Source organism: Arvicanthis niloticus, chromosome 9, assembly GCF_011762505.2.
Source record: "Arvicanthis niloticus isolate mArvNil1 chromosome 9, mArvNil1.pat.X, whole genome shotgun sequence".
Taxonomy (NCBI): domain Eukaryota; kingdom Metazoa; phylum Chordata; class Mammalia; order Rodentia; family Muridae; genus Arvicanthis; species Arvicanthis niloticus.
Genome location: NC_047666.1, coordinates 82,640,757 through 82,784,935, shown reverse-complemented (window position 1 = coordinate 82,784,935; position 144,179 = coordinate 82,640,757). Strand labels below are relative to the sequence as shown.

The 144,179-nt window shown below is 45.5% G+C and overlaps 2 protein-coding genes across 4 annotated transcripts; one reads left to right on the top strand and one right to left on the bottom strand.

Moving 5' to 3' along the window:
* The first annotated feature begins 11,995 nt into the window (after nt 1–11,995).
* On the top strand, nt 11,996–16,388 carry Bhlhe41 (basic helix-loop-helix family member e41). Its single transcript, XM_034512003.2, has 5 exons — nt 11,996–12,382; nt 12,521–12,584; nt 12,891–12,998; nt 13,346–13,457; nt 13,849–16,388. Exons 1-5 carry the CDS (start codon nt 12,321–12,323, stop codon nt 14,730–14,732), a joined length of 1,230 nt encoding a protein of 409 aa, XP_034367894.1. The 5' UTR covers nt 11,996–12,320; the 3' UTR covers nt 14,733–16,388.
* Nucleotides 16,389–51,786: 35,398 nt separating this feature from the next.
* On the bottom strand, nt 51,787–125,389 carry Rassf8 (Ras association domain family member 8). 3 transcript variants are annotated; one of them, XM_034511733.2, is made up of 5 exons: nt 125,087–125,378; nt 64,035–64,216; nt 56,944–57,833; nt 56,288–56,432; nt 51,787–55,834 (listed from the first exon to the last, which is right to left on the bottom strand). In XM_034511733.2, the coding sequence occupies exons 2-5, from the start codon at nt 64,135–64,137 to the stop codon at nt 55,713–55,715; spliced, it is 1,260 nt and encodes a 419-aa protein (XP_034367624.1). In that variant the 5' UTR covers nt 64,138–64,216; nt 125,087–125,378; the 3' UTR covers nt 51,787–55,712. The 3 variants fall into 3 exon arrangements, with proteins under 3 accessions (XP_034367624.1, XP_076796961.1, XP_034367626.1); XM_076940846.1 differs by lacking the exon at nt 125,087–125,378 and adding an exon at nt 104,691–104,707; XM_034511735.2 differs by lacking the exon at nt 56,288–56,432 and having other exon boundaries at nt 125,087–125,389.
* Between the last annotated feature and the right edge of the window lie 18,790 nt (nt 125,390–144,179).

Genomic DNA, 144,179 nt, shown 5'->3' with positions numbered 1-144,179 from the left:
ACACACATAAGCACATCACATACATATATACACATATGGACATACACATCACACATATATACACCAAAAAGTTGCTTTTCACTATTAGAAGAGCTGACATATAAAAATAGGATGTCAGAATGTCTGCCATGGCCAGCTAGCAAAGCCTAGGGCTTCATTCCACCATATCTTTTACCTCAGACTTAAAAGATGAGTCCATGTAAGATGAGCAACAAGCTGCCAGGACACTTCCTGTCCACATCAGTTGTACAAAAGCTCTGTGATCTCTCTCAGAGGTCTGAACAACAGGAGTAAAAATACACAAGGTGAGGGCCAGGACCGTGTACTTCCCACCAACACGAGACACAGTAGACCCCTAACCACACGGCATTAATGGAATTCCATATTGGTGAGTGTGGCATTCTGGTTCTTCTAATATGCTGTATCAGATTCTAACATCAGCATCACCACCAGCATCATCATCACCATCATCATGATCATGATCACATCTTTGTCTTCATCATCATTGTATAGGTGAAAGCAACAGGTTTCTGTCTGAAGCGTAAAAGTACACTTCGTGACGCATCCCTTTCTTAGGCATCCATGTTGTCTCGGCCACCACTGTTTCATCCAGGCTGCTCACAAGTAATAGTAACCATCCTTCACTCAGCTACTAGGCTGCACACATTTCTATGCACTGTCACAGACGATGCCACCAGCAGTACTCTCTCTGTGTTCCGTTCCGGAAAACAAAACCCCTTGATCATTTGCCCAAGATCAAAGGAGCTAAGCCAAAGTCCTCTTGGCTTCAATTATTTTTCTGTTCATTTGCTTTAGGGTGAAGGCTGGTTTGAGTGCACATACAATACATGTGTGTCCACTCGTACATGTGTGACTGTGCCACACATGTACAAGTGTTTGGAGGCCAAAGGTCAACCTCAGTTGTCATCCTTAGGAAAATAAAGCCCACCTTCTTTGAGACAGAGTCTCTCATTAGACTGGAGCTTGTCAATTAAGCTAGGCTAGCCAGCAGCAAGCCCTGGCTATCCTCCTGTCTCTGCCTCTCTAGCTCTGGGACTTTTTATGTGAGTTCTGGAGCTCAGCCTCAAGACTCGTGCTGTATCACATGCTCTTTATTGACTGAGATGTCTCCCTAGTTTCTGACAGAGGGTCTTATGTAGCCCAGGCTAGCCTTGAACTCACTATGGAGCCAAGGATGACCTTGAACTTCTGATCCTCCTGTCTCCATCTTCTGAGTGTGAACCTAGGTCCTCTTGCTTTTCAAGCCCACAGGACCCTACCATTTGGGCAGCAACAAGAAATCTCAAGAAACAGAGGATACAAATCTGTGATGTATCTGCTCCATTACCTGTGAGGTAAGTCTGAAGCAAGGTTCCTAATGTGGCAAAATCATTAACATTGAGGACCAGTGCCAAGACCGAACCACACTCCCCAGATCACCGCACAGCCTGCCTACTTGTTTCTCACTGCCCACCAGTGTACCTCAGGTTCAGAAAGTATAGTCTGATTTCACAACCTCTGGACCAGGAAGCTCAACACTGCCTATGTGACTTTGGGGGTGGGAATCCTGTGTTTGCTAAGCACCAGGACAAATGTAAGGTTGGTTTGGGGCTGACAGTTGAAGTGGCTCTCACCCTGTTGCAGCCTGTCAGGGAGCCTGACCACCCAAGAGCTATCTCATTATGCTCACGGTCCAGACCTGGTCCCAATCACCCACACCCTGCCCCCACACTCATTGGTAGCATTTTCCACTCACTTCTAGCCCAGCATTCTCATGGACTGCCCTCTTTATTCTGTGGTCCTCCTCTGTCCCACTCTGCTCCTAAGCCTGAGCCCAACTTCTCCAGCCTGGCACACTGCTTGTTTCTTTCTGCACTCCTGGTAACCAAGCTCTCTGGCTGCATCCCAAGACCTCCTCCTGTGAGCCACAAAGCCCGCTAGACTTGGGAAAACAGCACACCCTGGCAGACTCCATGCCCACTCCCCATTTGTGGGCCCCTGAGAGCCCTGGCCTGTATGTCACCTCTCAGTCCCTGGCCACTGGCACACCTTGGAATTTAGCTGGTCCAGCTCCAGTCCCAGAAGTGTCTCTGCCACCCTAACATACTGTGAACAGACGTAAAAGATCTGTGCATGACACATGCCAACTTACTAAGCCACTGGGGCCTGCTGGTGGAGCCTCTGCCTTCTGGGCAAAGAACATGTCCATCCTGGCATGGTGGCCAGCCACAATTCCAGAAGCACAGCCCTGCCCCCACCAGGGCTTCTCACCACCTCTCCAAGGACACTGCCAGGCCACTGGTCTTCCTGATATATTCCAAGCACTTCCTAATCAGCACAGGCCTGGCGAGACCAAGAAACGAGAATGTAGTCAGTAGCCCCCACACAGTGAGGGTGGCCCTGTCCACAGGAGCCACACGGATGCATGAGTCTGCAAGGCCACGGGCAGATGGGGAGAAGCATTACATTCCTCACCCCTAACAGGCACCAGGACCCTTCAGGTGTCACACAGCCTAGATATGACTTGTCATTCAAGGATTTTCTGCAACATAGATGGTTTAGTGCACTGACTTTGGGAGTCTGTTCTGAGGGCCACACTGCCTCAGACTTGGGAATGCAGGGTGAACAGGTGAGGTGCCTGCCTTCACTGAGCCCAGAGACTAATGGGGACAACAGAGAATGAAGTCTCATAGGCCTCTCAAACTATAGGTGTGAGACTGGGGAGCAGGTTTAGTGGGTAAAGTGCTTGGTGAGAGAGCATGAGGACCAGAGTTAAGATCTCCAGCCCCCGTGTGAAAAACAGGCACAGAGGTGTGTCCGTAATCCCAGTTTGGGAGACAGACAGATCCTAGGAGCTCACTAGCCTGACGGTCTATCTGACTTGGTGGGTTACAGGTTCAGTGGAAAGATTCCATCTCAAAACATTAAGGAGAACAATAGAGAAAGACACCCAATGTTGACCTCTGCTCTAGACACACGGGCACACACACACACAAACACACACACACAGGCACATACACACATGTGCATGTGCTCATACACTCATCTGTGCGTACACATATGCACATGACACAGGTGCACACAGACACGCATGTGTACACACACACGTGAGCAGGCGCACATACACATATGCACACAGATGTGTATGCACACATAATACACACATACATATAACACACACTCATGCACACATGTACATACACATATACACATGCACACACATGTACACACACAACACACATGTACACACATGGCATACACACACATTTTCACATGCATACACATATACATATGTACATACACACACACACCACTACCACCACCAAAAAGCAAGGAAAGAAAGCAATGGTAAAATTATTCTTCAAAACAACAGCAGGTGCAAGGGATTATTCTAGGTGATTGTGGTATGCAAAACCAGGAAGGGTTTCTTGGAGGAAACCATGTTCAGGTGCCACCTGGAAGACAAGTGGATGTTGGGCTGAGGAAATTCAGAAACTGGAAAAGCTTGTGAAGGCCTGAGATAGAAAGAGTGGGGAATCTTAATAAAATTTGCAAAAAGAGTGCAATGCTGGGGCATGGAAAGATGAGAGGTAAGGCTGAAGAGGAGGAGGCTGCCACAGCGTCCTTCAGGCCACTGGAGAGTGTCTGTTTTAATTCTGACTTGAGAATCTGTGAGAAGTTTGGTCAAGAGAGCTGAGTGTACTGAAAACGTTTTTCTGAGTGGGATAGGTTTGGTGGCAAGTCAAGGTGGGTATGAGTGAGGGTGTGGGGTGCCAGGAGCTCATAGTCCACTCTGTCAGCTCCACTGCCCCATCACAGGAGAGAAGCCTGGAACCACATTGACAGGGCTCAGCTCAGAATCTGCCAATGAGGGACCCTTTAGGAGATGAGGCAAATGGAAGGGGTGGCCATCTTTCCCTGGCAGCAGATGTGTCCACATCTAAGACTCAGAGCGGCTTCGTGTAAGCTCCTGAGCATTGGCGCACACAACCAGCGGTGAGCTCGGAAGCACTCAGGTCTCCGCCTCCAACCTGCGTTCCTGAGAGTCAGCATGTGCTCACCCTTTCATGAGCCCAGCCCTTCCAAAGGTTAGTAACGCTACTTTCAAGCCTGTTGTGGCTTGTGTTTTGAGAGCAGAGTTGATGCTGGTGGGAGCATGAGGGGGCTGGTCACAGTGCATCCACAGATGGGAGGCAAGGGAGATGCGCACCTGTGCTCAGCTCACAGCCTCCTTTTATTCAGTCCAGGACTCCAACCCCTGTGACGGTGCCACCCACATTCAGGGAGGGTCTTCTGACCCAATCTCAACCCCCGCCCCCAACAAATACACGCCTGGACATTTATTTCCACGGTGGTTATAAGTCCCAGCAAGCTGACAACCAAGGTTGACCATCACATTGCCTGAAGCAAAGAACTCCCAGGATGCATTGCTCCCAGCATCCCAGGCCCGCATCCGCCCCACCCTCCTGAGCACACCTAAGCTCTTCTTCCTACTAAAACACAACTGATGTGACTACACAGCTTCCTCTTTATCCTCTGGCCATAAAGCCACGGGGAAATAGACACCAGAGGGTGTATTTATTCATTTTCTAATGGCTGTGAAAAAATACCTGACCGGAAGTGATTGGAGGGGAAGATTTGTGGGGGTGGCACAGAGTTTGAAGATACAGTCCACCATGGTGGGGAAGGTACGGGAGTGGGGTGTGAGGCAGCTGGTGACATCACATCCACAGTCAGGAACTGAAACAGAACGCTGGTACTCCGCTCCATTTCTCCTCTTTGTTCTGTCCAGGACCCCAGTGTGTGCGGTGGCCCCGTCCACAGTCAGGGATAGTCTTCCCTCTTTAGTATACCTTTCTGGAAACAAGTCACTGATACCACAAGAGCTAGGTTCCCATGGAGACTCTAAATCCAGTCAAGTAGATGAGGAAGATGAAGGACCACAGAGGAGACCTCTCTACTGGGAGCTTCTCTCTTCCCACATTCCAGGAGGAGCAGACACAGTGAAGAGACCGTGCAAAAAAAATGAACAACACTAGACAAATGGAGATGGCCATTTACCAGGCACACACAGCTGCCATGCGCAGTCCACAGGAAGATCACGTCCTGGTCAGCTTTCCTCCCTGGCAGGATTTCGGCAATTATAACTTAAGAACATGAATGTTAAAGGCTGTGTGCTTACAGGCTTAGTTAAGTCTGTCCAACTACAGATGGAAAGGATGGGATGCTACCTGAAACTGGAATTCAACACTTCACAGGCAAAATAGACAGAGGCAGCACACATGGCGTGATGGGAATGTGGTGCTGTGCACACATCTGTCCGTCACTCAGCCACGTGGGTGACTACCGTTGATTCTGCTCTCACTGTCTACTCGTATGTAGTAAAAGACAGCCCCCATGTTGACTGGGAGCCACAGCTGAACATCTGTCTCTAGCCCCCTCGCATTAGGGTTGAACCGTAAGATACAAGCAGAATATGCTGAGTGGGACTCGCCAGGCCATCTTTGACCATGTATCATATGATCATGAAAGGGTGTGGCCATGATTCAGGCATCTGTGATGCAGAGGCCACGACAGCCACTGCTAATTATATCTGGACTACTTCCCCACTTCTATGTGACCAATGTAGAAATCAATTCTTTTAAAAAATGCAGGCAATGATGTTCTGGTTCAAATATGGTTCTTAACAAATGTAAGACATACAGCCTAGATTTGTATCCATTAGCTTATAATGAACAGACGTTATATTAGTATCAGAACTAAATACCTTTTGGTAGCTTTATATAAATTCCTACATCAACTGTTGAAGTCAGACCTGGTGGCTCACCCTTGTAATCCCAGCACTTAAGAGGCCCTGAGACACGAGGATTGCCGTCAGTCTGGGCTATACCACTGAACCCCAGGCCAAGCTAAACTATAGTGTGAGACCCTGACTCCAAACATCAGCTGCGGAGTCAAAATGTAAAGCGCTGGTTTTAAATGTTAGAGAGGCTGAACCCTCTCTGCAGTTCCTCTACTGCTTCTGTAGTCACGGGCTCTGAGACACACACCTCTGCCCTGCCTGGATAGCCCTGACAACTAACTCAGAGACCTCGGAAAGCCCAGAGTGGGGAAAGGCGTGGCTACTCAGAGCGTCTCTCTGGGGAGGCTTCATGAGGCTAACATGCTTCTCTCTTAAACACTGGTTCTCACCCTTCCTAGGCTGCCGCCCTTGACTAGAGTTCCTCACACTGACCTCCAGCCACAGAATCACCTCCACTGCTACATCAGAACTGTATTTTTGCTTCTATCATGAATTATAATGTAAACATCTGATATATAGGCTATCTGGTGTGCGACCCCTGTGAAAGGGTCATTTGGTCCACAAGGGGGTCGCAACCCGCAGGCTGAGAACCACTGCTCTACGACATTTTCCCCAAGTATTCCTAGTTGCAGCAATGAAGGAAACACCTTCAGTGTTCTTCTGTCCAGCCAGGCCCGTTGAACCCAGAGAAAGGGTTGCAGTCACTCTGCACAGCGCCCTGCAGGCAGTTGGCCTGCCTCTTCTCTATTTTTAGGTCTCACTCCAGATCAGTCTCAACCAGTATGAAAGGCACAATCATTGAGTGGCCCACAGATTGGGAAGCCAAGTGCCAGAGGCCTCCCTGCCCCACGCTCTTCATGGCCTTAGGTATACTTGTCTATTACTGAACTTCTGCAAGGAAAGAAGTACAGAATTTTAACAAAAATTGGGATAGCCCAAGCACCTGTGAAAATTATATGAACAGAAATGGTCACAGCAGAAGAACGATTCACCTCTTGTGCCTCGCACTGTCCTCCTCCCAGACAGAAGTGGTGTAACACATCTGTAATCCTGGTGCCTCACAGGTTGAAGCAGGAGTCTCACACGAATCTGAGGCCCAGCCAGGGCTCCAGAGATCTGTCTGGAAATCTATAGACGTACAATTATATTTATGTAGTTACGATCTATGTAACACCATATAGAGAGTATAACATGACCACGTTGTATTATAGTCACCGCTTCACAATTATGTCCCTGGTACTGCACAAACCAGTGAATGTATCAACTCCCCATAGAGAGTTACCTAAATATAAAAGGTGATTTGTTAAATCACCTTACAGCCACAAAGACACATTCATTGGCAGTCTCTGGAGGGACTTGGGTCCTCTTACAAATTAAAAGGGGGTGGACGCTGTCAGGTTAATGCACTGAATATGCAACTGGGAAGCCCAGCCTTCTATTCTGGGACCTAAAATCTAGTCCCTCCATAGATAACATCGTCAATATTTTATGAAAGTCATGTTTACTCTGAGAGGCACAGTGGCACCTTCCCTCCGTTCTCAGAGCCTTCTTGGAGGTAACTTCCTTTCTTCAGAGTGCCCGTGAGATTAACCTTTCCCTGCCAGTAAGAAGAAATTCCTACACACACACACACACACACACACACACACACACACACCCATCCCCCAGTGCCAAGGTTTTGATGTGAACCAATGCAAAACATTCTGAACCGTTTTGTGAATTCTGCATCATAAGCTACTTGCTTCTGGCATGGAGTCCTGTATAATATGGGTAAATTACATTTGGTAAGTCACCAACACGGGTGAGTGAGAGGTGCATCCAGAGCTGGAACACAAAGGTAGAGGGTGGATGTCTGCCTGTCAGGGTCTAGGGCCTTCCTTCCACACACACACACACACCAGCATCTCAAAGGAAAAGCATCTGCCCACCTAATGGGCTTCTTTCATAGCCTCTCTGGTGGGGGCCAGCCCCCTGGGCAGACCTCAGTCCCTCAGGGCCATCAGAGATGCTCAGCTTTTTGAATCATATCTGGGATCCAGAAATAGCCACAATCACCTGTCCTGAAGAACAGTCAGACCTGGAGAGTCTTGACAAGGCAAGAACCTTCTGATCCCAATGGAAACAGAATCCTCTGGGGAGGATTTCTGTGGAAAACAAGACACATAAAATCATCTAAAGCCACACAGTGGGTGCTTGGAGTTTAGAGCTTAAAATAGTGGTGACATGTGGCTAAATGTTTGATTCTACCTCACTCTTTACAGGGAGTGACTTAAAAATTAAAAGGCACAGGGCCAAGGAGATGGCTCAGTGGGTAAAATATTTGTTACCCAGGCACAAGGACTTGAATTCAGATCTGGATCACCCAAGAGACATGTGGACACAAACCTGTAACTCCAGAACTAGGGGCTCATAGCTCAGTGGCCATCCTGTCTTGCTCAAAACAGTGGCTCCAGATTCAATGAGAGCCGTTGATGAAAAAGCAGAGTGCAATGGAGGGAGTCTTAGCGTGGACCCTGCACCTCAGTAGGAAACACAGCAGAGAGACAGAGACATACCACAGGTACCACATACACACAGGGAGGAGGAAGATGCAGAGACATCCAGGGAGGCAGCAAAGACAATAGTGACTCCACCTGTCACCTACCGATGAAACTGTCTCTGAAAGACTGGAGCTGGGCACCTTTGATTGCAAGCAGGCACTCACCAATGTTTGAATTATAAGGAAGAAGGGGCTTTGAGCTCATTTTGTGTGTTATTGGCTTCAGGTAAGACTCAACGTAATCACACCCAAAGAGGGCAGTCTGGGTTCTGTTCCTCGTCTGACAGGTGTTCCTTTTCCAGTTCTAGATTCCCCACAGGTGCCCTCTCCCATGTCTAACCTGTTTCGTGCCAGCTTCCCCTTGGTTTTCGAGGTAACGATGGTGAAGGTGATCACTATCACCTTCGCACAGTTGAACTAGCATTGGCACACCTGTAGAGAGTTGTAGAAGGTAAGTAGGTAGCTCAGGGCTAACTGCCCACTGCACGCCTCACTGGCATGTCCTACTCTCATTTGTCATTGCTCTCCCATGTCTGCCATCAGCTCCAATGCTTGAAAAGTAAAATTAAACCAAATAAAATGAAGACCTATTTACATTTGTTTTATGTGTGTAAATGTTTTGCCTGCTTGTATGTCTATGGACTATGTGTATGCATACATGCCTGGTGCCCAAGGAGGCCAGAGAGAGAGAGAGAGAGTGTTGGACTCCCCTGGGAATAGGAGTCAGAAATGGTTATAAGCTTTTATGGCAGTGCTAGAAATCGAGCCCCAGTCCTCTGAGAAGGCTGCCAGTGCTGTGAAACCACTGAACCATCTCTCCAACCCAGAGGTCCCACTTTTCCTCTCTCCTTTCCCCATCTCTCCTGCACCACCCCACACACATTCTCAGACTGGTAAACTGAGAAACGGCTGCGACTCTGCTCCTGGACACTTAGACCTCATGTTACCGAGTAAAGCGCACAGACTCCAGAGCACACGGTCCTGGCTGACCGTGGCACCTCTGACACATTTCATAATCTCCTCTAAGGACACATCCTCTTCATCTGCAGGGGCACCAATAATAGCATTAAAACATTATAAGGCCGCGGGAATCGTCAGTGAAGTCATTACTTGAGAAGCCCTCAGGATGGAACCTGGTGCTCTTATCCTAACACTGTGTGGCTGTGAGCTATTGCTATTACTTCCTCACTGTCAAGGGACACTTGGTGGCATCAAAGGATAACTGGTCCCCACAGGCAAGAGTATGGGACAGAAGTAGCAACAGACTCAAGTCTCAGGCAGAGGATATACAGGAAGTGTCACTGGAAGAATGATTAGACGCAGAAGACAAACAGAACACAGAACAAAAATCCAGGGGAAAGGCAACATTTAGCAGGAAGAACAGGGAGAGGGGGGAGGAGAAAAAGAGGTAAAGAAAAGCCCAAAGGTGACCAGGGACGGATGGACGCAGGAGAAAGAAGCAAGGCTTACAGTGGTGATTAAAGCCTAGCTGTGTGATTCAAAAGCCAGGTGTGATAGCATACACCTTTAATTCCAGGGCTCTGGAAGCAGAGGCAGACCATTACTTTGAGTTCAAGGCCAGCTTGGTCTATCCAGGAAGTTTCAGGCCCTGCCAAGGCTACACAATGAGACTCCAAACAAACTAACTAACCGACCAACCACCCACAGTTTATGTAAAAATACAGGTAAAACGGGCAAAAAGGCAAACTTAGATGTTGAGCGGGTATCAGAAGTGTAAGAGATTACAGAAATGCTGTCTATAGAATTAAGAATTTGGGTAAGTCGGGTGGGGAGCCAGGGGGGTGGAATGTTATGAGAGAAGGCTGAAGGAGGAGGCTTCTCAGAGTGGTGAGTTTACAAGCTCACCTCTGGCCCTCCCCTTGACCCTCAAGGTTCCTACCACCTCCCCCCTCCCCCACCCCAAGTCCTTCTTTAGATTCTGCTAAAAGCTGGCAGGCAGAGTCCCTCTGACCAGATGTTGGCCTGTGACTCCTCTGTGTACTGACAAGGCCAAGATGCGGTGACGACAGTTTATATACTCTTCTAACGCTCTCATCATAAAAGTGGGATTGGCTCGAGAGTATGTTTGGAGAGCCATAAACTTTCAGAAATCCAGACGACAGAGGGCTGTTATTGCTATTTTTTAAAATTTTATTCACCTTAGCCCCCTGTGCCCCTACCTAACCTGGCCAGTTAAGAACTAGAGGAAGCCGCCTTGGGGCACTAACAAGCTGTTGAGAGCTCTAACTTGCCTCGGAATCAGAAAGATCAACCACTTAGAGACGAGAGAGGAAGTAAGGGTTAAGATAAAAATCCAAATCTGCATTTAAAAAAATCACTTTCACTTTTATCATTAATTAATCGCCGGCTGTAAAACAGCCTTGTCGTCCGACTCGAGGAACCCGAGAGGGTGCTGGAAAGGAACTCATCCGGACAGCTCCGCCCAGGACTCCGGCTCCACTGCCGCGCCGCTAGGCCGGGAGGAGGCTCCGCAGCACGTGACCCGCTCCAGCCGCCCTGGCCGGCGACCCAGATCCGTCCCCGGAACCCAAGCGCGGCTGCCCTGGCCCTGCTGCGCTCCAGTGCGCGTGCATTTGGGGCCCAGGTCCCTTCTGGGTTCACGTGCCACTGGCGATCCGGAATGTCCGAGAGAGAACGTGATTGTCAATTCAGTGTAGGAGCAACCCGGGGTCTGCCCGCCCACAGGGATGGAATTCAGATTCGTTTTAATCCTGAATTGCGGGGACACTGGGCACCTGGGGACGGCTGTCCCCGGCCGTGTGGACCGAGCTCCCGAGGACACGGGGCGCGCGCACGACATCCCTGCACGCTGATGTGGCAGCCGCCGCAGGTCGCATCACGTTGCCGGCCCTGTGCTGGTACCCGCTGGAGACAGGATTAAGGAGGGAGGCCGCGGAGGTGCCAGTAGTAAACGTGGGCTCGCCACACTCTCGGCGTGGCTTATCGCACGAGGGAGGCGGGAGGCAGCACAGCGTCTCGCAGGCTGGGGCGGGCAGGACCGGACTGCGTGGCTTTCCCGCAGCAGTCCTTGCATGCCTCCCGCTCCGTGCCACCCTTCCCCCTCCCTGCTCTCCCCCGGGAGCACCCGAGGCCCCAAACGTCATCTGCCTCTGTGATTAGTGGCACCGCAATTCCGGCTGCTGCGGGAAGTTTAGATGGCCGAGGACACTGTTGCCAAAACCACTTGGAATGCGACATTCAGGATCAGTGTCTACATTTTCACTGATCTTAAATCCGGGGAGCGAATTGCAAGTCACCCCTCTTCAGGTTAGCTCTCCAGCCTGACCTAGAGGGTGTCTTCCTATCAGACCCTCCCTGGCCAGTAAGCGATGAGCAAAGGCTCCGAATTTTCCTTCCCTGCTCAAGTTTAGCTAACACGAATGAGCGTTTTTTTCTCTGGCCCAAACCAACAGTAATCGGTGGGAAAGCAAGAGGCCACGTCCACGGTTCTGCCCCGAGATGCCGGCCTAGCCGGGGGAGCCCCGCGTCCCGCCCCGCCCCCGCGCTCTACAGCGCCTCGGGGAAGACGAACGGCTCGCCGGGTGGCCGCTCCCTCCAGGTGGCCCCAATCAGGTGTCCCCGCCCCCTCCCAGCCCCTCCTCCCCGCCCCCCTCCGGGATGGACCGCGGATGGTACGTTCCGCACGTGAGCTGGGTGCTGGTCTGGCCGGCGACGCGCGTGCCCTGTGGCCAAACACTGCCCGGAGTGAGAGCAAACTACCAGCGCAGTGCGTGTGTGCGCGCGGGTGTGCGCGCGCGGGTGTGCGAGAGGGCGAGCGAGCGAGAGAGCGGCGGAGGGGCGGCCAACTGCTTCACACTTTCAATACTGCACTGAAGAGGGAGAGCAAGGCAGCCTGGAGACGCACACATCCCCCCCAAATCTCTCCAGGCGACCGTCCCACAGATTACAGGACAGAACCCTCCAAATCGAAACGGAGGAAACGGACAGCCATTGAACATGGACGAAGGAATCCCTCATTTGCAAGAGAGACAGTTACTGGAACATAGGGATTTTATAGGGTAAGGTGTACGCACCATTGCGAATATCTGTCTAGGCGTCGGTTTGGCTTTTTGTCCCCCTGCACAAAGTGATATGGAGCGGGTGAGGGCAGAGCCCCTCCCGGACTGGGGGCCTGATACCGATTTCTGTTTTTGCAGACTGGACTATTCCTCTTTGTATATGTGTAAACCCAAAAGGAGCTTGAAGCGAGACGACACCAAGGTAAGTCTTAAGTTTCCCATAACCTGCCTGGATAGTTAATTAGGGCCATTGATTTTGCAAGGAAACTCTGCCCGCAAATATATTCCAGCCCCGAGCTTTCCTAACTGAATTTTAAGTGGCTTGCTGGATACTCCGGGGGATATTCAACACCGTACCTGAATTTAAATTGGTTTTAGAAGTCTAGAGGAGAGAGTTCTGGGCATTAGTTCATTACATAGTGTGGGGATTGGGGTGGGAGGGTTCTATCCAGTAAGTGAATGAATGTTTAGCTTACTGCTGTATCTTTTCTCCGGCTCATATATGAAGGACACCTACAAATTACCGCACAGATTAATAGAAAAGAAGAGACGAGACCGAATTAATGAGTGCATTGCTCAGCTGAAAGATTTACTGCCTGAACATCTGAAATTGACAGTAAGATGCACATTTTCATTCTTTTGATGGTCTCCGGGGTGAATTTGCCTGATAATACTCCCAGAGATACGATAATAAATGTAAATATTAAAAGGCCTGCCTTCTAACTTGTGCTGTAACTAAGAGTTTCCCAGAGACTCAGAACAGGGGCTCAGGGCTAATGGCAGAGATCACTGATGACCTGGCTGTAGGGAACTGGGCAGCGCTTCCTTCCCGGTGGTGGTGGTGGTGGTGGTGGTGGGGTGTGTGTGTGTGTGTCTAAGTTGCTGGGCTGCGTGGAAGGCTAATCAAATAAAAATGCGTGTTTTAAAGTAACCCCTGTCCCCCTCTTTGTTGCACCACTGCAGACACTGGGGCATCTGGAGAAAGCAGTAGTCTTGGAATTAACTTTAAAGCACTTAAAAGCGCTAACAGCCTTAACGGAGCAACAGCATCAGAAGATAATTGCTTTACAGAATGGTAAGTGGGTCTGAGGAAGCCAGCCTGCCCTGATACAAAACGGGGTAAACGCTGGGGGCGCAATGCTAGGGCTCCCCGCTGCGTCCTGCTCCAGGTGAACATCGCCTCTTTCCCTTTGGTGGCAAGTATCCAGAGCATCCCAAAGGCTTTCTGCAGAGCTGGCGGAGCCCCGTTTTTATTTAAAGTGGCGGCTGCACCTCTCCAGTTGGGTTTTTCAGCCAGGAGGAGAGCGCCTCACCGCGCCACCCCCTCCTCTCGGCAGTCTGCGGATTATATCGCTGGAATGCCCAGGAAAAGCCGAGCTCACTGTAGGCAGCGCAGGGCCCACGTGATGAGCAGATGTCTTAACGCCGCGGTTTTTCTTCTCGCCTCCCTCCCCCGTGCACCCTAGGGGAGCGCTCTCTGAAATCGCCTGTCCAGGCCGACTTGGATGCGTTCCACTCGGGGTTTCAAACCTGCGCCAAAGAAGTCTTGCAATACCTCGCGCGCTTTGAGAGCTGGACGCCCAGGGAGCAGCGCTGCGCACAGCTCGTCAGCCACCTGCACGCCGTGGCCACCCAGCTCCTGACGCCACAGGTGCCCCCGGGCAGGGGCCCTGGGCGCGCGCCCTGCAGCGCGGGGGCTGCGGCCGCCTCGGGTCCCGAGCGCGTCGCCCGCTGCGTGCCGGTCATCCAGCGGACTCAGCCCGGCACGGAGCCCGAGCACGACACGGACACCGACAGCGGCTACGGAGGCGAGGCGGAGCAGGGCCGCGCCGCGGTCAAGCAGGAGCCACCCGGGGACCCGTCGCCTGCGCCCAAGAGGCCGAAGCTGGAGGCGCGCGGCGCGCTCCTGGGCCCGGAGCCCGCGCTGCTCGGCTCGCTCGTGGCGCTGGGCGGGGGCGCGCCCTTCGCGCAGCCCGCCGCGCCCTTCTGCCTGCCCTTCTACCTGCTGTCGCCGTCCGCCGCCGCCTATGTACAGCCATGGCTAGACAAGAGCGGCCTGGACAAGTATCTGTATCCCGCGGCGGCCGCACCCTTCCCGCTGCTGTACCCCGGCATCCCCGCGGCGGCCGCCGCTGCCGCCGCCGCCGCTTTCCCTTGCTTGTCGTCCGTGCTGTCGCCACCCCCGGAGAAGGCAGGCGCGGCCGCTAGTGCCCCGTTCCTAGCGCACGAGGTGGCGTCCCCGGGGCCGCTGCGCCCCCAGCACGCGCATAGCCGCACCCACCTGCCGCGCGCTGTGAACCCGGAGAGCTCTCAGGAAGATGCCACGCAGCCGGCCAAGGACGCCCCCTGAACCCAGCATTCCTTCCAGAACAGTGCAGGGGGCTCCCGAGGAGTCACCAGGTTTCCAAGTCAAACGTCCCCTAACGCGTACCGGGGAGGAAGAGTAAGCGATGCTCGACAGGCTTAGGACAAAAACAGGTGTTTTGTGTATGTTTGGAGTTCCTGTTTTGTCCGTTACTCACTCTTTCGCCACCCCACCCTGTACCCTTTCGCACTTCCTCCCCCATCCCTGCTGTCACGGAGCCTCCCTGAGAAATACTGGTTATATTCAAATACCCTCCCTACATTTAGTCCACGTCCCCTCTTTCCAAATACAGACCCTGGTTCAGGAGTCTGTTGGGTGGGAGAGCCATGTGGAACGAGTTAGAGTGCCTGGTACCAGGGCTCCTTGACTCAGGCCTGGAAGAGTAGCTGTGTCTCCCAACTGACCCCTTAGGAGGTGGTCCATTAACTGAGGGTCTCTGAGAGTTAAATTTATGTGTCAGTATTTTGTATTATTCAGCTTTTTGGAAGGTACCTATTTTCGAAGACTTGAGAATGCCATTGCTCTGTTGTGAGGTGGCCAGAATGATGTCTTTATACCTCGCACCTGTTGGGAGAAACTGAGAGATGGGCCATCTTCAGGCACTGTGTCAGGGTGGGAGCTGGAAGAGGGAGGTTGCAGCCCTTGGCGCCTTTGCTCGCACTTTATTGACAAATTGACCTCAAACCCTCTATCCAGTGTCTCAACTCACACATGTATGTCATAGGTTATATATTTGTGTTTCTGATCCCTCGTTATTTTCTCCATCATGGTCCCCAAATTTTTGTAACATTACTGGGTTTTTTTGAGGGGAGGGGTGTTAAAGTGCTCTGGGCTGGAAAAAAAAAAAAAAAAAAAAAAAAAGCCCAAACAGATTGATTGTCGAATTCTTAGATGACAGAAACGGAGAGAGGGGCTTGTGGTCCCTTGTGATGGTAAGTGCTGTGAACGAAGTGTAGAAGGCCCTGCCAGGCCTCTCGCTCTTTCAAGTCTGTATGTATTTTTTTGGGAGACCAAACCAGATGCCAGATAATCAGGAAGAAAGCTTTTTAAAATAAGGCATAAACCAAGACCTTGTCTAGATATTTTTAGTTTGTTGCCAAGGTAGCACCTAGAAGTCTCACTTGAATGTTACATAAGGGGTGAGACACAGTAGTCTAGAGTTGAAGAAAGTTATCTGGGTCTGTGAGTGTTCGGTCTGTTTGCTGCTGCTGTCGCTACTGTTTGCCTCAAACGCTGTGTTTAAACAACGTTAAACTTCTTAGCCTACCAAGGCGGCTGTATGTACATAGCTGTTAATACTCCCAGTTAATGATGTCTGACATGCTATTTTTGTAGGGAGAAGATACCTGCTAATGATATTTTGAGTTAAAATATCTTTTGGGGCGGACTTGGTGAAATGTTTGCACTTTGGTTACAATGCTTATACTGCTTGGTGCAAGCTTACGCTGTCTTAAATTATTAAACAAATAAAAATATTATCTGCAAGAAAAAAAAAGCTGGTTTAGCCAAGTTTAGTATGTAAAGATAAGCTAGAAACTATCTTTATATTCTAGTATTTTCAGCACTCCGTATTACCTAAATATTGCCACACTATTTTGTGATTTAAAAGTTCTTACTAAGGAATAAAATCTTTATATATGATACGAGGTGGTCTAATAATTAAATGATACTGGGTACCCCCGTGAGTTTTCAAAGACTGCTGTAAGGACATGATCCCATCAGGTACTCAGATGCTTTCTGTTTGTTTTGGGTTTATCACTGGTTTCTCCAGGGAAGACTCCTGTTTGGGCCCTGGGTCTCTGCTTCTCTGGTCTGTCTTAATGAAAACCACAGAGGGAATAATCTAGCAATCACGGGGATGGGGGGATGGGGGGGCATTGTTCACCTCAGGCCCAGTTTGCTAATGATTTTATGATTTACCAGGTTTGGGTCTGTGACCCTCTTGTGTGGTCTGGTGTTTCCCTTCTGCCCAGGTCTGAAACACAGTAGGGGAAGGATGTTTCATTCATGCAAATATTTTGCTTTCTTAACTTTTACAAAGTAGCCCTGGTATGGGACTTTGCCTTGGAGTTCAAGAAACAATTTGTAGACTTTTCTCAAGCATAAGATCATAACCGTGCTTGGAGACAAAGGGCTGTCCACTTTCTTTGGGTAGTAGTGTTGAACCCCTGACTTAAGGTGTGTGAGTGACAGTTTCTAAGATGTAGGGGAAGTACTCCCTCTGCTGACTGTGACAAGCTGACAAGGCATGGCAAACCCAAAGCCACAGCTCATACATCTGCTAGGTCAGTCCCCTGAACTTTGTAAGGGAAGAAAGTCAGGCAGGGTCACAGAGGCACTGGCCAGAGAGCATGGTCAAACCCTGTGTCTCCCTCCACTTGAGGACTTCATCTGCTGCAGAGTTCTGGGCCAAGGATGTTCGTTTTGATTGGGTAAAGCTCCTGAAATTCAGCAAACCAACCACAGGGGCAAGGGAAATAAAATTCAGCTAATGCTTTCAGCTGAAGCTGTGTAGAGCCTTGGTAATGTCAGCCACAAGAAAGATGGCTTGTCCTAAATTAAACGTTGCATAAAAAAACAGCATTTTAAGTATTTTGAGCTACATTTTGTTGCCATTATTGTCAGGACTGAGAAGAAGATGCAACAGTTGACATTTGCATGATTTTGTAACATGTAATAGAAGCTTTCTTTTTATTTTGGCCAGGTTTTATAGATTGCTTGTTCAGTCTGAAATTAAAAATAGTAACATGATAAAATTACGAAGTTAGGGCAGAAAATAAGAATAGTATTTTCCATATTACATCTGAAAATGTGATCTCATGTGTTTCTAGGGACGGTACTCCAGACCTTGTGCAAACTGAGCCAGAATGCCACCACTGGCCTGGGTGCTCAGCCTCTGAAGCTATTATTTGAGTCATTGGTTGATTTTAATGAATTAACAGCTGAGTCAGAACTCACTAAGGAGGTAGATCATGTGTTCTTCTAACTTACCAACTGCGAATCTTTATTCAATAATGAAGCTACTGTTCATCAATTTTGCATAGACTTAGAAAACTTTATGTTGAATTTATAAATGCCCCCACTACCCCGCTAAAATTTACATTTTCAAGGTGTTAGAAACCACAGCTGTGAAAATCTTAACTGGCATTCTAGTCCCATGGTTGTGAAAGTACTTTGACTTAATGCTGTTACTGATTTCAGGGGCCAGGACATTTGTGATTGCTAGCTTGTGGTGAGCAGGACCTTAGCCTGGTCCAGTCTGTCACTGGTCAGCCAATGTTTGTCCTCTCCATGGGAGGTGACTGCTTGAGAACTTGGGAAGACAGGGCTGGGCAAACAGATCTTAAAGGCTTTTTATTTCAGGTAGAGATGAGCAGAGTGATTTAAGACTACAGCCTCCTGATGTAAAAGAGGCACTTTTTTCCCCTAGCAAGCATATCTTTTACTAAAAACTTATTTTGATCTATCGAGCCTTCATATCAGTGTATTGCAGCCCTCTACCAACTATTCTTTTAGTTTAAGCAAGTTCTAGATAGATTTACAATCTGCTCACTCCTGCCCCAAGGTACAGCTTTTCATGGGTAAATTTGTTGGAGAACTGAGAGAAAATCTCATTTTCTGGGGAACAGGATTGCACTGAAAATGTGCTCGACTCGGAGTTTCTATGCCTGCCTTAAAGTTGTATTTCTTGTATGATTGGAACAAACTATACAAGTAGAAAACTATACTTTAAAGAAATATATTTTAAAACTCTGAATGTTGAGATATCCCCATAAACAACAGAAGCTTCTAGATTAATAGTACTTTTTTCTTTCCTTTGGAAAAAAAATTATTGGAAAGCATACTAAAGTTGATTCTATCTATCCTCTGGGATGTTCTAGGAAACTAGCCTGTGTATATTAAATGTTTCTAATGATTTGGGGATTGAGGCATCACTTTTACATGATGTGTTTTTGTGTGTGGTGTTTGTACTTGGGCACACCCATACAGAGCAGTTGTGTCAGATTATTTATATTGAGACAGGGTTTCACAATGAAGCGCTAGCTGGCCTGGAACTCCCATAGAGACCACATGCCTCTCTCTTCTAAGAGTGTTGAGATGAAAGGCACCACCACACCTGGCTACATCTGCTTTTTCAGAGTTTCATCCTCTTTCCCCAGCCAGTTTGCTAACTGTCACTTCTCAGTGGTCAGAGAGAGGCCTCTAATGCATACCTGATTTGGTGCCTGTTTACTGTGGGCAGGGACAGAACCACACCCATTTTCACACGTGTCTAAAATGGGAGTAAAGAGGTTCAGACAGAGGCCCCGAGGGCCCTGCTGTAAGCAAATCATGTGCACTTATATTCTCAGGAATGGTTTCTTCCACAAGCTATCTCTAGTTTCTAAAACTTCTAGATTCTCCACAGTGTTCCCCATCAGATTATTCGAAATCTACAAGTGCTTCATGTACCTTTCTGTTATTTCATTAGGTAAAAATAAAAGCCAGGTGCTAATGGTTTCAGACCATAGCAGACAATAAGAACAACGTTTCTCATTTTAGAACTAAGACATTAGTTGGGCACTTCTTTCATGTCACTGAGAACATGGCATTAGTGAAGATTGGTCAAGCATTTCCATTCATGGGTGACCCGGGACCCTTTTTCTGGGTTGTAATGCCAACATAATGGGTACATGTTCAGCAAGAACATTCTGGAAGCTGTCCGGTGGGTGGGTGTGCCAGTGTGTTCAGACACACGCATGGCAAAGGCTCTAGGGAGAAGCTTCAGGCCCACTGCACATCATCTTCTTCCCCTTGAGCCTACAGGTTCAAGGCAGTAGATATGGGGGGAGGGGCCATGCCTACATTGTGCTCTTATAGAAGAGGCTGTGGAAATGCCAGATTATGAAATACTAAACCTTGGGACCTCAGTGTCATAGGGGTTATAGAATGATACTAAAACAAATTACACAGTAACATAAGAGATGACCTGCAGTGGTGCACGAGATGCTGGGACCCTGGTCTGCTGGGTTTGCTGACCTCCTCTGGATGACTGGGACACAGCTTCGAGAAGTGACCGGGTTTTGCTGGGTGGACAAGAGTTCATGAAAAGACTCTGGACCAGCCCCATCTTGTGCTACGCTTTCGGTTTCATGAGTGATATTAAACTTGAGGTCAGAGCGAGGATTTCCTAATTTCTCTGTGTCTTGAGACCACGGACTGCCCTGCTGGCTCTTAGCCTCGGCATCTCCTGTGGGAATGGACCCTAGGCTGGCCAGGTCCTGACCCTTCCCACTGCAGTGGGAGATACAGTTGTATGGTTGTGTAATGATGTTGTGAGGCAGAAGGGGAGCTGCATCTTAGTCAGGTCTTCCTTGCCTTCTGTGGGTATGTGTTCTAAGCCAACACAGAACAAACAAGCATGCCCCATAGTGACTTCTGCCCCTTCCGTGAAGGTGCCCAGTTCTCAGTGACGGAAGAGAAGACAGGCATTCTAAGGACTACTTTTTCAAAAAACAACCCGGGGAGAGGGTGCAGGCAAGGAATCCTGCCAGGACCACCGAGATTGGAACCAGATTTGCTGGCTCAGAGTCACTCTTCTTTATTCTGTGTCAGTGTAGAGAGTTAGGTTTTGTCAAGGAATGAGCTGAGCCAGGCCACACATGACCTTAAGAGTGATGGTGTGTTGATTCCAAGTGAGGGGGAGGGAAAGAGGGGGCACGGGCCTGGCAGTCATCTATGGAGCAGGGCAGCCAGCGGTACCCATGAGATGGAATTCTGAGAAATCAGTTCCGAAGTCCACGCCAGTACTCCATTCTCTTGTCTCCTCACTTTGGAGGCACCCAGATATGTGTGCCTGCTGGTTTTCAAGTCTACACAGGATCTGGCTCCTGTTTGTCCCCCTCTCCGCTCGGGGCCCTCACTCAGCTAAGAGCTTTCTGACTAAAGGAACCCAGAACTAAATTTAGAGCTGGGGACAGGATTTGAGCCTGTGGGAAAGATAGGAAAGACACAGATTTTTTGTTTTGTCTTACTGTGTGTGTGTGTGTGTGTGTGTGTGTGTGTGTGTACACATACGTGCATGCACACCAAATGAGTACAGTGCCCACAGAGGCCCAGAAAAGGGCACTGGATTCCCTGGAGCTGGGGTTATAGGTGGTTGTGAGCCATCCAGCCTGAGGGTTGGGAACTTAACTCCATGTTAAAAGCACATACGGCATTTATGCAGCCGCTTGGTTTTTGATGTTTGTTACCTTGTTAGTCTAATCTAGGCTGGATTCAAACTCCCATGAGATTAAAACTGCTGAACTACTTGGCTAAAATGTCAACCATGTATATAACTCCTGTTATATGCATCCTGTCAGCATCTGTGTGTGTGTGTGTGTGTGTGTGTGTGTGTGTGTGTGTGTGTGTCTGTCTGTCTGTCTGTCTGTCTGTCTGTCTGTCTGTCTTTGAGGTGATGAGGATTGAGCTCCGAGCCTGGGACATCCTAAGCAAGCCTTCCAGCCCCCTGCAGTTTTTATATTGGGTATTTTGGGTGAACTTTAGCTGGAGTTTGATTTCCAGGCCCTTTCCATTCCAGGCCAATTTCCTTACTAACAGACGTGGTGAGCGTGCAGTTCCATGATAAAATCGGCCTCCCTGTGTGGCTTTCCAGAGCAGCACAGGGCCCCTTCCCAGAGGCTTGAGTTGCTCTGTACATCTGAAATCATGGCATTACCCAGACTCCAGATACATTAGGATAACTAGATGGTGCGGGGGGGGGGGGGGGGGGGGGAAGGCTTCGTTTTCATGCCTGAACCATCTGAAGCAATGCTATAAAGCCCTGTGTAAACTGCACGTGACCCGACAGAGACACCTAATTGTATAAGCCCACACCCACACCGGTAGGTTCTCTGTAGGCACACTAAGTGGTAATACCACACTGCTGAGCGCTGGGTTTGCTCATTCATTGGAAAGCTGGTCAGAAGGAGCACAATGGTCTCAGCCTTTGGAGCTACAAGGAGCTTGTCTAGGCGGGGAGACGCCTTCTTAGTTGCCTAGCGACAAGGCTGGCGATGATGTCATCCCCCCGCCCCCCGGATTCACAGCACAGCCGGCTCTGTGGGCCTTGCAAGGTCGCGTGCTTTCACACGTGTCGCTGCGCACGCTGAGCCGCACGTGAGAGGGGGCGGGGCGAGGCCCGGTGCGCCTGCGCGGGCTTTAGAGACTCAGGCTCCTGCAGCTGATGACGCTGCAGTTTCTCAGCCTTCCTGGCTGGAGGAGCATGGAGTAAATCCAGCAGCCTGGCATCCCTTGAACCGGCCTCATGTGCAGATTAGTAAAGCAGATTCCTCCTAATGAGGGGTGGTGTGTGTGGCGGGGGCATAATTAGTGGATTTTGACTGATGGGTAAAATAAACTCAGTCTAAAGGGTGGATTGTTTTGTTTTAGTTACAAAATTATTTACCAATTCCTCCAGGAAAAATCGTCTGGTCTCAGACTTTTAGCCTTTTGAAGTGACTTATTCTTTGGTTGTATAACAGTTCCGGCAACACATTTATAAATGGTCCAAAGTGAATGAATTGGAGGTGTTGGGGGAGGGTTAATGCTTTTTACATAATCCTCCTCAGGATGCTGCAAAGCTATTTTAGCATCGTCACCCCCTTACAAATTAGGATTCAGTCATGTGATGGGAAAGGATCTCAGGTAATGGTGTTATCTGGACAAGTCAGGTACAACTGTAGTCTGAAGGACACAAGAGTGCCTTCAGTCTAAAGACAGACTTTAACAAAGCAGGGGGCTTTGAGTTTGCTTTAATGACATGTATGCATGATTTTTGGTAATTGAATTTGAAAAACCCCACCCCATCCCATCCCTCCCCTCTTAAGCTGCTGGCCTAAAATGATTAATATAAAGTAGTAAAAGCATAGAGGCTTTCTAAGCTTGAGTCAACGACCATGCTTAATTCCAGTGTCAGGCACAGTCCTGACCCATACAAACTTGATCCCTTTTGGTGTTGACAACTGTGTCCCTCAGATCCCCTGGCTTTGCCAATCAATTGCTATTTTTGCCAGTTAGTGGCCATGCCCTCTGCCTGCGATTTTTTTTTTTTAACCTAACTCTTATGAAGAAGACAAGCCAATGACGCAGTCTCTGTCTAGCTACCTCATCCGTTCCCCAGGCCTAGCTGTCTCCTCCTGTCTGCTCCTGGGGACCATTTCCTTCCCACAGTCTCTACTTGCCAGTTCTTTGGCCTGCAACACTCCACTGCTCTCTCTCACCAAAGCACCTGGATCGATAAATTTACCGTCTTCTCTGCTTTTTGTTTTTATTCAAACGCCACTCTGGATGGACCTTTCTTAAACTGCAGCAGGCACCGTGTAAGCCAGCCTGAGCAGGGCTTAGTTTGCTTTTCTTCCTAGCCTGGATCACCCTGAACATGGCTTGTGCTCCGCAGGGTATAACTGCCTTCTATAAGTGTGTATTGATCCTCATTCATACTGTGTGGATGAATGAATGAACAGGCAACCATTTCAATCGGATTGCTTCCGGAGACAACAGCACTAAACTCAAAACTCATTCAGTGTTAGGAGTTAATTTCCTCAGTCGGATAGTCGTGGCACATGCCTTTAGTCCCAGCACTTGGGACAAAGGCAGGCAGATTTCTGAGTTTGAGGCCAGCCTGGTCTACAGAGTGAGTTCCAGAACAGCCAGGGCTACACAGAGAAACACTGTCTCGAAAAAGAAAAAAGGAATTAGTTTTCTCTGCACTGCACTACCCTGGGCTTCCTTTCCTATGTGCAGCCATCAGCCCATTGCACTGCTCAAAAATAAAGACTTAAGGATGTCAACAGTTAGGGAAGGAGACAGAAGCCACCAGCATTTGTACTTGTAAAAGAAAGAGCCAGTGTGATTGAGAAGGTGAGAGGTTTCCTGTAACTTTGGGTGTACGTTAAAGCATTGAGAAACTTCACGTAGGGCCTTCGGATTTAGCTTGGTGGTAAAGCACTGGCCTTGTGACCCGAAATGCAAGGGGTTCTAGGTTTCATTCCTAGCACCTCAACTAAACAAGGACAAGAAATAACACTTAGGCAAACAGCTCTTGGATACCAGAGGCAAGAAGGTTGTTGCAAGTTCGAGGTCAGCCTAAGCTACACAGAGTTCCCTGCCAGATAGGGTTACAGAGATAGACCCTGTCTCAAAAAGAAGGGCAGGGTAGAGTGGAGGATAAAGGATGGATGGTAAGTAGGGAAAAAGAAAAGAAACCCTTCACACACAACAGAATGTTTTGTACTTAGTGCGTGTTCATGCACCTGAGGAAGTCAGAGAAAGGTTACTGGAGTCAGCTCCTCTACCATGTAGGTCCAAGAACAGACTTGGGTGCTCAGACTTGGTAGCAACCTCCCCAGCCCCAACATGGTACAATTAACATCAGTTCCACCTTTGTCCAAATGATGTTTAAAATTATGTGAAAACTTACTGTTAATGAAATTCTATAAAGTTTGAAATTGAAGGAAGTTTCTGGTCTCTATCACCGAGAATGCCTGTCATATTTAAGCAGAAGACAGGGTTCCCAAAAGGCTGTACCTCGTTTCTTGTGTGGCACCTGGTCCCCACATGGATTCGAGGTACCTGAATATGACCTCTGGTGACATGCACAGCTGTAGCAACCCTGATTGCCTGGCTAGGGGTTACAACTTTTGCCCTCATTTATTGGCAGATCCCCAGGACCTGTCACAAGGCCTGGCACCTGGTAAGTACTTAAGTGTTGGCAGCCAAACCCTCCCTGTTCCCACAGTCACTGTCCTTCAAACCCTTGTCATCCCTTACCTAGACTGTCGCAAGGCTCTCCTTATGTGTCTTTTACCCAATCCTGCCAACCCAGTACAGCTAGCATCATTAAACTCTAAAAAGAAGGGTACACAAAGAACAGCTGGGCACCCCCTAGGATATGAGTTCTTCCAGGAGTGTCCAACCTTTGACCTTGCAACATAACACTAATGTCTACAGAGTTAATGGTCACAAACCCCACAATCAAGCTGTTTCTGAAAAAATGCCCAAAGCCCCTATCTATAGTTGTGTGTTGAGCTGTACTCTCAGATTGCCTGGGAATTTGTGGGCTACTGGCCCTTGGTTTGACAGGCAGTTCAGGTCCTACTCCGTTCTGTTCTCTTTTCTCTTTCTCCAATCCAAAGATGGGTGTACTTGATGCCCGAGTCACACGTCACTAGCATTTGTCCCTCAGGCTTTGAGTTTTGTCATTGATAGAATAATTTCCACTCAGGCCTCCCACTCATGCTTCAAAACTCAGCAGAAGTTGTACCTCATCTGTGCAAACTTGCATAACTGTCTCAATCAAAACAACACACTGTCTCCTTTGTGCTTGGCCCTTTCTTTAAATCTCCATCTTAGTGATTAACATCTCGTTACAGATCCCTGGGTGTGGAAGGAGTGAACCATATTATCGTCTGCCGTTCTGCCTTAATTTATAACTTAAAGCCACATCCCAAGGGCTGGTAGAAAGTTGTTCTGTGGGCTCCCTTCCCAACTCTGCTTCTCTGGGATTCTCACAGACCTGGGGTCTGAGAGTGAAAGAACCCAGTTCCCTTCAGGGGCTGGTGAGATAGCACTCCTGCTACTATATCAGTAGACCCCACGGGGTTCTGCTCCCAGCACCCATGTGAGACCGCACACAGGAGCCTATAACTTCAGCTCCACATGGCCTCTTTTGGCCTCCATGGGTAAACACACACACACACAGACACACACAGACACACACACACAGACACACACACACACACGCACGCATGCACACTTCCCTACATTCAAGCATTTTTTTAGATAATTTTTTGAAGTAAAAAAAGATCCTTTTCTTCTCGGATGATTTTAGGGAATGTCTTGTCAGTGGTCACACCAGCTCCTGAACATCCTTGCAGCCTCTGCTCGTCTCTGTGCCAACATTGGCTATCCGCTTTTCAGCTGGGGCTTTGAGACTATAGACGTCTGCTCACCTGGGACTCAAAACCATGTTGCTTCTGCCTTTTCTTTGCCTGGAATGACCTCTGACTTTAGAGAGTCTCAGCTCAAATGTAAGTGAGTAATGTTGACCTAGAAAATGTCAAGAACGGCGTAACCTGTCAACCAATGGCAGCTCAGGTGCTGTTTCAGCTCAGTACCGGGAGATCGTGTACTTTTCCTTGGGCCAAACTGAAATTTAGATCATGTGTGCGCCTACTTCTGCAGTTGTCACCAACTGTTTCAGCAAACTTGAGAACCTGCCTCACAGACAAAATGTGACTGTAAACCTGTAATTCTGTCAGGAGAAGGCTGGAGATCTCTGTATTCAAGGAGAAAAACAGGGTGCCTGCCTGATGTTAAGCATTTAACCCCAAATATCCCTGAAGGAAGCCGTTCTTGAGAACAAACACAGCTCGGTGTCTCTAAACTCTCCTGTCACGTTGAGACTCCAAGCAGTGTGTGATTAATTGTGTATGTGTCCATCCTGGTGGTGTGCTGGCTGGGACTTCCTCCACCTCTGTTTGTCCCTGGCTGCTGTCAGTCAGAAGTCAGACTGTTTGCTTGATCTCAGTTCAGGCTCAAATGTTTTGATGGCCACTGGGTCTTTCTCTCTCACTCTTCTCAGGATCTCTGCTTAGCTCTGAGCTCTCACAGTTAGGAACCCGCCCATATGCCATAGAGAGAGTTGGGGCATCTGGGCACAGTCTCCCATCCCTCACCATCAACCCTTATCCAATATGAGTCCTCCTGGCTACCCTTCCTCCAACAGCAGCACAGGGAAAGGTAGCCCACCATGCTCTAGTCAACCTGTCTGCTTGGCACTGACACTCAAACCCTGCCTTCTGGGGAAGGTCAAAGACCAAGGTGTATTTCTTTGTGTATTTCTAGATTTTTTTTTTGTACTTTTCTCCCTTTAAAGAATTCTGAAAGTGTGTTTTGATGATATTTTTAAATCCATGCAAATTATCATGCATCAAGCCTTGGTGTTCAAGCTTGGCCTGCCACCCTTGGGTGGGACTTTGATGCTAGGTGTCATGAGGGACCTCTGAGGTTCACTCCTGGAGTCCACTCCACTGCTGGGGCAGGGGATACACCCAATAAGCATTTTGCGTAAATACGTGGGTTTTGTTTTGTTGTGTGTGTGTGTTGGGGGGGGGGGGGTGGTTCTAGACAGGGTTTCTCTGTGTAGCCCTGGCTGTCCTGGAATTCACTCTGTAGACCAGGCTGGCCTCAAACTCAGAAATCCACCTGCTTCTGTCTCCTAAGTGCTGAGATTAAAGGCATGTGCCACCACTGCCTGGCTGGCTGGCTTTCTTTCTTTCTTTTGAGTAAACACGTTTTTAAAACCTAAAGGTTGTGCCTAGTTTTTTCCTAGCCCCTGGACGAGTCCTGGCAAAGAGTGATTGATCTACAGAGTCCTTTCCTCTGACTGGAGTGTGGGCTAAATTTGGAGGTGGTAAGCCAGGAGGGAATGCAGCTGGCTGGCTGCCAGGGAGTTTCTCCTGGTCAGGTGGGAGCCTCCAGCTGTGAGCTGGCAGCCTGGGCAGCTCCTCGGTGTCCTCTCTGATTACCTAGGCTGGGGCTGTCCTTCTGGGACTCACTGAAGGGAGCAAGGGGGAACCTCCATGACTAAGGTATCCAGTTGTTCTCTGACACTTCTGACTTACAAGTTTCCCCAGAAAACTGCCTTTTGGGGGAAGAACAGAGACCAAAGTCTCTCATTCTTTGTATATTTCTAGATTTGTTTTTCTGTTCTCTTTTTTTTCTCTAAAGCTTCCTGAAAATGTATTTTGGTAATATCTGATAATGTTAAAATACACACAAACTTATCATATACACATACACATATATAATGCACGTTGAACCCCATTCCCAGGCTTTGACAGCATCTTCTATCATATTCATATCTAGCCTTATTACCCTGTTGACTTTCAGTCTTTACTTATTTGGAATTTTATGTTCTAAACTATTTCACAAATGACTTCATTTTTTAAATTTAAATTTTAAAATTAATTACTTTATTTGTTTTCATACCCAAATGTTGCCCTCCCTCCAGGACCCCCTCCCAGAGTTCTTCATTCCATTCTCTCTCCCCTTCGCCTCTGAGAGGGTGCTCCCCCCTTCCTAGAGCATCAGGTCTCTACAGGATTAGATGTATCTTCTCCCACTGAAGCCAAACAAAGCAGTTCTCTGCTACATATGTGCCTGGGGCCACAGACCACCCCATGTATGCTCTTTGGTTGGTGGCTTCGTCTCTGGGAGCTCCCAGGGATCCGGTTAGTCGACATTGTTGTTCTTCCTATTTGTCTGCCATCCCCTTCAGCTCCTTCAATTCTTCCCCTAACTCTTCCATAGAAGTCCCTGACCTCAGTCCAATGCTTGGCTATAAGTATCTGCATCTGTCTCAGTCAGCTGCCGGTAGAACCTCTCAGAGGACAGCCATGCTAGGCTCCTGTCTGCAAGCACAACATAGCACCAGTAAGAGTGTCAGGATTTGGTGCCCACCCATGGGATGGGTCTCAAGTTGGGGCAGTCTCTGGATGGCCATTCCTTCAGTCTCTGCTCCATTTTGTCCCTGTATTTCTTTAGACAGGAGCAATTCTGGGTCAAAAATTTTAAAGGTGGGTTGGTATCCCCATCCCTCCATCCAGAGACTGCCCCAACCATAGTGTGGGCTGGGCCAGACCTATGGCAAATCTTCAGGAGTAACTGGTACTCTCTTATAAGGAGTTGGGCCTCACAGGCACTAAAACCACTGACCAAATCACACCCACGCAAAATGAAATATCTCCAAGACATTCCTGATGGCTGAGAGGTGAACACAAAGTTACTGCGGAAATCTAACAGACATCCGATTCTAGTTTCGTTTCTGTTGTTCCCCCATGAAAAACAACCCAAGAGAGAAAGGGTTCCTTTAGACCATTCTTCTTCCAGGATATTCTTTCAGAGAAGTCATGGTGGAAGGAATTTGAAGCAGCTAGCTCCAGCACATCCTCAGTCAGGAAGAGGAACCAATGCACAAGCCTAGTTCGGTCCCGAGCAGGAACCAATGCGCATGCCTAGTGCTCAGCTACATTGCTCTTTTTCTACAGTCCAGGGCACAGAACCAGGCACGGCTGCTACATCTTCTCTTAATGAGTAAGGCAATCGATGGTGGAGAGCCAGAGGGACAGAGGTAGACCAGGAAAGCAAAAGTAGACTCCCCCAAACGGAAGCTTCTTGTTCAGAAAACATTTTAAAGAGAAATGGTGGAAAGGCATGGAGACAGGCATCTAAGCGGACCAACAATGGAGGAGGAAGACAGAGGGGCCGATACAATACCAACACCGGCTTCTATTCAGCAGATGGTTGTTTTCCCTTTGTCCGTGGCTGTAGTTTGCTCTTCTGTCTTTCCCAGTTGTTCAATTCTTTGTTCACACCAGGAAATAAACTCACAGTCTCCATCACATACCCTGCCTCCTTACAATCGAGACAGCCCCTTATAGACGCGCCAGCAAGCCAACCTGACCAGACAGTCCCTCACTGAGACTCTAGGTTCTAGGTCATGACGCCCTAGAGGTAACCATCGCCCTCGCTAATGCTCGTAACTTAACAAGATCTAAACTTTGAAGCTGAGAAGAGAACGTTGTGGGTGTCCAGGAATAAGAAGAAAGCTACCCAGAAGAGAAGCATCAGTCCGCCTCAGGCAGCTCTGATTCTGCCTCAGCTGTATATGGTGGGGGAGACAGGTGAGGTGTGAGCCGCAGCTGCTGCTGGGAGCGTGGTCTGTGAACCAGCTGCTCTGGTGTCCTCTGAGCAGCAAATAAATGCAGCATTTCATTAATTGTGAAACCTGGTGAGTCACGGCCTGCACCTGGACAGATGGTTTCAGTGCACAGAAAAGCATAAGAAGTACCAGTTTACAGCGTTCTCAGGGAAAGAAAATTCAGATGCCAATTCAGAAAAATTCCCAACAGTTACAACTTTGGTTCAGTGAACATTCTCAAACTGGAAAGCTACTGAAGCAAGCCAGCCCCGAGGCACAGCCTGGTAGTCCCAGCTACTCTAGAGGCTGGGGCAGTGGCAGTCATGGGCAGACTTTGCCTTGACTATTGCGAGAGTTTAAGGCCAGCCTGGGAAACCAGGCTGTCCCCAAATAAATACAAAGAGGTCTGGAGCTGTAGGCCAGTGGTCCAGCGCTTATGTAACTGGTAGGATGTGCTAGGCCCATTGATAATTTGCAATACCATGCCCAGAAAAAATGGAGGGAGGGAGGAAGAAGAGGAAGGGAGGAGGAAGAAAGGAAGAAAGGAGGAAGAAAATGGAGAGAGGGAGGGAGGGAGGGAGGGAGAGAGGGAGGGAGGGAGGGAAAAGAGAACACCAAAATCTTAATTCCAGCTGCTTTTGGGGGCTCTGTTGTGAGTTCTTACTGCACCTCCAGCTCCTGGCTCCAGTGCCCAGTGCTTCCCAGCACCTAACCTCAGTGCCCAGTACTCCCTAATAACCATTCCTAGTACCCAGGGCTCCCCAGCCCCATCTCATCTCCCAGTGCTCCCCAGCATCCAATACCCAGTGCTCCCCACCCCCATCCTCCAATGCCTAGTGCTCCCCACCACTCAGCAACCATCTCCCAGGGCCCAGCCCCAGTGCCCAGTGCCCAGAGCTCAGCCTCTACCCTCCCAGCACCCAGTTCCCAACCCCAGCCCTCAGTTCCCAGCTCTAGCCCACAGCCCTTGAGCCAAGAACCCTCAGAGGTCCTGGAGACCATGGTCATTTGTAATCAGAGTTTTTGGAAGGTTTTTCTTTGAGGATGTCACATGGCTTCCACTCTCAGAGACTCCAGCTGAGCCTTGATGGCTGCTCACACAGTCTCTAGATCTTTCCTGTGTGCAGTCAACGGAGAACCGCGGTATAGGGGAAGGGAACCCCACAAAACTGGATCCAATTCGGGAAGGAAGAAGCTGTTTTAGAGGTTAATTATTGATCTGGTTTATAAAGATATTCGCGTGTAGCCTTGGCTAGCTTCCAACCCCCCTATGTAGCTCAGGATGATTTTGAATCTCCAGTCTTCCTACCTCTGCCTCTCTAACGCTGGGATTAGAGATGTGCACTACCACACCTGGTCTAAGCAGTGCCGGGAGTGAATCCAGAGCCCTGTGCGTGCTAAACAAGCTGCTACCTACTGAACTGAATCTCCAGCCTCATGAGTCCATCTAAAAATAAATAACTGCAGATGTTGTTGAAACCATACAATGACCAGGGCACGTGCGTGGGGCTACCATCTGCCCTGTGCGTTTCTGTTTGTGGTTGGAGCGCTTGCTCACCAACACTGTTGTTTATGGGAGTTCCTCCTGTGCATTTCTCCTAGTTTCAAACTATTGGTCCTCCTCTCCGTGTCCCTTGTCCTGACACCCCACAGTTGATAGACTTCCCATCAGTCAGGAGTCCCAGCCCTGGAAATGGATGGGCTAGCTTGCTCTCAAACTGAATTTCTAAAAGAAGGTTTCGACAAAGTGTGGTTGAGGGGAAGCCCTGAGGCAGTGGGATAGCATCAGAGGGATCACTGTGGACTGACACAGCTCTATCTTGTGAGGACCCTGCCTTGCAGCGCCTTTGATCTCGTCCTCCTGGGGGGCCACAAAGCAGTCCTGAAGGTCTGCTAGGCAGAGAGCCAGGTTTGTCAGGTTCACGCCTTTGTTTTCCAAGCCCTTGTGAACATGTTACGGCCTTGCTTCTTCTCCAGTGTGTCGTGACATGTGCCTTAGTCTGTTCAGCTTACAGTCAAGGAAAGAGACCTACTACCAGGTACTCTGACACAGAGGTGATGTTAGTGTTAAATTTCCTGAAACTGATCAACTTGTTATGGCTGTGAGAGAACTTCTGGAGATATTAATGTACTGGGGGTAAATGGTTATCAGCTCAAAGGCTCAGTCAAAATGGTAACGCAAATAGTAATATTACATAACTATATCTACCCATATCTAATCTATATATCTATACATCTCTCTCTATTCATAGTGCACTGGGCCCTCCCAGACTGATAATTAATTTAAGAAATGCCATTCAGGCACGCCTACAGGAAATCTGATAGAACTATTTTCTCAATTGAGGTCCCCTCTTCCTTGATATGTCTAGGTTTGTGCAAGTTGCCAAAAACAAAAAGCAAAACAAGCAAACCTTTTGTGGGATTCCCTTTTAAAAGTTAAGAGTATAGAAAAACAACAACAACAACAATCTTGCTGTGGAGAAGCCCGACAAGCTCCACCATAGTTAACACATGGTCCCCATCACCCATGATAAACTGTATGGATTTCAGGCACACGGCTGATTGTGTAAGGAGAAGGCCATTTCAACACCATAGTTTGCCTACTCAAATTCTTAACCCAAATTAAGAACTGATGTGTGTACAAGGGTTGGGAATGTGGCTCAGTATAGTGCCTGCCTCATGTCCTAGTTAGCTTGCTATTGCCAAGATAAAAGACTTATCCAAAACCAACTTGGGAAGGAAAGGGTTTATTTCAGCTTACAAGTCACAGGCACCGTCATGGGAAGCAGAGGCAGGAACCCGGGGGCAGAGCCGAGACAGAGGCCATGGAGAAATGCTGCTTATTGGCTTGCCTCCACTGGGTGGTCCAGCCTTCCTTATACCACCCAGTCTCACCTGCCCAAGGATGGCACAGCCCACAATGGGCCAGTCCCACTTACTTCAGTTAGCAGTCAAGAAAATGGGCCAGGCCTGGAGACGTGGCTCCGTGGCTAAGAGCATTGGCCGCTCCTCCAGAGGACACAGATGAGCACCCAGTGGCAGCTCACAACCATCTATAACTCCGGTTCCAGGGGATCAGACACCATCTTCTGGTTTTCATGGCTACCAGCCTTGCATGTGGTACACAGACATAATGCAAGCAAATGCTTACACACATAAAATAATAAAATGATTCATCTCCCTCAGACATGCCCCGTGGGCCAACATGATAGAGTCAATTCCTCAGTAGAATTTTCCTTTTCCACAGTGTGTCAGGTTGACAACCGAGATTGGCCTTCACATCTCCTATACTGAAGTCCAGGGTTAGATTTCAGCACTGCACAAAACTGAGGATACAGAATGTGCCCGGAACCCCAGCACTTGGGAGGCAGGAGGGTAAAACTTCAGAGCCATCCTTAGATGCATACTGGGTTTCAGGTCAGCCTTGAATACATGAGATCCTGCCTCAACACACACACACACACACACACACACACACACACACACACCAGCAAAAGAGACTTCCAGAAATGATGTGTGTCCTTCGTGTGTCTTTCCTTAAATACCTTCCAGGCTAGGTGGATATGACCATTTCATTTTGTTTCTATCTCGAAAGTTTCATCTATCTCCAAGGAAGTAAAATTGTCTTGTTTGGAGATTTTACTCTAATTTCATGCCTCAGAATAGCCGTAGAAGGGTTTTAATGTACAATATTAAGCATAATCACTGGTGTGACTGGATAGCACTCGGTCTTCAAGGGACATTTAGGGACTCGACATTTAATATGTATTGCATTTAGACACATTTCACGTACACACATGTAATCCCTGTCACTAAAATTAAAATGGTGCTGGGATTCCGTGCACACACTGGAGACCGCCTGCAGAGTAGAGGGCGTGCAGGAAGTGCTCGAAGCCCAACACCCCACTGATTCTGAGAAGCATGAAGCTCAGTAATGAATTAAGCATTGCCTGTTAATCTCACCAGAGAATCGCTAGGTTGGTGGCTGTGACAGACACCCTGATGGAAAGTAGATTCAGAGGAAAAGGAGTTCATTTCAGCTTATGGTTTCAGGGTGCTGTCGGTCTTTGTTTTCATTTGTTTGAAGGGAAGTCGAGGCAGGAACTTAAGCAGCTAGCCCCGCCCCATCACATCCACAGGCAAGGGCAGAGAGGCTCAAACTCCCTCAAGCTGCCTGCTTGTTTTTATCTAGTTTTATCCGTTTGGTTCAGCACCCCTGCTTAAGGAATGGTGCTGCCTACAGGGGGCTGGGTCCCCCTACACCAATGAACAGTCAAAACAACCCCTGACACACCACACACACACCAAGCCCACTGGTCAGACTGACCTAGGCAATCCCTTGTTGAGGCTCTCTTCCCAAACTAACCTTCACAGGTGGCCTTTGGACAACGAGCCCTTTCAGTCAGTCCCGACCAAGAGAAAAGTCTTGAGTTCATAAACTTCTCTCAACAACTGTGGGAATGAGGGATCTTTCTTTGTGACTTGGGGCTCACATGCACACAATCACACATACTCACACATACACACACTCACACACATACACACACTCACACATACGTACATACACCCTCACACACACACTCACACATAAACACACACATACATACACACGCTCACATATACACACTCACACACACATTCACACACTCACACATACACACACTCACATATACTCCCCACACACAGACTCACATATACACACACTCACACATACACACACACTCACACTCACACATACACATACTCACACATACAAACACACATTCACACATATACACACATACACACTCATATACATTCATACACATACACACATTCACACATACACACACACTTTTGAGGTACTCTTGAGATCTCAAAGTCCACACAGGTTGTTCTGGCATTTAGGATACACCAACCTCCAGAGAGGGAGGGATCTCAACTTTTAAAAAATCAGCTGTTTACTTCCCTGGGTAACTGTGGGATTGACGGTTGGTTCTGGAATTGATACTTTTAATGCAGGCACTTGTTATATTTGATATGGCCAATTCTCCCCAAGATGCACATGCTGTAGTCGCTAGGAACTGTAGGTGTGAGGTAGGGGATGATTTTGGATTATCTGATGTATCCAAACTTATCACACAAACCCTTGAGTTTTTGTTGTTATTGTTTTTCTTTTTCTTTTCCTTTTTTTCTGGCACAGGATAACAGACCTGTCTTGACTCCCCTGGTACTCAGGCCAGCTTCAAATTCGAAATCCTTTGCCTTTGGCCTTGGTGGCCTGGGTGTTGAGACTGTGGGCATGTGCTACCATGCCCGGCTCCCCTGAGTCTTAAGTTGGAAAATCCTTCCTGGCCCAATGAGGAGGAAGAGAAGGAGCAGGAAAGCCCTGAGGTGTGGGAGAGGCAGACCTGCCATTGTAAGAACTGTCTGGAAATCCAAACAGCCTTCAGCTTAAAGGCAGGGACCTCAGCCCCGCAGCTGAGGGCTCAAATCTTACAGACAACTGGGGTGAGGAGGAAATGGTTCTTCTTCTCAGGGCTTGAAAGGAATGCAGAGGGATGTCAGCTCACGTGACTCATCTGAGCCTGCACGTATGCACAGAGGGCTTTGGATCTCTCTTCACACACACACACACACACACTCACACACATACACTCACACACACACATTCACACACACACACACACTCACACACACACACACTCACACACACACTCACACTCACACACACACTCAAACACACTCTCTCACACACACACACTCACACACACTCACACTCACACACACACTCACACACACTCACACACACTCTCTCACACACACACACACTCACACACACACATTCACACACACACTCACACACACACACACACACACTCACACACATACACTCACACACACACTCACACACACACTCACACACACACACACACACTCACACACACACACACTCACACACACTCAAACTCACACACACACACTCACACACACTCTCTCACACACACTCACACACACTCACACTCACACATGCACAAATACAGGGGGTTCTTCTCCCTTCCAGTAAGCGTTTCCTGAAGTGCCCTCACACACCCCTGAAGAAGTTTGTTCCCACACTGATTCTAAGCCTGCCCACCATGAAGGTGAACTTGTGGCCATTTTGCAGACAGGGGCCCTGTTTTGCACTCACATTGAAGAACCTGAGCTCTCCAGCGTGCTCAGCACACAGAATGGGCATAAGGGTAAAAGGAATCTCCAATGGGGAATTCTGAGTTATGTCACAACAGTGCCCACTTGAAACATTTCTGATGTACTCACACTTACTGTTCCCGTTCGTGAAATTATATTAATACCCAATAGCCAGGTAATTGGGTTTGGGTTAAACATATTAGTTTGAATATCCATAGCACTTCTTAGGATCATGCTTAGAATTCAGTAAGCATTTAAGAGGGGTGTGTGTGAGCTTGTGTATGTGGGTGAGAGAGAAAGAGAGTTGTGTATGTGTGTATGTGAGAGAGAGCTTGTGTTTGTGAGAGAGCTTGTGTGTGAGAGAAAAAGAGAGCTTATGTGTGTGTGTGTGTGAGAGAGAGAGAGAGAGAGCGAGCGTGTGTGTGTATGTGTGAGCTTGTGTGTGTATGAGAGAAAGAGAGCTGTGTGTGTATGTGTGAGATTGTGTGTGTGAGAGAGAAAAAGAGTTTGTGTGTGTATGTGTGTGAGTTTGTGTGTGTGGTATGTGTGTATGTGTGTGAGCTTTTATGTATGTGTGTGGTGTGTGTGTGAACTTGTGTATATGAAGCAACTTTGGGGATGGAGTGTGGTAGAACAGGTGTGAAGTGACAGGTCCCAGAAACCCTCTTCTTCATGCAGCAGCTGTGACCTCTGAGTGACTGCAGACACTAGGCAAGTTCTCACTACCACCCCCAGCCACACTGTGACAATACCACAGGGCTCTGAAGGTCCAGTCAAAGGAGTGAACTCTAGCAGAGGTCTCTACAGGTGATTTTTGCTCCCTCCTCTGTGTGCGTGTACGTACATGTGTGCGTTGTGTTCAGTATGTGGTATGTGCACAAATACACAAGAGTGTGTATGTATGTGCACGTGCATGTGCGTGTGCGTGTGCGTGTGTGTGTGTGTCCATGTGGAGCCCAGAGGTTATTTATCGCTGAGTATCTTTCTTTGATATCTTGCCATCTTTATTTGAGGTGGGGACAGGGTCTTACTGAACTTGAAGCTCCTGATTTGCCAACCCTGACTACCCAATGAGTGTCAGGGATCCATGTGGTTCTAGTCTTCATCCCTCAGTACTGACTGCCATGTCAGGTTTCCCACATGGGATCAGGAGATCCACACTCAGATCTGCTTGCCTGCATGGCAGACGCTTTTCCGAGCTATCTGTCCAAAGTATTATTTCTTTCTTATTCAGCCTCAGTCTCCTAAGATTCTGAAACCCTGCCAGCCTTAGGCCATCTTAGGTCTAGTGATTATGGGACAATGGTCAGAAGTTCCCCCACAGTGTTGTTCCCCACATTCAGGCTACATGTCTTCCTGGAGTCTGCTCAGTCTATGGCCAGAGGTGGAAGTAACATACACCCCTCCCTAACAGCTCTGTAAGGTAGAGATCAGAAGGTGAGGTGCCAGCAGGGTTGGGGTTTGGTGAGGCCTTCTCTGTGGTCTATGTTTCGGGCTGGAAGAGTGTGAGCTAGACTTCTGAACTCTTCTCATAAGCACTATCCCATTAGGGCTCAACCTTCATGAATGAATTGTTTCCCAAAGCCATCATCAACAAATACTGCTGTTTGGGTCCGATGTCCACAGATGAATCTGGGAGTAGGACAAGCATTCAGTGTATACAGGGTGAACAGGTCTTATCTCTTGGCCTCTTCCTGGGACACTCAGTGTATTAGACAGATAGTACTAGTCTATTACATCTCAGTGGATTTCCACATGTGACTGACATGGTACCCTAGAGACACTTTAAATTCAAATGCATTATTTCCAAGATGCCCATCTTCAGGGGTGAAGAGAATTCTGATTACCTAGCCCTCCATGCCACCTAGACAGAGGTGCAAAGGCAGGAACCTACATGCAAATTGCTGGCTAGGTAGTCATGTCAGCTCCGTATAAATGAAGCTGCTTTCCACATAGTCTGTGCATGTCTGGGCAGATGAGACCATGTAGGCTAAGGGCTGGACCACAGAACTCTGCCCCCTTGACCGCTGTGCTCAGCACAGGGTATCTCTCTGCTTTGTTTGGATACTCCAATAAATTCTCATGCAAATTCTGTCTCCACCAGCTACTTGGATCAGCTATGCAAGCCTCATGCTCACCCCTCTGTCTCTTCCTGGTGTGTTAGGATGGTGATGGGGTCAGAGATGCACAGTGGAATATTGCGTGTCCTCAGCTTTGAGAGCAGTCAACCCCATCTGTAATTGGTTCCAGGGAGACAGGAGGCAGAGACTGCTGGTTTGAATCTCACTCTTGCTGTGTGAGTGTCACCATGAGCAAATTGCTTCTCTGTATTTATGCATCTCTGTAAAGAGATACATAACTCCCTTGAGGACAGTTGCCAGGATTAAATGGTGCATCAGAGGCACTGAATACTCGGTTGTCTTCCTTCCTGAGTTCATAGGTCATGAATACGGTAGGTAAACAGGCAGGGTTTCATTAGCATAACGACGTGCTCCCCCTTTCTGTGACAGTGCTCCCTGAAGTACCATGGCCCCTGCTTCCTGCTCTCCCTGGTGGTGACCAGCACTTAAGCCTTAGCCACCCCTTGCACCCTCACCTGACTGTCGCAACACATTTCCTCACTGTCTCTCCATCTAGTCAGTTCTTACCTTTCTGGGTCAGAGGCTCACGCAGTAGTGGGTCACTACCTGTCTATCAGGAAGTGGCTTTGCATGAGGTCATTCAGCAAGTCTTCAGGAATCTCAGTAGGCTGTGAGTGACAGACACCAAGGTCTGAAGGCCACACCAATCTGACTTCACTTTTTATATGGAGAGTTCCCAAGCGACAGCTCGGCAGGGGAGACAGCTTAGTCTTAACTATGCTGGCCACTGGCTGGTGTCCCTTGCACCCTTGGATATCAGGGGTGTGAAGCAGGTCCTCTGGGGGAGCAGGGAGCTCAAGGCTCCCCTCCAACCTTGGGCGCCAGTTGCTGCAAATGTTGTTTATGTTTCTGGTATTGACAGGAATGTGCAAACCGTCTTTATCTGCCCCTGTTTCTTGCTCCATGCTGAGTGGAGCTCTGAGCCAGTAACAAGTGCACATTCATTGAATTGATGAAGTACGTTTTTAAACCAACATATTCCTGCCTAACAGAAAGATAGTAAATTCTGCTATTGCTGTTTCAAGACAGGGTTTCACTATGTGGCCCTGACTGACCTGGAATTCTCTTAAGTAGACCAGACTGACCTCAAACTTACTGAAATCCTCCTGTCTCTGACTTCTGAGTGCTGGAAATTAAAGGCATGGACCAGGTTCCCAGCTTAGTAATTATTTTTTATTGCTGACTGACCATTTCCAGGCTGGGTGTGGTAATGAGAAATTTACACAGAAAGGGGGATTCCTTCAGCTGCCACTCTCAAACCTAAGAGACCCAGTATCCCCTTTATATAATAAATATTTTGTTATAGTACTTTGCTAGCTAGAAATGTAGATATCCATAGAAAATGTGTATGTGCATATGTAATATGTATATCTCCTAATTTGATTATATATGTATACATACATATATACACATATATACATATATATACACATATATTCACATATATACACATATATACTTATACCTATACCTATATATATTCAGTTGTATCTCTAGAACTTTGTAAAAATCAGCAAGCTGGGCCAGGCCTCCTGATGCAGGACGGTCATTATCTACCTAGGATGCTGCAGCAGACCTTCAGGGCCTGCCTAGGCTAGGGTGAATTCAAAACCAACCATGGCAGCTTAGTGAAATCCTGTCTGGAAAAATAAGAAGTAACAAGAGAGGTGCAGACTCAGATCTGTGCTGCTCCAAGAGCATCTGCAGCCCCGTGGATCTCCCCAGCACCGCGGAGTCGGACAAACAGAACAACACAAAGAGTGTGTAATGAAAGGAGAAAGAAGAGGGAAGAGAGAGCTAAGAACAGAAGTGAGCAGAGAGTGAGAAGCACAGACAGAGTGACGTTCTCCAGAGAACGCGCTGGAGCTTAAGAGACAGAGAGACCGTCTCCTTGGTTCCAGGGAAGCTGCTCCAGATGTGCTGACATGCATGCTCAGAATCTCCAGGAGCCGGAGGTGACTCAGTTCCACCAGCTGAGCTGTGGATAGTGACAGAAACAGCACCGGTTAACCTGGCATAGTGGAGCACCCAGAAAACTGAGTGGATGCTGTCCCCTGAGTCCAAGGACCAGGAATGTGTAGCTTGCTGGTAGGTGCGTGTGAGCACATGATGTCTACCACCCTGACATCACACTCTCTCCTCAGCTCACCTGTAGTTGTGCTCCTGGACTTGTCAAATGTACTCAAACCATGCTGGAAATATTTTGTGCTCCTATGTAGAGAAGAGAGGGATTTTTAAAGGCCAGAAGAGACTGAAGACAATAATTTTTCTGCCTTCAACTCCCAGTTCCTTCAGTGCTGAGATTATAGGCAAGTGGCACATTCGATAATTCTTGATTTGGGGGTCAGATCCATGTACCATAGAAGCTTATCAGACCTGCTCCCTTCATGTCTTTAAATTGATCATATTAATCTGATCAGCAGATCATTGTATGGTTGCATTTTTAGAGTGATATTTTGTTGTACGTGAGGTGATAACATTAACTAATAACCTATTTGTTGACCTATGACATCAGCCTCTACAGTGAGATGTTTGAAGCATGCCCCTTAGGTGTTTAGCTCTGACTGCCCTGCTTGTTGTGAATGTCAGGAGAATTCCAATGTCCAGCCACGCTGTGCACTTGGCCCAAATCTGAACCCCTCACCCCTCTCCACTCTGCTTCCTCTCAGCCACTATGCAAATCTGCATTCCTGAATCTGAAGACACAAACACACACACACACACACAGAGACAGAGAAATGAGCACATACACACACGCACACACACACACACATAGAGAGAGAAATGAGCACATACACACAGAAACAAGCACTTACATATACACACACATACACACACGCATATATACACATACACATAAAGAAACAAGCACATATATATACACATGCACATACACACATGCACATACACATGCAGAAACAAGCACTTACACACACACACACACACATACACCCACACTCACACACACATAAATACACACATACACACCACTCCTAAATAAATATATTGATATTTGTCTTTCTGTGTCTGGATTACTATTATTATTATTAAGTAAAATGTCTTCCAGGTTCATTTGTGTTGTCCCAAATAATGAGTTTCTTACTTTGTAGAACAGAGTAATATGCCACCATGTGTATGTGCATGCATGTGCATATTGTGAGTGTGTGTGTGATTTCACATGTTTGTTGTGAAGCGTGTTGCAGTAGGCATGAGTGTGCTTATCCCTTTGACACAATGATATTCACTTTGGTGTATACCTAGGAGAGGCATATTGGCTCCCTATAGGTATTTCCATGCTGTTATCCAGAATGTTGGTGAGACTTTACATGCTCACCAGCGTGTGCAAGGAGCCCTTTCTCTACACTCACTAATGTTCACTTCTGTCCTGTTCACAGTGGCCACTGTACTATGTGAGGTGATGTCTCACTGTGCTTTTAATTTGTCGAGTTTTTTTGTTTTTTTTTTTTTTTTTTTTCATGAAACCAGGGGTTGTTTGCATGGTTTGAAAATAGAGTCCTTGGCTCACCTTTAAAAATGGCAATGCCGTCTCCTTGCCATGGAGTTATCTCACTACCATACTAAAGAGAAATAATACTTCTAATTTCTGGGGCCACCAAAGATGGCTCTGGGAATTTCCACATGTTCCCTGGTTGATGGAACTGCTCTAGCTGAGAGCCACTAACTTGGGTAGAAAGACGCTCTCACTTAAGTGTTGTCTAAGAGTCTGGATTCAGAAGTGGTTTCTTAATGTGCTGTCTTATGGAACCTTAAATCTACTTTTAATGAAATTCTTATTTGGGTATTTCTTTGGAACACATGAGTACAGTATTCCAAGATGTCTTTGGGAACACTGGAGCCCTGAGTGATGCTGTTCTCTGACCTAGCTTTGTAAATAACCCCTTGTGGTGGTTAATATTGTCATCTCCACAGGATTTGGCAGACAAGCTTCTGGGTGTGTCTGTAACGGAGTTTCTGGATAGGAAGGACTCACCTCAACCGTGGGTAGCACCATGCTGTGCTCTGGGTCCTGGACTGCATAAAATGGAGAGAGTGGGCATCATCTGCCTCAGTTTCCTGACTGCAGACACAGTATGACCAGTAGCACAAACCGCACATGCCCACCCCACCCCACCCCACTGTGACAGACTCTCGACCCGCCTTGCCTTCCATAAGTCGCTCTTGCAGGGCATTTTGTCATAGAAACCAGGGAAGTAACAGACAGCCCTGCCTTTGCAAACATTCTCCTGTGACGTTCAGATGCTCCAGAGCTCCCAGCCAGTCGGCGTCTGTCACCCTAACCCTGACAGCTTCCCTCAAAGTCTCTACTACCAAAGTGCTCACACTTGATTATAGTGACCTCAGAAGCACGGGTCATATTCATTTGTAGGTAAAAAAAAAAAAAAAATCACCTATTACTACAAGACCTTACAAAAACACTAATTTTAAATTTGAAGATTCTATAAAATGCAACTTTACTGTCTCAGACACATTAACCTATCTGTCTATGACACATTAACCTATAAAACACGCTCACTGCTGTCTCCTTACTGGTAAAGGACCCACTTAAGTCCTTGGCATAAGAAGAACATCCTCTTTCAGAATCAGCACAACACGAAGAATTCTTGAAAACAGCTGCGTAAGTACTGAGGCCTGCTTTTGCTCTGACTGGTTCACCCAGCTTTGCAGCACCAGCCAGTTGACTGACGGTGGCTGCTGCCCCCTAGTGTATGGTTATTAGCTACTGCAGGCACTGAGGTCTTGAATCACCCAGGGAGTCTTGTAAATGGAATAATAAAAATAATGGAGACATTTACAATGTCTTAGTCTTTAGAATGAGTGGTTAGAACACTTTTCCAGCAATTTCTTGGAGGAACAGCTGTTGAATCTGTCTCTCTCTGCCTGTCTGTCTCTCTCCTCTTTCTGTATCTGTCTCTGTCTCTTTATGTCTCTGTCTCTGTCTCTCTGTTTCCATGTCTCTCTATTTATGTCTCTCTCTATCTCTGTCTCTGTTCCTCTGTCCTTTTGTCTCACTGTCTCCCCTTCCCTCTCTCTTTCTCTCTCTCTCTCTCCCCTCTCAGCTTTTCCTCCAGTTGTAGTCAGCCATGTAATTTGCAGGACTCAGTGCTGACAGAAAAGGAAATCATGACAGTGACAGTGGAAAACGCCCTGGCTTCTCTCTGCACTCTCTGTTCACCATGTCTTAATATTGACAGTTTCAAATGTGAATCTAGAAAAATATTAAATATTAAATCAATTTACCCATCTCATATAGTGCCAGTCAGCGTGAAAAGAAGAGCAAGAGAGTTCTCCTGACAAGCAGAGAGAAAGGGCCAGAGGGAGCTCTACCCGCTTCCCCTTTGGCCTCGCGCAATAGTTTCAGTATACACGGCCGGCAAAGCGACAAGTGAAAGGGAGGGCATGTCGGGACCTCTCAGCCTCCTGATTCTTGGGCCAGTGTGTTGTGTCATTGTGAGTCCGGGTTCTATGGGAGCTGATGGCTTTCCCAGTGACCTCACTGAAGCCTGCTGTTCTGTGATGCTGAGACATCAAGAATCTGGTATATGGACAAGAGGTGAGGGATGGCAGATGTATGGTGGTCACACAGGTCACCTCTGCCATTGCTCATGTTCCTCTGTCCCATGAGACTTCCCTTACAGAGTACAGATGGGATGAAGAGTCCCACGATGGTGGCAGGTGACTACCAAAGCCAGCACAGAATGCATATGGGTAGAGGTCTGTGACCCCGATCCCAGGAAGGCAAGTCAGCTCCACAAAATACCATCAATATCTGATGCCGTACGCTTGCTTGGGTTGTGTCCATTCCAAACAGGGATATTGATTGTGGCCACCTGGGACAGTGTGATAGATGTCTTATTCCTGTCCAGATAATGGTCAGAAGTTACTCACATGCCAGGTAGGGGCAGGGACAGATGAACTCACTCTGTGGCTGGAGGCACAAGACTGTGTCCTGGCCTCTGTGACACCCAGTGTGTTCTGGCTCAAGTACAGTATCACCACTCTGAGGTGGAGGAAAAGCGACTAAATGCTTACCACAGTTTTAGTTATTATTTTTGGGTTTGTTTTTGTGTGTGTGTGTGTAGCTGGACACAATGTAGACCAGGCTTACCTACTCTGAGATCTGCCTGTCCGTGCCTACTGAGTGACAGGATTTAACAGTGTACACTACCATGCTCCCATTTCACTAGAGTCCCCTACTGCACAGAAGCCCAAAAAGGCTTGCGACTCCTTGGCTCAGACACACTATGAGGCCAATGGGAGGCCACTGTCAAAGTTCACTGGTTGTTAAGAGAGAAGCTGCAGGGTTTGTTCAGCTTAACTTCCTAACAAGCACCCTATTCGAGCAAGGAGTGTTTTCACTGAAAAACTGTAGACTAATTTTTATCAAACATTCACCGGGCATGCACATGTGGAGTGAATAGAACCCTGAGGATTGCTGTGAACACAAGGAGGAGGGATCTGAGGGTGGAGGGTGGTCCTGTGGATCAGAGGGTGGAGGGCAGAGATGCCTCTTTCCTCCCAGTGGTGGAGAAGCAAGTAACATACAAACAACAAGAACCATATAAGCTGCTGTCCCAAAGCAAGCAACTTTGGAAGGATTTGTCTTGTCTCACAGTTCCGGGGTACAGGTTCATCTGGAGCTTGAGATGGCGGGTCACAGTGCGTCAGCAATCAGGAAGCAGAATGGTGGGTGTTCGTGCTCAGCTGCCTCTCTTCTTTCTATTCAGTCTGAAACCCTAGCTCAGGGAATGGCGCCAAAGTCCTGTCTTGGCTTCCTGTTTTGTCTTCAAAGGCCGAGGCCCATTTAGTCGTTTCTTGATAAATGACGCTGATTGCTGTCTGCCCATTTGCTCAGAAATCACTCCCTCTCTGCCCTGTTTCCCTTCCCTGTGCGGTTTAGTCTTGATTGGCTCACAGCGGCTTCTCCAGTGTGTCTGGAAGAGTGCTCCTGGTTGTACCATTTGGGTGAGCGGACTGCCGGTCCTCCCCAGCACTGATGGCCATCATTTAGTATTTTGAATGTCTGAATAGATACAGGAGGAGGTAGGGAGAATTCTACTTTGCCTGACTGTTTGGCCCTGGACATTGGTTTTCTATCATGATGACAGACTTCCTGAGAGAAACAACTCAGGAAGAAAGGTTTCATTCCTGAGGTTTCAGTTCATGGTTGCTTATCGGTCAATGGCGAGGCTGAAGGACAGCGTCAGGGCTGAACGTCATGATGTCAGGCTGTTCTCTTCACGGTAACTAGAGGGAGAGATGGTGGCAGAATGCACCTCATGAGTGTATGCCCCCAACCACCTACTTTTCCCACCTTCTAAAGTTTCTCAAACCTCCCAATAGCCCATTAATATATGAATTTGTCAGCAGGCTGCAACCCCACAGTCAACCCTGATGCGAAGCAATTCCTTCTTCTAGATCTTTTGTTCCAGAGAAATCTGTTTGTCTGTCTGTCCATCAATCCATCATCTCTATTGATTGCCCAGCTAATGTCTACCTAATATATATATATATATATCCCAATCATCAGTGCTGTCAGTGATCTATTGACCAATCACTTATAATCTATCATGTCTTTGATTTTCTATCTTCTTTCACCTTCTAATTAGCTTCTAGCTTATGTCTACCATCTTCTATCATCTACGGTGTATCTTCTATCGTGTCTACTGATCAATCATCCATCTATCTAGCGACCATCTATATTCTCTCTTCTGTCTACCATCTATCAATTATCTACCTGTCCCCTGTCAATCATCTATACTCTTCTTCTGTCTCATCTATCAATCACCTAGCTATTTAGCTCTCATCTATTTTCTGTTCACCATTACACATATTACATTGGGTCTATTTCTTTGTCAACGCTTCATAAATGCATCCTCCAGGGACTGCCCTCCTCCTTGGTGTAGGCTGGCTGCTGTTCACCTCTGGTGGTCAGTGCCTTTTTCTACCAGATTCTCCCTCTATTCCTCATTCGCTACCCCAGATCTGTTAATGAACTCTGTGTCTGGGTAGTTTGCATTTCTGGAGTTCTTTATTCTCTTATGTGGGTCTGTATTTCCAGGTGGTGTCTCTTCCCATCTGAAGAATTTCTTGTAGTACAGGTCTCAGGTTGTTGAAAAATAATGATCTTCACAGTCATCTAGGAGTCAGATTCAGCTTTAGCTAGATCTGTGGAACCTGGACCAGGGCCTCTTGCAGCTCAATGTGACTTTAAACTCTTGATCCTTCTCTTAGACCCCCTTTATGCTGTGGTTAAGGGTATACACTACCATGCCCAGACAACGTCCCTGTGTTTTCTTTTTTTAATCCTGGGGATTGAATCCAGGGCCTCATATATCCCAGGCAAGGGCTCTACCATGAGCTAACCCCAATCTCCAGGCAAGGCTCTACCACTGAGCTAAACCCAGTCTCCCTTTTAAAATTTTTCTTTCTGAAGACAGAGTTCACTAAGTTTCTTAGGGCATCTTTGAACTCATTCTTAGTTTAGACAGGCAATGCCTTGAATGTGTAATCCTCCTGCCTCAACTCCCCACGTACCACAGATAATAGCCCCCCTCACCACCACCAGTAGGCCTTATGCTGTGACCTTGTTTAATAAACTGAGTATTTATTTTATCCATCTGTGTCCTTAACCACTAGCCCTTAGATATGGCTGCCTGCGTGTGACTTTTTTTACAGAGGGAGATGTCATCCCGTGGAAGCCTTGTTACCATGAAAGCTTTGGTAGGGTTTGCTACAGACATATTGGTCTCAGGAAGAAAAAAAAAACCCTGATTCTCACAATCAAAAGATTACAATAAAAGTGTAATTCCATACCAGACCTGCAAGACTTAGAAATCGTGGAATTTGCAGTGAGATCCCTGCTCTTGGCCCATGCATGTATCATATTTTACAGGCGGGGAGAGCCAGGCAGCCAGCTCATTAGCCATGTGGATACCACAGAAGCCACAGCTTACAGACGGGCATCAGTTTATCCAGCAACTTAATGAAGGAAAAGTTTATTTGGTTTACGGTTTTCAAGGATACAGTTCATCAGTGGGAGAGCCATGTGTAGGGAAGGGGTATGAGGTACTGGTCACATTGCACCCCAAGCAAGAAGCAAAGAATGAGCAGGGAATAGAACCAGGTGTAGAACCTAATGACCCTCTTCTAGTGATCCACTGCCTTCAGTGAGGCTCCACCTTCTAAAGGTTCCACGGCCTTCCAAAACCATCTCACCAGCTAGGGAACCACTTATTGAAATACATGAGCCTGTAGGGGACATTTTATAGTCACAATACGTCATGTACAGAGACCACCTTCCTTTGTAGGGCATGCTGACTGGGCAAGTTTTAAGGGAAATCAGGAACACGGAGGAGAGGACAGAGGAAACAGGGTTTTGTGTGTTTTAAAATGTGATTGCAACACTGTCTTTCATGGAAGGTCTGTGTGTACAGTAACTGATCTCTGTAAAGATGTAGCAAGTACCGTGGAGTCACAGATGGGACCAGAGAGCATGGCTGACAGTGAAGCAGGAAGTTAAGCTAACCACACACCTTTAAAACAACAATACATATTAATAGAGATGGATGCCTTAGGCATATTCAGAATGGGATTTGTTTTCAGACCAGGAAGAATCTTAACTAGATGACTATGCAAAGCCCTGGGGAGCAGCTGACCATTCAAGGTTCTGTCAACAGCAGAAGTCATTCTAGAGCCTGGCGGTGTCTGCACCCCAGCTTTACTTATGGGTGTGCAGGTGTGTGTGTGGAGCACATGTGTGTGTGCATGCGTGCATGTGTGTATGTGTGTGTGTATGTGTATGAGCTTTACTCATGGGTGTGCAGCTGTGTATGGAGCGTGTGTGTGTGTGTGTGTGTGTGTGCCCTGTGTATGTGCATCTGTTTGTATCATGTGTGCATAGGTAGGTCCTGTGGAGCTCTAGGTCTAATGTTTCTCTCAGCGGAACTAAGTAAAAATAAAGACTTGCAGTACAGATTCAGAATAAAGAGAAAACAAGAAGGCTACACGTTGAATACAGAAAGGTTTTTTTGAAGAGATGTAAATTAAAATTAGAATACTTACGTCCATAGCAGAACTTCTCCCAATATGATTCTCGATATAAATTAAAAACAAAAGACTGCTAAGTGAAATTTAGAGCACGAAGACAAATCTTAGACTTTAGGATGATGGGCATCTGTGGGTGATAATACCTTGGACTCAGGGAGATGGCCTCTGCCCAGACAAACCTGGTTCAGCTATTAGTCTTTTGTGAGAAATCAAAACAGGCAAATTAACTGTAAGAAACATAAAAAGGAGATGTACCCAATGTGCCACACTGGGAAGAGGGTTTCAGCAGCTCCAGGGGCTTGATTTGAGGTTAAGTTTTAAATAAAGTAGCAGGCTTGTGCACACACAGGGAGCTCTGGTCCAGGTGTGGTGCTGCCGCCTCTGACCCTTCATTTTTCTTTCTGTAAGGTTGTCTACATAATGGTGAGTCTTTTTTCAGAAGAAAAGTTTCCCCTCTAGCTGGCCCAGGCTCTAGGCTTTCTCTTCTCCCAGCTTGAGGTTCCAGCGAGGTTCTAATTTCTTGAGGTCCGCTGCTTCAGTAGTCCAGTAGCCAAAGCAAGGAGCACAGATGTGTCTTTAGAGTACCTTCAGCCCTGCCAGGAGGGTTACAAGTACAACTAATCTTTATGGAGCTACAAGATGGAGCACTAGTCCCATGAAGACAGTACACAATCCTGGGGACATCTAAACACAGCCAACAAAGGGTCTTCCTGTAGAGGGCACCAGATGACCAGGCAGCGAAACCTTGCTGCCCTGTAAAAGTCCTGGGAAAGCACCTCCTCTCCTCTGTGAACATACTGGAGAACTGTGGCAGTTGGAGATTCAGGAGGGACTCAGTGTCTGTCCTTCCCTGCAAGCTCCATGCAGACATAGTACCATCTCTTTGTATATGCATTCTCTGTGTGACAGCCATCAGGGGCTTCCTGATAGAAGGTTGACAGAAGTTGAGGAGAGGGGATCAGGAACACACACATTCCAAGTTGTGGCAAACAGCAAACGTGGAGACTCACAACAGACTAAACTACCATCTGGCAGTTTGCATCAGTGCTCTTGTGAGACAGTGAAGAAGACCTTGGATTTTTATTTCAACAGAGTATTTTTAATCTTACTTTATATTTGATTGTATCCCCCATGTATCTGGGCCAAAGATGGAAGCCCAAATTTGGAATGAGAGTGGATTCTGAAGTGAGTCTACCAAGAAATTAAGTCACCCACCTCCAACTTGAGCGTCTGTGTCTAACATTCATGGCAGTAGGGAAAGGCAGAGAGGTCAGATGTTTGAATATGCTGATTCTTGACCCTTGGTGTGAGTCAAGGCCACAGGATCATTGGCCAAGCAGGACCTTCTGTAGATAGGCAGACTGCTTGCACACGGGTGGGATGACTAAGTATCAGAAAACAAGTAAGAAAGGTGTGGATGAGAAGGGTCTCAGACTGCTGTTGACATCTCCTACATCCTCCACCACTGTGCTGTTGCCAGGAGACTGAAGATGGGGGAGGCCACATGGTGTGTACTGTGGAACTAGTGAGAACACGCAACCTGTGGTCTCATTTCAAGCGATCTGACATGGGCGAGGTTTCACTTTCTCTTTTGTAGAGAACAGGACCCCACTCATCTGTCCTTTAATACAATTTACGTCTCTTGAAGGCACATGTATGTACCAGTGCTTGAAACAAGGATGAGGAAAAAAACATAGAGCCCTCCTTGGTGTTCACCTGGCAACTTAAAATCATCTGTAACTCCAGTTCCAGGGGATCTAACACGTGATCTTCTCTGGCCTCTGTGGACATTGGACACACGGTACACACACACACATATACATGCAGGCACAAAATCCATACACACAAATTAAATACATATATTATATAAGATTAAATATATTAATTATATAAATTATGTAAATGTATATTATTATATAAATATGTATTAAAAGGCTGCCTTATTTCACTTGGTAACAAGCGCCCTTACATGCAACCTTGCTGCCCTAAGACATTCTCAAGAATGTGCTGCAGTGTTCCAAAGCTCCCTCACATTAGAGAGGTGCCCATGAGCCCCTGCTTCGGACAGCTACTCCACCCAGCTCTCTCACCGTGATATTTCCTGGTAATAAGTAGGTGTTCTGTGTAGCCTTTTTAATGCATGAGCCCCCACAGCTGCTCCCTCAGCTCCCTCACCTTTGGCTAGTTCTTCTAGGCTTCTTACATGGTACCTTGTCACATGACTCATCTGTGACTCCACGCTGGCAGCCAGGAGTGTCTTCCTTAGATATTAATCTGACCATGCCATTTCCATATTTGATGTGTCCACAGCAATCGGGATATAGCTTATGCAGTTTATCATGGTGGGGTGGTCAATGGCTCTGTGGCAGTGTGCAGCAGCTGACTGCATGAATCCCAGTGGACCAGGAAGCAAAAATAAGCCAGTGGGAAGTGGGCTATAATATATACCCTCCTGGCCTATCCCCCTGTGGCACGCACTTGTCCCAGCTAGGCCCATGTCCCAAAGGTTCTATGATCTTCTAAATCAGGACCAAATGTCCAAACATGAGAACCTGTGGGCACATACCCCAGCTCCTTACACGGCAACCAAGGCCTTCATAATCATGATGTCTGGCCCCCCTCTGTTCCCTCCTGCTTATCACTATCTAGCCATAGCTGCTTGGTCCTCCATAGTTCTTGCTCCTGAACAGTGACAAAGGCCTTTCTGATTCCTATCACCTTCTCCAGGGTCCTGATGCTTGGGCTGATGGGGAAGCCCTTCTAGCCATGGTCTCATGACACTGTACCCTCATCCATTTAACTGAGCTTAACATGTAGTAGCAAGGTCCACCTTCCTCATGAGAGGGTAAACTCCTGGAAGCAGGGGACCCATGTCAAGTTCAGTCCAGTCTGGCCATAAGCAGGGCTCACTACACACACACCCCACAGGCATCTCTTATGGCATTCCTCATGAAGACTATAAGCAGACAGGAAGGAGCTATGTAAAGAGAGAACACTGTTTTGTTCAGCCATGAACACATGCTTTAGAGGGGACGGGGTGGATCACTAAGAGTCTAAAGCTTCCAACTAGGAGTCAGAACTGAGTACGTCTCCTCATTTTCTCTTCGCTTTTATGATATCACTCATGTGCATTTCCTTAACCTAGGCGTAGCTTCTACTTAAAAACACTCCTACCAACATGGATGCACTTGCACATCAGAGGTGGCAAGACGCAGATGCTGTCCTCTGCAAGCCCCAGCAATCTCTCCAGGGTGACAAGGAGGTGCTCTGGAGGCTGGAAGATCTGAATTCCAAGGTGGCCAACTACTTATTCACTGTGGCTTAGGTAGTTCCTGGAGTGACTGTGACAAGCTTCAGTCACGAGGCACCGGTGGCCTGCCCCGGTGACACTGCCCCACAGAGTTTAAGAGATCCGGGAACACAGACTAACAAGCATCTTATTCTCAAGTTTCAAAGTTCTAGTCTAACGAAGCAGCTCGCTCTGCATCTGCCATGTACGCACATTTGCACACCCGTGTTCGGAGGCCAGAGGTCAACTGTGGAGACCGGTCTCAATCAATCTCTATTCGAGGTGTGAGGCAGGGTCTCCCACTGAACTTGAAGTTGCTGTTTCCGCTTGGCTGGCTGGCCAGTGAGCCCAACTTGTCTTTATTCCCGAGTACTGATGCTACTGGTGTGTGACATGTTTCGCCCGGATGCTGAGGACCTGAATGCACAGTGGTGCTTGTGAGCACCTCCCAGGCCTGCCGAGCACCTCCCAGGCCTAGCTGCTACTTTCTGAGTAATAGACCATTCTTCAGGTTAACAGTACATTTTTAAAAATGTCATTTTTTTAAAAAATCACTGATACATAGGCCTACTTTCTTTGGCATCTTTCAAAGGAAACAATATTATAACTTAAATTATTACGATTATAGGAAAGAAAGCAACAACTGTATTGCCCCAATGAATCTTGAAAATTTATTATTTGGGAGAATATCAGATATTGATCTTTTTGCTTTATAGCTCATGATAATATAATCAGAAAATATACATTTTGAAATAAAGTCAAAAGAAAATAATTACATATAGTACACATTACAGATTTCTTATTTATACATCAGCAAAGCAGTACTAAAAGCATATTTACGGCCCGCGATCAGCAAACGTGGGCGTTTTCTGTCTAAAGCTGCAGCAACTCAAACCCTTCTACGTCAGTGAAGAGACAGAGAATACACTGAAGGGCTGTCACCATGTCTGCTGTAAACCTGTGTCTCCACTCTTTCCCCTCCCTTATATAAATGCATATGTTTATTGCCTTTAGAGTTCTGCTGGTTTAGCAGTACACTACATAGCTGTCTGCAGTCATTTGGTTTCTAAAAATATATATAAAATGAGCGGGAAGGCGCTCCTGCAGCTTTGACGCAGCCACTGTCTTGGCATCCGAGGCGCACTGGGAAAACGTGGAGCAGCAGAACTGACTGAATACTGATGGCTGTGACTTGACACTGCTGGCAGCCTTCTCCCAGAGCCTAAAGATGCCACAACAGACAGTATAAAAACACAACTGAAAAACACTGACGTGATACAAAAGGAATACTTACGAGCTAGCCTCACCACAGTCTCTACCGATCAAGACTGGCTTGTGTTTGGGAAGCGCACAGAGCATCTTGTAGTGTACATTAAGGCCTAACCTCTCAAAGGCAATGTCCAGGCTAACTGCCTGTCTCCTGTGCCTGCCTAAAATCAGGCCTTTGTCTTTTCCACATCATTTCCTCAATCTATCAAGGTCCTAACTTGGAAAGGTGTTCCCAGATGTCGCTCTAAGTAAAGAGCTGTTGTCTCTGCAGACCTCTTTGCCCTTACAAACAGCCGTGTTACCACAGGACCACACTGTCTTAGCTGTGGAACAGTGCTGATCTGTCTGGGCTGCTACCCTCCACAGCGAGTACCACAGGCTGCATCTTCACTGTGCAGACTCTGCTAGATGGGGCTCTGCTCACGACAGTCAGAGCTGCTCATTGAAAGTTTTCTATCAGTCTGCCCAGTCAGAGGGCCACTTCTATCAACACCAGCTGAAGCCTCACATATGAAGACTTCCCTGCTCACTGAGACAAAAAAGGAACACTAACAGCCCAAATATAAAGCAAATGAAAAAAAAAAAGAAATACACACAAAAAAACTGAGGTAACCCACTGTGGGTGGTTCTGTGAGAAAGAGGGTGCTCTATAGGTCAGATAGACCAATGATATTCAAATTATTCATTGGTAAGAAAGAAACTTGTAATATATTTAATACCTGTAGAAAAACCACATAATATAACCTGCAGTACTAATTTAAAAGACACAAAAATTTGTGATCTAATTTATTATTTAGAACCTGTATACTTCTCCATATGCAAAATTTGGCATTTGGTAGTTTTTGAATACCATTGGCTGCACCCCTCTGACATGTAGCCAAAGGTAGGGTTCAGAAGCCAATTCATTGATAGTCACAGTAAGTAAAAACTGTGACAGCAGACTAAAATATTTTCAGATGTTCCTACACAAATTAGTTGTTTTCCCAGAGGTAAAAAAAAGATTTAGAAAACACTGGACAGTGGTGTGCCTGTGACCCTGACACAGCACGGCTACTCAGAGAGTTTGTGAACTCATGTGGCTGCGCCCTGCCCGTCAGGGAGGCAGGGGGGCCTGGAGAGTAGCTGGCAGCTTCCAAGTTCAGAGGTGACAGAGGAGAGCCAGGACTGCTGGGAGCTGGTGGGAAGACCGCCCTGCTTTAGGTTTCTTGGAAGGTCTGGCAGGTCACAACTGAGTGTGCTGTGCACCGTGTGTGCCAGGAATGCCAAGGGATCTGTGCAGTTCCTGTTCTTTACACAGGGTCCCACACCAAACCCCAGGCTATCCTAGAACTTCCCCTGTGGCTTAGGATAGCCTGGGTCTCATGGCAACTGTCCTGCCTCAGCCTCCTGAGTGCTGGAATTATGGTCACGAGCCACCACGCCAGCTTCATCTTTCATTTTTCATAGCGTCTAACCTACCTACAGCTGACGTTTGGTTTAAATGGAAGATAATCCATTTGTACAATATTTTCCTTTTGATTAAGGTTTCACTTTAGCTGAACAACACAATGACGCAGTAGAGGAAGAGTCTGAGAGTAAGGCAGGTGCTGGGCGCGGGGACCACCAGTGTCACCAAAAGCTACAAATTACTTTGACTTTGAATTATTATTTTTAAATGTATATAAATATGAAACAATTGTTATAAGTCTGGGGTGATGGTTCTTTCAGAAAGAATAATTTACTTCTCAAGTCATCTGCAAGGCAGTGACAGCAAGACCTACTGGGTAAGTCCGGGGACCCAAAGACAGCATTTCAGTTGAGGTCTGCGATTCACTTGGTAAGAAGGCAACATTGCACAAACTTCAGTCCTCTAGAAGTGTCTACTACTTCACAGTCATTCTTAAATCTTTTCATTGGAAATCAAAGTAAAGCAGCATTCTCAGCATCATTAAACATTCATTAAACCAAAAGTAAGTCGGATGTGGTCGCACACCCCGGCTGGCCTCGTTGTGACATCACTCCACTAAGCCACGGTCATGTTATTGCATGTAAGTAACACAGAGGATGCGCTCTCCTCAGGATTGAAAGCTACTTTAGATTTCAGATTAAAGTCTTAGTTACATTGTACCAATTTACTCAGCGAGAACACAAAGGGCTGAGGCACCTGTCAGCACCTGTCTACTCCTGGTGAACGTAGTAAAGTCACTGCTCACGAGAAAAGTACTGACTCGTTTTTTTGGCTTTATACACAAGATGATATAAATATAAATGGAGACTAATATCCTATAAAGTCAAACTTAAAAAAAAAAACATACTCTGAATTTAATTTTATTTCCTTGGTAAAAAAATACCCGACTACAGCGCCCTCTCCTTCTGTCTCCATGTCTAGAGAAAGCACGGAGTTCAGTAGGAAGTCATGGCAAGCAGCACACACTGCTGTGCATGGCATGGAGCTCTCGGAGGAAGTGGGTTGTTCTGAAGTGCATCACCTGGCTCATGATTCCCAAAGTACACCAACCCCATGCCCAGGGACCTCTCCTTCTCACGTTCTGTCAGTCGTGAGGACCCAGGGAGGAGACAGTAAGGCAAGAAAGCCTCAGAGTGCACCAGGACCGTCTCTGATCACAAACATTTTACACAAACAAGTTACCTCATTAATGATATCTCTGTGATGTCATGTTTAGAATACTGTAAAGGAACAATTAATTTCCAGACTATAGCAAGCTGAATTATCTCACTTAAGCAAGGGCTACGAGAGGCTCCACAGAAGTGCAGCAGGTTCTATGGAGTCAGTCTGGATGGTGGAGAGCCCCATGAGGCTTGTGTAGCTGTACACGAGCAAAGCTCGGATGGAGTCTGCCGACATGCACACTATCAGAATCCCACAATATTTAACAGAATTAAGTCACAGGGTAAGTATTAATAAAGTATTAAAGAGCAACATTCATACATTAATCAATTACATGGAATAAATTAAACTAAGCAGTCACATAACTTCTTTACTCTTAATTCAGGATGTACTCATGTATAAACATAGATTGATGCTTTCCTAATGCTCTCAAAATGCTACAAATAAAAACAAAGGCTTTGCATTCTGGCAGCTGGACAACATATCAATACTGCGAAGAGTGAACAGGCTCCATGTTCAGCATCAGTGCACAGGGCATGGCTCCGAGCCCAGCATCAGTGCACAGGGCATGGCTCCGAGTGGCGTGTGTCTGGGAGAGAGGATACGGCTCGGGAACAGACCCTCTGTTCAGTTGGCACAAACTGAAGGATTTTACTGCCCATGGTACCTTTGCTGGATCCTTCCCCCAAAGTCAGTGTTATACATAGATGCCTTCAGGATTAAAACCAGAGGAGACAGGGTTCTGTAGAATACGGAGATTACTGGGGAGCTGCCGTGATGAACCAGGTCTCTTCAGGGACCCAGACTGGAATGGCGCCTCTAAACAGGAAACAGAAATCATCTGATGAACTGGCTAGCCAGAAAATGTGTCAATTTCCCACCACCCAAAGAGCTGGAGAGAGCAGACTACACTGGTAAGTGCAGTGAAGACCCAGGGAGGAGAAGGCAGTTGCTTTGGTGGTGACTCAGTCACCAAGGCCAGAGCACCTTGCCTGGCTGTGTCTCCCAGTTGCTGAGGCCACAGCACACAGTTGGGAAGTCTCAACCAACGACAGAAGAGATGGCAAATGAGACTCCAAGAGGCAGGGAAATCAAGAGACTTTAGGATGCAAATTAACACAGTCAATATTCATATTTATATTTGTACTTTGGTAAACAGGCCCATAAAGAAGCAGTTTAAAATAAATAATATAACAATGTAAGTGAGCAGATTACCCAAATGTTACTGTTTTCCTCAGAAATAAGGATGCTATTTTAGGTGACTGTCCTTACCTGTCTCTATGTCTGCCTGTGAGGCCTCGATTTCAGTGGGCTCAGCCGGCAGCACGGTGACTTTTGTCCCTGTCTGCTGGATGAACTGCTGGAGGTTGACCTGCCGCAGCTCTTTGGTCAACTGTTCCAGCTCCTGCTCCTTGTCCTGGTTGGAAAACACCAGTTATTCTATAACTGGCGCTGGGTTGCCAGCGCTGTTTGGGGACAAACCTCCTGCATAGGGGCGGGAGATGGGGCCCACTTTCAGAAGGACTCATTTGACACAGCTGGTTTATGTGGATATAGTGGCCAAAGACAGTACTATCCCACCCTCTTAGATACGAGGCTTCCCTTCTGGATAGTGCCACACACTCTCATAAAATAATGCATATTCTTACTCTGTCATAAAAACATATGACAAGTATATAGTTTCTATATACCCAGGTATGACAATCTGCTGATCTGGTCACAAATTTCCTTCTTGTATACTTTATAACTGACTGTGAATTAGTAACAATTGGGTTCACAAGAGTTAAGAGTTCTTAGTTTTGATAAGATGTTGGAGTTTTATCTACTAATATTCATTTTATAACATGAGGAAAGCAAGATCATCACAAGATTCTCAGTCTAAGGTCCCCTTCTAGGAAGTGGTACCCTGCTCACGACAGCACCCTTACCTGTAGCCGCTTGGCGGCCTGGCCCAGAGACCTCTCCACAGCTCTAATGCCGTTCTCCAGCCTCAGGCTCTGCTGCCCTTGAAGGTCCATCTCCCCCTTGACCTTCTCGATCTTTCCTTTCACCTCCTCCTCATTGACCTGTGCCTCCTGAACTTCTCGGTGCAGTTTTTCTGCCTGGAGACCACTCTCCATGGTGTGGATCTGGGCCAGGTAGTCCTTCAGTCTGCCTTCACAGTCAGTCACTTTCTGTCGTATCTCCTCCAGCTGATCCTGCAGCTGCTTCTCGTTTTCTTGTTCAATCTGTAATTCATTTTCCCAGAACTCTTCCTCCTCGATCTCCACGTCATTTCTCTTGATCCTTTGCTCTAGGCGGACAATCTCTTCTTCCAGGCTACAGCTGTACTTCTGCTCCCAGAATCGTATCTCTGCTTCACTGGACTCCAGCTGCTTCTCAATGGCCTGCAGTTTCCCCGTCTGCAGCCGGATCAGCCTCTTCAGCTCCTCTGCTGTCGCCCTGCAGTTACTCAGCACCTTCTGCCTAAACTCAGTCTCTTTACCCTTTCCAAAAATGTCCGTCAGCCCTTTGGCACCCCCTGTGAAGGTGAGAGACTTTCTTTTAGGTTCTCTCCTTCTGATGGACTTGTCTACCTGAGGCCTGAGCTTGGCTAAGGGTGGCAGGCTCTGTCGATACAAAGTTCTTTCAGGAATGCGGGCCACACTGTCTGAGGTGGGTCGCTCACTGAGAGATGGCCCAGTCCGACGCAAGATGAGCTGCACGTCACTAGCGTACTGCCCCCACTTGTTTAAGGACACAATGGGGTTTTCATGTGGTGCCAAGTGCCTTTCAGTGTCTCTCCATTTCTCTATAAGGGTGTACCTTCCAGTTCGACCTAGACAGAAAGGTTGAGAGCACACTGTCACGGTGGGACACGTAATCAACCATGCAACAGATGATATGTCTGACAACTGTTCCTGGTTAGCATCAAATGTCAACATTTAGTGTCCAGTCCCCGGCTGCCTGTGGCAGCTTCAGAAGATAGCCCGCCCCCCAAAGCTGTGACAGCATACTGTTCAGATCCGAACTGGAAGCATCTGTCCAACTGCTTTCTACTTCCCCCACCTGAGAGAATTTACACTCGGGTCAAATGTGTAAGTGTTCAGAACTTCTGGGGATAAATGGAACAAAGAAAAGCACTGGAAATGTGTCCCCTGCAGCAGAGTGGTGGCCCAGGCACTGACCTAAGCTTCTAAACCTGGATAGATTTTCACTGTCTAGGCTTTCTCAAGAGAGACGCAGGGTCATTCCAGAGCCCATCCCAGCTCACTGACATGCCGAGGCCTCAGAGCTCCCGAAGGACCCAACTGCCCTACAGCTCACACAGCTGGGAGATGCCCCATGAAGATGGCTCTTTGAAGTAACTTTCTGTGAAAAGTGTCTGAGGAATGTTGATATTAATAGTTTCAAAGGTTCTTTTAAAAAAAAAAAAAGGACAAAATTTAGATTTTATCATTAAAGACAAAACATAATAAAATGAATTTGAAAATGCTGTACCTACTAATTACAGAATTAAAATAAACTTTCAAAAGAATAAAGGGCCAGTGATATGGCTCAGTGGATAAAGACGCCTCTACCAAGCCTGGTGATCCCAGGACCCGGGAAACAAAAGACTGATTTTTCACCTGGGTATATTTGTTGCTTCCTAAACAAACAGACGTAGTACAAAAAGGAAAAAGAGAGTGTGTATCGGCATGAACACACTCCACAGACCTAAGGGTGAAAAGAGTCGTCAGTCAGTCAGCTTTCCTCACAGGTATGAGCAGACCTGAGCTCGGAGCCCAGAACTCAATGTGAGAGACAACAGGACACACCTGTGACCCCTGTGAGATTTGGGGCAGTAAGAGACTGACTCAAACAGAAGGTAGAGAGTGACTGAGAAAAGGCACCCAAGGCCGTTTCTCTCCTCTGACCTTCGTGCACACAGACAACTAGAGAGAACACCTGGCCCGCCGCCTCACACCTGGGGTGGCACATGAAGCGCCGTGAGCTGGACAGAGAGAGAGCAGCATTTCCTCCATAGCCGGACGTCCAGGGGCGTCCAAATGTGCAGACATGAACACTCACCCAGCAACTCAGCAGAGCATGAAGAATGCCTGAGCAGACAGACGGAGCGCTAAAGTCCGTCAGTCTGTATCTACCCAGCCAGCTTTCTATGGCACTGGCAGTTTAAGCTGTTTGCTAAATAAGTGTGGCATAAGTAAATAATCTCAAATAAAACACTGGCTATATTTTTAAATAGCTGATGCTGTTAGAATGTGGCTGTGAAGCCTCGTGGCAGACAGGAAGGAGCATCAGCTGCAGGACAGTCCCAGTCGGTCGCTCCTCAATCAAGTACTGATGATACAGGAAAAGACTTTCAGGACAAATATGAAACAGCATCATAAAACATCTCTGTTCAAGCTTTCAACTTTTGAAAGTAGGCCTTGAATTGAGTTACTGAGAAAGGAAAAGTAGAGTAGTTGATTCAGTTAAAACAACTGTTCACGGGTTAAGTACATTCTTCATTCTAAATGAAAAAATATGCATCTGGTGAATAAGACATGCTTTCTCCATGGAATTCTATGCAGAAAGTGTGGTTATTATAGGAAAAGATGCAGCTTGTGGCTCCTGCTCAGCAGGTTTGACCTCTGTACACTTACTCTTCTTCTAGGGGTGTTGATGCATGCCCATTTCCCAGCACTTGGATACACAAGCCAGGAGTTTGCCACAGGTCAAGGGCACCCGATCAGTACAGTAAGACCTTGACTTTAAAAACAATTCAATGAATCTATTAACAACAACAAAACAAAACAAAACAAAAAACAACAGAATAAAAGGGGCTGGAGAGATGGCTCAGTGGTTAAGAGCATTGGCTGCTCTTCCAGAGATCCTGAGTTCAAATCCCAGCAACCACATGGTGGCTCACAACCATCTGTAATGGAGTATGATGCCTTCTTCTGTCATGCATGTGTAAATGCAAACATAAAACTCATTAACATAAATAAGTCTTAAAAAATAAGAAAAGTAATTACTTTTAAAAAACACCATTCAAGAGAAATTTTGAGTTTTGATCATCACTGAATCTTGATTTGTTTTGATCCAAGAGATCATGGAGAATTGGTACTGAACACATTGACAGAAAAGAAAACACTGTAACTTCCTCTTTCACAGTTATCCTCAAGTCTACAAATAACAGTCTTAGATGAAGATGTTCCCTGGACAGGACTGTCCAGCACAGCTTTCTTATCCTGCAATGCCTCACTGAAATCAAAGATGTCAGGATGAGAAGAAAGCACCCTGGCTATCACAGAGCAGATCTGCCAGTGTGCCGGCAACAAGTGACCTATTTCAATCCTGAACTGGCATGACGTGCTAACAACGTGAACTACCAAGACGTAAGGTAAACTGTTGTCTAGGAGCTCAAGACAAAGAGCAGCTGAGCACCTAGCACAGTGCCAGGTGCAGTGTCTTCTTCATATGTGTTTACTAAATAACAGGTTTATGATGTAAATACAAATTCTGAACATATTACTTGGTTTTATGGAGCGAAGTTTATGCCCTCATTATGTTCCAAACTCTGATAAAGAACATGTTATATAGGCCTGGTAGCATAGGCTATAATTGCAGCAACTTAGAAGAATCAGAAGTTCAAGACTTTCCTGAGTTCCAGACTAAGTCCAAGGCCAGCCTGGGCAAGTTGGTAGTACCCTGTCTCAAAACCAGAATAACAAACAGGTTGAGTATAGAGGGTAGTCAATGGTAGAGCATTTGCTTAGCATTTCTGACTTCCTAGGTTCCCCAGGTAGGCCCCTAGTACTACAGAACGTTTTTATATAAATGGAGATTATATATATGGAACCTTAGACTTGGCAACTTCATCTTTATTTTATTATAACAGTTTTTTAAAGTATACATTTTTGTTTAATAAAGAACCATGCTATTTAACTTACTTTATTCTTGAATTTTAAATGTATTCAGAATTTGACTGTAAGAGTTTAACTTGAGGGATTCTAGGAAATAGGAGTCTGCTGTGGTTTAAGCAAACATCTAGAATTAAAAGAAAAATCACTATTCAAGACAAACATGAGTAGCAGACAGTGCAGACTCTAGGTTCAAGATCAGTGACATGGGGTATGTTTAGAGAGCAAGCATCACTGCAGCACGGCTACCACAGGCAAAGAGCAAGAAGAGTACACTGAGAGCTGTGTAGCCTCACCCACTAGGGAAGATATAGCGTGCACCCACAGACATGTGTACAGCCCACTAGGGAAGGATGTGGTATAGTGTGCACCCACAGACATGTACAGTCCACTTGATGGATCAGGAAATGCCTAGAGCAGCAGGGCATAGATTCGTGGTCTGTGACAGTATGTCTAGAGGTAATAATTAGGGCCCTGACCAAATGGATGGATTCTTCCTTTGATATATATATGATTATATTATTGGGATGTGGTAAGATACAGGAAATACAGCCTAACTGGAAGTTGGTCTAAGGTACCATGTCCTTTGGGATAACTTACTGCCCTAGCCCCTTCCTCTAGTCCTTTCTCTTTAGCTTGGTTGCTATAATGGCTTGGATAAGAATGGCCCCGTAGGCTCATATATTGAATGGTTAGTGACTAGGGAGTAACACTATTTGAGAAGGATTAGGAGGCGTGTCCTTATTGGACTAAGTGTGGCCTTACTGGAGGAATTGCATCACAGGGGATGGGCTTTGAGGTTTCCAAAACTCAGGCCAGGCCCAGTTTCTCTATCTATGGATCACGATGTATCTCTCAACTACTTCTCCAGAACCATGCCAGCCTGCATGCCACCATGCTCCCTGCCATGATGGTAATGAACTAAAGTTCTGAAACTGTAAGCCAGCCCCTAATTAATGCTTATAAGAGTTGCCTTAGTCACAATGTCCCTTCATAGTGATAAGCAGTGACTAAGACAGCTACCAAAAGTGAGCTGTGTCATATGACTAGGCACCATGAAAAGGGACACTCCTGAACCTATGAGACAGATACTCACGAGAAGTTGTTCTGTCAGGCATTCAGTGATAACTAGGTAAAAGCACCTGATGCGGAGAACCGGCAGGTGGAGGCTATTGTGACGGAGAACTGGCAGGTGGTTTGTAAGCCATTTGGAAATAGTTTGTGGGATAAACTGGGGAGAGTTTGGAGAAATGGGATAGGAAGCCCGTACAATGCTGTAAGTGGGTCAGTGGGTGATGTGGCCTGGAGCTCAGGGGAGCAGAGTTCTGGTGGGAATGTGGGCACTGAAGGCTCAGCTCGCGGGATGCAGATGGGAACTGGAAGAGAAGTCATTTGTGTTCTGCTGTGGCAAATCATGTCTACATTTTGTTCATAATTGGAGCCTTCGTGGGAGGGTATGGCTAAACAGGATGGAGTAAATGGGAGAGCGTTTAGGACAGCACAGTATCCAGGTATGGCATCAGGAGTGCTAGCCACCCTGAGCCAGGCCTACGGTAAGACCTGGAAGGATAACACTGAGCAAGCTTTGAAAACAGTGCAGTTAGAAAAGGACTGTGCTGCAGATAGAAGTGTGGCTACCGGAGAGCAGGGAAGTTGGCTACTGTGGTGACAGGAGGTACCCTGTCCGACGGGATCTCAGAAACTGGTCACACTGCACCCTCACAGACTGAAGACAGAGAGCCTTTGGGTCCCTCATGCACGAAGGGCTGCCTAGGATTCTCAGGATTTTTTTTTCACTGTGCAGAACTGCCCAAGTACCCAGAGGCAGAGCAGCTGTGGTCCAAGGCCTGGGATGCTTGGGCTGGCAGCAGATTTGGCATCATCCATGTGGTGCTGGTTTCACAGACATGCAGAGGATAAGAGTTGTGGGATGATGGAAATGCTCATTCAGGTTTCAGAGGGAAAGCCTGGGCAGCCAGGCAGCATGTGTCAGGGTCAGAGTCCTGAGGAGCGCTCTGTGACGTTAATGTGTGAAGCTGTGAGGGTGACCAGGAGCCTGCACTGAAGACTCCGGGTGCTGGGGAGGCTAGAAACATGAGCTGCCGCTGGGAAAGCAGTAAAGTCACATGACTACCCAGGCCCACTGAAGCTCCATAACCATGTGTCCAGATGCTGGACGTAGAACTACAGGGTCCAGTGTTGTCCTACTGGGTTCAGTGATGCCTCGAGCCAATCGCTTCTGTTAATATTTATCTTTATTGATATATGTGTATGTGTGTCTTTGAGTGTGTGTGCCACATGTATGCATGTGCCTTTGGGGCTAGAAGAGGGTGTCTGGCCCACTAGCACTGCAGTCACATATGGTGTGAGCTTCATGACATGGGTGCCAGGAACTGAACTGGGTCCTCTCTGGCCACTGAGCCATCTCTCTAGCCTGAGTCCAGTATTTCCTTATTCCTCTTTTCCTTATAACAGGAGTGTTTAAAAAGTACTGTATGCTGTGATTTTACTTCTTTTACTTCTACAGTGACTCATAGCTAGAAGTACACTGAGTCTCCAAGAGTTTTAATTGGGGCTTTTGAACAATGTTAAACTGTTAAGACCACTGAGACAGATTCAGTGCGTTGGGAACTACAAGGTGGGCATCAGACTTTTGGGGGATGTGTCAGAATGTTACAGTTCAGTCATAAAGTGTCTTTCCAAAGGCTCACATGTTTACTGTTTGGTACCAAGATGGTAACACTATTTTAGGAGGTTCTAGAAACTTTAGAAGATGGGACCCAGCTACAAGAAGCAAGCTTCTGGGGCAAGGCTTTTAAAAATATCTTGTCCCTCACATGTTCTCACTGTCTGTCTCTGTGTGCCTACTCTTCCTCTCCCCTCCCCTCCTCCTCCCCTCCCCTCCCTTCCTACTCCTCTCTGCCCCACATTCTCCTTGATGTTCTCTGCCCAGGCATCTTAGGCCAAAAAACTGTAGGCTGAGCCCTTTGAAACTGAGTCCAAATATGCACCCCTTAGTTGTCTTTCGGGCACGTTCAACGAGATGCTGAGGCAGCTAACACATGCACACACGGCCTGCCACACCACAGACAAGTGTGAAGTGACATTTTCTTGACTTGCCGAGTCTTACTTACCTATAGCTTGGGCTAAGGCTATTACAACCTCCTGGCAGGTTGTGACTTCCGTGACGCCACATACGATCCTCTGAACCCCATCCACCCACACTTTAAGTTCCATGGTGCACGTGCCAGTCTCACAGAGGCCCTGACAGTAGGCATCAGGGTGTCAGGTCATGGCTCTGGCTTCGCAAACACACCTAAAAAAGGTAAAATGTTTGTTTAAAATAAAGTAAACTTTTTTCTGTGTTATGTGAACTATAACACAATAGCAAATATCCCACTGTGATTAAAGTCCACACCTACTTTACAGAGCAGAACTCAGCAGGGTAAGTGGCTAGCTACACACCCCAACCCTGAGTAGGATTCTACACTGCCATAGTAACTTTTAAGCTGTGTCCCGGTCTAAAGACTCTTGTTTACTTGTTCAGTGCACGTGCTTGTGCTCTGTCTCTCAGAGTGTTCCACTAGGATAGTGTCAGGGATCCCTTCACATTCCTATCAGTTTAGAAACTACAACTGAACCATTTTTAAACATACTTGCTATGCTATCCTGCTGACCAGTGTCCATCCTGTGTCACACCTCCAGCCTCCCCAGAACCCTGCTGACCAGTGTCCATCCTGTGTCACACCTTCTAGTCTCCCCAGAACCCTGCTGACCAGTGTCCATCCTGTGTCACACCTCCAGCCTCCCCAGAACCCTGCTGACCAGTGTCCATCCTGTGTCACACCTTCTAGTCTCCCCAGAACCCTGCTGACCAGTGTCCATCCTGTGTCATACCTCCAGCCTCCCCAGAACCCTGCTGACCAGTGTCCATCCTGTGTCACACCTTCTAGTCTCCCCCGGCCTCCATGAGCTGCTCACTATGAAAATGAGCTGAAGGACATCGTTCCCTCATGTCTGTCTGTCTGACCCTTTCTCACTGCTGGTTTATTGACTTCATTGTCAGAAGAGTCATCCCAACAATATAAAACACAGTTTACAATATCTACTGTGACTCTCTCTTACCCACTCTTTTTTTTTTTTTTTTGATTTTTTTAAACAGGGTTTCTCTGTGTAGTCCTGGCTGTCCTGGAACTCACTCTGTAGACCAGGCTGGCCTCAAACTCAGAAATCCGCCTGCCTCTGCCTCCCAAGTGCTGGGATTAAAGGCGTGCGCCACCACTGTTCGGCTCTTACTCACTCTCTTATAAATAACCTGTCCATATTAAGTGCCTACCAGAAGACTTTACTCAGTTAACCAAGCACATGGCAGCCCTGACCAGATGCTTCTGCTCCACTAGCCCCTCCAGCCCGAGCAGGAGTCCTCGGGGTACCGCATGCATGCAGCTACACCCGAGTCTGCATCCTAACAAGTGTGTCGGCTGTGCATGTATTTATGTTCATTTGCATTCACTTAATGATTAAAGGTTCAAAGTGACAATTTGTACTTAGACAGGAAAATATGTGAAGGTGTACCAAAAAAGTCTGAGCAGAGATGAACCCTGGAACCACACTCGCATCTGCTCCTTTTCAACTCAGACACAGGCTGTGAGCGCCCTTCCTCGGGCGACTTGCTGCTGTGCTATTTTGTGCTTCTGTGTTGGTTCCCCAGTTGAACTGGCCCAGGGCACAGCAATGACATGCTGTCTGATGTGACTGAGAAACACACTGAACAGATGACTGTCAGATGCAGGCTCAACATTAACTCTGAGCACAGACTAAGTTACAAGCTGCTGTGACAGAGACTCGGAGGGCACTGGGCCTAGAACAATGGCGCTTACTAGATGAGTAAACTAGATGGACTTTACAGAGGGCAGGCATTGTGAATATTGATATCTAGCTGTGTATTTGCAGAGTCAGCATCTTTGGGCACTGTTGAGCAAATAGAACCTCTAGGACACAAGAAGCAAGCATACAAAGAGCTTATGGCTAAGTTTGGGGCAAAATAAAAGATAATGGTTCTGATATCCCATAGTGGAGGATAGGATAACTTGTATTAGATGTAAATCAGCAATTTGGCATGGGAAAAAGTGTCTGGTACTAATATTTTCCACCACCATGACAGAAGACCTACTGCAAGCAACTCAAGGCAGTAAGGATTTGCTTTGCCTCAGTTTACGTCCACCATGGAGGGGAGGCATAGCAGCTTCACGGGAGCTCACATCTCAGCAGATCAGGAAACCTGGAGCTAGCATATGATCCTTAAACTCTGTCCTGGTGACTCCATGGACTGCTTGCTAGGCCTCGTGAATAAAAGGTCCTGTAATCTCTCAAAACAGACAGTGTTTAGATACATGGGGGACTGTGGGTGTCACTTCACAAATGACAAAAATACCTAGAAAACCTCCCGCTGGAATACAGGGTGCAGGCTGCATCTTGTGAAAGCCATGCCTGCATATCAGATGGAAATGTGTACCTTTTTCAGGCATGAGGGTTCCTATAGAAATGGACTGTTCTTTACCGGTCAGCTTGGAAGAAGCTGGTTTTCCTCTGCATGTGGAAGGTCGCACGCTGCTGTTACCCATGCTCTAACCACAGGCTTCACAGTTCAGAGTGATTTACTACTGTCAAGTATTACAGGCTCAAGTGACTTCTGAATTATGAATTCAAGTTATTTTTGTAGACATCAATGAAAATTCTGTCTTTTAAGAATTAGAAATTCCAGCTGGGCGGTGGTGGCGCACGCCTTTAATCCCAGCACTTGGGAGGCAGAGGCAGGCGGATTTCTGAGTTTAGAATTTCTAGGACACTTAGTATAAATCATTCTGAGTCCAGATCATGAAAATATCAACCCTTTTATTAAGAAGGCCCTTTTTTCTTAAACTTAAAAAAGGCTATTACATTTAATGTGTGTGTGTGTGTGTCTGTCTGTCTGTCTGTCTGTCTGTGGGAGCACGTATGTGTGAAGGTCAAAGGACAACTTGTAGGAGTTAGTTCTCTTTATCTACCACAGGTCCCGGACTCAGGTTGGAAGTCAGCAGCTCCTTTTCCTACGGAGCGGTCTTGACAACTCCCTCCTTTGACTTTTCTGATGAATGTAACCAGAAATTTGTTCTTAGTTTTATTTCTTACTTTAGCACTACGAGGGTCATTTCTTCTGGATAGTGTACTGACACATCCATCCATTTTCGTAAGCCTCACATGATGCTAACTTCATACCCACACTGAGATTAATTCCACAACCAGTGGTATTAACCAGAAACTCCTCAATCAGCATCAAAAAGTTTCTGGGAGCACAATGCTTAAAGGCTGAGAGTATTGTATGTGCTTCATTCAGCCCGTGTTGTGTGTGCTGTGCTTCATTCAGCCCGTGTTGTGTGTGCTGTGCTTCAGCCCGTGTTGTACGTGCTGTGCTTCAGCCCGTGTTGTGTGTGCTGTGCTTCAGCCCGTGTTGTACGTGCTGTGCTTCAGCCCGTGTTGTACGTGCTGTGCTTCATTCAGCCCGTGTTGTGTGTGCTGTGCTTCAGCCCGTGTTGTGTGTGCTGTGCTTCATTCAGCCCGTGTTGTGTGTGCTGTGCTTCAGCCCGTGTTGTGTGTGCTGTGCTTCATTCAGCCCGTGTTGTGTGTGCTGTGCTTCAGCCCGTGTTGTGTGTGCTGTGCTTCATTCAGCCCGTGTTGTGTGTGCTGTGCTTCAGCCCGTGTTGTACGTGCTGTGCTTCATTCAGCCCGTGTTGTGTGTGCTGTGCCTCTACCCATGTTGGGTTACAGAGAGATGGCTCAGGGTTACAAAGGACTGCTGCTCCATCATGAAGGCTGGAATTTAGATCCTTGCACTATGTTACACAGCTTGCAAATACCTATAATCAAATGCCCCACTCTGGCCTCCACGGGCACCCCCATGAATATGTGTGCATATACTTACTCAGACAGACAGACACACACAAGCATTTTTTTAATGAGTAAATTTTGCTTCTTGAATAGGGTCTAAGTACAAATGCAGGATATGCATGTAATAACTATAATTCAAGAATGAACAAAATCATTATATTTATCTATTTTAGAAAACAGATGTTTGTAATAACTGACTTGTCTACAACAGTAGCTCCACTTTAAAGCAGCTCTTCTTCCCAGTATTGTCTACATACCCTGACTGACACCCAGTAGCTCGTTATCCCCACCTGACCCTGGTTACTTCTGGAAATCATTCTGTGTCCTAAAGGATGCAAGAACCACCATCAGACTGGACTCCTGGTTTCTGGCTGACAGGGAGCACTGACTGGGAGCACTGACACAGCAAGTGCTCTGCTTAGAACTGTGAGCCTGACATCAAACCCTACAGAAGGCAATGGGAGAAGGAAATGGTACAGCAGGCGCTATGGGACTGGGGCCACTTCCCTCCAAGCAATGGGAACACAGAGGGCCTCGCGCACAGCCTCTGTAGAGGTCAGCTCTAGCAGGAGTGTCACTGTCACATACAATGCCTCTGCTCTCAGAATTTGTTCACCTCCTCCTGTCTCTCCACATTCCAGCTTGCCATCCCCGTCCCCTCAAACCACTAACTTACCAATGAATGCCCAAAAGAGCTGGCTTTCCCTGGTGATGGCTGAGTATTGGAGGAAGCTAGGGGCTCTTCACAAGGCATTTCCTCTAGGCATATGGAGGATACTGTGATATCTCATTAGTATTATTCCATAACAACACCAGGGGCAGGCCAACTTTCTAGACAAAAGAGATCCATGTGTCTGCCTTCTTGTGAGGTTACTATGGAAGGCACCACACAGTGGCAAGAGCCAGGCAAGAAGGAAGTGATCACATGTCCAACCAGACATGAAGCAAGGATTTGGAGTGGGGCTGGGCCTTAAACAACCCTCGTGCCAGAAATAACTGGGGTCCTGGAGGAACCACTATCAGAATGGACTCCTGACAATTAAAAACATGATCAAAAAATGCTTGATTCCTTTTGAGGACATCTCTAGTGGGCCCCACCTCTTAAAGGTCCAGAGTCTCCCATCATGGCAACCTAAGGAACCAGGCTTCCAGCATGCAAACTGCATCCAAAGCCACAGTGGCTCAGAGTTCACTGAAAACAACTGGTCAAAAAAACCTGGAGCAATACATGGCATCAAGCAGCAGAGGTGTATACATATCACAGAGCAGTGTCCAGTGCAGAGATGTCAAACAAAGCATTTCTGTAGAGTTGGGATAGTTTCCTACTACTTGTCTTGTTGGCACAAAAACTCTTAAATAAAAAATATAAAACTCATGAACTATTGGGACCTATCTCTTGCAGCAGTAATTGTCAAAGGGAGCATGGAGAGCCATCTATCTTGGTCCTAGGACTCTAAGCCCCCAGAGATAGCAAGGGCAAGCAGCCTCTCACACTCAGAAATGAGATGAGGGACCACAACCTGTGAAGAGCCCTGAACTCAAACATCACTTAAACCATGGCACACACTATTCACATACCATTGCACATACTACTACACACACTATGGCACACACTACTGTACACACTACTGCACAAAGGGCTGTACACATGTGTACACACACCACTGTACATAATACTGCATACAGGACTGCACACACTTCAGCACACACTACTACACCTAGGACTGCACACACTATGGCACAAAGGACTGCACACTATGTCACATATTACTGCACACACTACTGGACACACAACTGCACACAGGACTGCATACACTATGGCACACACTACTACACAGACTGCACACACTACTGCACACAGGACTGCATACACTATGGCACACACTACTGCACACAGGACTGTACACTATGGGACACACGACTGCACACAGGACTGTACACTATGGGACACACGACTGCACACAGGACTGTACACTATGGCACACACTACTGCACACAGGACTGCACACACTACGGCACACACTACTGCACACAGGACTGTACACTATGGGACACACTACTGCACACAGGACTGTACACTATGGGACACACGACTGCACACAGGACTGCACACACTACGGCACACACGACTGCAGGGCTCTCATTTACTGCTCATTGTCATGGCAGTGAGCAAACATTACGACATGTCTACTGAAAAGCCTGCTGAGACGGTGGTAGCTGACAGAAGGACTTAAGGACAAGCACACTATGGCAGTTCTCCTTGAGTGGAGATGTCAGGACCTTCTATTATCTGGTGACAAAAAGCCAACCAAAATGACAGTGTGTTCTTGGTGTTTACTGAATCAATCAACAGCAAGAGTTAGAACTAAGTCTTACTACATGACAGAAACTGTGTCTGTCTGTCTGTCTGTCTGTCTCTAACCTTTCATCACCCATCTGAGTATTACATGACATGAATTATTAGACATGTACTAATGTAAGGAAACTGAGGCAGAGAATATTCACCCAGGCTCACCTGCCAGCAAGTGGCAGGTCTGACGGTGCTGTAAGCACAGGAGAGTCTTGTATTTATGATGGGGCTGAGATGCTCACAAGGGCATGTGTGACCACTAACACTGTTTCAGGACAGGTAACCCAGCTCCTGTGAGTGCCATGAGTTCTCGCCTTAGTTGCCAAAGGAACCACTGCTGCCACAAAGCCAGACACAGAGCTCACAGCCAGTGGCCAAGATGGTGTAAGGAACTCATGGGAAGGAGGTTCCCGGTGGACAGGGTGCCTCCAGAGAGCCTCCCGTCTCAGCTGAGCTCATGTAGGTTCTGACCTCACCCTTCTGCTACACACATGCTCTATGCTGAGGCTCCTTTTCCTGCATGGGACCTTTTCAACAGTGAGCTTTATCTGAGAATCATATTCAGACACATGACCTAATTCCTCATCGAAAACCAAAACCAAATGTGCTATGGGACCCACATCACACTTGGTTTCCATCCACAAAGTGAGGCTGACTATGGACTTTCTGTTCATGGCACCACAAACATGAGGCCTATGAACTCTGTCAAATAAGTCCGTTTCTAACCATCACAATGTGACCGCAACACAGAAGGGAACACTCTTGCCTTAGACTGCTGACCTCAGACACCTGAATGTCACATGCTGACACATGCTTCCTTGAAGGTAAAAAAATCCTGAACATACATGAGTGGACAAATATTCAAAGGTGAAATAAAGCAAATCCATAGGAACTACTAAGAAAACACATACCTAATTTAAGGAGATTTGGACCACTCACTCTGGGGTCGAAGCTGCTGCTGGACTACAAAATCCTATCAGATTTCACTATAGGACTTAATTAGCAGAATTAAATGCAGAACTGTTTAAAGCTATGTTGAAGTTTCAGTATTGTTTATATAGTTAGTAAAATGGTACACAAGGAAAGTCTGGATGTGAGAAAGAACACGAGTCATGGAGAAGTGACAAAGCTGTTTTTTTTTTTTTCTAGTAACAACTCTACCATTAGTTTTGTTTTTCACAGTGTGTAAGTGTCTTCGACTTTCTGTGTTGAAGTAGCTAGACCTGTAAATAAATAAATAAATAAATAAATGAAGGAACTTTTAGAAGTGGGCTTGGGACTCCTCTCTCCCTTCAGCGAACTGCAATGTTAGGTACACAAACCTGATTTTGTCAACAGCTAGACTGAAGGAGGAAGGCCACACCCCTAACCTACAGCCCCCCGCCCCCATAAGCGATGGATGGGTCAGTGTAGACAACAGCCCCTGGATCAAGGAGCTGTTTAAGATCCCAGCATACTTTCCAAAACGGACTGCTGGCACAAAGGGAAGAGTTTCTGTCGAAAAGAACAGGCTTCCTTTCATTGGTCTATCTAGGAAGTGTGCATCAACCCTAGCGTATCAGCTCACACTAGAGCAAGTTTACTGACAGGAATCTTAAGCATGGATTTTGGCAACATGAATATATCTGCCTATTTACCTCCAAGACCAAGAAGTGTCCTTGTCTAAGACCTGACCTCTGCAAAGGCAACTACCATGACAGCTGTGAGCACACAGAAGTTCATGCAGTCTATTTCCAAACCCAGCTCATGTTACTGTGAGCAGCTCGCTGCAGCTGCAGTAGAGATGTCTGTGGAAATGGACCAGTGTGCTGTCTTACCACTGATGGGTACTTGGGCTTCTAGATCAACACTGCTCCAACATGCTGCTGTGGACACGGCCAGGGATGGCTGCCAGCCCTTCTCTGCCCACTCTGCCCACTCTATTCCCACCCATACATCTACCGTGGATGCAATAGTTACAGGAAACCCATTTTTCAGATAGCAATTGTACTCAAGACATCTCAGGCCTGTTTGGCACAGGACTCTCTGCAGCATCACCAGACTGTATTTAGTGTTTTCTGACCCTGGAAATGTTTCTGATTCTTTGCCTCCTAATTCTTCTGAGTCCGTCACCAAAAGGTGGACACATCACACACATCTGTAGAACTCAGACACTAACTGTGCAAACAGGCACCAGCAAAAAAACCACAGGCGCGCTGAGAACTCTGAGTTCTGTATAAAGATGGAGTGCAGGTGTCTTGGACCACAGAGTCCTTCCTTTGACTCAAATTCCTGGATTCAGTGTTAATCTATACCATTAAGTGATGCTAAGGTGAATATAAAACACCAGTGTAAAACTCAGAAATATATCCAAGGCAGCATCTAAACTTCTCCAGGAGCTAAACAAAACAGGTCATTGAAGTAGTTTCATAGGCATTGTTCTGTTTTGTTTTTTAAATATTAAGGGAAATGCTCGAGCAAATCATATTTATGTAAGAGGAAATAGAAAAGCAACTACAAACACTATGCTAATATCACTCAATTAACTAGTATTGTCTGTCTGTCTCAGCAGAGGTGTTTCACATGACATAAACAAAGCTTTTTCTTTCCTAAAAATAAGTTAATCAAAATAGAGCAAATGTCACTAGTGGAGTAACAAACCAAGCCTTAAAACTTCTGGCTCAGTAAAGGTAATCCAAGGAATGTGAGGAGATCTAAACAAAGGAAGAGCTAGAGACCGGCACAGACCTTACCACGAGGAACGCCCGGAGGGTATGGAGACAAGCAGGGCCACACACCACCTGTGCTGTGTGCCCTGACACTTCTGAGGGGACACAGGTTTCATTCATATCTCCTCTCAGCTTGGTTTTTAGTTGACAAACTATTGTTTTGTTTTCACATTTACTTATGGGTGTCTGTATATGCATGTGTATGCATGTATGTGTCCATGCATCCACACATACAGATATCATGGTGCATGCAGCAGGGAAAGGAAAACTTGCTGAAGTCCAATTCTCTCAGTCTTCTATATGGGCTCTGGGAACTGAACTCAGCCTCTTAGGCTTAGTGGAGAGTAATTTTACCTAAGTCTCTCCCCAGCCTTGACAAATTCTTAAGTTTCTATGTTTCTTCTTTAACTAGAGAAAAAGTGGATTAACATTCTTTGATTGGTATTACTTTTCCAGAAAAGATTCTTGTTAAAGGGAGTGGTCATAGCATATTCTGGGGAGAAGCAATCATACCCTTGTATTTTAGATGATAAACATTGTTCACAGTGAGGTGTAAAAAAAGTTACAGTGCAGAAAAAAAGCAGCCAGCATTCATTCTGTTTTTAAGATCAGTCATTAAAACTTTCAAAACCTGGTCCCCTCTGCTCTCCATTCCCTGGGCCACAGCTCTGCCTGTATCACTAGAGGCCTGCAGCCACCAGGGACAGCCAGGTGAGATGTCCAAACACCAATCCCCTGCCTGCCATGTCTAACAGCAAGACCAGTAGGCACAGGTCTTCCTGGTCCCCTCTGCAACCCATCTTCCAGTCCAGACCTCTACCAACAATCCAGGAGCCCTGCAATCATCCGGAATAACCAGGTGAGATCCCTACCCCAATTCTCAGCCTGCCTCTGGGCAAACCAGCAGTGGCAAGTTCTGCCCTGTTCCCTTTGCACTCTATTCCCCTGCCTGCAATCCTGAAGGCCTGTGGCTATCTTAGAAGGAATAAAGAAAATACCCACTAAGGCAATCCTGGTGTTAGAAATCCTAGAAAAGAGAACAGGAACCATAGACACAAGCATCACAGAATACAAGAGATGGAAGAGAAACTATCAGGTGTAGAAGATATTATAGAAGAAATTAATATGTCAAAGAAAGTGACAAATCTAAAAAGTTTCTTACACAAAACATCCAGGAAATTTGGGGCACTATGAAAAGACCAAAGCTAAGAATAATAGAAATAGAAGATTATTCCCAGTTCAAAGGCCCACAAAATATCAACAAAATCATAGAAGAAAATGTCTCCAACCTAAAGAGATGCCTATAAACGTGCAAAATTCTTACAGAACACCAAATATAGAGAACAAAGAAAGAATATTAAAAGCTGCAAGAGAAAAAGGCAAAATAACATATAAAGTCAGACCTATCAGAATTATATCAGACTTCTCGACAGAGACTTCAAATCCAAGACCTGGGAAGATGTCTTGAAGACCCTAAGGGACCACAGATGTCAGTCCTGACTACTATACCTAGCAAAACTTTTATTAATCACCATAGATGGAGAAAACAAGATATTCTGTGACAAAACCGAATTTAAGCAATATCTTTTCACTAATCCAACCTTACAGAGGATACTAGAAGGAAAACTCCAACACAAGGAGGGGTATCTATACCCTAACTGGGCTGCCTTGTCTGGTCTCAGTGGGATGAGCCTAGTCCTGCAGTGACTGATGTGCCAGGGTGGAGTCATACCCAGGGGAGCCTCCTCCTTCTCAGAGATGGGAAGAGGGTATGGGGGAGGGCTATGAGAAGGGGGTAGTGGGAAGGGCTGTAATTTATGTAAGTAAATATATAATTAATGAAATTTTTTTAAAAAATCAAAAACAAAAATCACAACATTTACAGCAGCCAGAAACTTACTGTCTCAGTAAGATTCTACACTAAAAAAACATAGTAAATTAAATTTTACATATTTTCAATTTCACAAGTATTTCTGTAGAGCTATGCAGAAAACTTAGAAATATGTACTTATAGGAAAAAAACTAGACACAAAGGGTCAAGTTGGAGGGAGCATGATGCTGTCAGACTGCCTATCCCCATGGAGATCCCACTGGACACAGTTCAGCTCCTTACTGCACTCTATTGTATGTATACACACACATATGTGATGTGTGCATATGTGGAGATATGCATGTGCACACATGCCCTCTGCTTTCTTAGCTGTCACTTAAACTGGAGACCGGATTTCCATCACTTTCCACAAAGAAGAGAAGCTTGTATACACAACACATTTGTGAAACACATTGCCCAGTGGAAACACTGCTCAAGTTCATACCATCATCCAATTTAAAGACACACTGCATTTCTGATCATCTGAATTTTCGAATATTCACAATAACAATCCACCCAAGATCCCAAGGAAAAGTATAGGCCTCTAGAAAAGAAATCAAATGCAAAACTCTAGAAGCTGCACATTGGACAACTGTAAACAATTCTCAAAAGAACATGGCATGTATTTCAGTTTGATTAATATTCAGGGTAAAAGACACAGATTGAATAATAAATTTTAGACTATGGGGGAAAAGTCACATAGAGCACATCTTTAGAAACCACAATCTAACAAAGTGAATGCACCCATTCACATCAGCTATATGCAAATACATTTGCCGCTCAAAACCAGTAAGAAGCTGGTCTATGGGGGAGTCAGCAGCCCATTGCTGGAAGGTTAGGAGAGGGTTCTGAGGTGGCCTCGCACTGCAGAACCCTCCTGCAGTGCTCGCCCAGTCAGGACGTCTGCTCTTGCTACTGACCCCTGAAGTGCTTGCAGAAGCTTCTGTTCTTCATGATGCTTCCCAGCCAACCCTGACCCCCACACCCAGCACAAGTCCAGCAGTAAAAGCCATTTCCTCCTTGCCTGCTGCCCTTCAGGGAACTTCAGACCAACAGGCATCTCTCCTACAGGTAAGAGGTCACCTTACCACACCCTCCGACTTCTCACCACCAATAACATTCCACCCCCGCAGGGATGCTGACCTATTTTCCAAATTTACTCAGCAGTGGCAGAGCATCTGGGAAAATTAAATTGGTCACATTTTGGGCTCAAATGCAAAGAAACAGTTATTTGTGTTTAGCTACTAGTCAGAAATGTTATAGTAGGACATGACAATTTTCTTATTTCTGTTTTAAACACAGACTACAGGAGCTGGGGGCTGGGTGGGTGGGAAAGAGCACTCACTGTGCAGACAGGGAATCCCTAGCCCCTTACACAGAGGCCTGTCCTGACCATACTTGCCTGTAACTCCTTAGGGGCATGGGGCAGGGTGGCTGAGGGGGCTTACTTGTCACCAGCCAGGTCCAAGCTCAGTGACAGACTGTGTCTCAAAGGACTAAGACCATGATAGACAGGACACCCAGTGAGTGCACAGCCATACACACATGCACATTGAAACCAAGAGTAATAACATATTTCCATTATGAAAACTACTGGTAGCTTCTCACTCCATTCCAGAAGACTGAGCTAATAAACCTTAAAGAAAGGAGGCTGCAGCTTTAGCGATTCCAGCACATGACTTGGTAAACCCAATGCTTCTGAACATCTGTGGATGATGCTGGAGCACCCTGTACCTCACGGGCCCACCCTCATAGCACCCTCTGCAGATCCAGCCTTTATAGATGGGCTTTGGGGGCTGGGGACAGCCAACATATACCCTATAGTAAGAATCAAAGAAGCCCGAACATTAGAATACCAACAAAATAAAAACACAAAGTCTGTTCTGAGTGAGCACGTAAATGTTCAGGCAGATCAGAGACCAGAAAGGCTTAGGAGCTGGCCCTCCCTCCCTCTTCCTTCCTACCCATCTTCTTACCCTCTCTCTTTTTTTCATGTTGAGGTTTTTAAAACAGGGCTTCTTTGTGTAGCCCCGGTACCCTGGAACTTGCTCTGTAGTCCAGGCTGGCCTCAAACTCAGAGATCTGTCTGCTCTACCTTCAGAGTGCTGGGATTCATGCATCTCCACCTGACAGGATCTGACTTTCAATCAATGACCTGACTCATGAACTCTGCGATAATTACACCACCACAGGGTCAGACACTCAAACATTCTGTGATGTTGTTATGTCACAAAGACACAAGTAACAAACACATTCTTCCTATAGACATTTAATAAATAGGTAAGTCACCCAATTTCTCTAAATTGAACTATTAGTTATAAGTGTATTTAAATAAACCCACCTCTGAAGTAAATATGAAGAAAACAGAAAAGCCATACCTTCACTTTCAGGTCATGGTTGTTTCCTTCAGAGTAACAGGGTAGACTGTTGAATATAAATTTGTATTACAGGTGTTGTCGTGCCAACCACAGTGGCACATTCACTTAATGCCAGCACTCAGGAGGCAGAAGCAGACAGATCTCTTCAAGTTCGAGGCCAGTTTGGTCTATACGGTGAGTTCTAGGACAGCCATGGTCCTAGAACAGGGTCTAACAGCTATACCGTGAGATCTTGTCTTAAAAATAAAAAAGTTGAAGTCAGTAGAAGATTCCTTGAAAACCATCAGCCAGCAGTGCAGCTGATTTAACACAAAAGGCAATAGGTTGTTTATCGTAAGAATAATTGTAATTTCTAGATGAAGTCCTTCCAAATTATCCAAGCCAAAGGAGCACTGTAGGAGGAGCTAAGGTGGGAGGAGTAAAGAGAAGAAGAGGAGGAAGGAGAGGAAAAGGAGAAGGAAAAAGAGGAGCTAGGAGAGAGGGGAGAACAAGAGAGGAGGCCCGAGAGATGCGAACATGGAGGCAGATGTTCTCGTGTTTCCGCCAGTCAAAGGTACTTGGTGTCTCTAGGTTGGGTATTGGGTCACACTTCTGATTATATGGGCATCTTATTATTGATCATTACAAAATATATAAGCCTTTGGATAATCTAAGCATTAGAGTCTCATCTGTACGAGCCTGTGTGGTTGGTGGGATTGTCTGGGCAATGCCCAGCCTTGCAGAGACAGCTCGGAAGACTGGCAGAGCCATCTCCCATACTGGCATCTCGTGGGTGGCAGGGCTGGTGTCTCTGGCTGGCCGTTTCTAGCTGCGATGCACATGTGGCCAGGCGTGGTTGAGCTAGGCAGAGACGCCGCAGCATAGATAGTTGGCTTCACCAGAGGCTGCTTTTTAAATAATTACTACAACAGAGCACCTCCACTGTTTCAGTAATGGCCTGAGAGCTGGGCCATGGCATTTAGATAAGAAATTTGTCTCCAATTAATGAAACCCAATTTATTACAAAATATCCAGTGTTGTAAGGATGAGTCTTGGCTGGATCTAGAAATGTCTGAGTGTATTTGTAAGGATATGATTGGAGATGACTGTAACACTGGATAGCATGAGGGGTAAGACAGACACTGAATGTGGATGGTATTAGTCAGTGGCCTGGGAGCCTGGACAGAAGGACAGCTGGAAGTGGAAGAAGCTCCGCCAGCATGCTTTCTCTGCTTCCTGGCTGCTTCCAGCTCCTACCACTTCTGTGCTCTGCCTCCATAGGCCACAGCAACCAGTGTATTAGGAAGGCAACCTGCAAAACTATCTCTAAGTAAAGATTGCTTCTTTATAATTGTTTATCTGTGTATTTTGTCACAGTAACAAAAGCAGCAATGTCTAAACTCTTCAGCAACATTTAAAGCATATTTAATTTTTATCTTAGGAAAGTTACAATTGAAGGACTGCTGACATAGTTCATGTATTTAGCTGCTTTAAAGGAAAATCATACACAAATCCCTCTCTGTGGTCCATCTCTGCAGCTTTTCTTTTAACTCATTATGTGATATTTCAGCTTTGGTAGTACAAGAGTCTAGATGTTTGCTCTAACAGCTTCTGCAGACACATGGGATTAATGATAGACATATAATCATTGGTTTTGAAGTGTGGCCAAAGAGTGTTCCTATGGTGGTGTTCATATGCTGTTTAATTATGCCGGTGCTCCAGGTATTTCAAACAGTAACAGACTTTCTTAGCTGACATTCCCATGTAGAACATGTTTGGAATAAGCAGAGAAGGGTAAAGGAATTGGGTGCTGATGGATTCATCTAGCTCTTTCAATTGTAATAAGTCTCTAAGTTTTATGGATTAAAAGTTTCTGAGGCTATGACTAGCAGGAAAAAGTACACTAAAAACTTCTAGGAAGCAGGGTGTGGTGGCTCATGCTTTTAGTTCCAGCACTTGGGAGTCAGAAGTAGGTAGATCTCTGAATTTAAGGTTAGCTTTGTCTACTACAGAGTGAATTCCAGGGCAGCCAGGGGTAAACAAAGAGATTCTGGTGTCTCAAAAACAACAAACAAACAAACAAACAAACAAATGAAAATAAAAACTGCTAGGAAAGGAGATGTCTGAGTCTTTTTTGCTGCACACAAATGTAGACATTGCCAACTTTTAAAATTATTTTCCTTTCTAAAAAATATGTATCTAAGAACATTTAGATGGTCACAGAAAACTTCCAAGAGTCCCAGACCCTGGCCTTGGAACACACACTCAATGCAAGCAGTATGTTTTGTATGAACACTTCCTTCTTGCATGATTTTCAACAATCTTCTATAAATGTAAGTGCTGCAGACTTAAGAGTCTTCATATACATTAATAACCCTAATAGCCCAAGTTTCTCCTACGTTCCTCTATGAAAAAGATAACATACAGAATATCAAACTTCCTGAAAGACTTTACAAGTCAACACATGACAATGAGGACACAATGACAAGAAATGTTCAGACTGACAGAGCCAGAGGCTGTGTCAGAAGAAGGGCACCGCAAAGAAGCAAGAGAGTGGAAAACTTCATCTAAACGGTTTCCACATATAAAATGTCCAAGTATCCTAAAACTGTCTGTTGGTCACTTCTTTCCCATGACAAGGGAAACTTCCATCACTAACTTTCTGAGGCTGCTCACATGGGAGCAAGGTATTTAAATGAAACACAGAAATATGCCTCACTAAAAACAACTTGCATGTATGTGATTACACACATGAGGCACATGAGGAATGTTTAGAAGAAGGCACACACATACAGCAGGTGAAGGTCCCAAGGCACTTCCCCAGGGTTTCTCGATATTGCTGAGTAAGAACATTTCAAGAATGCAGAAACCTTTGATCTTATGCTTGTGGCTGAGCTGAAATGAAGTACTCCGTGCTCTTTAAGTTTTTCCCACCCCAAATCTGATCTCTGACCGCCATTGGTAAGTACCTGCAGACTGTCTTTTAGTTTACAACACCTCTGACCACTCACTGCCTGCCATCCTTCCTGGCAACAACAAGGTTCTAACTCTCATCACCTGTACTCAATTGTAGCTGCTGTTGCCTCTGCAGTGGATCAGACAGTGCCGCTCTCATCCTGGCACCGTGCAGATCATTTCTATAGCACTGAACCTTTATATACACACACTTGTAGGAGCTGGAGACATGGCTCGAGGTTAGGGCCACTTGCTGCTCTTCAGAGAATCCTCTGGTTCCCAGCACCCATGCTCCCTGTCTCACACTGCCTGCAACTCTAGTGCCAGAAGACTGGCGCCTGCTTCTGGCTGCCACCAGCAACTGCAGTCTCCCTCTGTTGTGTTACAACAGGACACTGAAATACTGTATTTCTAACAAAACACTACTAAACTACTAAAAATACACTTACAAAGTGACTATGTCTTAGGTATCAGAGGAGCGGTTAGTGGTCTGATAACATAACAATTAAGTATATTCTGGCCTCTGGGCTGCTTTTTTGTGGTATTATTTGGCTGTATTTTGTGATCTACAACTGATCCTGATAACTGCCCTGCTGCATGAGGAGGAAATGAATTCTTGAGTTTTTGTTCCAGGCACAACTCCAGAACTACTTACCAACTGGAACTGAATTTTAGAGAAAAAACAAATTCAGAACCACCACCAGCCTTTAAAAGAAATGTTTCTCACTCAAATGACGCTTTTCTATTGCAGGCCGGTACCATGGGAGGTTCTATTTCTCAAGAACAGCCTGGAATTTTGCAATGAAGTTGGTACCTGAGAGTCACCAGCTGCACAGACAATCTGTGTGTGAAAAACACACCCAATGCTGTATCTCACCTGGACAAGTAACTTTAAAAAGCCAGTTCCTGAACCCTGCTAGAGCTTTCTTAAAACAGATATAAAGTATAAGCACGTGGGTCCCTGGGTCCCCACCTAGGACTGTGAAATGAAAACAATGTGGGTTTGTATTTCCACAGAAATGCCGTGGGTCCCACTGCTCTGAATCAATGATGTTCTTCTCATCTTCTGAATAAAAACGTCTTTTGATCACAGGGAAAAACTAAGAATGACTTTATCATTAAGTATAAATCACCACAATTAAATTCCCATACCACTGACCTACATTCTCACAGAAGGATGAGACATTCACACGTTCTATAGGACAATCTGTAACCCACAGGCAACCCTGCCCTTTGTGGCTGCTTGAGTTTATTTTCATCTTTGTTTTCAACAGTGTGGGCCTCCCTATAAGTTAGCTAACACCCTTCATTTAAAAAGTGAGCCAATAGACTTTGAAAGACTGATGTGAGACCACAACTGACAGCCAATCAGGCTGTATTAATGGCAGACTAACCAAGCTGAGGACACAGCCTACTAACTACCAGACATCTGGTGCGGATGCTACAGGCAGCAGCTAGGGTATGAATCAGACAGTATAGTTCTTTAGCCATCAGGTAAAACAAACAAACAAGCAAACAAACATCTTAAGTTATTGAGGTTTTAGGTTTTATTATTAAACAAGAGTGCCAGGGAAATAACTGGGAAGAAATATTTGGGGTCTGGAACTAAGGCTAACTGTGAACACAGGGCATGTGTGGTAGTAACAAGAGATGCAGCCTATAAATATGTAGCAAAAGACATTCATGTGGATTGTGTGCCTGACACAGTCTGAAGTGAGGGGACACTAAGCAGAGGTGACCCGAGCTTTCTCATTAGTTTGGGCTTATGGTTTTAGCCACCAGAGGTCACTCTTCCCTAGAAAGATGCGAGACAGCACTGGAAAGGCTCTTCCAGAGGCTTCTTTGTTGGAGGAATGGAAGGTGTGAGGGTGGATCTCCCACCCTTTAACATGGGCAGCAGAGAGCAGGAGACATGAACCAGCCCCAAGGCTAAACCTCTACATATACAGAGTATCCATCACTGCGGGCAGAGGAGAGGTTGTAGAGTACTTCCTTGGCAGTAGATATCTGTGGAATAGCTGCCAAGCTAATAAGATACAGGGCAGAGTTGGAAGGGCTATCCAGAGTTCTTACTATACAAATATGGCCAGTCCCAGGCATGCCTCAGCTAAAGACTGCAGTAATATTTTCTATTGCTTCATGGAAGTGTAAATTAGCCAGGGCAGCTTCAGGGCTCTGCATATATATTTGAAACCAAATAGAAGAAAGCACCTGCACGGGTGGGCACTGGTGGTGTGTGCCTGTAATTCATAACACAGCAGTGTGGGATATGAGCTGAGACAGCTCACACTTCTGAAAGCAGCCTGAGCTACACAGCAAAACCTCATCTCAAAAACAAAACAAAACAAAAACCAGCCAAGAGAAGCTTAGTCTATCACTGTGCCTTGAACCAAATACCCCACCCATTTCAGAAAGGGTGAGAGACAAGCCTACTCCACTGTCTCAGTGGAGGTCTCAATCTGGCCACAAGCAGGAAGCTCAGGGACTATGGTGCTTCCGAAGACTTGATGTACATAATAGCCAAAGAACAATTTAGGAAAGACCTCTTGGTTAGCAAGGGGTTAAACCCTGCACAACAATTCCTTATTTCACCACAAAAAAAACACAAAGGAGTGTGATAGAGAACAAGCAATTTCTTCATGAAGTCCTGTTTGGGGTATTGTATCCGGCATACTGACAAGGTTATTGCTTGTCAGTATAACCTCCAATTCCTAAAACAACATCCTCTACTGCAAAAGCAAAGTCTGTTCATTAAAAATATCCAGACAATAGAAAAGGCTTTGAGGAAATAAAATCACTAATAACCCTGCTGACTGTGGGGAACTGAGCAAAGTACAGCATGAAACACTTAAAAACACACACAATTCACATCGACAGTGTCCACCTTATTATAATTTATCGCCATCTATCCTCAGATAACACAGCTCTGACAATATCACCAAGAACCTCATGCTGCAGGCTGTGCCTCCAACTGTCCCCCTTTCCTTGTTTCCAGAACTACCTTCCTCTTGGGATGTCCCCACAGCATCACTGTTCTGGCCTCTCCTCTATGCTCTTCTGTCCTGACTACTCATCCCTCCTCCTATGCCTTCTCCCATCTGTCTGGTCCTCCTTAGCCCTCACCTGAGGATGCTCCCTCAAGGGTTAAGTATGTCTACTGAATTGCCATGTCTACCCTCTGTCCTCCTTTCTGGTGGCATCCACTACTAGAGATGCAGTCAAAGTACCCTATATACAGTAGGTCCTGATAGGGATGCAGTCAATGTACCCTATATGCAGTAGGTCCTGATAGGGATGCAGTCAATGTACCCTATATACAGTAGGTCCCGATAGGGATGTGGCTGTTGTACCTTATGTACAATAGGTCCTTGATAAATGTTAGATTTTTACCAATGATTAATGGCTTGTAATCTAACTTCCTGGAAGTTTTCTGCTCCATGGCCAGTCAGACCCACAGCAGCGGCCTCTTATCTATAACGGTCTGAACTCCAAACTGGCAAGTTAGCCATTAAAGTGGGCTTAGGCTGTGAATCCTAAAAACAGCAAACATTTGTTCATTTCCCAGGATCCTCCTTCGTTAGGGGTCTATAGCCCTTCAGTCTTTCCTGCTTAAACTATAGCATGGTAAATTGCCTGCACTATCCAGTTTGCTTCATTAACAGTTCCTGAGGTTCACGAACATTCCATGTAAGTCACAGCATAAGTTGATTGTGTAGCTATTACCACAATCAGTTTGGGACTGCTGTCATCCCCCTGCCCCAAAGCCTCAAACCCATTAGTCCTACTCACTTGCCACTTGCCATCAAAGCCCTAGCCAAGGCTTTGAGAAGATGAAAGTAGCCATAAACCACACTAAATTTAGGGGTGGTGGGGATAACATAGGGGTTGAAACATTTTAAAACATATACAATTAAATTCACACAGGGCTTCAACTTCTTTATGTTGTAATTTATTTCCATTTTTAGCAATAGCTCAAAGGGCCACACTGCCTCCTGTTTGTTAAAGGTCTGATGGAAACAAATCTACCAGCGCGTGCTTTCTATGGCCAGCTTCTTTGACTTAGCACGGACAGCACTTGCCATGTCCGCCTGTGCTCCCACTCACCAAGCGTCCCATGCTGGCACTGAGTAGCTGTCAGGGCCCCTCTGTGCAGTTTTACGTGGGAATGTGCACTACACTTGCACACACACTCAGGAGCACTGCGGGGCCTTGCAATCCCACACTGAGGAATTGTCAGGCTAAGTCACTTTCATGTGCCTATTAGTGGTGTATGATGGTTTCCATTTGTTTATCGGAATACCATAGTGACTGTCTGCATTTTTTTTTATTATAGGTAGCTTATTCTGGTTTTGTTTTACACTTCCTTGAGATGTAACGTCAAGCATCTGTCTCTGGAGAAGCAACCACTCCCAGTCTTTGGCTTGAGCTAATTAAGACAATTAGTCTTGAGCTGTTTTTAAAAACTAACTAGATTGTAAGAGTTCTTATATTATCTAGAAATAAGTCCTTTATCAAACAAATTATTTGCAATTATTCTCCATTACAGAAGAGTTTCTTGACATGTTTTGGATGGCACCATTTGAACCCAAGGTTTACTTCTGATTTCTAGTGTATTCTTTTCCTTCTGTTGCCCTGGCACTTAGTGTCATATACAAGGAACCGCTGCCTGGTTCCTGAGGATTCACACCTTAGCTGAAGAGGTTTTCATTTTTCTTCTTTACTTTAAATCTGTCATTACTTCCATTCGGTGCATGAGATGAGAATTAGGCCACCTTCTTTCTTCTGTACAAGCACACCCAGTGGATCTGCAACATGGACTGTCCTTTTTTGTGGAAATACAGCCCTAAGCATTTTATTCTTCTTCATAGTGCTTTATGCAGACATTTTAAATTTATTTTGTGATGGTTCCTCAGTAGGGTACAGAAACAAAACTGACTCCCCCTGATCTGTATCAGCAGTCTTGCAGTGGATCACTTAGGATTTTCTACAAATTGCTCTCCAGTGGCAGCTCTACCCTTCTTCTTCCTCTCTTTTGCCTCATGCATGGCAGGCCTAGATCTGCCAGGGTGCAGGTAAGCCTGGAGAAAAGAAAGGCTTCCGCTAAAAATGGGGCACGGCAACATCTGACCTGGGGCCATGTTAAGCTTGCTAGTGCGCTGGAAGAGCCTTATGGTGGCAGATCACCACCTAGGTGTTGACCAGTGTCCACCCAAGGCCTGGTTCCTTCAGAGAGGCATGGGGCATCAGAACAATAGCTTGAGTCAACCACAGCCACATCATACTGAGCTGTGTAATCTTTCTGTGATTCCAAGTTTTACTAAGAAATTAAAGTCACACTGTTTGACTTCTACTCCTAATAAGGAAAAAATATAGTTGGTCTTATCAAATGGTTTTGGTTTTATTATGTTTTAACACATGACTTTTAGTTTTTCAGTTCTTGTTTTGTGTTTTATTATTTTTATTATGTGCACATGTGTGCCATGTGCTACGTGACATGGAGTGCAGGTGCTTTAGGAAGCTGCAGGCACTGGATCCCCTGAAGCTGAAGTTAGTGTGGGTGCTGGGAACTGCACGAGGTCCTCTGGGGAAAGACGTAACAGTGGAGCCATCTCTCCAGTTTTGATTTTATTTCTTTTAGTAAGATATGTTATAGTAGGATGTTTTAATCCATACACTCACATACTCTTAATCTTTTTAGATTAAAAGGCAAATTTTCTAAAGGTGACCAAGCTCTAGAGCTGCTGCTATTTCAGCAAAAATGAAGTCCCAACATGGCCACGCCCATTCCTGAGGCTTGTGTGGTATTTACGATTTTGTTTTAATGACTACAACAAAGAATAGTATGAAATAATGTAATGCCTTTAAAACATAAACGTTTAAAAAACTAGAAATTTGTAAGAAATATTAAATATTATTCTTTTCTCTCAAACACTAAACTTGATAGGAATTCCAATCTTTTTATCTCCCCCACCTTGTAAAACTTTTAGGCAAATGTTTTAATCCCCAGCTGGTAAAACCTTTGCTTAGACAAAGGCACATAAGTGACTTACATGGTCAACCTCTTTCTTTCTATCCTTCATTTGCTTTGCTTGAGTCATTAACAATGAGGTAATTGCAAGAGACTGAGGTTGGACCCCAGCCAGTGGGGAAAGACAGTAACTCTGGGTTAGAATAAAACAGAGTGAGCTTCCTGTCCTGTGTGCTAGCACAGCCTGGGGCTTGGTACGTTCTTCTTGCTAAAAATAAATTGCCTTACTGAGCCACCTTCTCTTTGGTCCTGTGTTCCTTTGTGTTTTAGCAAGATCTGTTTGTTTCTAACAAGGTGGTTCTACAAGGTTTGCCTCAAGTCTACAGACACACGCCAACTGAAAAGCATTAGTAAGTTTCCTTAGAACCAGAATAAACTACAGTGTCTAGCAATGTGCAAGCCTTTACAGACAGGACAACAGCAATGAAACCAGGGTGAAGGTCTCTGCCTCATGAACGATCTAGGCTGTGGACATTGCTTTCTATGCTCCAACGTCACCCTCCTGCCTGTTCTATGAAAATAGGTCTGGGCTCCTAAGTTTTGCGGATGGTACACTCAGTGAAGTTCTGGCAAAGGAACACTGGTGAAGACAGGGCAGGCTCTGCTTTCTGCCTTGTTCAGGAGCTTATGAAGCAAGGTGGTGTAACCCAAACACTAGACAGAAACTTTAGTAATGCTTAGAGATGTTAAACTTTATAACTGCCTAAGAACAGTGTGCTTACTCAAGAGAAAGCCTGCACAGAACTTTGCAATTCATAGAGCTTTCCTAAAGATCTTCACATGTAGATAACTGTATCATCTAAAAAGATTCCCCTGCCATGTCCTAGGTCGCAAAACAGGACTTGTAAGAACAGAAAGTAACAACATTCAGATTAATTACGATGACATCTAAAGAATACAATTGAGGCATGAGGATTACAGTAAGGGATTACTAGGAGATCTTAAAATCACAGACCCAACAGAAACAAATCCTTATCTAAACGGCCCTTAGCCTAGCACCTAAAAGGCAAAACAGAGCACTAGATTTTAGAGTCAGAGAGATTAGTTAGATAACCCAATACAAAGAAGCCAAATGAGAAAACGAAGCAAAATCAAAATCTAACTAAATAACATCAAAGCCACTAACTCAGCCTGTGATATCTTCCAGCTTTTCTGAAGTTGAAACAAACAATGGGTGAATATTCCCCCTGTGGATCTCAAAAGAAAACCTCTTGGCTCTGGTAAAGGGCTAAACTAAAAGCACAGAGTCCAGCCTTGAATACTGGGGCTGCCCGACTGACAGGCAAAGCCCACGGTGCAAAGAAAGATAGTCAGTACTGAGCAAGAACTGAACAATCGCCAGCTGTTGCCCGGGCCTTGCAAACAGCCTGATGCTGAACGGGTGGGGTGTGGCCAGAGGCTCGGCCGTTTCAGGTACAGCCAGGTCCTTATGGATAGAGAAGATGAAGCATGGCTGAGAGCAGGCAGAAGAAAACTGCACAACACTACTAACATGTTATTTCTCCCAAGTTCACTTATTTTTACAAAGAATATTCAAACAAAATAAGTTCAATTATTTTAGAAGTCAGTATTTCTTACAATTACAGTTTAATATTACATCACACACACACACACACACACACACACACACACACACACACACACGCAGCTCAGCAACATCTTTACAAAAATGAAGAAGCTGCCCGCGTCTTGGCAAACCGAGATGAGTAACAGCACGCTGGAGGACACAGCCAAGGGTTAGTGGGAAAGCCAGCTTCTGTGGCCTTGCACATTTATGTGGATTGTTCATGGCCAAGTCCTATCAACAGAAACATATCTTGATATCAATAATTTTCTAAGTTTTTCTGTCCCTGACTTAAGACTTAAAATTACAGAGTATCTTGTAGAATTTTAAAAACTGAGCAGCAGACAGGAGTGAGACATTTGTACTGTGGTGATCCTGTCCTGTGGTGATCCTGTCCTGTGGGTGTTCCTGTCCTGTGGGTGTTCCTGTCCTGTGATGTTCCTGTCCTGTGGGTGTTCCTGTCCTGTGGTGTTCCTGTCCTGTGGGTGTTCCTGTTCTGTGGGTGTTCCTGTCCTGTGATGTTCCTGTTCTGTGGGTGTTCCTGTCCTGTGGGTGTTCCTGTCCTGTGGGTGTTCCTGTCCTGTGGTGATCCTGTCCTGTGGGTGTTCCTGTCATGTGGGTGTTCCTGTCCTGTGGGTGTTCCTGTCCTGTGGGTGTTCCTGTCCTGTGGTATTCCTGTCCTGTGGGTGTTCCTGTCCTGTGGTGTTCCTGTCCTGTGGGTGTTCCTGTCCTGTGGGTGTTCCTGTCCTGTGGGTGTTCCTGTCCTGTGGGTGTTCCTGTCCTGTGGGTGTTCCTGTCATGTGGGTGTTCCTGTCCTGTGGGTGTTCCTGTCCTGTGGGTGTTCCTGTCCTGTGGTATTCCTGTCCTGTGGGTGTTCCTGTCCTGTGGTGTTCCTGTCCTGTGGGTGTTCCTGTCCTGTGGGTGTTCCTGTCCTGTGGGTGTTCCTGTCCTGTGGGTGTTCCTGCCCTGTGGGTGTTCCTGTCCTGTGGGTGTTCCTGTCCTGTGGGTGTTCCTGCCCTGTGGGTGTTCCTGTCCTGTGATGTTCCTGTCCTGTGGGTGTTCCTGCCCTGTGGGTGTTCCTGTCCTGTGGGTGTTCCTGTCATGTGGGTGTTCCTGCCCTGTGGGTGTTCCTGTCCTGTGGGTGTTCCTGTCCTGTGGGTGTTCCTGCCCTGTGGGTGTTCCTGTCCTGTGGGTGTTCCTGTCCTGTGGGTGTTCCTGTCCTGTGGGTGTTCCTGTCCTGTGGGTGTTCCTGTCCTGTGGGTGTTCCTGTCCTGTGGGTGTTCCTGTCCTGTGGGTGTTCCTGTCCTGTGGGTGTTCCTGTCCTGTGGGTGTTCCTGTCCTGTGGGTGTTCCTGTCCTGTGGGTGTTCCTGTTCTGTGGGTGTTCCTGTACTGTGGTGTTCCTGTCCTGTGGGTTTTCCAGCCTTTAACCCCAGCTCTGGCCTTAAGTCCTGCTGAGTGCCCTCTCATGGCCCTATAGGCATGCTGGACTTTGCAAGGGGTCAAAGGAGTGACTGCAGCATCTTTTTTGACTACACATGGATTTTTTTAATTTAAAATTTAAAAATGCTGCCTGTAATCTGAGTGGAGCTGCCAAAGAGTTGTAACGCTAATCCTAACAAGATTTTATATTTTACTTTTATCTTGCAGCCATATAGTCAATCACTGTTGCTTATGTAAAATTTATTTCAAATATCTATTTGAAAAATAATTTAAGTATATATAAATTCAAATATATAAATTATGATTTAAAATAATTTGATTATATATATTTATAACTAACTAAAATATTTTTTCACATAGGAGTGACTTTTAAATGCTATTAAAATGGAAATAACTTGTATTAATCCCAGCTGTCCACACCAGTCAATATTTACAAAAGAAAATTAAGTGTGTCCATTTTCCCTCTAAACTGAAGCAATGATTTGCCTCATTTGTTGTTTTCCAAACACACTGGCTCAATTTTACACCTCAGGATAATTCAAGAGAAAGTTAAATATAGACACCTCTACAGCCAAGCATGCCCCATGCTTTATTATGACCTAGTAAGCCTGACTGTTGAGCTGTAGATGTCAGAATAGATTGGGAGAGGTCCAATGATCAGGCTCAGCATGAACATACAATATGATCGATTAGTGATGTCTGCAAGAGTGAGAAGAGCATCCATGACATATTTGACTAGCACCCGGCCCTGCTACTCACTGGCTAGGTGGCTTTCAATTAGTTTCCTTGGTTCTGGAACAGGAATAATCCTTAAATTTGTCAAAACCAAATAACAATATGAATGCTTAAAGCAGGGCTTATCACGCTACCATCACAAGTGATGGTCCTTATTCATATTACCATTGTAATCTGCGATTCTCAGCTGAAGACTGATTGATCACTGAGATGTGGTGAGACAGAGGTTTCTGCTAATAGGCTGCTGTGGCAGCTCAGTCTTCACAGGAAGCCACTGTTGCGGTGCACAAGAGCACACTGCACAAAGCCACAGGGCCCACATCACACACATCACACATCAGCTACCATTCTCTGTGCCACTCACTCTGATGAGAAATGACGGCTACAGAAACAGAACTGTTCTCTTCTTCCAAGGACTACTCACCAACCAACCAAATATGGGTAAAAACTGGTAACTGCAGTCTGCTAAGAACTGCAGAGTCTTACTGTGAGCCTATTCACACTGCTACATTAAAGACTTCTAACATATGAAACTTACTGTAGTAACAAAGTGTACATCAGAAAACACTTTAAGAACTGAGTTGTTGGGAAATGCACATGTCATAGCCAGCAAGAGTGAGCACAGTTAAAGAGACACATGACTTTGTTGTTTTAAAAAAATGTTTCCACATAAGTACCAAGTCCTCCCACACTGCTAGAAAATGTCACTCCCTGATTATGATTCCAATTAACAGACCAGATCACTGTTCCATGCCCCTTCACTGCAGTGTTACTGAGCTGGGTCAGTGATGGGAAGCGGTGAACTGGAAGGCAGGATTAACAGTCAGCAGGCTGGGTTCACAGTGTACTCTATATTCTAACTGTGGGTTTGGGATGACCTTGCACACAACGTGGTGGTTCACAACCTTGCATGGCACAGACAAGACTTAAGTCTCAGGAACTCAAATGCTGTTCAGCAGGTGGTAACCAGTACAGACAGAACTAGGAAGTGAGAACATGAGAGGGGCTGGGTGCAATCTCAGGTACACTGGGCCACAAGAACTCTGCCCCTTTACTGATCTGTGAGAAGCCAAGATGACAGCAGGCCCTGTGGAAAACATGCCCCAACCACAGGGAGACCTTTACTTTACAGCCTCGTCTTCTGGGTCCAGAAGTAGAGAGGGGACAGACTGCACAGATCCTAAACTACAGTAGAAAGAAATGTCACAAACTCATGATATCCAGAAGAAAATAAACCAGGATGCTCATCAAAGTCCCTGTGTGTCAGACACACATGAGCACCATCGTGTGCAAGCAGCACACTGATGTGAGCCAGGTAGAGCTCACAGACCCAGCGCTCACTCACTGACTGCCAGCTTCCGTGCTATGTGAAGGGCAGCAGGGACTGGGGCTTCTCTTGTTACAGTGCGCACCATGCCAGGCTCGCTCTAAGTGCTCCAAATGTGCAGATGCAGTTAATTCCCAAAGCTCTTCTAGATAACTATCATTGCCACCGTTCAGAAGAGACCTCGGAGCACATGCCACACTCAGACTTCACTGCGAGACAGCCAAGACTCGAATCCAGACATCCTGGAGCCAGGCACTTAGCTAACGTGCTCCACTACTCAAGGAAAGAATTAATGGAGCACCAAATTATTTAAAGAGCAGTCACTCTTTAAATAATTTGAGCAAGATGGCTCAGTGGTTGCTGCACAGGCCTGGCAGCCTGTGTTCAATCCCCAGGGCCCATGTAAAGTTGGAAAAACAGAACAGCTCCACAAAGCAGTCTTTTGACCCTAAAATACTAAGTAAATAAAATGAAGGCATTCACTAATGGCCTACTGAGCACTGAGCCTATGGTAGGTACTTTAAGGATACTGAATGGAGGTTCATGTATTAGTGTGTTGACCTATATTATAAACATCAACAAATGGGTAGTTTACTAATCACACAAATGTAGTAAATTCTGAAGGCTGGCCAGCCAGAACAGGCTGTATGGTGATTCACTGTATGGTGAGGACCTGCCTCTGCTTACCGATGCTGCAAAACAGACAAGGCAGCTCTCTGTGGTCCACTTCACAAGGGTGCTAATTCTACCCATGACTTCTAAAAACTTAATCACTTCCCAAAGACCCTGCCTCTGAGACCAGGGATGGATGGGGAGGGAGAAGAGAGGTGCATAATCAGACCTTGCCAGTCAGTCTAGATTACCTGATTAGTTAACAGTCTAGATTAAAGTAGAGTTTACTGGATTCACGAGATTGTTGGGTGGAAGACAGACAGAAGGTGTGGCAGAACAATCTACTCCTATCAAAAATAGTACTGCTTATCAGGGAGAGGAAAAGCCTTCTGGGATGCAAATGACTAAGCTTTCTGAACCAGCTAGAGCCGGTGTTCACTCTTTTCAATGGTGATTTATTCCCATGGACACTCGGGAGTAGCTGAATTGAACCAAACCAATGCTTACTGAGCAGTGGGATGTGACCCACTGCTCATATCTTTAGCTTGGTGCTGGCTAAAGTCCATGTGGTATTGTGTAATTGAATGGAGGGTTCATGAAAAATTTGACCATAGCCAAAGTTTATGAATGCACTATGACCACAAATTAGCTTCAAGTCAAATGGATGAGGATGAATTGTTTCTGGAAGTGCTTGTTCATGTTGTGTTATATGACTTCACTGCAGCCGAAGTTCTAAACATACAAGCACAGACAGCAGTGTACATGTCATCATACAATGAACTGACTGTGAACACCACCTAACACACCTCACATGCAAGACAGTTATGTTATGGTGTGCAGTATTCTTACCATGCAAAAATATTTCTCACAGAAAATAATGGCTTAATCATAGAAAACAAAGGCCTTTCCTGCTTTCTGACCACCATTTATAACATGCTGCTTCTGTGTATTATGTTCTAAGCAGCACAAACAGCATACTCATCTCATTTACATATACATTTCCTTTAGTCTTTAATAAATGGCAAAATTATGTTTATTCAAGAATCATTTAAGAAATAACTATAGTATATTTTGATTAAGGTTAATTAATTTATACATCTATTTTACCTTCCTTTTTAGTCACAGTGCTGTAAACTTTCTTAGGTGGAAAGAAGTCAGTAGTGGAAAGCTTATAAAGCCCCACTTTAGATAATGAGGGAATGTGGGTATTAGACTAGGCCTGAGCAAATTAAACCACTCTTCAATTGATAACATGAGAAGAGATCATTAGGAGATAGCACATTGCAGACACGAAGTGCAGCACCCATTCCCAGGCTCAGGGAACTGGACCTTTGGCAAGTGGGGGATCCACTGTGCTGTACAGTGTGAGGTGGCTCCTCTCCCAGTGCCCATGCAGCTCCTGTGAGGCTTGAGAACACACTCCTCTCATCCCCTGCCTGACTCCATGCCTTTGACAGAGCTGACCCAGTGCAGAGAAGGGGACATTAACTGTTCTAAGAACCTGCGCATGGAGAAGAGGTGATCGGCTCTACCTTCCTTCCTAATTTCTCATTAATGTTTAATTTCATTTTTGGCTAAGGTTCATGCCCTTGACAGATGCCTGACCCAATCTTCTTCATGAAAGAGCAGGCCTCTGAAGGGAAATCTTCCAGCTTGAGGCGCTCAGAGTCACTGGCACCTGCTGCCTGGGAACTAGACCCAGGCTCAAGGGCTGGTGACAGTGCCGACTCTAAGACCACCGCTGTCTCCACTGGTTTTATTTCTGTCCTAAGGGGTCAGAATACCTAAGTGGCTGTTTAGCCGCCCTAACAAACCAGCTCTCTTGCAGTCTCACTCCCGGCATGGGTGTCTATTTCTTGCAGCAAACCCTGAGTTCTAAGCACCTTCCATTTCCTCGCAGGCTCATTTCTGCCAAGCTTTTGTTCCCGATATTCATTCAAAGCAAGTTCTTGGAGTACAGGGTGGATTACGATGGCTGGTCGCATCTCTACCTGACTTGAGGCCGTGGGTTGCTACTGCGTAGATCCGTTTGCACAGGAGAACACTAGACTGAATGGAAACAAAAGGGCCTGTGAAGAAAGATGGCAACCACTCCACAGACCGTCACTTACCCCTACACATGAAGACAGCCAGTTTTAATCCAGAAGAGTCTAGAAGGAATGCTCCAGTCCCACACCACGAAATGATTTCTTCAGCATTAAATCTCAGTTTTAAAATGCCCTCGAGCAAAACAGTTCAGCTTCTGTGTAGATGCTAACAATGTGCCACAGTGAGCAAACACAGAAGAAGGCTGCTGTGCCGGGGGCTCAGCCTCCCTGAGACTGGAGACTGGAGACTGGAGACAGCGCTATGCTATGTGGAACTCTACTTCCCTGGCTGTAAAAACCACCATGCTATGGAGATGATGATTCAAATGTTCTTTGGGGTGAAACAGAATAGAAATAGCAATAATTAATTATTGCCCCATTTGTCTGAAGGTGGTAGTGTTTAATGATCTACAATAATTTATCTTCTATGAAATTTCCTTTGTAACAAGAGAAATGCTAAGTGGTTGGCGGTGTGGCTTTTAATGTGATGTATCTATCTGCTGCTTCAACGGAGAATAATTTAAGACCGAAAGACCCTTTTGAGAATGAGAATTGCTAATTGTTTAATTTTAAGATTTAAGAAATTATTAACACTAAAAATCTCTCATACATGCACACATACAATATTAGTATAAATTAAATATAATTTAATTATAATAAATAAATATATATATATTATATATATATATAAATATATATATTATTATATATATAATATATAAATATAAAAATAAATTAATTATTAATAATAAATATTAGTATAAATTAAATAAAAAAGGTACAATCTAGCATATATGTCAACAATTATAACTTTTAAAAGTATAGGAAGCTTGAGTGCAAAACTAATGTCTCTAAGTGACACAAAGTCTCATGATTAAATGCATGTAAAGGTTATGCCTAAATCTTACAAAATAATACTTCACCTATTTAGACATCAATTTACCCAAAGAACAGGCAAGCACAAAGAAAGCACATCCAACAAGACTGTAAGGGAAGGGTGGTGAAGCCCTTGATTCCTGCCTGCCTATGTTGAGAAGTGGAGTGAACTAAGGGATCTATCTCCGGTGTGGCTGGTTATTAAGACTGCTTGTCAGAATTAGTGTCTGTCCACAGAACACACTACAGAGCTGTACAGGCATGCAGAACTGTCTGCAGACAGAGCTCACCATCAGTGCAGCGCTGGAGGGGCTTAAGAGGTGTCCAGTTTACAGAACTTACACTGTGCTTTATGTGATCACCCTGCAGCCTGGTACAGTGACCCTCAATCAGTGAGGGAGAGAAAGAAGGCTATGGCCTAATTCACCCCAACCACCTACAATTGCTCCATAGTGCCTGCCCCACAGTCCCTGCTTTCTGTAAATGCTTGTGAGTCACTAGGGTTGTGCAGAGTGACTGTGAGTCCTGGTTTACCTACAAAAGCAATAGCTGACACTTCTCTCTACCTACTGAGTGCTTGGTTGGATCCCTGATGATAAGAAAATGGAAGTCTTCTAGCCTAAAAATATGCACAGGCTATGCTTAGAACAGGAATGAGATTTGAGTAGAAAAGCCATAATACTTTAATAAAAAATAACAATAGTTCTCATTTATTGAATTGTTAATAAACCAAGCCATATGACTTGACAATGTTTGAAATTACAGAATGGGCACTTCTTGAGACATCTTGAAGGAAAAGAATAAACGTAGAGGGGGAGGAGAGAGGATGAAAAGGGAGGGAGGGAAAGAGGAGGGGATGAAAGTCAGGAAGCAGTCAAGACTGCCCCTTCCTTAAGGTGTAATTTTCTTCTAATTCTCAGATCTTTGTTTGGTCTGAGTTGTGTGTGTGTGTGTGTGTGTGTGAGAGAGAGATTGAAGACCACACTGGTAGCTTCAAAGAAAAAGAGGTGATCACTAAAGATGGAGAATCCTGGACTTACAAGGGTATGGAGAATCGGTCCATGTGTTGAAATGAGAAGTTTAAAATGTTTCCCTTCCCAAGGAGCAAGTACAACCTACCTGGGCTCTGAAAGAAAGGAGAAGAAATAGAGACAGGGTAGTGTGGTTGTGGGTACTACACAGACACCCTGGCACTGCCTTTTTCCTATAAGCTCTGGCCTACTGTGTTAGTTCACACTGTACACTTTCTATATGCTTTAAACTGTTATATTAATTCACACTGCAGTGTTTCTATAGGCTTAGAGCTATATTCTCATTTTAGACTTGACTATTATATTAGTTCACACTTTACGCTTCCTAGATACTTTGAACTACAGTTTTTTTTTTAATGAGCAATTTTTAAAAAATATATGACTAATGTTTGCCTTTGAAGGGAAAAGTACTTTTCCCGAATTTAGGAAAATAAAGAACAGGTAGTGTGTTGGGAAAGATCCATCTACAGTAACCAATTTTTGCCTTGGAAAATATAATTAAGCAAAACTAAACTAAAAATGAAATGTTTCAAGTGATATAAAAACCAAGTTTTTCTTAAACTTAAAAGTGGTGCACTTGTAAGTAATTTCACCTCATGAAAGACAGCCAGGAGGCTCTTCCTCACAGGAATTCTATCCAAGGCTGTCAGGGCAACAGTCTGACCTCTCCAGGTCCTTACACCCCACAGAAGCCACAGCTAACTCTAGTCACAGAAGGCTGTGAAAGGTCTCCAATCCATTTACACAATTAGGCTCAGAAGCTTTCCTGAAAACCTCCTGCATGGCAAGCCCAGGTGGGTCCACTAACCCAAACACCAGTGTCAGGAGGGAAGGTGTGGTGACTAGCAAGTTCACATGGTTATGGGACTGAAACAGCTCTCCCAGTTGGCATGTAATCCATGAAGACTGTTCACATCAGTGGCAACATGTGAGCATTTAAACACCACTGGGTGTAGTGGGGAGAAGGAAAGGGACAGAGTCTAAAGCAAAGATTGCTAGGATCTGAATGCATGTCCCCTCCAAAATGCCTTCAATTCAATTTAATACACTGAAATTCAACTGCCATTTAAACAGCATCAAGAGGTGGAGCCTTTAAGAGGTGATCAGGCCAAAAGAGAATGGTCTGTCTCAGAAGTGGGCTCCTCATACAGGGTCCCTCTTTTTCCTTTTTTGTCCTGGTGCCTCCTAGTTAGTATGTGATTATGCAGACAAAAGATGCTTACAGAAGCCAGCAGTTTGAACTAGAACTATAAGCAGGTGAGTTTCTTTCATCTGAAAACGCAGGTCTAATGCACTGTGCTACAGCAACACAAGACCAAACACACCAGGGGTGACGCTGGGGTTCCTGGGTCCCTGCCACTCCTTCTCAGGAGCAAGGCTCCATCACACACAGGCATGTATTGCAATATTAAGATGAAAAATTTCAACTCCACACTAGTCTGCGCTCAGAAGCTCAGTCTGTTTGGCCCCATACAAACTCTGAGAATATCTTTATTTTCATATGCAGCTCACACCAATAAATTTATCTCTATAAAAAAACAGTTTTTCAAAAATCATATAATAAAATTTGGGACATCTGATCAACCTTACACACTGTGCTCTTTTTTAAAGTAATTGGATGTATATGTGAGGTACAGAGTAACATTTCAATACAGAGGCTTCTCAAAAAAAAAAATGCTACGTGGCACAGGATGGGTGAACTCTATTTCACAGCAATGGATTTCTGTATACAATTTAAAAGAATTCTCCTAGCCATAGACTCTTGGTTTTTTAATTATGGTGCATTAATTGTACTAATTACTGGGCGTTCTGTGATGTTTCAATGTATGCATGTAGTGCTCTTTGAGCATATCCATCCCCTTATTTCCCTTTTTTGTCCTCTCTATCCCCCCCCCTCAATCTCCATCCTAGGGAAAAGTCCTCCTCATGTCTCTCCTCCCCTAAATTCCACAGGAGACAAATGTCACAGTCTTTGTGAGTCTGGTTTATTTTACTTAACATGATGATCTTCAGTTCTTTACATTTTCTGGAAATAATATAATTTCATTCTTGTTTATGGTAGAATAAAACCCCATCCTGTGTGTGTGCACACATGTATATGTGTGAGAGCACATTTGTGCATGAATGTGCATACATGTATGTGTATTGTGTGTATGTGTCAGAGTGTGTGTACATGTATGAGTGCGTGTGTGTCTATGTGCATGTATGTGTGTACATGTAGGAGTGTGTGTGTGCCTATGTGCATGTTTGTGCCTATGTGTGTATATGTCACTTTGTGCAATTGTCAGTGTACATGTATGCCTGTATGCGTGAGTGTGTCTGTGTATATGTGTGTGTGAGAATTTTTCTTCATCCATCCATCCATCCATTCATCCACTGATGGGCATCCAGATTGATCCCTTAACTCTGCTATTTGTGAACACTCAGGCCATGGACTCTTCCATTTTCCACACATTCTAAAGTAAGTGACCATGTACATGTGGGGTTCGAATACCTGCACACCCGTAAGCTCTACCACCTCTACTAAAGCATCTATGTTTTACTCAAAATGGTCTTGCTAGTGATTACCATCTTGTAGGCTGCAGTGCAGAAGAAAAAGTTTCCTTTTCTGAAACCATATCCTATTGTACAGACACCTGTCTGAATATAGGGTCAGGTTAACCTTACTGTACAAGTAAAAGCTCCACTCTCTTTGCTCCCACACACTGTTCCCAAGTAAGACACCAGCACAGCATACCACAGAGGAAAAATATTAACAAGCTGGCAGTAAGTAACGGGGTTCCTAGATCAGTGGTCCATGAAAACCAGATTCCAGTATTTTAATATCAGAAATTCATGTTAACAAATGGATATGACGATTCCTTCATTTCTCATCACATCTTGTTTCTTTCACATTTCATTAAGTCATACAGTAACAGTCACACTAAGATCTCCTCGGCAATGTGTCCCCTCTCCTCAGCTTTACTTGATGAATGAAGTTTGAAAATGCTAAAACAGACAAACTGTTCCTGGTCTCTTAAAACCAGAAGTAACATAATTAGGTCACAAAAGCTCATTTCTTGGGGAAAATAAAGATGATGAATGCAATCAGGACGTTTATTGTCACTGAAATTCTCTAGGCCTGGATGCCAAGTCAAGTGTGTATTGCTGCAAGTTACTGTGGCAACTTGAACTGCAAAAAATGCCCTGTACTACCATGCCATTTCCTATGGAGTTGAATCACATCCAGCCTTTTAAAATCTGTTGATACAAACTGTAACCACAAACACTTCTTTACAAGCTTTATTCAGAAATATCTTCATTTAACCCTTTAAACCAAATACAAGAATATAAAATATTTTCCATTAAAGCAACGTGGATTGGGAAGTGAAACTAAACATATACATATGTGTCTGGGCTTGTACACAGACACATGCACACATAGACAATACCAAACATACACACATGTGTGTGGGCTTGTACACAGACACATGCACACACAGACAATACCAAACATACACACATGTGTGGGCTTGTACAGAGATACATACACACACAGACAATACCAAACATACACACATGTGTGTGGGCTTGTACACAGACACATGCACACACAGACAATACCAAACATACACACATGTGTGGGCTTGTACAGAGATACATACACACACAGACAATACCAAACATACACACATGTGTGTGGGCTTGTACACAGACACATGCACACACAGACAATACCAAACATACACACATGTGTCTGGGCTTGTACAGAGATACATACACACACAGACAATAACAAACATACACACATGTGTGTGGGCTTGTACACAGACACATGCACACACAGACAATACCAAACATACACACATGTGTGGGCTTGTACAGAGATACATACACACACAGACAATACCAAACATACACACATGTGTGTGGGCTTGTACACAGACACATGCACACACAGACAATACCAAACATACACACGTGTGTGGGCTTGTACACAGACACATGCACACACAGACGGTACCAAAACCAATCCTTACAGAATACCATGTAAAGAGGCACAGGATATTACCACCAAACCCAGATTTCTTGCACAGCAGTTCTGGAAGGTTGAAGAGCTGAGTCCTTCTCCCTTCTCTCTAACCCCTTCTATAGAAAGGGATTGGGAGGGTCTGGGAGAGGACTGCAGCCCTATTTATTCAGAACAGAGGGAAAGACAAATAATCTGTAAAATGTATTCCATTTTACCAAATCTATCTTTTCATAGAAATTATATGCTTCAAGGGCTGGAGATGGCTTAGAGTACAAATTGTTCTTGCAGAGGAACCAAGTTCAGTTCCCAGTACTCCTGTCAGGCAGCTTCCAATCACCTGTAATTCTAGTTCTGGGGAATCCAACCCCTGCTTCTGGCCCCTACAGACATTGTTCACATGTGGTACACATGCATATACTCAGGCACACACAAGTACATGGAAAATAAAAAGTAATATATCTCTTTTTAAAAAGAAAATATAGGACACAAAGTTTGTTATTGCTGTTTCAAATGTAAAAATCTAACAAGCTGACTTGTGATAAAGTGAAAATTATTCTCTATCATCACCCTCAGAAAGAAAAATGACTTGAAAATTATGTCTTCATGTAGAAAACCTGATTTAATAGATATTCTGACTACAAGACAATAACATTAAAAAAAAATAACAGCCCTATGAAAACATAAAGTGTTACAGTGAGTTGTGAGACTGCAAAGCTGTCTTGTTGTCCATCAAAGCTAACAATAAAACTGGATGCCTCTGCAGGGGCTGGAGAATTGGCTAAGTGGTTAAAAGCACTGACTGTTCTTACAGAGGTTCAAATCCCAGCAACCACATGGTGGCTCATGACCACCTGTAATGGGATCTGATGGCCTCTTCTGGTGTGTCTGAAGACAGCTACAGTATACTCACACATATAAAATAAATAAATCTTTTTTTAAAAATCGGATGCTTCTGCACCCGAAAGGCACAGGGAAGCCATGCTCTTTTTCACAGTGGAAAGGCTATGTCCTATGTCAGCCACCAGGCAGGCTGACAAATGTCCAGCTCTCCCCAGCTCTGTGGAACCTTCATGAATCAACAGGCAAAGCTGCATCTTATAAAGAAGAGAAGACAGGTAAAAGGCAAAGGAATCTCTGTGTTATCAAGAATTACAGAAAACAGCAATAAAGAAAGGCTCTTCAGCAGCAGATCCCAGTAAGCCATCTAATCCTCACCTGTGTGACCTGGGGGTGCAAACGAACCCATCCCGGAATCATTCAAATCCCCATGCACATGCCCCGCCCAAGCATGAAGCCTCAGACACCGTCCTCTGCACAGAACCCACACTCTAGTCCTGCTAACCAAAAAGCAGCTGTGGACAGGTCTCTGCGCTGTGATATGATTACAGAGACACTCACCAGCTGCACTGCTGACCACTGTCTTCCCCAGCCTCAACACACAGCAGGACATATGGACAGGACTCCACAGGCTTTGGTGATCACAAGGATGTGACCAGTTGCCCTGTTCCAGTCACTGTCTCTCTCATTCTCAACACTTGTGACCAAGTACTGAGATTTCTTCTAACACAAAACTCCATAGCAGGTGCTGCATGAAAACTGAACCAGCAAGGAAATGGAATTATAGACTTAGGAGCCCTACTAGAAGGTTCTGAGGCTATGTATTTTTTAGATTAACTTACGTGACCTCTGAGAGTCATGTAATTACTAATGAATGAAGGGCTAAGGGATTTATAGCATGGCACACTGGTTGGTGTCCTTAAAGAGTTTATTCACTTGTAAAATATGAATACCTCATTCATAAGTGGTTCACTTGCTATAAACAAGGTCAGCCTGCTTTTTCTCCTGAAACCAATAAGTCATGTTTGAGAGATAGAGAAGAAACAACAGAGCAGGCACACCAAAAGCAACCTAACTCATAAGTTGGTTGTGCCACTAAAGGAGCTCACTGGGCTCTTTCCACTTAAAAAGCTGTTCAGGACAGTTCAGTGCCACCAGGGATGTCACAAACAACTGTGGACAAAGCCATGAAGCCTTCCTAGCAGCGCCCTGTGGCGACTCCTCCATTTCAGAGGCAACAATTGAAAGTGCAGGCAGGGCAGCGCTCAGAAGGCCCAGGAGTGGCAGTGCCACTCTCAAAACCAAACTCAACTGGAGACATATTTGTCAGCACAAGCTTGTCTGGGCATCCTGACACAGTGGCGTGTTAGTTCTTCCTCAAGCTGCAGTTCTTTAAGTCAGCATGTTACAAAGGACAGTCCCTGAGTGCCCACTGAACATAACTACAGATACCTCGCAAAACTCTGAAAGGTTCTCAGAGTTACTGGCCAGGATGCTAGAACACACAGGCTGGCCTCGCTTCTGACTCAGGGCTCTTGAGCAGGGCCAGCCCTTGTGATATAGTAAGTATGCTGGGAAGGCAGAGCCACACTGCTCACCTGTGAGGCTGACACAGGCACCTGAAAGCATATAGTGTTCTTAGAGTGGTGGTCAATTTCTACCTTAAAAACAACAAATTTGCCCACTTTAACTTACTGTCCTAAAAAAAAAACAAGACACACAGGCTGTTCTCCCAACAGTGTTCTGTCTCACCACTCAGTCCTCTGATCCAGTCACTTGGGAGGGGTGGGTTTCTGTAGAGTTTCACCTAACACTTTATGTCTTTGGAATTCAGTTGTTTCTTTAAAGACCACTTAATGGCCCAGAGTGCTCCAGGAAGGGTTTCTCAGCCTCTCTTCCTACTGTCCAAAGCTCCCTGCAACAGCACAGGAACTGCTTGTACAGTGACCACTTAAGCATGTGGAAAACTGCCCAAAGGGAGGGCGAAAAATGTTGAAGGGGAGACCTGAAGAGTTAGTTTTAGAGAATAAAAACAAAACCCTGCCACACTTTTCCTTGGCAAGAACAAATGACCCCCTGGCCCCTCGAGAAGGGAGCCCTGGCATACTCTGACCACTCCATTGCCTAACGCCTGGAGAATGTGAGGCGTGAAGGAGTCTAAGAAGTCTTGGCTACAGGACAGGAGCTGACGCAGTCCGTGTCTGCCACATTCACACTGTGCCCTTCACAGATGTCTCTGCATCTATTTATAGGATGGCTAGGGCCAGTTACCGTCTGCCATTTTACCATCCCCATAGTACACTCAGACACGAACTACTTTTCTTATGAATAAAAGACACTCCCAGCCCTCATCCCTCAACAAAACTTAATTCTTAAAATCTTAGTCACAAAATTACATGAAATAGTCCATAAGAAGTAGTACAATAAGAGATTGTAGAGCCCGAGTACGATACAAGATTGGGAAAAAAATGCATGTTCCAATAACAGAGAAAGAAAATGTCACAGGTGCCTTTCTATGGCCAGCTCTGCCATAAGACCACCTCCCCAGAAGTCAGGGACTGACTGGCCAGCTCTGCCATAAGACCACCTCCCCAGAAGTCAGGGACTGACTGGCCAGCTCTGCCATAAGACCACCTCCCCAGAAGTCAGGGACTGACTGGCCAGCTCCGCCATAAGACCACCTCCCCAGAAGTCAGGGACTGACTGGCCAGCTCCGCCATAAGACCACCTCCCCAGAAGTCAGGGGCTGACTGGCCAGCTCTGCCATAAGACCACCTCCCCAGAAGTCAGGGGCTGACTGGCCAGCTCTGCCATAAGACCACCTCCCCAGAAGTCAGGGACTGACTAGAACTTCATGGTTGTTTCACAAATGCCATTGATTTCCTGGTTTTTAAAAAGTCATCAGTTTCACACACTTATTTACTCTGTGTGTGTGTGTGTGTGTGTGTGTGTGTGTGTGTACATATACATTGGAGGGTGAGTGTAAGTCATAAGACAACTGACAGTAGTTGGTTCTCTCCATCTAAAACGTGAGTCTCGGGGGATTGAACCAGGGTTGTCAGGCTTGGTGGAGGCATCTTTACTCACTAAGACATCTCACTGGCCCCTGGTTATTTTTTAAGCACTGTTTTCAGGGCAACTCTAAGGTATATTACTGCCTGTTTCCAATTGTCTATAAAGCATCATGAAATTCCCGAGTCCTATGTAGTACCTGTCCGGTCGTCAGAGGAGATGCTTTGGCTTCCACAGACCTCATTTACACTCTCTTCCAGGAGACAAATCATCAGGGATGAAGTCATTTGATAGGCTCAAAATGCCAAGGAAGGTCAACAGAACCGGACAGCCAATTAGAGTCACGTGGGAAGAAACTAACTGTGTTAACTAACAACCACCCTAACTTGGCTGCACGCAGGCTTGGAAGCTCCCTGGATCTACTATCCACGAAAAACAGCTTTCTTACCCACCCACCTTCTCTTTTTTAAAGCTCTCTCTGTTTTTAATATTGTCAAAAAAAAAAAAAAAAAAACCCAAAAAAAAAAAAACCCTTGCCCACGTGGGAAGCAAGCCATTGAGGAATTTCTAAAACCTACATCATCTTTTTTTGTTTGCAACCAGCTTATTACCAGAGCCAGGCATTTAAAATCCAAAGAGATCTATCTCCTCACACAACAGCCAAATGCACTGACTTACACACATGCTCAGATTAGCAGGGCTCCTTTCTAAGCTTCTACAATTGTGAAATTCTGACCAAGTCCAGGCTGTTTGAGATGGAGCAGGTGCCATGGGAATGTGCTTTAACATATCCCTGGACATCTTTCTTCCAGTTCCTGGAGCATCAACCATCTCTCCTGAGGTCACTTCAACTGTTCTACCTTCCCTGCTTTCTGCTCTCCTTCAGCCAATCCACTTCCCAGACACAAACAGAAAGGAAAGGGACACCTACAACACAACCCGCACCTGGGATGGTACATCTACAACACAACCCTACACACACACACACACACACACACACACACACACACACACACACACAGTCTATATAACTGAACAATGAAAACAACCAATTAACATACCAGTGTGGGCAAGGGAAAGGTCACAAGCCCCAACACTAGGTGAAGAGCTGCAGACAATCACTGTCTGCAGAGAGAGGGGGTCAGTCTTCTTTGGGGACAAGACAACTTCAACTGGTCAGCCCTAAAACAAACACACATACAATAAGCAAGACTCACTAAAGGGACTCAGCAGTGGTGTGTGTGTGTGTGTGTGTGTGTGTGTGTGTGTGTGTGTGTATAAAACAATAATAATTGAAGAATAAGAGGCCATAAATTTGAGAGGGAGCTGGGGAACATAACATGGAAGGAGACAGAGAGGACAGAGGGGAGTAGAAATGACTCAAGTACAATAATCATGTATGAAAATTTCAAAACAAATAAAAACAAAAATGCGTCGGCTTGGTTTTTCATAAGTGATACAACCTTGAACCCACAAAATAAGGATAAAGTCATAAATTAGCAAACAAACTTGAAATATTCCTAAATTTGGATTTTTGTCATAAAGATAAAAGGTTAGGAATGCTCTGGGGTTTTCATTTTTCTTTGACATCAGACTTATAAATACACACTTCATATGTAATTCAATCCTGCTAAAAAGCAATGTGCAATGTTGGCAAAAAAAGTACCTTCTGCTTCATATTCCATATGGAATAATAAGACTCCAGAGAGAATAGGGTAGACGTGTGGAACGGCCCACTGTGAGCTGTGACACTCCAATGATCACTAGTCAACAGTCAATGATACAAGAAAGGTAACGATAAAACAACCAATTGCTAAACTCCTGCCTTATTTAAAGTAGGGTAGGCACTGAAAAGACCGGTATGGATTTTCTCTGCTGACTGTGCAAAGCTTGTGAGACATAAGCAATGTCTAGAGCAATGTCGCTCAATCTGTGACTTCCCACGGGGTCGCCTAAGACCACAGGAAAACAGATATTTACACTGGGATTCATAATAGTAACAAAATTACAGTTATAAAGTAGCCATAAAAATAACTTTCTGGTTGGGGCCACCACAACATGAGGAACTGTGTTAAAGGACCACGGGAAGGATGAGAACCACTGCTCCTTCGGGGCCACCACAACATGAGGAACTGTGTTAAAGGACCACGGGAAGGATGAGAACCACTGCTCTAGAGAAAGAATAATTAAATGTTTGCTAGGTCCCAAGCAGACAACAAAAGCTACAACAAAATTAATACAAGAAATCACTTAAAACCTGTGGACAGATGAAGGAAATCTTTATGAATCAAGTCTCTCCTTATATGTGGCACAAATTCTAGCTTCTCCCAAATATTAATGCTATTACACAGCCAGCAGAGAGGGTCGACACAGAGCAGGAAGACCAGCAGCCTTGTGAGCATGCAGCAACAAGTGCTTAGCAAGGAAGCAGCATGCAGGGCTCTGTGCGGTCAGACAGTGCACACCGTGATGGTGAGCTCAGTGGGCTTCCACCCCAGGTTACCCCTTCTCATCCCATGCTGCTCTCAGGAGATATGTGCACCCTACCACACCCTGACCCTCTAACCTCAGGCACTGACCCACATGCCCTAGAGAACTGAAATTCACCCCACAGTTTCATGATCTGCTAAATGCATAGGGAGCCAGAAGAGGCCAAGAAAGAATATGATCAGCTATTTCAAAACAGTCCAACCACTGATTCGCTTAAACCCATCCAAAACGAGTCTCACAAAGTTTAGCAGCTAAGCTGTAGGATATTTGGTCAGGGTCTACTTCCCCAGGCTAGATCAGAATTCATCTAAATTTAGGGAAGATTTAGGACCCCAATTTGAGGGAGGGAACATACATCAAGCACACAGAGATTGAAAAATAAACACAATCACATGAGTAGAAATTGTTCTTACTCCAGAACACGCATCTAGTATGATAATGGAACATAAAGGGTTAATTTTTTAAGAATAAAGTGAGCCCTGGGAACAGAATAGTGTAGCCATCCCTGGTGTGATCCAGAAGGTACTGACACAAAACAAACAAAAACAAAAAGCAAGGCAAACAGTATATGACCAGCTCAGATTTTTGAGAGCAAATATTCAAATTGATGGGAAACCCAAAGGACAGAAAAGGAAGCAGGCCACCACTGAGGAGACACCCCAAAGCTGTCCTGTCACCCCACAGCACAGCCCTCTGACAGAGGTTGGTTTACAAAGGGGTCCAAGTGGTCAGGCAAACCTACCAAGAGGGGGGGTAATGGCTTCTTAATGAACTTGGAGCTCCCATAGGTGAGGGCAGGACCTCCTCAGTGAACACCAGGGCTCCCACAGAGGAGGGCAGGACCTCCTCCGAGCACAGCAGAGCTCCCATGGGCTTCCACCCTGCACTGTGCCTTGCACCCACTCCTCTTCTATACCATGGAACCCTCACCTCATACAGAATGTAAACAACTCTGAAGGGCCAGAGAAGGACAAGAAGATACCCTGACGACACAGGAACCGGGCATTGGGGGTGGGGTGGGGATGGGGTGGGGATGGGGGAGTAACTGACAAAACAAAAACAAAAAACTCTCTTTATTCCCTGCAAGCAGAGACTGATGATGTAAGTGGGATTAGTTTTCAAATCAAAGAAAAAATCCTAATCAGAACAAGCTCTCGCTCTGCTGGATTTTCATACTAACACGAATGAAGTCCCAAACACTGGCAGAGAGAGCACTCCCCAGTCACCCTGAAATCCTCCCAAACACCAGAGATGCTGTAGCTAACCCCACCACCCAGATGTGATTACTCTGTTTCACAGTGTGGACTGACCACCTGTGCATCATGCTACTCCCAGAAGGAACCCCAAGATGGCCTGCTGGTCTCTAAGTGGGGTGGAAACTTTCCCAGCCAGTGTCTTTCTTCTCTAATGGTCTAAGAACGTGAACTTAAGAATGCAGGGAGAGACCTACAGTGGTGGTGGCTCACGCCTTTAATCCCAGCACTTGGGAGGCAGAGGCAGGCGGATTTCTGAGGCCAGCCTGGTCTACAGAGTGAGTTCCAGGACAGCCAGAGCTACATAGAGAAACCCTGTCTCGAAGAAAAAAAAAAAAAGAGAGAGAGAGAGAGAGACAAACAGAAAAAAAATGCAGGGAGAGTATGTTCAAACGCTGAGGAATGCACAGACAAGAGTCTTGCAGAGAAGAGTGGTTGGGGGCTGGGAATGTAGGTAGGAGGAGCTTGCCTCACACACCACCATCAGTCCTGCAACAAAGAGCACTGAAATAGACTCTCGTGTACGTTCAAAGGGATAACAATGAAAGATATTCCACTGGTGAACACAAAATTACTTTTAGGACGTTGGCATGTTTAAGCTTGTTTTAAACAATTAACTAATTTCCTAAACTGGCTGCATGCTACATGCTAATCTTGAACCAATGCCCAATTTCGATTGAAAATGAAATGCATACTTAGTAAAGCACTCAGCTTGAAGAGCTGGGTGTCTTTAGGTTTTACTGCCATTTAAGCCAAGGATTTGTATGTGACCTGTTTCTGAAACCTTATCATCTGTCATAGAGCCTGAATGAACGAAGGTTCACTCACTAACTAGGTCCTTCCTAGAATTACAGGACCCAACAGTTTGGGGTCCATTTTGCTACACTTGTTTCAGCTCCACATGAAAGCATAGGATGATATCTGTAATGCTGGTTGTCTCCAGGCTCAAGAAAAAGCCCCTATAGCTCTTTCTATGTGGCAAGTGACAGCTTTATGCAGGAGTAGAGTGGTTACATGACTTACAGCCAAGTCTCCCAGTAAGTATACAGCCTGTATGCAAGAGCCAGCCACAGCTACCCTAGCTATACCCCTAACCACTCAACCACACTGCATATAGCCAGGACACCGCAGTCCAGCAAGGGAGCCAAAGGCACATGTGCTCTCCCTCCCTCTCTCCAGGCTGGCTCCACCTACCCCACATTCCATAACTGTGGGGATGGCTGGTCATGCCCATAGCTGCTAATTTAACTTGATTCTGACCTAGTACATTTAGTCTTTTTTGTTGTTTTTAATGTTTAGGCTGCTGCGTCAAGCTGCTCCCGTTAACTATCTGTATCTCTCACTGTGAATTGAGTACGAAATGCTGCCCATAGGCTAAGTGTTTGAAAACTTGGTCCCCAGTAGGTAGTGCTCTTTGGGGAGATTATGGAACCTTTGGGGGCACAACCTTGCTGGAGAAAGTGTATCACATGGGCAGGTTTGAGGGTTTACAGCCTTGTCCCATTTCCGGGTCTGTCTGCATCCTCTGTGTGGCAGCTCCTGTTCCTGCTCTGTGTTCCTGCTCCATGTGGACTCTATTCTCTGGACCCACACACCACAAGAAACCCTCTCTTCCTCAAGGTGCTTTTAGTCATGGTGTTAGTGAGGCTGTATCTCTTCCTTAAGGTGTCTTTGGTTATGGTGTTTTATCATAGCCACAGAGAAGGGATGGCTGTATCTCCAAACATTCTCACTCAACACTCCTTCTCCTGCTTTCTCTATTTTTATTACAAAATGGAAAAGACACAAAACACCACATGATCCAGCTTGTCATTTTAAAAGACAGTTCTTCCCCTTCTAAAACGATGGATGCTTGTACAAAGTAGTACCTGCTGCTTTCAATTTCTTATAATTAAAGGTGTTTGCCAGGAAATACGATTTTTAAAACCCAGTGTTAGGCCAACTGTTGTGGTGTGCACCTTTAATCCCAGTAATAGGGGAGGCAGAAGCAGGTGAATCTCTTTGAGTTCAAAGCCAGCCTGGTCTACATAGTGAGTTCCAGGACAGCCGGTGCTACATAAAGAGACCCTGTCTCAAAGGGGAGAAAACGTTATGTTAACTTAACCTAGAAGTCATTACGGATGCTCACAAAGCATTCTAGTGTGTGTTGCTCTAGGATCGCTGTGCTGCCCACGTTTACCACAAATCAACTCCAGGAGACACAGCCATAAGCTAGAGTTAACAGGAGGATGGCTTTGAAAACATCTGCCTCACTCCACTTCAATGAGAAAGGGTCCTGCAACTCAAAAGCATATTAACATCATATAGAGAAACCATATAACATATCATCAGGATGAAAGGCCCTGTTGTGCCAGACAGCAGGAATGGACCTGGACACATCTCTCTGCTTCTCCTCATAATCCAGACTTATTCCCTCACACTAGTCTTTCCCACTGGATTCTCAGCTAAGATTCTGTAGCTTAGAAAATGTCCCCAAGCCTAGAAAGCTTGTAGAGCTGTGAATGTCTAACAAAAACAGGCCCAGCACAAGACGGCACACTTCACTCGGACCAGTGCTCTTCCTGCTATTTAAGCCCGAGTATTTAACCTAAAGAGCGATAGCATGATAACAGCAAGAACAACAACAACCTTTGTTTTGTGGAATTCATACTAAAATGTAAATGTTGTTATGACTTGTTTGCCTTTATAGACCTGGTGACAGAAGCAGGGTGTCTGGGAGAGGAGTCACTCTGAAGGAGCCCTGAGATCTGGAGCTGCCTCCATCGCATAACAGGTCAAGAGGGGTGATGGGCAGGCCGCACTGTGCCACCCCAGTTAGTCATAGCATTTCTGTTTTAAGCTAAATGGTCTGCTAACAGAGACAATGGTCAAGCTGCTGCCATACTCTTTACTTAATACAGCCTGTAAGGGGCCTTGGTTTCCTGTTCTGAAGAGAACTTGTAATTACCGGTGTCACAGCACAATGGTCCAGCTAGCCAAGCCACATACTCATCTGCAGTCAAGAACCTTGTTAACACAAACCTGCTGCGGACTTCAAAGTACCTAAGGTTGAAATTCTAGATGTCATACCTAAATTTTCTAATGTACCACCTTGCTTTTACCTCTGTGAACCTTAGCTGAAGGGTCACCTTTTCCAAGAGAATTTTCTTAATCCCTTTTTCTGTCTTCCTATGAAAACAAAAACTACCATTCTTCCCTTTTGCTCCTCACTCTCACCACATCCTCTCCGCTGTTGCTGGTCTCCAGGATGGTCTCTGCCCATCACTCACATGGCACCCCAGACACTAGGTGCCCAGCTCTGGTTCAGAAGTGCTTGCAGCATGAACAGTGGTGAAAACCAGGAGTGGTGAGCTGCCTGACTTAGAATCCTAGCTCTGTCCCACCTTTGTCTGTCACTATGGGCTTGAACAAATATTGTGGATCTGGTTTTACTGTAGTTGTTGCAATTTAATATAGATACTTAGCACCTGACAGTCCATTAATATGGTGTCATGAATAAAATGACCATTTATTAAAGAAAAAAATAAGCATCAGGGGTTACATGGAGAACTCAGTGGTTATAACACTCGGAGCTCAATCATAACTATCAGAGATCAGATCCAAGCACCAATGCTGAGTGACTCACAAACTGCAACTGCCTCCAACTCCAGCTCCAAGAGATTGGGCAACTGGGTACATGCACACGCACGCACACACACAAATACACACATAAGCACACACACACACACATAATACACATGTGCACACACAAGTGTCCACACATGCATACACAAGCATGAACACACAAGTGTCCACACATGCATACACAAGCATGAATACACAAGTGTCCACACATGCATACACAAGCATGAATACACAAGTGTCCACACATGCATACACAAGCATGAATACACAAGTGTCCACACATGCATACACAAGCATGAATACACAAGTGTCCACACATGCATACACAAGCATGAACACACAAGTGTCCACACATGCATACACAAGCATGAATACACAAGTGTCCACACATGCATACACAAGCATGAATACACAAGTGTCCACACATGCATACACAAGCATGAATACACAAGTGTCCACACATGCATACACAAGCATGAATACACAAGTGTACACACATAAAAGCATGTGCATGTGTACATGCAAGTGTGTACACACATGTACACAAGCATGTGCATACACAGCACACATACACACAACTCATAAATAAAAACATTTTAAAATAAAAATATCTCCATTACTGGGATGATCAGTGTTGATTTGCTCATCATCAAAGCTTCTAGCCTTTATCTTAGGTGATTTCCTCCGTGATGCTATGGCTGTCTGTGCTAAGACTCTTCTCCCTGTTTCTAGGGAGTTGTGGGTTCTTGTTCTGTTTGGTTTTTTTTTGTTTTTTTTTTTTTTTTCTAGTTGAGCCAACTACTGGAGCTCCCTACTGTTGGATTCCCCTCTTACCCACATGCTATAGGACAAGCTTGGTCCTCACCTGTCACATGTATAAGGTCAGCCAACAGATAATGCTGAGCACCTGCCTGGAAGGAAAGCTGGGCTGTCTGTACTGCTGGCCGAACTTATAATCTTTATTTTTAACCGCTTTCTAGGGAATCCCCATCCAGAACTGAAAATAACACCTTTCTTTCCTCTCTTCTCTCAATGTGTGTGTTAAACAGTATGATACTGACTAAATCCTTTCTCTCTCCAGCTCTGGTGTCGCATTAGCTATAAAATTCTTCCTTACACTGGGCAGTGGTGGTGCACACCTTTAATTCCAGCACTCAGCAGGCAGAGGCAGGCAGATCTCTGTGAGTTCGAGGCCAGCCTCATCTACAGAGCTAGTTCTAAGATGGGCAGGGCTCCACAGGGAAACCCTGTCTTGGAAAACAAAACAAAATCCTTCCTTCTAGCCCCAGAAACATCTACATTGTTTACTGAACCTATGACTCCCAGGTCTCCCAGACTGAAGGGAGAATTGGGACTGTGTCAACAGTGTCACCAGAGTGCCAAGTCTACACAAAGCTGATCCCTTATTTTACTTAAAGTACTTTTGGACTTTGGATAGTGACACTTGTGTTGAGTTCCAGGGCTCGAAGAGGCCAGTGGTCCTAACTTTAAAGTCAGTATAGACTCCAGCTGGTTTCCAGACAATCTGTGACTGGACCAACTGTGTAACTTCTGAAAAGAGCAGGAAATATGTTTGTAAAGGAAGAGTCTCAGTCTTTTGTCACATACATATTTTAATTTGTACACAAGTTGGCAAGTCACACTACCAATTAAATTCACTAAAACAACAAACCTAATTTGCTAGCTACCATTCAGTGGAACAGACTCTGCAAGAGAAAAAGGTCACCAATATGAATTGCAGTTATCCTGGGCTATTTTCCCAGAAAATAAAATCAAATGATCAGGTGGATGAGAGGTTACTAAGAGCGCAGGCTTTCTAGCACAGAGGGAAGGCAAAAGACAAGATGCTCACGGGCAAGCCCCGCAGAAGCCAGGCAGCTGCTCTCCATGCACATGGTGTGGCCACAACTGCAGCCCTTTCAAAGCACTCAAGTGATGTCCAGCAGGAGTGAAACACACATCTCTCACACGGAGGCTGGTGTGCTTGTTCACTGGCAGGAACTGAGAATCGCTCACATGAAAGGCTCTGAGGAGCTCAACAGAAGGGCCCTGATAAACAGGCTGGAAAGGAAAGGTCTCTCAATCTGGTTTCCAACATTCATTGCTGGTGACTGTGGTCTGCTCACTTCAGCTTTGAGCTACTTCTCTAACTATAAACAGATAGACCTGATTACTGCCTATGAGAGTTAAGAACCAAGTTAGGTACAGACACAAATGTGGCAGAGCTACTGCTCTGAAGAACCTCCATGAAGAAAACCAGCTCAGGAGGAGCAACAAGCAGGTTAACAGCCGACGATCTGGCAATCCCAGCTCTCCCAGGCACAGATGCCAAGCCAGGGGTCTTCCAGGTGTGCACTGTCAGAGAGAGGTGCAGCCACCCAGCCTGTGCCACCACAGCAGGTGGGAGGGAATGAGACAGTCTGAGCCAAGCCTGTTGCCTTCCAACAAAGCCCACACCTCCCTCCCTCCCTCTTCCTCCTGCTGCTCACCTTCCCATCTGGACCATCAGGGGAAACAGTTTAAAACTCTGACAGCGGGTGCTCACTCAGCAGGAGCGCTCCCTGCCTTCAGTTCCCCTGACCCCAAGCCTGCTGACCACTCAGGGGCGGGGCGGCCTGCCCGCATGTTTGGTTTCATTCACAGGCAGATCCTGAAATCACTTGGTTTCACTTCCAGATGATGCCTTTTTTCACCCTCATTCAGAGAAGAAGCTGAGCCAATGGAACAGGAGCTCTGTTTTAGTCCCTACGTGCTCCTGTGGGGGAAACTATAGGCTGCTGGCTTATACACCACAGAAAGTTTATCTCCATGGGTCTAGAGGTACAGCTGGAGGTCAGGGAGGAGTCTGCTTTCTGGCTCTCGGTGGTCCTCCTGTGCCGTCCTCACACTGGAGGAGTACTTAACTAGATTCCTCTCTTGTAGTTAGCTAACTCTCGTGTAAGAGCATAAGGGATGTGCCTTCACAATCTCATCACCTCCCAGACTTCACCTCCTCAGACACACCATCCGTGTGTGTGTTTGTGTGTGTATGTGTGTGCGTGTATGTATGTATGAGTGTGAGTGTATGTGTGTATGTGTGTGTATGTATGTATGAGTATATGTGAGTGTATGTGTATATGTGTGTGTATGTGTGTATGTGTGTGTATGTATGTATGAGTATATGTGAGTGTATGTGTATATGTGTGTGTCAGTATATATGTGAGTGTATATGTGAGTGTATGAGTGTGTATGTGTAAGTGTATGTGAGTATATATATATGTATATATGTGTGACTCTGTGTGTGTGTGTGTGTGTGTGTGTGTGTGTGTGTGTGTGTGTATGATGTCAACAAAGACTCTGAGGAAGCCTGTGAGCCATTCAAGTCCTAACAGGTCACCCCTCCCCTCCAGCAGCCACACTGAGGAACACTGCTGTTCAAATGGAAGTTCAGGCCTCACTGAGAACAGTTTGACTCAGACTCATTACCTGAAATCAAGTCCGTTTACTTGGAGATTGGAGATTGTACTTAACTGACCCAGGAATAAACGAATCTGGGGATCAAAGGGTCAGTCCCATGACAGACTAAACCAACAAGACAGAATCTTGTCCTCTGACCTCAGCAGACATGTGCCACAAGCACACTTTCCAAGCATGTATAAACTTGCCTCTGTCCCTTCTGAGCTGGGAATAGAATGGGTGGTAGAGAACATGTTTATCATTCAGGAGGCTCTAGGTTCAATTCCAAGCACACACACACACACACACACACACAAAAAAAAAAACAACCAAATAATCAACCAATAAAACAATCCCACAAATAACATCTTTCTTTAGTTATAAAATATACATTCATCACTGGAAAGCAAGCAGTAAAGGAACAAGACTCAACGTCACCAATAACATGACTGTCTGAGCACATCTCTTGACCCTGAGTGAGCGATCAGACACTAAGGCATACAGGTAAGATTTCTATGAGAAAAAAAAAAAACGATCAGAACAATGGGACACCTTAGAAGCTGAACCTGGGGTTATACAGATGCTGATGGCTTTTTATTTCTTGATCTGGCACCTGCTGCATGTTCTGCTTGAGACAAGACAGTGAATTCATTCAACAGACAACTACACCAAGAATCCAAGGAAAAACAGTTGCTGGCTACATGGGAACCCAGTAGATATCCAACATGGCGGGATACTGCTTTCTAGAAGCCCCATGATCTACTTGCAGGGAAGACAGCATGAATCAGACTGGGAAGCCTCACTCCTGAGCTTTCCCATCTCAGCTGCAGACAGAACAGATGCTACTCTGGAAACATGGAAAACTCCCCTGTGTGGGTGCTTTCATGCTCACTAGTCTATGTCTGCTGCATTTAAAACATTGTTCTGAAGTGCTTTACAAATACTGTTAGACTATCATCTCTGGCCATGAAAATCACAGTATCGCTCAAGTGCTAACACAGACGAGATTGCAGAAACAAAAGAACTAATAAAAGCAGCTGAGCAGTGAAAGGTACTTTTGTTTCTTCATCCCCTCAGCCACTACCCCTCATCTAAAAGTGTCTGACCCTTCCGGGGTCAGGGATGACAGCCAAACAGTAATGGTGGACTAGGGCACAGAAGGAGAGACTCGGAAATTCTTTCATTTGGAATGTGTAGGATGATGATCACTGCCAAACTCGGAAGTGTGGCCCACGTGAGTTCAGAGAGCCAGGAAACTGCCCGAGAACAGAAAGGCTGGCCACAGATGGACGCACCAAAGCCTTGAAGCACGGCCAGAAGTGAACCTGGACATCAGGGAGCACTTAGGGGTTCTACAAGGCCACAAAAATATTATGAAGAAGCCTCTGGTCTCAGGAGACTTTCATACAGTCAAAGCTGTTCCACTTTTGAAAAAGATATCCCACAGAACACCCACAGCAAGGGCATTACTGGCTATGAGGCTTCAAAGAGCCTACTTACACTCCTTGAACTGCAACAGGGGACTGCAAGCTCACAGCCTGCTTAGTCACTTTGAACTCACGAACAAATGAGCCAAGAAGAGACCCTCAGAAGCTCACCTATTTGAAGTACAGTGCTCCAAAATTACCACACAAAGGAATCTGAGAAGCAGGCATGCCTATGGCATAGAAGACTAGCTCCCAGGGAACTGAGCACCCCTCCAGGGGACAAGCACAGCTGGGCTGGCTTTAAGGCTACTGCGGGCAGAACCTTTTATTCGCATGAACTTATTCTTATTAGGCATCACTGCAAGACACCTTAATTTGGTCCTGCTCCAGCTGTCAGCACTCAGGATGGGTGAGGTGTGGAAGGGAGATGAAGCATGGAGGAAGGACAGTCACCTGCCTGTGCTAGGGCAGGAGACTAGAGCCTAGAGTAAGAACAAGACCAGAGGAAGGTCCTAGGTGACGACCTATAGAAATGATCCCTGAAAGTTCTGACCAGGGCCAGCTGGTGAGGAGCTGCCCACTTCACAGTGTCCGAGTCCCTTGCTCTCCTTACCAGTCAGGCTCCTTGCACTGTCTGTCCTCAGCTGAAGGACACTGTATGACGAGCAAGGGGACGGTGCTACTTGTCACCAGTCATATGGGGCTGTGCTCTCTACACTATCCATCTACAAAGCATACCAGTGTTACTGTTGGAGAGATAACATTAAATACACTGGCTTAAAAAGAAGTCCTATGTACATCCCAGAGTTTGAATTAACCCCGAAGGAGCTGAGCTTTCACCAGTCAGCAATGTGTGCAGGGTGATGTCAGATAAGGAGACCGGGTAGGTGGCCACCATCTGTATGAAGAGACAGTAAATTCAGGCCGTGGGGAAGGGGAAGGACACTTATGCTGTGCGTAAGGCAGTCAGAGAACCACGAACATGATGCCCAGTGTGCCACGGAGTGAGGTAGGAACTGGAAGAAGTGGGCACACGGACCCTGAAGGCCTGCCAAGCGGCTAGGCAGGCAGGATCTGGAACTCAGACTGGAGAACTCTGAAGGGACAGATGGGGAAGAGCAGCTGTGTTCAAATGTCAGAGCAAAAGCAATGGAGAGCGGAGACTGTGCCTCTTAGGTTAAAACTTCAGAACTGGAGAAGTTCTGCACTTCTCAGGAATGCAAAAACAAAGAGAAAAGACTCATGAGCAGGGATCCTGAGAGAGGCGCTCAGAGAGTCCATGGGCTGCCTACTGCCTACAGAGACCACAGGCTAACCCATTCAGAAACATGCAGCAAGACTCCGTCCTTCACTACCCACCTCCCCTCCTAGTCCACAGCAACGGGAGCTCTGCGTCTTCTCTGCTACGTCTCCACCATGGAAGGTGCATGGTTTGTTTTGATAAATGAACAAACGGAGAAAGGATGGCAACTATGAAGAATGTTTTGATGCTTGTTTGTTAAGACAAGGACTCACAGTGTAGCCCTGGCTGGTCTGAAACTTGCTGGGTATACCAGGCTGGCCTCAAACTCACAGAGCTCCACCTGCCTCGGGACCACTGGTGGGCAGCACAGCGCCAGCTAAGAAGAGCTATTTTAAGACAGAAGACAGGTCAGACTGCGAATGTTGACAAAAGTTGTCCACATTTGGGCTGACAAAACCTTCACAGGTCTGGGTACCCAGTTGTGTGTGATTCTCAAGTCCCTACTGGGGCTAAACTTGGGTCCTCTGTGAGGGCATGCAGCTTCTTAACAGCTGAGCCATCTCTCTACCCTGTCCTGGGCTTCCAAGTGAAGTAGACACCTTCTCTAGCACCTGCCTTGAGCTCAGTAAAATACAACAGAGGAAAGATAAAACTAGAGAAACAAAACAACAACAACAACAAAAAAAAAAAAAAAAAAAAAAAAAAAAAAAAAAAAAAAAAAAAAAACGAGAACGAAGGCAACGATTTAGAATGGAAGACAGCGGTGTGGACTCTGACTGACAAGAAATAACTGGTCTGTGACCTACTGTGACTGCATCATTGTGACAACAGATCCTCACATAGCAACAACCTAAATAAAATAAAATAGAATAAAATAAAATAAAATAAAATAAAATAAAGGAAGCTTTGAGAAAGGAAGGTTTCTGTAGGGTCACAGTAAAGGGACCAAAAGTGTTATTAAACATGCCCCAAACACATAATCAAGAACTGGATTCAGCTTCCATTCAACTATGAATAGCCACTGACTAACAGACAACTGACTTTGGAGATGGGGCAAGGGAGAATTTTTCAGGCAAAAGCACTCTAATAAACACTGTGAGAACAACTGGATTTCTGTATGTAGAACATGAGTCTGGATCCATAAATGCACATTGTGTAAAAATTAACTCCAAATAGATCATAGGTCTGAAACCTGGTGCTATAAAACTTTTGGAAGAAAAGATAGGAAAATATCGTTATGACTTTGGGTTAACAAAGATATCTTGAGTACCACATTATAGAAGTATCACCAATAAAAGAAAAAACTCATAGGTTATATTTCACTAAAATGTAAAACTCTCTTGTCTCTTAGAAATTCCACACAGAGAGTCAATGGCAGGCCTTGGACTGAGATACTTTGGCAGAAAATCTATTTGATGAGTAACTGTACCCAAATACATAAAACCTCTCAAAATTCAATCTTAAAACCCAGTAAGAATGTGAACAGGGCTGGAAAGATGGTTCAGCAGTTAGGAACACTTTCTACTCTCACAAAAGAGCAGGGTTAAATTCTCAGCACTCTTAGGGTATCTCAAAACCATGTGTAACTCCAGTCTCAGGGGATCCAACACCCTCTTCTGGCCTCAGAGGACACCAAGCATGAGCATGGTACACAGACACATGAGCCAGCAAAACATTTATACACATAAAATAAAATAAAAATGAATTAGAGATGTTCAACATCAAACATTAGACAAGTCCAATGAAACACACCAATGGACACCTGAATGCTTAGTGAAAGGAGACTGATTATAACAGGTAGAGCAAGCAAGCCATGAGTGTGGATACAGCCGAGAAGCTGAAAAGGCGGTGTTCACTTGCTTATGAACACCCTCTCCCAACCCCCTCCCCCAACTCTGGGGGTGGAGGCGGGAAGGTCAGTTCAAGGCCAATCAAACAGGGCAAAGCAGAAGCAAAACAAATGTAAAATGGTAGTGTAGTTAGAAAACATTTTGGCATTTTCTTTAAAAGCTAAGCTCATAACCAAAGGCAATGGCCCAGAAGTCTATCAACAGATAAGCGAGTCAAGATACATTTGAACAGCAGGCATGCATCTGGAATGTTTGTTTGTTTTGAAAACTGCCCTAGGTGACCCAGGCTGCCCTAGAATCACAAGCATAGGGGTATGACCTTGAATTTCTAATCTTCCTGCCTACACAGTGCAGGAGACTGAGCCAGGGTTTTGTGCATGAAGGCAAAAGCACCCTACCAACTGAGCTACTCTCCAGCCCCACTGCTACAAATACCAATATGAGTGAGACAATACATTAATAATTCCACTCAGCTCAAACTCTAGAAGAGGCAGCTTCTCCAGGGACAGAGAGCAGAGGGGAGTTTTAAAGGAGGGGAGGCCAGGAAGAGGACGAACTGTCAGGGAGAGACACTTGGGGAGGAGGACAAACAGGCCTGCTGTGCTGCTGGTGTCAAGGGCTTCACACACCTGTGCCTAAGCCTGTACAACTGCAGTCAGGCACATGCAGCTTAGAGCACAACAATCTTATCTGAGTAACGTACAATGCTGGCAAGACAGCTCAGCGAGCCCAGCTCACAACCAAGTCTGAGGACCTACTCAGGAGGGGAATGAGGACTCAGACAAACTGTCCTCCAATCTCCATGTGCGAGACTCAAACATTTACACCAAGCAAGTAAACAATACAGTAACATATTTAAAATAAATTAATAAATGTAAAAAAAAAGTTACTGTATACATAAAAATAAAGAACTATTTTGTTTCCTGACAGATTCTAACACACCCAGTAATACAATCTCTTGCCTAAATGGCTAAGTTTTAACTAACAGTTTGACACTATGTCTAACCTACTCCCCAATGGTATTTCTATTACAAAACTGCATATATTATAAATCTATTCAACTACATTAAACATAAATAAGAAATTCTTTACTTTTCTGACTAATGTCTATCTAATAAAGGGAGTCAAATTTTTCAGAATATATTTAAATTTGAAATATATATTTAAATTAACTGATTTTCCAATAATAAAATTACACACCTAATAATAAATTTGATTTAGCACTCAGAAACCAATGATAATCAACAAGAAAGACAATGTATATGTCTACATGAATAAAATATGGAAGAAAGTGATTACAACTCCCCTCTTGTTACAACCTCTGCGTGTGTGTGTGTGTGTGTGTGTGTGTGTGTGTGTGTGTGTATATAATCAACTGAGTGCTTCCTGAAAGTAAGCTACAATGCATGAAACCTGGACAGCTCTAAAATGAATTATGTTGAGCCTGATGATAAAACCTGAATGTATGAAACACACAAACAACTAAAACCAACCTACATCTGACATTAGGGCCTAGAAATAAAAGGTAATAAATGGTACTGGTGCCAAGACACTCCAGGCAACTGTCCAAGTTCTAGGTAGCCAGTAGGCATATATACCTAAGAGACCAAAAAATTACAAGGGTACTGAACCACAATAACGTCTGCAGTGGTGATGCAAATGTCCTGGGGCACAGAGGTCCAGCACAAAGCAAGTCACATGCCAGACTCCTTCCAAAACCACTCCTATTCTTTCACGAAGGTAAGTCTGAATTTTGATGTAAAGCACAAGGCCCTACAGAAGGCATAGCTCTAGCTTCAATGGGGAGAAGAGAGAAGGGGACCATTTTCTCTGAGTAAAATGAAGGTATGAAGACCTAAGCAGCCTTTTCCTATGTCCTAATCAACCACACCCTCCTGTTGAGCCAACATGGGATTGGACATGCTGCAGGAGCTCAGAGGTATCTGTGATCAGTCTTGCTCATCATCCCAGCACAGAGGGGGGACCTAGAGGCTGTGTGCAGAGGACTCCCTTCTGAAGACAGCAGTAGATCCAAAGTCCTTGGGGCATTCCCTGATCAACAAGAAAGAAGCTGGGTCACATGTGCTCTAAGAGGTGACGGTTATGGAAGGAAACACACTGACTTCAGAAAAAGTCAAGAGACAATGCAGAAGGATTGTAAGAACAGAGGCACCTGAGGCAGGAGCAGCAGAGGCATCGCTGAGCCGCAGGACACTAACTCAGGATTTTCTGTGGGGTAATCACAGGACACAAACAGCTAACACCACTTCATGCTTTAGTGAGAGGGAGAATTTCCCCACCTCTAGGTGGCTCCTGTTGCTCCTCTAGGCTGTAGGCTTAGCTGGCATCCGGTGATGTAAATCACCGCCAGAACACCACTGGGCATCCTTAGACCTTGCCCTCTTTTGCCTGCGGCAGCTTCCCCAACCTCCTTAGACATCTGGCCCTGAGCAGTCACATCATCTGTCTGGCCCAGAACCACGTGACACTGTAAAACATCAGGCACAGCAGAATTCATATTTCCATTCTGTAATCCTGTGCTAATAAAACACAGTTGTTTTAATGCTATAGTTAGAAAAATGAAATGTGCATCTGTGTATCACCAGAGCAACACTAATTAAAAGTGTCTCGTTAGCATGCGTTTTCCATAAACTGCAAAGGCGACGTTTTTACCTGATGCTTAAAGGCTATTCCAGATCATTCACAAAATTAGAACACAGAAGGGCTAGTTTGGCATTTCTGACAGAAAACACAAATATAACAAAGCACAAATGTCCTGGTTGTGCTGGTGCCCGAGTGCTTTAATCCCAGCACTCAGTAGGCAGAAGCAGGCAGATCCCTGTGAGTTTGAGGACAGCCTGGTCTAGACAAACAGTGGCATAGATGTGAAGTGGACACTACACCACTTTATTTACTGAGCACCGCTATGCAAAACATAAAAATAAAATACAGTATAATTACAAATTGTGACAAATTAAGGATGATTGTCCTTGTGGAAGAAATAAGTTGGGTCTAACAGATGTGAAAATGGTGGCCTTCTCAGAGAAGACTTCCATAAGAAAGAATACTGGAGCGAGTACTCAAAGACAAGAAGTTATTCAGGAGCTGGGATAATGCTGACGCCAGTCTGCTGGGGAACTGGCCTATGTACAGGGAGATGTGAGTGAGGGGCTGGGGCCTTAAGAAACAGGACAGGAAGGCCTGCTGGGGACTCTGTACCATACTCCAAGGATTCTTGGGAATCTTGAAGGCCTGAAGAAAAAAGTGGCTTTCTTTTTCAGGCTACTGGCAAGAAAACAAGCAAGAAGGGGCAAAGGAGACCAGCTGGCTTAAGAGAGGTCAAAGTGGCTTGAACTAAATGACAACATGGCAGAGCCTGAAAAACAAACAGGTTTGAGAGATACTTTGCTGGAAAAATCAACAGTACTTTGTGGTTAACCATTTTGGAGATGGACAGAAGAGAGTTCAGAGTCAGCAAGACACCTTGCTTGGATAGATGAGTTCAGAACAGGCTAGGCAGAGTTTGCAAGTTGGATGACACAGATGAAGTTCTGAAGAAGTGGGAGATGCTGCCATTGTAGACAAACATGTGCCAGGCATGACTGGTGCCTGTCCATCATAGCCTTCCTGTTAACAGTAGTATCCCCATCTTAAAGACAGTGAACTTAGATGACTGAGCTAGAGAAGCAGGGACCATTCTTAGCTCCCTGGATGCTGAGGAGCCTGGCTGGCTGCTACAAGGCATCCCTCCCAAGTCTATAAAATACCAGGAACTACTTCTACATTAGAACATACAGGATTGGAACAAAGTAACATCTAAGAAGAGCGAGTAGTTGATACATTACTTTTTAATTTGAATGCTATACTTACAATCTCTAACGTTTCCTATCCACATCTCAACCCCATTCCACCTCCACCTAGAATGAACTTTGCCAAGTTTTGAACACTTGCAACTTTTCTGGGGCTTCAACATTTTATAAATGAACAAAGCCGCTCTGCCAAAATTAACAACAAAAAAGAGCAACAGTACCCTGCAGTAAACAACAGTTTTACTCCCAAATTATATGAAACAACAAAGGATCCAATAAAAAACAGGAAACCTCTTCTTAAGAAATTAACCATTTCAGCTGGGCAGTGGAGGCGCACACCTTTAATCCCAGCACTTGGGAGGCAGAGGCAGGCGGATTTCTGAGTTCGAGGCCAGCCTGGTCTACAGAGTGGGTTCCAGGACAGCCAGGGCTACACAGAGAAACCCTGTCTGGAGGGAAAAAAAAAGAAAAGAAAAGAAAAAGAAAAAAAGAAAGAAAGAAAGAAAGAAAGAAAGAAAGAAAGAAAGAAATTAACCATTTCTCAGAACAGAAGGCACTCAGGCAGTCAGCTACAGCACTAGCGATGCCGCTGAATACAAAGGCTACAAAAGCTGAGCACTGAGGAGTAGGATTTTTAAAAGCCAAAAGCTTAAAAACTCTACAGATAAAAATGTGAGGAAAACGACACAACAACCCTGTAGGATGCTAAATCTGCAATTTCCAAACAGCTCTTTAAAATGCAGAATTCAGGAAGTGTGACCCTGGGAATGGCATGGGCACCTCTGGAAACTGTGCTTCTCTCCAGGACACTGACACTAATTGAAAACCTTTCCTATCTGCACAGTGAGTCCCGTGACTTGGCTCCCTCTAGGGGCTCTCTACTGTCCCCCAAAGCTCCTGTAGCCCAGAAACAGGGCTTGATCGCATACAAAGACTTCAGTCCATTATGGCCAATTGAGTCTGGTACGGAAAGTACCATCTTGAGACTCTTAAAGGGAGGGGTGAACAATTGGGAGATTTTTGAAAAGATTTAATTACCTACACTGCAAATTACATTGTGTTCAATCTGATCCTTCAGTAGAAGAATCATCAACCCATGTCCAGTCTTCTTAAATGGAGTATTGGCCAAGTGTAATTCTGAGGTTTGGGGGAAAGTTCCCCACGGAAATATATAAGATCACAAGAACCATTAACATGACCACTAGAGGATAAAGCACAAACCACTTCCCAAATTGATAGCGCGATTGTCCGGAGCCCAGATTCCTGTGTTTACCAGCGCCTCCCCTGCAATGGGCTGACCTTCCCTACTGCCTCAAGCAAAGAACAGGTTTTGGAGTTTAAAAAACAAAACAGGAAAGGTGCTGGTTTTCTGATCACAACCCCTGACAACCACGGATTAAAGATTTCTAAAGAAGAAAAGAAAAACTACCTTACCCCCCCCCACACACACACACATCCCAAAACTGGGCAGAAACGCAGAGATCACTACATATTTAAGATACTTCCCTGGGACAAAACATATCTCACGAAAAATTGCTGAGACCCAATCTACAGTTAGGTAGCTAAGTGTTCGTCCCTGCTGTCAGCCGGTTGGGGGGATTTTTTTTTTTAATTTTTTTTTTTTTAACGCAAGGCTTTGATGTGTTGGCAAGACTGACCTGACAAGCTGGAGTCAGCTAGGAAACGTGTCCTGCATATTTCCTTCTGTGCCTCCAAAGATTAGGACGAGAACTGACTGTGCGATTAAACCCGACCTAGGCTCCAAGGGCTCAAGATGCCGTTCGATGCTGGGAAAGTAGTGGTTCCGCAAACCCCCGGCAGCTCGGCGATGCTAAGACTAGCAGCCCAGCCCCAAGCCGGTCTCCGCCGCCCACCGCCGGGCCGCAGCGGCCTCTCACGCCAAGCCCCCGACCCTTAAAGTTGAGCCTCCCTGCGATTGCCCTCTGCAAGTTTCCAGGGTGCAGGACGCAGCCAACTTTGCAAGCCGCCTCGGGGCGACTCGCTTCCCCGGAGGGGATGGCCACCCGGGAGGCTGGGCGAGGAGGCAGGGCGGCCACGGTTCAGACAAAATGCAGAAGCCTACCAACCGCCACTTTTCCTTTTCCAGAGGGGAAGCTCGCCCTCCAGGCGAGCATCCGATTTCCATCTGGAGGGGGAGAGGGCCGCCGCGCATTCCCCTCGCCCACAAAAGTGGCCTCTAAAGTCGCTCGCCAAGGACACCGGGAAGGAGGCGACCCCGGGCAGGGCCAACTTTCGGGCGGCGGGGCGAGGGCGCGGGGGTGACAGCGGGGCCGCGGGGGGCGCGGGCCGGGAAAGTTGTACTTACTGCGCTCGCAGCCCGTCCTCTCCGTCCCGGTGCACGGCCCGCGGCGTGAGGCCCGGCCCGCCCGGGCTGAGGTGGCCGCGGTGAGCGCCGGTGGAGGGCGAGCGGCGGGCCGGGGCTGAGGAGGCCGGGCCGCAGGGCGGCGCGCGGAGAGCTGAGCCGGCAGAGAGACGCGCGGGGAGGGCGCACGCCGGCCTGGCCGGGCAGGGAGGGAGGTGCGCAGCGGCGCAGAGGAGGAAGGGCGGAGGAGGGAGGGCGGGACCAAGAGGGCCGCGGAGCCCCACACAGGGCCGGGAGGAGGGCGGCGATTAGGAGCCAGCGGCGGAGGCCCCGCCAGGGCGCGGAGGACGAGGCCTGGGAGGCGTGGAGGGGGCCAAGGAGGCGGGACCCAGGGGGCATGGAGGGCGGGGCGGAGGGCCGAGGAGGCGGGGCCAAGGGCCAGTGTGGGAGGGGCAGAGGCTCGAGAAGGCGGGGCGGAGGGGCATGGAGGGTGGGGCAGAGGTCGAGGAGGAGGGGTCAAAACACAGGGAGGGCGGGGCGAGGGTTTAGGGGGTGGGGCCAAGGGCCAGGGAGGGCGGGGCGGAGGGCCGCGATTGCAGGGAGAGGATGGGCTGTAGCGGGCTAGGGAAGGCAGGATGGAGAGCCTTAGAAAGCTGGATGGAGGGCTGGGGGAGGGAGGCGGGCCGAGGGCCGGGGAGGAGGGACGAGAGCCAGAGGCTCCGCCCCTTTTCTGGTCGCGGTCTTTAGGGAGAGGGGCGGTGTTCTGACTCTCGGGTTACAGCGGCCTGGCCCCGCCTGCAGACTCCGGACGGGAGCCGCGCGGTTGTGGGAGGCGCTGAGGCCGGTGGGCCAAAGGCTGGCTGAGGTAACCTTTCCTCCAGTCGCTCGCTGGCTTGGGGTCGCTGGGCAAGTGAGACCCTGCAGCTGCCCGCGCTGTGTCTGCTGACAGGAAAGAAGGGAGAAGCGGCCCAGCCTTTCCAAGGACTGGTTTGAATGGCTTTACCTGTAGAATAACTGAATAGATGTTCCACCACAGCAACCAGCTATGACCAAGTGAGGAGAAATAAAAATGAAGTGAATGAATCGAATGTAACAAAGGTTTTAAGAGAGCTGGGATCACTGGAAAGGCTGAGGCAAGAGGATTGTCACAAGTTCGAGGTCAGTTTATGCTACCCTTAGCAACAGGCAATATCAGACCCCAAAGAGTGAATAATCATTTATTACAGAAGTTAGAATGAGAGACACAGAGAGAGGGGGGTGCGGGGAAGAGAGGGAGGGAGTCCGGCAGGAATTTTGCAAGAAAGAACTGCCTGGGCTACATACTTCGGTTCCAGGGCAGCCTGGGCTACAAAATGAGACTGTCAGAAAAGAGAAATAAGTCTTGCATTTTCCAATTCTCCATGGCATGGTTTGGATTGCTTTCCTCTGAGTAGCTGTGATTCAGCACCAGCACCCCCTCCTCTTAGCAGTAGGCCATGATAGAGGCAACAGACAAGAAAAAAAAGAAAGAAAGAAAAAAACAACCGGCAAATGAATCAGAGGTGAGTAACAAAAGTTTAGAAAGAACTGGGCTCAGATTCAAAAAATGCACCCACACACCTTTAAAAATAGCTTTTAATCAGCGAAGGACATCGGAACATTGACCTGGAAGTGCAGGTTCGTATGTTGGTTTCAGTGTTTTTCTGTCATGCAGTGACTGAAGTGGACAAAATTCAGTCTTTGGGCTAGAAATGTTCACACATGTCCAATGCTCAGGAGTAGTTATTAATTTGAAAAGAGTGGGTGAGAGGCAAGAATGCATTGTAAAATGTTCCCTCTACTGCCGGGGCATTCCCTTTTTACCATCAAAATAAGGATATTAAGGATGACTTCCAGTTTCTCACGGTTCAAGAGACTCTCTTGCTTAGATGTTTGTTTCCTTGGGTTTGGACTTGTAGTCACTCCCCAACTCACTAGCTCCTTCACCACCACGTAGAAACAAGGAAAAAGACAATGCCAGCTAAGACCCAAATGTAAGGAAGCAACATTTGAAGAATTTGGTGAGAGGCTTTCTCTAGGAGTCAAATGCACAATCCAAGATAAGAGGATTTCAGTAGACTCAGGAACTGGGGTCCTCCTGTAACCATACTGGGATCTTCTCACAGGGGTTTTCTGGCCTTGAGATAGGCTAGCCCCTAACATCTCCTTGCCCCGTCAATCCTCCACTCCACTGATCAGGATCAGCCTGATTGCCAAAGCTAATGGAAAATCTTCATGCCCAGTATGTGCCTTTTGCAAAACTGGCCAGTCATGACCTATTCCTTTTTTTTTTTTTAAACTATGAACAAGTTAACAAGTTAACTTACCCATGACAGTGCTCGTGTGGCCAGAAGTGACTAGAATTTAATGTACTGTGAGTAGCCATGTCTACCATTTACAGAAGCCTTCCCTAAGAACCAGGCACCCAGCAAGGCATCTTATCCCCTCTCTGGAACACAGCCTTATGGGTAGCTTGCAAAGTCAGAATTTTTCACAGTCCCAGATAAACAGAGAAATCTGTTCCCTACCTCAGCCCCATTTAGCCCCAGTTTTCTTTTCTTGTGTATAATACAAATTGTTTTAAGCTTTCTTAAAAGGATCGTGTACCTGTTAGGATTTCCTGAGATGTCACCAAATGCCTTTGGAAGGATTGATAAACAGCTCATGCTTCCTGTTTCTGATTCTATTCCTGGAAAAGCATCCAGCTAGACTGAGAACACTTGAAACTCTGTGACATAATCAGATTGTAGAAAACAACTTGAGAGGAAAACTTCAGAAAAGAGGCAACTCCGAATAGCAGCCAACAGGGGTTAGAACAGTGAGAAGAAGAGCTATCCCTGGAGATGCATTACCAAGTACCCAGTCGTTCTGAAGCAAGGCAGGAAGGAAGGCTATGGGACATGGGTAACAAAGGAGACCCACACTTTAGAGTGTGTGAAGCCTCTCAACAGCTGAAAATCAATAATTCTGGCCCAATTAATGTTGTGAATGTCATTGACATGGGGCCCATATTTATCTTACACAACAACACTTTCAAATAAAAATGTTTAAATGCCAATAAATGAGGCTTCAGGCAGGGATCCATATGACCTTGGACAGGCCCTCACTTTTCTGGACCGCTCCTGAGCAAAACTACCAACTTTTATTCACAGTGAAGATAAGATATCTCAACTTTCTACATTCCTGACATCAAGAGTGTGGTGGCTAAATGTAAGCCTGTAGTGTGGAACCTCCTTGCCATCGCCTTTAAATTCCTTAGCAGTCCTTTGACAACAAAAACCTCAGAGCTTTGTACAATATCCTATTGTACAGACAATGAATTGCAAATCTCCTTTGATCCGTCCACACCCATGCGGTCCCAAGTGTGCCTCACTGTTCCTGAATGCCTCTCTGTTGACCATCCCCCTTCCTGTCTAAAATCTATGTTAAAATATGTTTTAATAAAAAAAATTCCATCTCTGCTTTATATTAGCTTGTCCTGAAGTTTTTTCCTGTGTTAAAGTCAGGGTTCTGGCTTTACCTGAGTGAAGTCCACAGTCTCTCCAGCTGTTTCTGGCTGGTAGCCTGAAACAATAGCCCTGACTCCACCCCTGTGGACAGTTTCCTATTGCTACCATAGGAAACAGTCACAAACTTCATGGCTTAAAACAAGAAGAATGTGGGCTGGAGAGATGGCTCAGCGGTTAAGAGCACCAGCTGCTCTTCCAGAGGTCCTGAGTTCAATTCCCAGCAACCACATAGTGTCTCACAACCATCTGTAATGGGATCGGATGTCCTCTTATGGTGTGTGTCTGAAGACAGCTACAGTGTACTCACATAAAATAAATAAATAAATCTTTAAAAACAGCAACAACAAACACACACACAACAACAACAAACACACACACACACAAGAAGGAGACTTATACCTAGTCCTTAAAGAACCTCTCTCTCTCTCTCTCTCTCTCTCTCTCTCTCTCTCTCGCCCTGGCAACTCTGGTATATGTCTAGTGGTGTCATTTCATGCCAAGTTTACATAGCACATACATGCCTAAATAGCATTTCTCAAACAAGCTCACCAGAGAACACCAATCCTGTAAGACAGGGTTCTAGGAAGTCACTTGTCCACGCATTACTTCTCTGTTGATATAATAATATCCTCTGACCAAACAGAACATAGAGGAGAGAATAGGCTCACTTGACATACACTTCCAGGTCAAAGTCTGGCAGTCAAGGCAGGAACTTGAAAGTGGGCATAATAGAGGAATGCTGCTCATTGGCTCATTTACAGGCTTTCTTATGTAGATTTACAGCCCAGGACCACCTGCCCACCTGCCCAGAGAATGGTGCCGCCCACAGTGGACTGAGCCTTCCTATGTCCATTAACACTCAAAACAATGCCTTCACAGACACACCCACAGTCCAATCTGATCTAGGCAATTCCTCAATCTAGACTTTATTTTTTTCCCCTCAGATAATCCTAAGCTATGTCAAATTGACAGTTAACCAAGACAGTCAGTGAAGTGACTCTGTTGTGAACCCATTCTAAACTGGCAGGTCCAACCGGGTGTCAGTAGGTTAGGATCCACTAGGGGCAAAGCCCTAGGAAATCACTTTGTGAGGAAGTCTGAGAAGCAATTGAGAAGTGAATCTTGTATGCAGCACTGTCAGGAATCAGTGATGTAACTGAGTGTAACTTATGAAATTGTATGTAGCACTGTCAGGAATCAGTGATGCAACAGAGTGTAACTTATGAAATTGTTTGTAGCACTGTCAGGAATCAGTGATGTAACATAGTGTAACTTATGAAATTGTATGTAGCACTGTCAGGAATCAGTGATGTAACTTGAGTGTAATTTGCAGGTTTCTTTCCTCCTTTACCTAAACTTTTACTCCAAGGCATAGTAAACTTCCAACTTTCCAGCCTCAGATTATGGTTCATTCATTTCCCTCAAATAGTTTGCCTGAAGAACCCCAGAGTCCTCTGCCATCCTCAGCCTTGCCCCTTCTTAAAGCCAGGATCCTGGTATGTTCCTCCATTGTCCCCAGGCCTGACTCAGACTAGGAGCCCAACTAGTAACAAATGAATACATGGTGATTTAAACTTAGTAACTAGTAACATCTTTTCCTTTTGCCCCTTTCTTTCTTCCTCCTAACATTTGAGATACACATTCTTTCAATTAATAATTACATAAATCATGGTACTGAGACTACAAAATGAATACTATATAAAGTCAAGCTTTCATGAACTTATATGCCATCTAAGGAAACATGCTTTTTAAAAAGAGGGAGCTGAAGGTTGGGAGCTCGGCAGTTAAGAGAATGCATTGCTTTTGCAGCGAGCCTAAGTTCTACTCCCAGCACTGACGGTGGATCACCAACTCTTAACTACAGATCTGGGAGATCTTCTGCCTTCTTCTGGACTCCATGGCTCTGCACCCATGTGCACAGACCCACACCTACATACATAATTAAAAATAAAATCTTTAAAACCATTTTTAAGGAAAGTGAGGCTGATGCTGGTATCTGTCCATCTCATTCTCCTTTTAATTTTTCTTTCTTGACAACAAAAACCTTGTTTTGTGCTTGACCAAGCCAGCTCAGCCAGTCAACCAGGTTCCTAGGGAGGGAAGAAAGATTTAAAAGAAAAAAAAAAAAAAGACAATTAGACAACACTATAACATGACTCCAGCCAGTGCTGAGGCTGAAGTTTATATATATTTTTTCAGTCTGCTTTTACACCATTCTAAGTACATGGAAAGAATAAGGTCAGTTCTAGGTCAAGGAACAAACAAGGCAATAAACAAAACAGTCAAGGAACAAACAAGGCAATAAACAAAGCCTGGTGGTATCCAGGGACTTATCCAGATGATCAAGATCTTGAGCCTGCTTCCTTGTCCTAGCCCAATGTCAAATTCTTGCCTGAGCCTGCTTCCTTGTCCTAGCCCAATGTCAAATTCTTACCTGAGCCTACTTCCTTGTCCTAGCCCAATGTCAAATTCTTGCCAAGTCTCTAGAAGTGGTCCCAAGAGCTCTCCACATGTGCTTAGCTGCAATGTTTTCATTTTTATACCCTTCTTTGCAGATGTGCATGGTTAACCAGCCCTATGATGTGTATGTAGACCAGAGGTGTCTAGGAAAACAACTCCTTTGCATGCTGATAGTGGTCTGCTGGCGGCCTCAAGCATGGATGTGATAGCTGTAGCTACCTGAACAGTCTTGTGGCATCATAGAGGCTCAAAGTCCTGCTAAAGAAGACAACAGAAGGATGAAAAGAAGAGCTGATCTTGGAACCCCAAACCTTATCTCTGGGTGTATGTGAGAGAGAAGTATCAAGTCTCTTATCATTAGTCAAGCTTCCAACAGATACAACAGCTAGTTACAATGTGATAGCATTAGGGGCATAAGAAGTACAGACAGATTAAGATTGATATCTGGAAAGGGGAAGATGGAAAGGGATTCCCAGAGAACATAACTGAAAAGCTGAGTGGTATTCGAGAGGCTGGGAAAGGGGGACTTGAGATCTTATGCTCTGGGAATGCTTGAGGGGAAGCTGAGGAGTCTGGAAAGACAGGTGGGAGCCTAAAAAGTGACTGGATTTGATTTAGAAGGATATTAAGCTTGCTAAACTATGGAAACCTTTGAGATCAGAAGAAGTGCTAATAGTGCCCTGTAGGGTTTCTGGTAGCCTCAGCCGTGTTGCTAAGGATGGGGACACAGGCATGTGTAATGTGCCTGGCTTGATGCAGTGGTGAGGCTCAAACCCAGAGTTTCAGGCATGCTAGGTCAGCACTCGAGCTGGGAAGCCAGTTGTACATCTTTGCCTTCCTCTATGTTCTTCCTGCTTTGAAAAGAAACTAATAGGGTTTTCCCCCTGTTTTAATTTCATTAATTCAAAGCTTTAGTCATTTTGTTCAGAGTGCATAAATGTGGACATTTAGAGATCCTCTGTCCTCATCCAGAATTGCTATGCCTTCTACTTTAACAGTGGCTGTAACTAAGAAGGAAAAGAAATCCCATCTCCTACCCTTGTTGGTGTGTTAAACAAGAAACTGTGGCATCTTACCAGTCCTCACGAAAGCCTCCCTCATGCTGAAGGCCACAGCAACCTCTGAATGTTGTGGTGTACTTAACCAAAGTAAAGTCTTTGGAGAAAAATCAATAGCTCTCATATCTAGGACTTTAACATTGAAAAATTGTTTGTTTGTTGGTTGGTTTGTTTGTTTTAAAGTTAAAGTTCAGTGCTGGGTGATGGCAAATGCCTTTGATCCTGGCCCTCAGGAGACTGAGAGAGGCAGATCTCTAAGAGTTCAAGACCAGCCTGGTCTATATAGTAAGTTCTAGGCCAGCCAGAGATACATAGTAGGACTGCCTAAAAAAAATTTTTTTAATTACTAAATTACAATACTTTTAATGACCTTCCCCCACTAATAATAGGACAGGAAAATAATACTCAATGTATTTTGTCAAGAAATAAAGTACAACGGGGGGGGGGGGGGGGGAATGAGCTACAAGTAGAAATTATAGCAGCTTAAACTAAATGGAACCTATTCAAATATAATCAAAAATGGGATTTAAAATAGTGGGCCCTTCCTTAGATGGAAGTTACTTAAGAAGATAATCCCATGAAAATTAAAAAGTCTTGATTCTTTCATTACGAGCTGGAGAATGATTTGGGTAGTTGAGATTAAGATGCTACCAGAGCCTATTTTAGGATCAGAATATTGGGAAATAGTAAAGCAGGGACCAGATGTTTATTAAGTTGCATCCTCATAAACACACATGGTCAAATCTGAGCTCTGCTGCATTCTTTCAAGCCAGATGCCACTCTCGAATCTCCCTGTACCTCTGCAATACTGTAACTGGAGTTTCATAAAGATGACCCTGGTGTGACTTCTGAATCACAGCAGGAAGATTGAATTATGTTCTGCTTTGCCTTCGTGTATTTAATTATAGTTTTATTAGTTGCAAGCTAGGAAATCCATCTGTCTTATAGCACTGCTAAACTGACCAGAGCCTTCTTGTCAGAAGCCCGGCTGTCAACACCAGCCAAGTCTACAGCTCATAGAGGGAAAAAGCAAAAAGCCAGGACCGCACAACAGATTTTAAAATGTGAGCGTTATCCTGACAAGAGCCATTATCAGGACATAATGTTATCATCCCACCACATTTTTAAGGAATTGTCACAGGTGTGCTTGGCCTTCTCCAAATGCTTGCACACCCTTATGGCAGTGCTATGACCACGCCCACCGTGCTTTGACCACGCCCACCGTGCGTTGCTTTGACCCTGCAGGGGCTGGCTCTGCAGTAATGAAGCTGCTTTAGAGGCATCCTACTCCTTTAAGCAACACCAATAAAAACTCAATGGTTCGTTAAGTTGAATTTTGGTGTAGTCCTTACCTAGATCTTTCCTAGGTTCCCTTTCGGGGGTGAGTAGAGCTGTGTGTTGTCTCCTCAGAGTCTCCCACCACAAGGCTCGGGGGGCGTTTAGGTAAGGCTTTAGGACAGCCCTGTTGTAGGCGCATAGCACACACAGTTTCTGAATCTGTTAAGTACTCCACTCCCACCATTCACTTCAGGAACAGAGTGGGTGAGTTTCTTGTGTGTTTCCTATTTCAGGTTTGGGGAAATCTGTAATATTTGCACATTTGCATATGTAATGACAGGTCTTCTGGGACCCACATACTAACATGAAGCTCACTGTCTTCATATAGAGTGTCTACACAGAGCCTGGAGATGACCATATTATAGCACTGTGAACAGCTTTAAACAGGAGACAGTCTGTGTAACTGAAAAATCGGAAAACATCCCTTGTAAAGTCACATTAAGCATAAGAAGCTCTGGACTCAGGGTGTTCATCTGGGATCGGGGCGCCGACTCTGAGTTAGTTCCTGAGCACTGCTTTCCAAGAATGGCCTTATCTTGTGAGTCCTGTCAGTCACTAGAGCTTTACAGCAGATGAATGAATGAGGCCAAAAGCCAAGACACAGCTTCCTCATGTTGCTTGCTGACCTGGGCAATGAAATAGGAAAGTAGAGCTGGAAAGCTGGCTCAGAGGTTAGGAGAACTTAGTGCTCAGGCAGAGGTCCTGACTTTGGTTCCCAGCACCAGCAGGACAGCTCACCTCAGCCTATTCTAGTTCCAGGGGATTTGAACCCTCTTCTTGGCCACCTCGTGCAATTACATACATGCAGTATATCTACATACATTCAGGCAAATACTTACACATATCAAATAAAAATAAGCGATCTTAAAAAAAAAAAAAACAACACTGGGACATTCACACACACACAGGTCATGAGATCTAATGAAGCAGAGGCAGAACAGAACACTCCCACTTGGCTCTTAGTGGAGGCAAGTCACCTCTGCCCAGCAGGTTTTCAGGAAGGGAGCCAAGCAAAGGAAACACTTTTCTTCTCAAGGCAAAGAAAAACAGTTTTTCATTTTTGCCTTTAAAATTGTTGCCACTTGATATTCTCTAGGGACACTGTAGTGCAAACAAACCCACTATGTATTAGGATGCAAGTCTCAGAAAACAAAGAGAGTGGGGCAGGTGTCTCTCCCTCTTCTCTTTTGTAAAGAGGGAGCACTAATATCCAGGATCTGGAAACCCTTAGGAATGAGATTGAATCCTGATTAACCAGTCACACTATGTGGATGCAAATAATGGTATAAGAAGCAGCTTTAGAAAAGTTTTGTAAGTTAAAAAGCAAAAACAAAAAAACAAACCCAAGATAAAATATAACACCAGACCTGAAATTTCAGGCTTGCATGTCTTCACCCCTGTGCAGAGGAAAACCTGGAAGACTGATGGTTGTGTTGGTCAAGCAAGGAGCTTTAATTGAGGTATTTCTGGAACACTAGAAGTGGTAAAAAGAATTTCTTGTGCATACGTATTTTACTACATAACTCATGAATGCATTTAGCATTATTTTAGACATAGTGTTTGGTTAATATGGATGAATAGAACATTAATCTGCAGATGTGAAGGAAAAATGATTTTATTTGATCCCCCAACTTTCGAGCAGATGCAGTTATGTAGGTAACAGAGAGAGTGAATGAGGAGAGCACATGGGCTCAGAAGAGGTTGGAGGACCGTGGGCATTGGACTGTCATCGCTCCAAAGCAAGAACAAACTTCTGTTCGTTCTGTTATTCCAGCTAACTTTCCAATACCCAGAGGGGTGATAAGAATGAGAGGTACCTCAGTAAGATTTTTGGCTGAATAGATAAAAGCAAATTTATAAATATTTCAGAGCTCTCTCTGGAAACCTGAACCTGAGCAAGATGGACATCAGGAGGACTGAATATCTGAGGATGAAAACTTCTGGCATCTGAGGATGCTGTTTGTTACTTTTTATCCCTTCATTCCTCCCAGCTACCCGAAGCCCATCCTTGAAGGAGGAAGACACCACAAGCTGGACAATGCACGCTTATCCTGGAAGCTGTGGTGCTGACTTTGAGCAATCTGATCTGCTTGGGCCTCGGTTTCTGCAAGCAGGAGGATGGAAATGAGCACAGGGTACTTGGAGGAGTAACTATTTCACGTGGTGTGTGCTCTCTAGGCATGCATGTGAGTCACCCCCTCAGTCCCATAACCAAATACCTGACATTAGGTAATTGTAGGGAGGGATGATCTAACTTAGCTCCCAGTGTGAGCAAACAGAGCCATCATGGCGAGGAGGTGTGTCGGTGGGAATGTAAGGCCACTGCTCGCATTGCTTCTGAAGTCAGGAAGCAGAGAGAGAGCTCACTGCTCACACTTAGCTCACTTCTTTTACCTGTTTTAATTCAGGGAGGGCACCCCCAGCCTGTGGGAGGGTGCAGTGTACATCTAGGGTGAATCTCCATTTTCAAGCATTTCTCTCTGGTAGTATCCTCACAGAGGTACAGAGAGGTGTATCTCCCGGGTGGTTCCAAGCTAGTCAAGCTGGGCACAAAGATGAACAGCCCAGAGTGTCCTCAGTCTATCAACTGCAACCTGTGACGTCCGGTTGAAGGCTGTACTGTCTTTTATATGAGGTACTTTTATATGAGGTACTGTCCTTTACATAGTGGTAGGACGAGGGGCTGGGGGCAAGAACAGAGAACAAGCATCATAGTGAGGACCAGGGAGAGTAGACTCACACCCTGGTGACAGGGGAACAGCAGCAGCGGCATTCTGTCGTTTCTACCCGAACTCTCTGGAGCAGCCATGTTGTATCAATTAGACTGAAACATTGTATGTGCTTGTTTGGGGTCCTTTTTCTTTTTGGTTCATTTCAATGAAAAGTGAAAACCAAGCTAGCTAGTCCTGTGAAAAAGAATGCTTTGTGTGGGATCTAAGCACAGATGTGTCACCACTGTTTTGAGCGAGAGTTCTGTGTGGCAGGACACTTGCTGAGCAAGGGTGATGTGGGGGTTCCTCTGTTAACTGGGAAGGCCTCTTTCTCCCAGTGTCAGGTTGGCTTAGGGTGTCAGATCGATCTTGAAAAGTCATACTGAAGATGAAAAAAAATCAGAGCTGGTGTGTGTGTGTGTGTGTGTGTGTGTGTGTGTGTGTGTGTGTGTGTGTAAGGGAGCACAGTGAACAAGTGGCTGGCATAGTGCTCCACTGTCAGGGAAAGGTTTTTATTGTTAGTAAGAGAGAGAAAATATCCAGAGGCATCTGGGAGAGTCCAGAGCAGAGAGAAAGAGAAGCAAACTGGACAAAGCCAGGACCGAGATAGCAAGGGATACAATACGGTGGGGAGTGGGGAGGTGGGGAAGGGGACACACACAGAGAGAAAATAGCAAGAGAAGCTGGGTTATAAGGAAATGAGTGGCTTCCAGGAGGGGGAGGGAGGGCCAGCAGGCTAGTGGTGGACTTTGAAATGTATAACTTATAAGAAGTGCTAGTGAGTAGGGACCCAGGGCGCCTGGAGACCAGAACTGGCTTTGCTATGTTGATAGGCATCATAGGTAGTCATGGGTCCCTTCCAGAGGTTAGGGAAATTGCTCCCTTTGGCAGATGGAAAACGGTTTGGTTTCGCAAGTTCCTAAGAAATGGTGACTTTTATCCAATTGCCATAAATCCTTCTCTAGTCCGACCTGAGCTCATCTCCAGATATATGAACGGGCTGAGACCTAACACTGTGGGATTTCAAAGGCTGGCTTGTGTAGCCATGATCATGAAGTGAAGCAGCTATGTGGGGGACATTCACAGGACTGAATAGTCATGGCCCCAAGTGCTCTGCTATGTGGGGGACGTGCACAGGACTGCATAGACATGGCCCCATGTGCTCTGCTCCTGAGAAGCCAGAAGCTGACAATAAAGTTCCTTGTTACAGTACAACCTAAGCTGGGAACATCAGAATTAAATGCTATTTTGGGACAACACCTCGACACCCACCTCTTCATTCTCTTGGGAGGAGGGTATTCCATTGATAAACAGTCTCCTCAGATTGTTCTAGCAGCTGTCTAGTAAGCTGCTCAGCACGCATCTTCTAATTAGGAGCTGATTTTACCCAAGAGGGAATGGAAATAACCAAAAACCTGCCTGGGGCTGGAAAGACAGCCCAGCAGCTAAAGAGGACTGCTCTTGCAGAGGACCCAGGTTCAGGTCCTAGAACCCGCACAGTAGCTCTATAACTTCAGTTCCAGGGGATGTGACACTGTCTTCTAACCTACTCAGGCACCAAGCATGTATCTGGTGTGTGTGTGTGTGTGTGTGTGTGTGTGTGTGTGTGTGTGTGTGTCTATGCAAAACATTCATACACATAAAAATTAAAAAATTAAAAACCCTTCTTTCTTTTTTTCTCTCTTTCTTTTTTCTCTCTCAGTGCAAGCAACTTTTATGCTTTGTCTTACTAACTTTTATCTCTTTTGCAAAATAATGATAGCTCAAATGACAGAACTTGCCTGGAGAATCTGGGGTTGTCTTAGCATTCTCTGTAGCCATAGAGAGCATATGACTAAGTAATTTGCAGCCAATGGGAGAGTTGGTGTTTATTTTTACATGTAAAAGAATCTTTGTTCGGTCTTTGGGATTCAGAGGCTGGCTGTCTCTGACCCTGACGACACTTGGTGGATTTCCATGCATGGTTAGATTGAGCACCGCTTTGAAAGCAACTGGAGGCCATTTCTGAGGAGCCCAACTGTTAGGTCCCTGATTATAGAAGGCTCAATTGTCAAGACAGAAGCCAGAGTCGGTTGCAGCCAGATTCAACAGAGAACAGCCATCCATAGTGCAGTATTTAAGGCAGAACTCACCTCCCTGAGACGCCCAGGAAGCTTTTTCCTCAAGAATGGGCATCTTCAGAAGCCATGCTGAACGCAGTAGGGGGATTACCCAGTGAATTGAAGCAAAACCACAAGAAGGATACCAATGTATGTTTGAAACATGCAAAGACATTCATTCAGTACATTGCTGGGCCTGTGGAAGAGGAAGCTTTGCTTCTCCTAAACTGATTTTATAAACCACTACAGTGAGAAGCCTTCGAGTTGGAGTGTTGAGGTTTTCCTTTTCCCTAACATTGTTCTATGAATGCTCTGGGAGCTGACTGACAAATGAAAGAGGCTGTCTCTCTGAACTGCTCTCTCCGGTGGCCATTCCCTCTCCACACCCCTCACACGCTGCCTTGCCCAATTTGTGTAGGCAGTAATCATACTCCCTGTGGTCCCAGACTAGGAAAAGCTCAGTCCCACTGCTCTCTCATCTTTACCTGGAAGAGATCCTTCGCATCAGTCTTGGCTTCCTTTCTCCACTCTGAACTCTGTCCTTTCTTCTTTCTTCACATGGACACCTAGAAAAGGCAGACAGGCAGCTGTGAATTCTCCAGTCCCCTCCTGCATTTGGTTTCTCAGCTCTACTTGCTGTAAGAAATGACCACATTAAAAACAAAAGCAAGCAAGCAAGCAAGCAAACAAACAAACCTAAAACAGTCTTTGGTATACGAATACAATATACATTTATACTGTATTGCTCTCCCTTCAGTAGAGTCCACTGCACAAGTCCCACTCCCTACTTAATGCCCCAACCCCCTCTACATCTAATTAGTGCTACCCTGGTGCAGGACCATCCACTGGAGCTTGGGGAACCTATCAGGGGCTGAAAAAAAAAAAACCTGACCCTCTTTCCTCCAGCTGCCAGTAACTGCCAATGGCTGCTCAGCTTGGGCGTGGTCTGAGAAGCCCATCTCCTCTTCTTCCTGCAGTGTTAACTGATGCCATGCTTCTGTGTCACAGCTACAGCAAATCCCCCAGTGCCACAGCCCTGTCTAGAACACATTATTTCACAAGTCTTCCCCCACCTCTGACTCTCACATTCTTCTAGCCCCTTCTGCGATGGTCCCTGATGTAACTTTGTAGAAGTAACTTTAAGGCAGAGCCCTCCATGGTAGCTTACTCTCTGCACTTTGGCCAGTTAGGAGCCTCTGCATTAACCACCACAGGCTCCACAAGGAGGTCCTCTGATGAGAGAGTCAACAGCACCTCGCTCTGTGGATGGGTACAAGGATAACTGTTTGAGAAGGCAATTGGAATAAAAGCAACCACACTGGACTTGTGGTAAATCCTAAAGGACGGAGCCATATGTTCTGGTGGGTTTGAACTAACACACTTAGCCTCAGCTCTCTGACGGGTCACTCTGCATGGTATTTCCTCCTCATGGTTCTCTAATCCTCAAGTATTAAAAAACCTACTACAATGATTACTACTTAACAGCTTTTCCATTTGGGGCACTAAAGCGCAACATTGTCTTTATTTTACATTGAGGATGAGCCACACGAGGTAAACGAGTCTGTTTGAAACAACTTTGGAACAGCTTTGGAATGCAGCCAGTTTTCTATGAGAAAATGAATTTCCAGCTTTTGGAACACGGTCCATTTTAAAGTTGGCTATATCCTCTGAGCTTTTGGTAACTAAAATCTTTTGATGTAGTGACATTAAGTCAGACAAGCCTGCCTCGGGCTTTGCCTTGCTGAATATTTTCATTATGGAGAGAAATGGACCGGTTTGTTTCTTGTATCTCTCTGTGTTGGCACAGCTTCTCAGATACTTGGCAACGTGCAGGTTGGTATTGATAGTTGCTCACAGTCAAGCCTAAGAGCACGACAGCTTTCCATTCTGCCTGTCCTCTCTTGTGCAGACATAGAGAGCTACCTTCAGGGTCCTCTCAGGAGACCTAGTGTGGTCATGTGCCCAGATATTTGTCACTAGAATGTGAGTGATTTAAGGATCTTGTGCCTCGTTTTTGTGTGAAGAAAGCCCCAGCCAGAAGCTCATTGTGTCAGTCAGCTCTCATGGTGACTAACCACCAAAGCCAGCCTAGAAGCCAGCTATGCTAAAGCAGAGGTAGGGCCAACCTGGGTCTCCACTGACTAAAGCTGCCAGACTTATATGGGGCTGTTACCAAGGAGACAAATAAACTTCGCTGTTTAGAAAATGTTCTATTTTAAGTTACTACATAATAATTATCCACATTCCTGGGATACTATGCGGCATTTTAATACATGCATATAACATGTAATGATCAAATTGGCTTGATAGCATATACGATGCTTTAAACACTTATCATTCCTTTGTGGTGAGATCCTGTTGCTCTCATCTAGCTGTTGTGAGATGAACAATGAGTTATTATTAACCGGAGACCAACCACTGAGGACTTAACTCCCTCTCCCAATGAGCCAGCATCTCCCCGGCCCATGTCCTTTCTCCTCTCTGAGGAGACCTATTTTACACTTTAGTGTGATGACATCACACTTTAGTGCCCAGGTGTGGGTGATATCATGTGGTACTTGTTTGACTCTGTTTTTTGAGCCACTAGCTTTTGGGGTGCTCTTACAGAACCGTGGCCTAATCCTCACTACTATAAAAATAGCTTATGAAATGCTCTGTTGTGTTTTATCTCGATAAGAATGGCCAAACTATGTAAGCAAAAATCTAATTTTCAGAAAATAGAACTCCAGAGGACTGAAGAAAGTGCCCTGTCTCTAATTCCTGGATATTAAACGTTCTTACCATTCTTCTAGAGGACTTCAGTTCAGTCCCCAGCACCCATGTCAAGTGGCTGACAATTGCCTGTAGCTACAATTCCCAGTGATCTAAGACCCTGTTTTGGCCACCGCAGACACCGGCACACACTTGGCATTTATTCATACATACACACATGCATACACAGAGATAAAAATAAGTACAAGAACGGTTCTTAAACGTTCTTTTAGAAACACAAGAAAGAAAGAAAAAGAAAACAGAGCATTGGATATAACCAGCTACTTCGCTTTGGTTCTGAGAGTGATTTTTCTCTAAACACTTAAGACTAATTTAAGGTTGTATCCAAACATAAAGGCATGTTTACCAGAGCCAAGAATATTTTCCAAAGAGTTGGAATCTGCCCAGGTACCCCCATCTGCCATTCCCTGTGTCTTTGAAAGGCACCAGATACACTTTGAGACCCATTTCTCAGCTATAGCATCCCATGAGGATCCTGGTGTAATTAGGGTGAGATTCTCCTTAGGATAAATGTGCCCTCCTGAAACAATACTCATTGCAGATCACGTATTAACCAAGTAGCAAAAGACACAGAAAGCAAGGTTAATCCCAGTGAGTCTAAGAAGTTAGTGTGTAGGAGTAGCAAGCCTGTTCAAGTGGAAAAGGACTTCCCACACAAGCCTGACCACCTGAGTCCGATATCCAGAACCCACAGTGGAAGAAGAGGAACAACTCCCCAAAGCTCTGCTCGGACCTTCACACACACGCGTGGCATGCATGCACACAAGCTCAGGCACATGTGCACAGGCATAAGCACACTTAGTGATAAAGTAAGTAAAATCAACTTTAAAATTAAAAATAAAGACATCTCATAGGGATTATTTTTAAAATTAAGTATAAATCGGAATGAAGGTAAATTTGTGGGTCTGTTTACATTCACACTTGGTCCTGGCTAATTGTATGTCGTAGAAACAGCTGAACATTCTGCTTATATAATTATTGGTTTGCTTTTGTTTTCTCACACATTAAAATAATGTAGTCAGTGATTTTCTGTGAAGTTTTTTACAAATTAAGATAGACAAGATCAAACAATATAACAAATGAGGATTAAAACACACAAAACAATATAACAGATGAGGATTAAAACACACAGCCCTAGTTGGTCCAGGATCCAAGAGTAAACATGCAGGCTTTGGCTGACCAAGGACTGAGTTCATTCTCATAACCTTAAGTTCTAAGGGGAAGGAAGGGGACAGAGGAATCTGTCTTTAATAAGCTCATAAAAGCCAAGTGAATACTTGAATATTCTTAATGGAAGTCTGAATTCTTAATGAGTTCTAAGAAAATGCATTTCTGTGGATAAAATAAGCATCAAGAACAGAAGAAAATGATTCTTCATATACTGAAATGACAATTCATCTCCCTTTTGAATTGTTTTTCACTTGTTTATTTTGTATGTATATATGGGGCTTGTGTGGTAATCAGAAGACAACTCATAGGCATAAACTGTCTCCTTCTACCATGTAAGTCCTGGAGATGCAAATCAAGTTGTTGGGCTTCGCAGCAAGTGCCTTTGCTCACCAAGTCGTCTCACTAGCCCTTGTTTTCAAATAAATAAATACAAACTATATATACATATATGTAAGCATATATATTCATATATATTACACACATCATATATATTATATACATCTATATTCATATATGTCACACACATCATATATATAGTGTGATATATGTGAATATATTATATATAATTATATAATATATGTGTGTATATATATGTATATATACATATATATGTATATATATATATAAAATGTGTGTGATACACACACACATACACACACACACACACACACACACACACACACACACACCTCCTGACATTCTCCTGCTTTCACTTCCTATCTGGCTGCAAAAGCATTGGGATTACAGGCTTAAGCTATAGTATCAGGTTTTACATCAGTTCTGGAGATTTGAACTCAGGTCCTCATGCTTGCATGATAAGTGCTTCTACTCACTGAGCCAGCGCTCCTGCCCCACAGGTTGTTTTAACTCAGTCCTCCTGTACCACAATTATTGTGGTAGGCCTCAGACATTGAATGTATAAAGATTTCTGCTTCAACTTTATGCTGACATGGTGGGGCACCATGACTCAGTGAACATGGTTTGTCTTGATCCATAGGCCCTCAACTATACAACTGTGCCAAAGATTAGCTTCAGAACAAGCCCTCAGAACTTCTAGAACTGCCTGAGAGACCAAACTGGCCTGAGACACCCAGTTTTACCTGAGAAAGATATTTTATACTTTTTTTTAAAAACAGGAGATCTATTTATTTTATGTATGAGTACACTGTCTCTGTCTTCAGACACACCAGCAGAGGGCATTGGGCTCCATTACAGATGGTTGTGAGCCACGTCTGGTTGCTGGGAACTGAACTCAGGACCTCTGGAAGAACAGTCAGTGCTCCTAACCACTGAGCCATCTCTCCAGCCCAATATTTTATACTTTAAGATTAAAAAATACTTCCAGAGAATGAGAGTTTGTGATACATAATAATTTTATGAAATACAAATGACTGGTGTTTGTAAATAGAGTTTCTCAGGGCATGCAAATTCACGTGTGCTATCTATTCCACATGGTTGTAATTTTGCAATCGTAATGGTGACTTTAAACACTGGCTACCTGTTCTTTATTGAAAACGTTTGCCAGTCCTTTCTCTAGAATATTCCAAGGTTAAAAAAAAAAAAGTATATAACAGGCAGTTAGACTTTAGAGTGTGTAATTGCCCACAAGAAACAATAATTTTAAATGTGTACCTTGATAAGAACAAGAAAGAAATCAAGAAGTCTTAGAGAGCACCTGACCAGCTGAGGGTGGGGGTGAGGGTGGGGGAGTGGGTGTCCCTTAAGGAGACAGGAAAGTACAATGAGGATATGTGAGTCTCCCAAAAGCCAAGCAAGGAGAGAGTTCAAGATGAGTTCTGAGTGAAGGAGGGCATCAGAGACTTGGTAAACTGAATAACAGAGCAGGCTACTGCACGCAACTGCCTTTGAAAAAGGTCTGAAGGCAGGGGAGCATTGCTGGTCACTAGAAGCCCATGACCAAATAGGGTTGGTCTGAAAGTATAGCTGAGTGTGCTGGGTGT

Excerpts from the sequence above, each read along its gene's own strand:
- Bhlhe41 (XM_034512003.2), top strand. The coding sequence starts at position 12,321 with ATGGACGAAGGAATCCCTCATTTGCAAGAGAGACAGTTACTGGAACAT. Across the intron at positions 12,999-13,345 it reads CTGAACATCTGAAATTGACA|ACACTGGGGCATCTGGAGAA; the intron begins GTAAGATGCACA and ends GCACCACTGCAG. Across the intron at positions 13,458-13,848 it reads GATAATTGCTTTACAGAATG|GGGAGCGCTCTCTGAAATCG; the intron begins GTAAGTGGGTCT and ends CGTGCACCCTAG.
- Rassf8 (XM_034511733.2), bottom strand. The coding sequence starts at position 64,137 with ATGGAACTTAAAGTGTGGGTGGATGGGGTTCAGAGGATCGTATGTGGC. Across the intron at positions 57,834-64,034 it reads AGCCTTAGCCCAAGCTATAG|GTCGAACTGGAAGGTACACC; the intron begins GTAAGTAAGACT and ends CTTTCTGTCTAG. Across the intron at positions 55,835-56,287 it reads ACAGGCAGACATAGAGACAG|AGGCGCCATTCCAGTCTGGG; the intron begins GTAAGGACAGTC and ends TTTCCTGTTTAG.